Source organism: Poromitra crassiceps (genome assembly GCF_964638095.1).
Source record: "Poromitra crassiceps genome assembly, chromosome: 6".
Classification (NCBI taxonomy): Eukaryota; Metazoa; Chordata; class Actinopteri; order Beryciformes; family Melamphaidae; genus Poromitra; species Poromitra crassiceps.
The window spans coordinates 14,476,543-14,598,438 of NC_139627.1; the positions used below are offsets into that span (position 1 = coordinate 14,476,543).

At 43.2% G+C, this 121,896-nt stretch overlaps 6 protein-coding genes across 6 annotated transcripts in view; 4 read left to right on the forward strand and 2 right to left on the reverse strand.

The window, feature by feature from the left end:
• st8sia4 (ST8 alpha-N-acetyl-neuraminide alpha-2,8-sialyltransferase 4) overlaps positions 1 to 11,410 on the forward strand; it is a 24,180-nt gene extending 12,770 nt beyond the window's left edge. Inside the window, exons 3-5 of the mRNA XM_083638031.1 lie at positions 3,832 to 4,089; positions 6,587 to 6,880; positions 8,385 to 11,410. Of these exons, the coding sequence (XP_083494157.1) occupies positions 3,832 to 4,089; positions 6,587 to 6,880; positions 8,385 to 8,664 (832 nt within the window). The 3' untranslated portion in view covers positions 8,665 to 11,410. The remainder of the gene's footprint in view (positions 1 to 3,831; positions 4,090 to 6,586; positions 6,881 to 8,384) is intronic.
• A 6,543-nt stretch (positions 11,411 to 17,953) lies between these two features.
• On the forward strand, positions 17,954 to 24,908 carry LOC310777725 (progesterone receptor-like; the record flags this gene model as incomplete). Its single annotated transcript, XM_083638096.1, has 8 exons — positions 17,954 to 18,297; positions 18,681 to 18,790; positions 20,360 to 20,476; positions 21,144 to 21,449; positions 22,313 to 22,457; positions 22,630 to 22,760; positions 23,516 to 23,667; positions 24,012 to 24,908. The coding sequence occupies 8 exons, from the start codon at positions 17,954 to 17,956 to the stop codon at positions 24,165 to 24,167; spliced, it is 1,461 nt and encodes a 486-aa protein (XP_083494222.1). The 3' UTR covers positions 24,168 to 24,908.
• A 3,262-nt stretch (positions 24,909 to 28,170) lies between these two features.
• LOC310777726 (serpin A3-5-like) lies at positions 28,171 to 31,468 on the forward strand (the record flags this gene model as incomplete). Its single annotated transcript, XM_083638097.1, has 5 exons — positions 28,171 to 28,861; positions 28,958 to 29,028; positions 29,204 to 29,400; positions 29,632 to 29,776; positions 31,274 to 31,468. 5 exons carry the CDS (start codon positions 28,171 to 28,173, stop codon positions 31,466 to 31,468), a joined length of 1,299 nt encoding a protein of 432 aa, XP_083494223.1.
• Positions 31,469 to 38,294: 6,826 nt separating this feature from the next.
• On the reverse strand, positions 38,295 to 40,190 carry LOC310777727 (serpin A3-5-like; the record flags this gene model as incomplete). The annotated part of the gene is made up of 5 exons (XM_083638098.1): positions 38,295 to 38,489; positions 38,589 to 38,733; positions 38,961 to 39,157; positions 39,333 to 39,403; positions 39,500 to 40,190. 5 exons carry the CDS (start codon positions 40,188 to 40,190, stop codon positions 38,295 to 38,297), a joined length of 1,299 nt encoding a protein of 432 aa, XP_083494224.1.
• A 4,243-nt stretch (positions 40,191 to 44,433) lies between these two features.
• On the forward strand, positions 44,434 to 96,295 carry chd1 (chromodomain helicase DNA binding protein 1). The gene is made up of 36 exons (XM_083638637.1): positions 44,434 to 44,598; positions 46,226 to 46,349; positions 47,631 to 47,841; positions 48,268 to 48,375; positions 48,612 to 48,805; positions 51,910 to 52,181; positions 53,783 to 54,008; positions 56,074 to 56,174; positions 56,286 to 56,464; positions 63,679 to 63,803; positions 65,900 to 66,116; positions 67,326 to 67,415; positions 67,865 to 68,055; positions 72,159 to 72,347; positions 72,650 to 72,809; positions 73,016 to 73,168; positions 79,341 to 79,412; positions 79,516 to 79,665; positions 80,336 to 80,484; positions 81,098 to 81,194; positions 81,400 to 81,495; positions 82,248 to 82,424; positions 82,839 to 82,999; positions 83,102 to 83,143; positions 83,247 to 83,380; positions 83,629 to 83,767; positions 85,013 to 85,163; positions 86,534 to 86,656; positions 87,544 to 87,687; positions 88,095 to 88,349; positions 89,935 to 90,066; positions 90,980 to 91,158; positions 91,396 to 91,495; positions 91,591 to 91,642; positions 92,495 to 92,723; positions 94,196 to 96,295. Exons 2-36 carry the CDS (start codon positions 46,297 to 46,299, stop codon positions 94,479 to 94,481), a joined length of 5,337 nt encoding a protein of 1,778 aa, XP_083494763.1. The 5' UTR covers positions 44,434 to 44,598; positions 46,226 to 46,296; the 3' UTR covers positions 94,482 to 96,295.
• Positions 96,296 to 105,087: 8,792 nt separating this feature from the next.
• reep5 (receptor accessory protein 5) lies at positions 105,088 to 120,546 on the reverse strand. Its single transcript, XM_083639556.1, has 5 exons — positions 120,338 to 120,546; positions 120,086 to 120,179; positions 109,818 to 109,956; positions 108,362 to 108,530; positions 105,088 to 105,428 (listed from the first exon to the last, which is right to left on the reverse strand). The coding sequence occupies exons 1-5, from the start codon at positions 120,453 to 120,455 to the stop codon at positions 105,379 to 105,381; spliced, it is 570 nt and encodes a 189-aa protein (XP_083495682.1). The 5' UTR covers positions 120,456 to 120,546; the 3' UTR covers positions 105,088 to 105,378.
• Positions 120,547 to 121,896: the final 1,350 nt, after the last annotated feature.

A 121,896-nucleotide genomic window follows, 5' to 3' on the forward strand; every position in this document is an offset into this window, starting at 1 on the left:
CCTGCCGACACATTTTCATGGAGCATCCCCTTTTTTGAAGCCCTTCTCCTGCTGTGCTCCCGATTGGTCATTTCTCCCACTTGTCTCCCGATTCCATAGTGATACAAATCAAATGTCTCTGTAGCGGGCTTAGTTTTATAAGCCAGGGCCACATCTCTTAGGGCTGGGCAATATAATCGATACGGCAATATATCGCAATATTTTATTTCCCGATACTGTATCGATACTTGGACGCCAAGTATCGCGATATTACTTTTTTTTTTTTTTTTTTTTTTTTTTTGCAGGCCATGCCATGCCAGGCCTCTGCATCTGGTGATTCCCACCCCTAATCGATATTTCCCATATCGATGCGTTCAGTAACACTCAACACTTTTGACTAAATTTGTCCACTAACTTATCAGTATAAAGTGATGTACATATTATTACACTACCTGGGTGGTACACAGTGTGTTGTATCTTTAGCTCTATTATTTAATTTGGAGTAAATTCTGTAGAATATCGCAATATATCGCAATATGTATCGCATCGCAATATATCGTGATACAATCGTATCGTGACCCAAGTATCGTGATACGTATCGTATCGTGAGATCCTTGCCAATACCCAGCCCTAACGTCTCTGGTGCTAGCATATGAAACTAGAAGAGCGAAGGCAAACATCAGTACAAACCATGCCATGCTAGCTTGCTAGCAAGGTAGCTAAATAACGCTCCAAAGTTAGGCTACGTTTTGGCAAGGGGAAAAACTGGCATGGCCATTTTCAAAGGGGTCCCGGCCTTGACCTCACCTCAAACAAGATATCTGAATGAGAATAGTTCTATGAGTCTCCCCTTTAAAGACACTAAATGCATTTGAATATGAAAAATAGAAATGTTGGTATAATCAACTTTTATTACCAGTATATATTTCATTCTTTTCATCAACTTAGTAGCTATAATTGGGTAATTGGGGTTAGTTGCGTAACTAGGGCTGGGTATTGGCAAGGACGTCGCGTCACGATACGTGTCACAAATCACGATACATGGGTCACGATACGATTGTATTACGATACATTGCGATATGTTACAGCATATTGCGATATATTGCAATGTTCTACATACACTGACAATTTTAAAATAGAGCTGAAAATACAACTTGTTGTGTACTGCCCAGGTAGTGTAATAATATGTAGATCACATTATATTGATAATTCAGTGCACAAATTGAGTCAAAACTATTGAATTCAAATTGTCATTCAAATTTATCAGAACGGTATTTGCTGACCACACTGAAATAAGAAAATACAGTGCATATAAGTATTCTTATTGTGTCACATTGGATTCCAAGATAGGAACCCTCTGAAAACCATATTTTTTGCTGAGTAGGGCTCAAAAGTATTTTAATTGCCTTTCTGGTGTTTGTATGCTTTTTCCTGTTAAATCAACTGAAACACACAGCAGTTGGGCAGCAGTTGAGCAGCAGTTGAGCAGCAGTTGAGAAGTGTTCACACATTCAAGCTAGAGGCCTGCGTGGGCGGGACTGTTTTCTTAATCCCGCCCGCTCCCGCGGGATTTCTGAGCAGACACGTTCTGACCGGCTGCCCCCGCCCGTTATGTGCGGTGGTTCCCCTCGGTACTACGTTGAACTGGGCTCTCTCAAAAATCACATCCTGTCTTCCTGCGTAGTGCTGTTCAAACGCTGCTGCTTTAAGAGCTCATAGTTCTTCTTCTCTGCCTGAGTCATGGTTCAACTGCTCAAACATCCTCAGCTCCCATCCCATTGGATGACTTATGGACCTCACAGCAAGAAGGTCCCGGGTTCGAGCCCCGGTCTGCCCCAGGTCCTTTCTGTTTGCTTGTTCTCCTCTGCGTGCTCTGGTTTCCTCCCACCATCAAAGACATGTTCTGTATGTTAGGGTTAATACTCCTGTCAGTGAGGCACTGACAATTCTAACTAAAGTTCCAAGGGACAGCAGTTAATAATTTGCCATGTGGCTAACACTGGCGCATTTACAGTAATGTTCATTAATGTGCATTGTCCCTCAAATAAATAAATAAATAAATAAAAATAAGAAATGAGAGTGAGTTCACCTGATATTCCTCTTGTTTTTCATTGAGTCATGAAGCGATCTGAAATCGGTCAAATCTTCTTGTCCAGCGTGGCCGTTCTGCTGGGTTTGAAACAGTTGAATGTCTCTGGGTGTAACTGAACAGCCCTCTCGTCTCCAATGTTTATTCCCTTCGTTTCGTGCTCCTCAGTCAAAAGCAGAGGTGTAGTGCTATCTGGAGAAGTGGGGGAACACACCTATATGGGGAATACCCCGCCGCACGCACGCACGCGCGCGCGCGCACACACACACACACACACACACACACACACACACACACACACACACACACACAGACACACTTAGCTTAGCTTGCACACTGCAGAAGTAGCCCATGACATTTCCAGCTCTGAAACAAAAAAAGACGTAGTCCAGCCTCAGCAATGACCGAAGCGAGCAAATATTCACAGCAGAGCAGAGTCGGTTATGATCACAAACAGCTAAACAATCTCTCAACGAGTCTCAAGCATCACACGATTTGCACGATGCATAATTGATCATCATTTGGCACGGCGGCAGGCATTTTTAGTAAGTAACTTTTGCCATTTCGTGGCGAATTCTGGCGATGCAAATTGCAAACTTTTGATTCAACTACCGTAGAACTACCGTATTTCTCAGCTAAACGCCTGCACAGAGCACAGAGCCGCGGCGCTGGATTGCTCTATGTTATATAATATTGTAGTCTATATTATAACGTTACATATCAGCTGGAGGTGGTGAGATTATCATCCTTGCCAGTTATAAAACAGGAAGGCTTAGAAGAGAGACAAACACTGATTTACTTTAGAGACAACAAGTCACCTGGCCTCTCTGGTCTGGGTCGTTTTCCACAATTTATCCTGGGAATGGTGAAAAAGGTCTGCAGGACACCGGCATACAGTAGGCAGCGTATTAGCCCGTTCCAGCGAGATTTCAGCTCTATAATTCAAGCCTCTCTCTCTTTAATAGTTGTCTGTGAGCTTCTGTAAAGCTGCTAGTTCTCATTAGAAACATTCTCAGGGTTCAACAGTCTCTAATACAGGGGGCAACTGTTGTCAAAAAGAAGAAGGAATGGAAGTCCCCTTCTTCACCTTCTTTTCAATTCTGGTTGATGGACTTTCTCTTTCTGTCTCTCTCCATCATATGATTGTTCAATCATGTTGTCATTATTACTACTGTGATTGCTATTGTTGTGTCAGCTAGATTTAGCTAGACATAATCCTCTGTGAAGACATGCTTGTGAATTAGGGCTATACAAATAAACTTGACTTGACTTGACTTGCCTTGCCTTCTGTTGTGCGGATGGAGAGACTTTGGTTGGATGTGGACCAACTCACTTCGGAAGTTTTCGTCTGGCTGGGATCCGTTTCTGGCCTACGTGAGATACCGTGCATAATATCCTTAGCGCATAAACACCTTATGTGGCTAGTAGCACCACGTTGCAATATTGAATGTTGAATATATATGTAACCATTGTTTTTTTCTTTTCTTTTCTGTCCTGTTTGTGTATTGTAAAAACAAAGAGAAAAAGAGCGGGGAAGCATTATCAGTGTGTTAAACAGTAATTAACCTTGAAAGGTCCTTGATGTTTAAGGTGTTGGGGAACCCTGTGAGTCTTTTACACTTACAGGTATACAGTAGGTGCTCCTTGAATATGAGTGAACATTGCACAAATCAGCCACATTCTCTGCTGTTGTGTCCTCGCTGTGAACAGGAAGGAGGTCCTGCGCTTCACATTCTCTGCTGTTGTGTCCTCGCTGTGAACAGGAAGGAGGTCCTGCGCTTCCTGGACGCGGAGAGGGACATCTCGGTGCTGAAGAGCAGCTTCAGGCCCGGGGACACGGTGCACTATGTGCTGGACCGACGCCGCACCTTCAACGTGTCGCGCACGCTGCACAGCCTGCTGCCCGACACCTCGCCGCTCAAGAACCGCAGGTTCAAGACCTGCGCCGTGGTCGGCAACTCCGGCGTGCTGCTCAACAGCGGCTGCGGGAAGGAGATCGATAGCCACGATTTCGTCATACGGTAAGTAGGACACTTCACATCAAAGATGTGGCACATGGGAGGTTGGAGCTTATTTCCAACACTAGTCCCTAGTTGGGCTTTTAAATAGACTGCAACAGTCTAAAATCACATTTGACTAGGGGTGTCACGCTACACTCAGTTCACGATACGATACGATACACGATATTGGGTTCACGATAACAATACGATATTTTAACTATTTTTTTGCGATCAATTTGTAAGTTGAGGGGGAATCCTCCACGCTAATTTGAGTAATTTGACCATTTTCATCCTCGTGTCTGTAATGTCCCTCGTCTGTTCAAACAAAGCAATGAAAAGGAGAGCGAGCATGCAATCAGATGCAGATCAGTGCCACCATGTTCAGCTTCTTTTTCTCACGATATGAGATTTCATCTCAACGGTACATATTGTCACGTTTTCATATCGCGATATATTGTGGGACGATATATTGTGACATCCCTACATTTGACACAACACCACACAATGCAACATACAAGAGATTCAGAAGCAAACAATCCAACCAGATTGTTGATTACATCATGAGATATGACAATACTGTATAAAGAATGACAAGAACAGTGAGTACAAGCTTGATTAGATTTCAGCCCGTTCTTGAGTTTTGAGTTAAACATTTCAATATATTTAATTAGTTTCATTTCAGTTGGTTGTTTATTCCAGAGTTCTGATACCCTTTATAGAAAATGCTAATTGGGCAGAAACATTGGTACAATGTGGTTCCCTCAGTTACACTTCTGCTTTGCTCCAGTGTCCTCTTGTCTACTATCTACTAGTGATGCGCGGGTCAGGCCGCACCAACCCAACCCGTCATCGGAGCCAGTCCGCCCCGCCCGCCCGATTAAAATATCTGAAAACCCAGAACCCAACCCAACCCAGCAGCCCGCAAACGGCCAATTTAATGTAATATGTCCCTGGACTCACGATGAGCGCAGCAGAGCACTCCGATGTGTCCAAACTCGTCTCTCACCTTCTCTCTCTCACAGACAGACACACACATGCGTGCCGGCCGGTGCGCGACTGGACAACAGTTTTACTGCTCTGGATGCGTTGCGTGGCTGCTTTCATGTCGTCGAGTTCTTTCTGCTTCGTCAGCTACAAACTCAGCTATTATCGATCTTTCCTGAATTAATCCAAGGTCAATGGAGGTAGCAGGTAAAGGAGGTAGGCTACAGAAACAGTTCTTATTCCTTCCAATTTCTTTAAATTACCTCATGCGCTCTCAATTGGTCACGTAGCCTACTCACGTTGCAGTAAAGTTGACAAATAGATCACAGTCGAGTCCACAACAGAAAATCTGCGGTATGGACACTTCAAATAATAATTACAGCGAATAATCCTTCCAAAATGTTTGTTCTGAGAGCACATAGGCTACCTCATGTGAAGTGTTTCTTTATTAGTGCAGCAGGTGCAGACGGCTTCAGACTCGCTGATTGTGTGTACGTGTGAGAGCGTTCACGTCTTAATAAAGGGTTACTCTGCATGTTTCACTGCTCTAACTCAATTTTATTATAATGTTGCTTTGTCACGTTCTGAGCCTGCCCCGCCCGCACCCGCCATATTTTCATAATTTGCCAACCCAGACCGCCTGCGGGGCGGGCCAGCCCGCGGGACCCGGGGGGTTCTGGGTGACCCGCACATCACTAGTATCTACTGAGGTTATCTGGAACTAACCTGGTTAAGCATTTATAAGCAAGTAACTGCCTTCTTTGATGGAAATCAAGCAGTGGTAAGTGTCAAAATTAAACAAATGTCAAACAGATGATAATTTACTTCATTTGTATAACTATAACTATACTAACTTACTATAGTATACTATACTATACTATACTATAATTGAAAGCGCTTTAATAGTAGGGGTGGGGGAAAAAATCGATACACCATAGTATCGCGATATTTTGCCTGACGATATTGTATCGATATTTGGACGCCAAGTATCGATATTAAAAAAAAATGCCCGAAGCGCCCGATGTTGCAGTCCGCGCCTGCAGTGGCGTATTGAGTCCAGAGAAGCTTAATAATGTAGCCTACGTGTGGGGCAAAAACAAAACAAAACAAAAAAACACTGCATGTTTTACTTCCGGTGAGGTCAAGGAAAAGGTAGGAAAAGGAGTTAGAGTCTAACTCCTTTTCGATATTTCGAAATATTGTCTAACTCTTAGACAATATATCGAAATATCGCAATATTCAATATATCGCAATATCGGCGATATCGCAATATTATCGTATCGTGACTCAAATATCGTTTTAGTATCGTGATCGAATAAAGGTAGTGAAGTTAAAAAGCACAATATTTCCCTCTGAAATATAGATAGTAGAAGTAGCATCAAATGGTAATACTCAAGTAAAGTACAAATACCTCAAAATTGTACAGTACAGTATTCAAGTAAACGTACTTCGTTACTTTCCACCTCTGCGGTGTGGTCGACTACTCTGATCTAAAGGATTGGTAAGAAATACTTGACTCTGTCTTGTTCACCAGCTGTAACCTGGCTCCCCTGGTGGAGTTTGCCAAGGACGTGGGTGTGAGGTCTAACTTCACCACCATGAACCCGTCGGTGATCCAGCGAGCGTACGGCGGCCTGAGGAACCAGACGGACACGGAGCGCCTGGTGCAGCGGCTGCGGCAGCTCAACGACAGCGTGCTGTGGATCCCCGCCTTCATGGTCAAAGGCGGAGAGAAGCACGTGGAGTGCGTCAACCAGCTGATCGTGAAGCGAAAGCTGCCCGTCCGGACGGCTTACCCTTCCCTGCGGCTCATCCATGCTGTGAGAGGGTGAGTTGTAGGGGCTGTTAATGTTGGCCAAACATGACGTTTGAATATTACTTCTAAAACAACACATGTAAAAAAAAAATAGATTGTGATTTAAATTGTACCTTTCACTTTGAATATACGGTATTCTGATATATCAGAATCAGCTTTATTGGCCAAGTATGTACATATGCAGGGAATTTGACTCTGGTTTGCGTTGCTCTCAAAGTACTCACATACAGTTGTACTTACATACAACTGCTATTTACTATACTACTATAAGTGTGTGGTAAAGTGTCTATTTTAAAGATGTACTGTATATATGAAAGAATGTACATGTATAGTGTATTGTATAAATAAGCCACACAGGATTGTAAACAAAGGCTTATACAGATATGTTTCCAGATATCAATTTTTGTGCATTATGTCCATAAAATGGCAACCCAATGCAACACGAGACATAACTTGTATAGACGGTTTTAACTTGACAACAAAAACACTCTAAATTGAACCCCAGCTCACTTCCTGTTGCAGTGTTTGCTATGGCCAGGGGGGGGGGGGAAGCAGAGCAGGACTGACAATTCCGTGAAAACCGTCTATAGATATATTTCTTTCAACATAAACATGTCTACATACCTACACATTACAAAACAGATCAAATGCCCTATAATGTGCACTTGGTGATTCTTTAATGTCACAATACAGTCGAGTGTAAAGGCTGATTCACACAGTACCGTGGACACAGCCTATTACTCTATTCATTTGTAAGGACTATAAACATATTAGCAATATATTTGGATGTCAGGGATAATATTAATTTGTACGGACTATATACACATGTCCAAAGTCCGGCCCCGGGGCCAATTGCGGCGCGCGGACTGATTTTAAGTGGCCCTCGTCTTGTCTCTCAAAATATACTTTTTGTGGCCCTCCACACAGTATTGGTTAATCAAGCAAGTTCAATTAGCATTTTTTCCCCTCATCTAACGATGACTGCACTATGATACAGTTTGTACAAGCACCAAGTAGGAACAGCACATGCAGAACTAATGTTTTCAGATGGTAAACAAAATCTTTAGAGTACATTTGTATGTGATTTTTTATTTTATTCATAACCCATATGATGTGAGAAGCACAACACACATTTTCACATTATCTAATCTGGCCCCCATTCAAAAATGTTTGGACACCCCTGGCATATACCATTACCATTAGATAAATTGGCAGTCCAATGGGCCATTGTCTAAAGGAGGTTTAGCTGCCTGGGAGTAACTAAACCAAACCTAAGTCTTTGGTGAAGCCTGACATCTAGTGGTGAAAAGTAGGGTACTGCACTGGCCTTCTGCTATTGGCTGGTCGTTGGTGTCACCTGCTGTACTCTGTAGAACTCAAGCTTTTTGACTGAATTAGAGGAGATTTTCAAAAAGGGGCTGTTTCACAAATTACGATAATTATTGTCCAAGATGTATATTTAAGAATGAGCAAGGCTTTGTAAATGATTTGTTCTCCATCTGTCCCCACCCCCTAGATACTGGCTGACAAATAAAATCAATATAAAAAGACCCAGCACTGGACTACTGATGTACACGCTGGCTACTCGTTTCTGCGATGAGATTCACCTATATGGATTTTGGCCATTTCCGAGGGACACAAGCGGAAATCTGGTCAAGTACCACTATTATGACGCGCTGAAGTATCGATACTTCTCCAACGCAGCGCCACACAGGATGCCACTTGAGTTCAAAACACTGAAGACGCTCCACAGCAAAGGCGCTCTGAAGCTGGTCACGTCCAAGTGCACACCTTAACGAGGTTACCTTAGCTTAACGAGGTTACCTTACCTTAACGAGGTTACCTTAACGAGGTCACCTTAACGTGAACTCTCCCCGGGCCACAAAGGAAGTCATGTGAGTTTGCGTCAAATGCAGAAGTTGCAACAAAAGTGTGCGTGCCTTTTTGGGAAATCAGCAGTTTTAAAGGGACAAAAGTAAGAATGTATCGGAATGTTAAGTGTGTCAGTATTTTCACTTGGCATTGAAAACTTGAAACTTGGAAACGAGCGACTTGAATGAGGTGATCCACCGTAAAGACAATGCAGCGGATGTAAAGTTACAATTAGTAATACACGTTTTTTGCTACTTGGAATTTGATGTACAATGAAATTGGATTACAACGACAAAATGTTTTGTTCTTCAAAATGTGATGATGACTCTAGGAATTAGAAGCTTCAGGGCAAGATTATTTTCATATCTGTTTAAATGTAGAGTGGAGAATGTACAATTTTACAGAATGTGTAATTGCCACCTAACTTTTTTTTTTTTTTTTTTACAACTGTATTGCTATCAATATGAATGTATAGTGACAAATCCCCATATACATCAGGTTGGCAATTAGGCCCCGCCCCCTTTTAAGGGGAAAACACAAGCATCTCCCCGTTGACCTCAATGTAAAATAGCACTACCCCAAAAAATTCTAGAAAAATAACAATCGTTTATTAATGACCCCAAAACAGCATGACATGACAATATATTACAACTCGTCTGGCCATAGAATGGGCAAGATACACCGGAAATATGACTTTGACCCATCTAAAATCATGTGACTCATGTCACATATTTACATTACAGCCCCGAGCCAAGTAGTCTACAACGACGCTGGGCCCCACTACAACAGCATTTCATGTCGGAAGACTAAATTAGCAACAGGCGGACACCGGAACTAGGTCAGAGACGGGTCATGAGTCACATGATTTTAGATAGGTCAAAGTCATATTTCCAGTGTATCTTGTGCAATGTGTGGTCGGCCATTCGGGTCATTAATAAACGAGATTGATTCTGTTATTTTTCTATTCAAAAAAATGTGTAGTGCTATTTTAAATTGAGGTCAACGGGGAGAGGCTTGTGTTTCCCCCCTAAAAGGGGGCGGGAACATGTGCCGCCAGCAGCCGCCTACAAAATACGTATTGCCGATCTGGTGTATATCATATGTAGCCTTTTGAAGCCTAAACAAATACAAAAAATAGGACATGATATGAAAATCCATATTACCTTGTGTTATTTATATTGTACAGACATATTTGTTCAGTGCAGTCCGGTCACAGACCGGTGACCACATCTTTGGAATGTTATATAGGTATATTTTTCATGTCAATTAGTCAAAATCATTGATAGTATACTGGAATGGTTATTGTATCATCTAACAACCCATATCTACTATATTAGTTGCATATGTCAAAAACCACTGATCTTTCATTTTTAGTGATACCTGCCAGTACATACAACCCCCCCCCCCCCCCCCCCCCCCCCGAGACACACACACAAACACACACACATTTCCTCATAACATATGATGTCATTCAAACAGTTAATGAATGTTTTAAAACAGAAGATGGCCTTGAAGAGCTGTCTATGCTGAAAATATAGTGTGATACCTATGGATTGAGATTAGTGCCAGCAGAGATCGTATTTTGAATTACCTATTGTCAATGCATTGACTCAAACATGTAATCTGTAAGGCACAATTTGAAATTGCTGGAGTGGCTTGACATTGAAAGTGTTTTGTTTTGGAATTGAAATACTGTAAATATTATTTCAAACGCAGGTTTCTCAATTTAGATTGAGCTCTCTGGGGACTTAGTTAAAGTAAATGAGATTGAGCGTCCTTGTCTTGATTCTGCACTTTCACTACCCACCTATTGGTAGGTAACTGATCAAAAATGTCTGCCAACAGACCAGAGACCACATCCGAGGGCTTATGACCGAACTTTGCCACAGTGGACAGTTTCAACATTTTGCAATTCAAATACAGTCCCTACCTGGTACAAACATGTTTCTGTAGCTCTGGCGCCACCTGGTGCTAGAACTGAACTCAACGAGCGAGGGAGGGAGCCACCAGCATTACTCTGCTCTGTTTCAGTGCTTTATCTTCTACTGCGACTTTTGAATGCCCATTTTGATACGAGATGCCTAATTGTTTACGGACACCTTGACATCTACAGGTCTCTTGTGAATTATGAACAGCTTTGACCATCTTCTCTGCTTCATCACCACATGGCTAAACAATGTATTGCGCAAAATTATTGGGGCTTTTTAGTAGGTGATTTTTACTTTTTATATCATTTAGGACTTAAAATGTGACAAATGTTTGTACAGTGCGATGAGCGAATGTGAATGGAGATGCAGGTAGGCTAGTCATTGCTGTGTGTTTCTTATTGATGGCTGCCTCTAGTATTTTAATGTATTCAGTCAAATCGGGTGACTGTGTGGCGAGATTTGTAAAGCCTTATTACGCCCAAGGTCACTACGTTGGTAGGCTTTGATCCTTTAGTACAACTTTATACCAAATTATTCTGCAATATTTGACTTCATCTTACTCTGTACTGCGTCTCATTTTTCTATGTTTGTGAGCAATTTTTTTTTTAGTAACGGCTCAAAGTAATAAAGATTGATTTACTAGGTTGCTTTAATGCCATTGTTTTTTTTTATTCTACAGTTAGTTATGAATTAATTAAATGCTTTATTACCACTTCTATGGCACTTGTGGTCCTCCATACTAAGCAGGGTTAATTGCACAATTTAGGTCGTCACCGAGTATTAACAGACATGTATTTATCTACTAAAAACAAACTATAGAAAACGAACCCATAGGCTGTTGTTTATTTATTTTTTTACTTTTTATTTATGCCTTTTCATATATATAGACAAAACACTCAGCAACATGTATAAACAAAAACAAAACAAAACAAAACAAAACAAAACAAAACAAAACAAAACAAAAACCAACAACAAGAATACAGAAACATCACCAACAGTGACAAAACAAAAACAAACAAAACAAAATATATAGATGAAACGCAACACCTTTCCATGTTTGATTGCTGATCAATTGTTGGAAACAACTTCATGTCTATCACAACCATTACTTCAGTAACTCACATTCCATCACAAAACATACAGGTCTTATTCCACCAACATACAAGTATTTCATTAAACCCTTGTCTTTATTCAGTCGTCATTTCTGACCTACCTGATGTCCATAATGACCATATATCACTAAAGTTGTCCATTTTAAATTGTATTTTAGCTGTAATCATTTCCATGATGGACACCTCATTCACCTTTTGTTTCCATTGTTTTATGTTCGGGGGTTGTGGCTGCAACCATAGGACAGTAATATTTTTCTTAGCTATCAAGAGCATGGTCCTCAATAAATACAATTTCTTTTTTTCCATTGGAGTTTCTGTTGGGATGCCTAGGATAAATAGTTTTGGATCAAGATTTAATTTTATATTCAAAATGCGTTCTATTTCCTTTTTCACATCCTCCCAGTACCCCTGCAGCTTAGGGCAAGCCCATAGTATATGTGAAAGGTCTCCCTGTTGGCCACAACCCCTCCAACATAATCCTGATGATTTTCCATATTTAGCCATTATGGCAGGAGTTCTGAAATACCTATTTTTGACCTTCCAGTCAAACTCCCTCCAGTTTGGACTGTTTGTTAGTTTATGACCAGACATACACGCTTCATCCCATTCAATTTCAGAGATTACACTATTCAATTCCAGTTCCCATCTTTTTTTGCTGTCCCAATCTTTCTCCCTTAAATCATGTTGCAATGCTTTGTAGAATTTTGAAATAATTCCTTTCTTAAGTTTTTCTTCCTCCCCTCTTATAATGAGTTGTTCTATGTTTGATGGATCCCTTAATATATTTTCCCATTCCTTGTTTTTCTGGAGATAATGTCTAACTTGTAGAAATTTATAATGATCTTGGGCAGGTAGATTAAATTCCTCACTAATTTGTTCAAATGATTTTAGTGTTTGCCCATCGAATAGTTGGCCAATATACACCAGTCCCCTATCCATCCATTTCTTAAAGCCTGTATACAAACTGGCTGGTTGAAAGTCTGGGTTTAATGCAATTTTAGTAGCTCTTGATATTGAGTTTGACAATCTTAACTTAGACCGTATTTTTGTCCATATTTTCAAAGTGTTCTCTACCCATTCATTTTTTATTCTTAGTTTTTTCCATTCTTTCTGGCTCATAAATGGTAGAGAGCCTAGTGGTACTGGAGAAGAGTTCTGTTCCATTTCCACCCAAATGGAGTCTTTATCTTCTGTAATCCATGACATTATTGTTTTAAGTTGTGCTGCCCAGTAGAAATGTAACATATTAGGTAAATTTAAACCTCCATCTCCTTTAGAACTTTGTAACCTTTTATAACTTATTCTTGCCTTTTTATTTTGCCAAACAAAATTTGAAATCATCTTGTCTAAGGTCTTAAAAACAAATTTTGTAATATTCATTGGAAGTGATTGAAATAAGAAAAGCAAGCGTGGCAGTACATTCATTCGCGTAATTTCCACTCTACCCATTAATGTCAGAGGCAGGAGCTCCCACTTTTTCAAGTCTCGTCTTATCTCTGAAATCAATTTGTCATAGTTGGCCTTAAATAAAAGGGATGTTGATGGTGTTAATATCACTCCTAAGTATCGGAAACCTTTCTTGGTCCATTGAAATTTAACTCTTTCCTCTAGTCCACTTGGCCTCTCTCCCGAAAGCATCATTGCAACAGATTTAGTTTCATTGATCAAAAAACCTGAAATTTTTCCATAATCATTTAAGTCCTTCAACAAAGCAGGTATAGAAGATGAAGGTTTGCTGATAAAGGCAAGTAAATCATCCGCAAATAGCGAGGTTTTGTGTTCTTTATGTCCATCATCAGTTATTCCACAAATTTCTGTATTTTGTCTTATAGTCTCTGCCAGCGGTTCAATACTCAGAGCGAACAGTAGAGGGCTAAGACAATCCCCCTGTCTCACCCCCCTTCTAATAGGGAAGAAATCCGAGCAACATCCATTCACTCTAATACGTGATTTTGGATCATTATAAATGATTTTTATCCAGTTGATAAAGGCAGAATTGAATCCAAAAACGTGTAGTGTTTCATATAAAAAACTCCATTTAACCCTATCAAATGCTTTTTGGGCATCAAGACTAAGTATTAGAGATGTTTGTTTATTATTTTGGGCTCTTGATATGATATTTATAGTTCTTCTTATATTATTTGCTCCCTGTCGAAATGGAACAAATCCTGTTTGGTCCGGATTAATTAATTTAGCTATTTTTTTCTGTATTCTTTGTGCCAAGATACTGGTTAATATTTTCAAATCATTGCATAACAAACTAACTGGTCTATATCCCTCACAATGTATAGGGTCTTTGCCCTCTTTGTGCAACACAGAAATAATAGCTTCAGACCATGTTCTTGGAGGGTCTCCTTTTGACAATGCATAATTAAAGACTTTCACTAGTATTGGTGTAATCTGTTCGGAGAAAAGTTTGTAGAATTCTCCTGGCATTCCATCTGTTCCTGGTGATTTATTATTTTTCAAGGAAGTTATAGTTTTCATAACTTCTTGGTGTGTTACAGGCTTTGTCATATCAAATGCCTCTTCCTCTGTCAGTGATGGTAAGTATATTTTTGAAAAGAAATCTTTATTTTCCTTTTCTATTAAGGTGGAGTCTGAATCTGCATATATGTCCTTAAAGTAAGCTCCAAAAGCTTCTGCTATATCTTTTGGTGATGTCAAAGATTCCTTAGATTGTGGATGGGTTATTTTTGCCACCAGTCTACTTGACTGGGTCTTTCTTAATTGAAAAGCCAATAAGCGACTAGCTCTGTTACCCATTTCATAAAACCTCTGTCTAGAGAAACGAATAGCACCTTCTGCCTTATATGTTAAGTGTTCATCTAGTCTCTGTCTAGTTTCTTTCAATTCCAAGAGTGTTTTATTTTTAGATGTCATTTTATGTTCTTTCTCCAAGTTGTTAATTCTCTCTTCAAGTTCCTTCTGTTTTTTTAACTGAATTTTCTTCATTCTCGATGATATTTCTATCATTTTCCCCCGGGTAACTGCTTTACAGCCTTCCCATAGAATTGAGGGTGTAACTTCATTGTTGTCATTTATCAGAAAATACTCTTCAATATTTTTTCTAAGTTCATTTACTATTCCTTTATCTGATAGAATCGAAGTATTCAGTCTCCAATATTTAAAGAATGTTTCACCTCCCATATCCATAGTAAGTACAACCGGAGCATGATCACTTATAGTTATGGATTCAATTCTGCAGTCCAGTACATTATGCATATGTTGCTTTGATACCAGGAAAAAATCAATTCTTGAATAACTATTATGTGGATTAGAGTAGAAAGTAAAATCTCTTTTTTGAGGATTTTTGTCTCTCCATGGGTCAATCAATCCCAATTCTTCAATCATATTACCAAGCATTCGATGTTTTTTAGATCTTGGGCCATGTTCTGAGGGCAACCTGTCCATTCGACCATTTTGGACAACATTAAAATCTCCTCCTATTAACGTCGTCCCTCTCCCCTTGCTAACTATTACATTTGCTATGGTTTTAAAAAACATAGCATCATCTTCATTCGGGGCATAGACATTTACAATTGTCATAACAGTATCTCCTATAGTACCCACTATCATAACATATCTTCCTTCTACATCTTTAGTGATACTCTCAAGAACAAATGGGACTGATTTGTGAATTAGTATAGTAACCCCCCTTTTCTTGCCATAACATGCATAGTATACTTGATTTACCCATTCCCTTTTTAACTTTTCATTCTCTTCCTCCGATAAATGAGTTTCCTGTATCAAAGCAATTGAGCATTTTAATTTCTTTAGTTGATTTAATATTTTCTTTCTTTTAATTGGATGGTTTAAACCATGCACATTGTAAGATCCAATTATCACCTTATTCATAATTTCTTCATATTTATTTTACCATGGAATATGTAGTTGATAAACCAACCATGAACAGACCAACTTAATCCATCTCCAATACTGCTGCGTTTCAAATAAACCAAAACTCCTTCCCAAAACTGCCTCCTCCCGGCTGAATATGAGCTTATATCCTTCATAGCTGAAACTCACAAGCTGCTTTATCAGCTCATACCAACCTAGGAATAAACAAATAGAAAGAAACAAAAAAACAACACCCCCCTTCCCTATATATGTGTGACCTCCAATTTTAACCCCCAAATTACCACTCCAAACGAACAAAGAAAAAAAAAAAAAAAAAAAAAGTGACAGAGAGATGTGGCGAGTTCTCTCTGGGTTAGCACTACGTGCATTTGCAACTCTCAAAGTTGCAGCTCTTTTGATAAGAGAAAATAAATGTATCTTTCCTCTCTCAATTGACCCCCCCCCCAACCCCCTTTTTGTAATTTAAATGAACGAATTTATATATATTTAAGCTAGCATATCTTCAGTCCCTCAGTGACACAATTTCCCCATACCATCTTTCCTGTGTGTAAGACAGGCTTAAATTTACAGTTATTCTCATAGGCTGTTGTTTAAATTATTTAATAAATTGCCGGTGACCCCGCTGGGCCATATCCATTCAGGCTCACATTTCTGGAACGGTGGGAAAAAAAATGTGTTTCTGCAGCCTATACCAATATTCCACTTACAAAGTTATGCTATCCTATCCTGACGAGACAGAATCAGGTAACGCTACGTTCACACAGGGCACCTACGCCTTGCCTTGCCTCAACCCACGCCTACGCCTACAGACCTTGAGCTGGGCGTGAACCTATCGCACGCTTTTGCAATCACGCTGCACGCCTATTCCAGGTTCACCTGAGCCGAGTCACAAGCGCCTCTCTCTCTCTCTCTCTCTCTCTCTCTCTCTCTCTCTCTCTCTCTCTCTCTCTCTCTCTCTCTCTCTCTCTCTCTCTCTCTCTCTCTCTCTCTCGAGGTTTTTTTTTGTCACGTGTGGTCCCGAATTATCATGGGTAGGTAAAATAAATCGGATATATTTAATGTGCTATTGATGCTGGATATGTATAACCAGGTCTCCTTCTTGGGTGACTGCATGGTTGAAGCATCATGGTTGAAGCATCATGCTGACTCACGTCTCGTATGAAATCAGTTTTGTGAAGATGGACCACTAACTAATGGCCACTGTTTTCATCATATGATCATTAGACTGACTAGACATTTAAAACAAGGAATTTACTCCATTCATTAGATCAGTGGTTCTCAACCTTTTTATAAGTACCACCTCAGAAATCACCACCATATTAGATGAATATAAATCAAAGTCCATATAAAATAGAGTTTGGAACAGAGTTACAGGGCCCCCTTGTGTCATATTTAAACATTGCAGTTTTAATTTGGCACTAAAAGCATGTTTGTTTTATAATATACAACAAACTTCTTTTTTCTGTTTCCATAGTTGAGGCAACAGGAAGATGAGAGTGTTGGACCATCGCCTTGTCACCAAGTAAACGTCCCACCCTGTAGTAGTTAGTTACACCCACACACAGTCTCATGTGACTGTGGGTCACATGAGAAACCCAGATTGTTGCCGGGGGCCAAAACGTCATGCCAAAAGCTCTAATTTTATAACTACATTAACTTATAGAAAACATGCTGTGCACTTATTCTATAGCATTTATTATATTGCAAATCACTCCAAACAGCAAATGTATGTCATCTCATTGATGTTTTTAGCCTCATATGGTGTGGTTTGTCTTAGACCTCCCCGGCCAGGCAGAACCATCATGAGGGCTGCATCTGGCCCCCGGGCCATATAATGCCCAGGTCTGGGCTACAGTCACCCTTGCGAATAAACTTCCTGCTGTTAGGGCCATGGACCCCCATTTGATGAGATTTTGTCACTCAGACCTAAACCTACGAATATTTGTATTGCTCGATATGATTAGGTAGGCTAAGTCCAGCCAATACCTCCCTTTAACTTGCATCAGCATTTCCCTGAACCCCAGTGTGGTAACAGACTTTCTAATTATTGTCTCAAGCCATCGAATGCACTGTCTGTTCTTCACACCCACAGAGCCAGACAGGATGAATTGAGTTTCGATATTCATCATCTTTAAGAGGAAGTTAGAGCCAATGTTTCACAATCTTGACTGTGTCACCCCAGCACCTGATGCTGATGTAGCTCTTACAGCAGGGGAGGAGGGTTTCGGAAAGGTCAGCGTCCAGGCATCACGGAGACTCGCGGGGCCCCACCCCCACGGAGCTTTGCTCGAGTATAAGAGCACGGTCCGGGCATGAGCAGTGAAGCGTGTAAGTTCATTAAAGATGAGAATGAGCCCTCTCTGATCATGGACACGCCGTGCCCGAGCTTCGACCTGCCAGCGCGCATGTCTGCTCTCGACGTGTGCTTTGGGGACGGAGAGACCACGGTCTTCACGCCGGCAGCAGCCGCTCCTCAAATTCCCCCCAACTTTCTCCTGGTGCAGCCGGAGCAGGGGACCGACTCCGGCGTCTCCACACACGCCTTACAGCGTTGGCTGATGGCATGCCCCTGGCCCACGCCACACAGCGCCTATGAGGGGATCCAAACGCCAGCAGCCTTGTCCCAGGGGAACACCTCTTACACTGCATTGCCCGGGTAATTACTCATCAATAATTGATTTATCATGAATTCATTCATTCACTCGGAATTATTATGTTAGGCATTAAGGATTCATTTCAAGAAATATTTGTGGCTAAAATAGAAACTAACAGTTAGGCTATGTCAGCTAGGCTATGTAAAATAGGCTATTTGATGCTCATCGCAGATATAACTTTATAATTACAACTACTGTAGCCCCCCCCCCCCCCCCCCCCCCACCACCTATTTCAAGATTATTCTTTTTTAAGACTCAGTAGTAGCCTAGATTAAATGACATGCTAAGATGCGAAGATGCTCTTTTTTTCTTTTTTACTCTTTTGCAATTCACAAGTTATGTTCATAATGTGATGTAGCCTACTTGTCTTTATTTGTACCTTCAGTATGCCACCTCAGAGACAGTGCATGATCTGCGGGGATGAGGCCTCTGGATGCAACTATGGTGTCTTGACCTGTGGGAGCTGTAAAGACTTTTTTAGAAGAGCAGTTGAAGGTGAGTAAATTAATTACTAGGCCTACATGATACTAACACAATATTTTCGCCCACTTATGGGGAAAAAAGCGAAAAAGAATGGAGAGTTATTGGGATGGGGGCATGGGGCAAAATATGCTTATAGCCTACCACAATGTCTGGCTGTGGAGAATTCTGTTTATTTCTGAGACAAATCTTTCAAGCAATGGCATTGTCTTGCAACATTCTAAACATGTAATAACAGGTAGTTACAAAGCACCAGTGTTGGGGTAACTCATTACAAAAGTAACATATTACATGTAATATAGGCTATTACTTTTAGCAGTATCTCAGTAATATAACTTATTACTTATAGGATTTCAGTAATATTAGTTACTTGAGTTACTTTGTCAAGTAACTCAAGTTACAAATTGATTTTTTTTTTTAATCAAAGCACATATTTAAAAAAGATACAATCATTTCCTAATCAAACTGTGTGTTTTTATGCAAATAACCACTATAGATGTCAATAACAAAGGAAAAGAATAACATTTACAATGTTGGATTGTTTACACTGACTTCAAGACGGTTGACATTATTTTTCGGGATGGTTCCAGGGCAGCGATGTCATTCTGCTACTGCTGTTGTTTTCGTGAAAGTAATGCAAAAGTAGTGTAATAAGTAACGAGTTACTCTACACAGACAATAATATTGTAAAGTAACTTATTACTTTCAAATGAAAGTAACTAGTAATATGTAGTATATTACATTTTGAAAGTAACTTGCCCAACACTGCAAAGCACAAATAACAATTTGGATGGAGAGCTTGTGAAATTGTAATCTCTCGAGACAGACTTTCGACTTGCATTGCGGGGGATAGTTTTTTTTTACCGTTGGGTTCCCAGATTGGTGAAATTGTGATGGCAAGCAGTCTCATTTGTGATTTCTACAGCAGAATAAAATGTAGCTACCTAAGTCATGTTCCTTGCCCAAGATATGTGTTGTCCAGTGGTGGAAGAAGTACTGAAAGTCTGTACTCAAGTAGAATTACTGTTACATTACTGAAATATTACTCAATACAAGTAAAAATGTAACTTGTGTTAAAAAAATACTTCAGTAAAAGTAAAAAAGTACTCTTCTAAAAAAACTACTTGCAGTATTAGTTACTTTTTTAACCATCAATCTTTAATAGCAGGACTCCACCGATTTTCAATGCTGATTTATTTTGCACATAATCTTACACATATCCGAAAAGTGTAAACAGTTTTGCAGACGTTCATTTAGTTTGACAGTTATTGAGAGTTGATTTGTGTAAAGCTGTGGACCAGTGATGTCATTCATGCACAAATGACATCACTGGTCCACACCGTAACTTATATTATTATAAGAGCCACTGTGTCTCACCACGGCCGTGTCACTCTGTCCTCACAGCCTTGCCTCTATCTAATATTCTCCCTCCAAGACTCTGCTTCACTCTGGAGTGGAGAATCCATGACCAATATTCCACACATCTCCTTTCTTTTCATGATGTAGCAAATACCTCTCTCCTCTCCATATTTGAAAACCAAAGCGTCACTAATGACCGTGTATTGTGTCTCTTTTGCTGAACAGGTCCCCATAGTTACCATTGTGCCGGACGAAATGACTGCATTGTGGATAAAATCCGGAGGAGAAATTGCCGCGCATGTCGCCTGCGAAAGTGCTATCAAGCAGGGATGATGCTTGGAGGTACCATTCAGCTGGATTTCTTGGTGTATGAGCTAATGTCCCGAGTCGACCTCACTTAAATGGAGGCAGAGATTAGATCAGTTATTGGCTAATACCAATGAGAATCATTATTAGCATTCATTGCTATGTGTATTCTATGTGACTTGGGAAACTCAAATACTGAGGCTATGTCAAGTGCTATAGGCACACAGTTCACTCTCCCTCATTCATGGGTGGAAAAATAACTTAAATCATTTGCTTAAGTAAAAGCAATACTATGGAAAAATACTTAATCAAAAGTAAAAGTTATTCATTCAAATGTTTACCTAAGTAAAAGTATACAAGTATTACCAGTAAAATGTAGCAAAAGTAAAAATGTCCCTTTCATTGTATTAAATTATTGATGCATTAAGAAGTAGGCTATTCCACTGTTGTGTTGTGTGGTTTAAACACTAACAATGGAACATATTTTATTAGCTTATTATATGTTTTGCATGTAAAACCTTATTCTGAAAGGTAATGAACTACAGCCATCAGTAAAGGTATGAAGTCTCACAAAATGGAAATACTCATGTAATGTGCCAGTACCTTAAAATTGTACTTAAGCATAGTATTTGGGTAAATGTACTTAGTTACTTTCCACCACTGCCCTCGTGAAATCTGACTAGACCTTGTATCCATGTCACAGGCAGGAAGCTGAAGCGCTTTGGGGCCTTGAAGGTCTTGGGTTTGGCCCCGTCCATGATGCTCCAATCCCACTTGTCCATGTCCGGCGACAGCCAAGCCTTGACCTCCATGTCTTGCACGCCTGGCATCCGTGAAGTCCAGCTCTCGCCACAGACCATCAGCATTCTGCAAAACATCGAACCGGAGGTGGTGTACTCCGGTTACGACAACTCCCAGCCCGACGTGCCCCATCTTCTGCTCAACAGCCTCAACAGGCTGTGCGAGAGGCAGCTGCTGTGGATGGTCAGGTGGTCCAAGTCTCTGCCAGGTAACAAACGGCCCTCTACGCGCACCTCAGGGTCACTGCAGCCTGTCACCATGGGCAACCTCGCTGAAGGTCTCAGCCCCAAACTCTGGCTGAGACACAAGGCAATGCGCTTTATAAAGGAATAAATATCGGATGTAGCAGACGTGGTCTAAAAGTGGGTTGATTCTTATAAAAAATATTGATTACAAAGAGATTTTCTAAAAACTATGGCACATAAACTCTAGCCACTAACTGGGAAACCAATGGGCCTGACCTAGATACAACAAGGGTGCAAGAAAGGAGCTGCTGTCCTTGAACCACGTAACTCCAATTTGGGTGATTTTCAGAAGGAAATTCTCTGACCTCTTGGTTTGATGAAACCAAATAAAAATCCACTATATAAAATCATACACACATTGCCATCAAGCTAAAAACAAGGCTGTTTTTCTTAATTCCTCAGAAGTTGAGACATTAGGGGCGTCTCTGTAGTGTAGAGGTAGAAGCACTCGCCTACCACCGCAAAGACCCGGGTTCAATTCCCGTCTTGGTCAGACATTCGTACAGACACAATTGGCCATGTCTGCGGGTGGGATATGACTTCTGGCCTCCAGTGCCTCCTCTGCTTGGTCGGGGGGGCACCTGCTCTGGGGGAGAATAGCATGATTTCCCCACGTGTCTTGCACATTCTATGGGAGGCCGAGTTGAAATATTTTGTCGTGTCTTTGGGTCATTTATAAACAAAATTAATTCTGTTATTTTTCTATAGATTTTTTTTTTTTACTGCTATTTTAGTCAGTGGCGAGTGGCGAGTGTTTTCCCCCTAAAAGGGGATCAAAATTAAATGTTGATCTTAAATTGAATTCGTTTTGTTTTTTGTTTGAAAGGATTTCGTGACCTGCACATCAACGATCAGATTGACCTCATCCAGTACTCCTGGATGAACCTGATGGTGTTCTCTCTTGGGTGGAGGACCTATCAGAACCTGACCAGTGAATGTTTATACTTTGCCCCTGATATGATCCTCAGCCAGTAAGTAACATCCAGCACACGGGGGATTTCAATTAGGCTTTAATTAACTGGTTAACATTTTACCATTTCAACATGACGCCATGATGCATTTATTCACCAAACAAAGTCTTTGCATGTGAAAGAGCCTTCTTTGTTTTGTTCATGAAGATAAACATTTGTGTTTTCCTGTCAGGGAGCAAATGAGGAGATCTCCGATTTACGACGTTTGCTTGGCGATGCAGTTCATCCCCCAGGAGTTCTCAAATCTTCAAGTTACCCGCGAGGAGTTCCTCTGCATGAAAGCCATAATATTACTCAACATGGGTAAGAAAAAGAAAGAAAAAAGAAAAAACTTCCTTTGTGATTCAGCACCAGACACCAGCTGACTTGAGTCACTCCATGTTCACTTCCCGGTTTGAAATATCATTTATAAATAGTTGCAAGCAGAGAAATGAAACTTTCATGGCAATTTACTGTAGCACAGCACAAAAAGGGTGTTGTGTTGTGTTGTGTTGTGTTGTGCAGGATGACTGCACCTTGACAGGATTTATGTTATCAAGTCAGTTTTACACTCTTACCCAACAAAACAAAAACAAAACATTTGGGGATAAGCTCGCCTGTTACTTTTAACAAAATAAAAGTAAAGTGGCTTATTCCATCTATAAAAATAATTATCAGACATCCTTGGCCACTGATAGCCTTTACTGAAACACAATCTACTTCTCTACATTTAACAAGTCCAAACCTTTAAGCCCACGGCACCACCCCCGTGTGGCCCCTTTTTCCTCACCCCCTCCCACCACCCATATCCCCCGAGCCAGTAATCCTACTCACCCCTCAAATCCCCACTCTCTACCACCTTCCTGTCCTTAGCTAACTATGGCCCTTTCCCCACTAAATTCACTGAACGTCCATGACTGATTGACTGAGTGAGTGATTGTCTTGACTTTGCCATGCCCTGACCCCGGCTGGCCCAGCGCCGTGGGATGAATATGATATGGGATATATGGGATGGCATGATATTTGGGAGAAATTAGTATTTTTACTCTCTTCTAACCAATTGTCCCATGTGCTGTCAGTGCCTCTGGAGGGGCTGAAGAGCCAGGCCGCATTTGAAGAGATGAGACAGAACTACATCCGGGAGCTGAACAAGGTCATGAAGGGTCAGTGCATGGTGGCCACTTCCCAGCGCTTCTACCACCTCACCAAACTGATGGACGCCATACACGAGGTACCGCCAGTTCCCTGGTGGGCAGAGTATCAAAACTGTGATTCATTTGTGTCTCAACATCACTGGTGGGCGGAAACACTTGTATCTCCAAAAAAGCATTTGTTCACAAAGAAGAAAAAACATCCACCTTTTAACATAATAATAGTAATAATAACATTAATAACCAGTAATATAACATATTTCGCTGGGCCAAAGCACCTGAAACGTTCACAGGTTATTTTTGGGTACCCACTAAAACCATTTTATGTGAAATTGAAAATGGACGAATTCGGAGATACAAGGTTTCCGCTCGACTGCGACATTATGCAAGAAAAAGAATGACATGGTTGTCTCTTTTCGGACAGATAGTGAAGAAGGTCAACCTGTCCTGCCTGAACACCTACATCCAGGCCGACGCCATGAAGGTGGAGTTCCCAGAGTTGATGTCAGAGATCATTGTCTCCCAGCTTCCCAATGTCCTGGCCGGCATGGTGAGGCTCCTCCTGTTCCACACCAAGTGATGGCGCTGACGCAAACTCCAAGCGTTACACCGTCTTGTGACTGGATGATTCAACCCACAGTTACCAGATTCTTCATACATTTCACCAATGTTTTCAGTTATCTATACTTTGCCAAATTGCCTCTAAATGCTCTTTAGCCTTTTCTCTCGACTGACACGAGACAGAAACATGTTCCTAGGACTTTAAAATGTGCACTTTTTAGCAGATTACTAATTTAGAGGGATCAATCATTAAAGCTCTTCTGTGTAAGGCAGATTCCCCATTCCATAGCTTAGTAGCTACAGCTTTTATTAGTTGTTGAGGACTGATCATGTGTTTGTATCGAACTGGCGATCGTTGATATTTTCATATAGCAAAGTAACTATCAGTTGAAGCATCTTGTTTATGTGGCTGAGCTCACCATTTGAGAAGTGTGCCCCCTGGGGGAAGCTGAGCTCATGGCTGTGTCCGGCCTCACAGGAGCACATCGCCTTGGCATCTCTGCAGAGACGACAAAAATGGGACAGATTTTAAAACATTTAGAAGGGACGAAAAAGAGATCAGTTAAGTCAGACTTTAAACAGCTGGAGATGGTGCGACGCTATACGGTACCTTCCAACTGGAGGAGGCTGAAGTGAAGAGGTGTTTTCAAAAAGCAGAGCTCTCTTAGTACAACTTTATACCAAATTATTCTGCAATATTTTACTTCATCTTACTCTGTACTGCCTCTCATTTCTATGTTTGTGTCAAAGTAATAAAGATTGGCCATTTGCTGTTTAAAGGCTGTTGTTTAAATTATTTAATAAATTGCCGGTGACCCCGCTGGGCCATATCCATTCAGGCTCACATTTCTGGAACGGTGGGAAAAAAAATGTGTTTCTGCAGCCTATACCAATATTCCACTTACAAAGTTATGCTATCCTAACCTGACGAGACAGAATCAGGTAACGCTACGTTCACACAGGGCACCTACGCCTTGCCTTGCCTCAACCCACGCCTACGCCTACAGACCTTGAGCTGGGCGTGAACCTATCACGCGCTTTTGCAATCACACTGCACGCCTATTCCAGGTTCACCTGAGCCGAGTCACAAGCACCTCTCCTCTCTCTCTCTCTCTCTCTCTCTCTCTCTCTCTCTCTCTCTCTCTCTCTCTCTCTCTCTCTTTTTTGTCACGTGTGGGTGTGGTCCAGAATTATCATGGGTAGGTAAAATAAATCGGATATATTTAATGTGCTATTGACCTCCCCCCATGCCTAAACCTAACCTCCTCCAGACCCTAACCCAAAACCTAACCTCTCCCAGCCCCCACGCCAAACCTAACCTCCCCCCAAGCCATGCCTAAACCTAACCTCCCCCAGACCCTAACCCAAAACCTAACCTCTCCCACCCCCACCCCTAAACCTAAGGTCGGCATTGCGGGTGGTCGGCATTGCGGGTGGTCGGCATAGCGGGTGGACCCCGTGTTTACCGACGGGGAGAAAGCCCCACGTGATAGCCACCCGTCAATCTCTCTCTCTCTCTCTCTCTCTGCTCAACACTCCATTTTATTTTGAAATTCAGTTGCGTTTGCCATTTCCCACGGATATTGTCGCTTTTTTCCTTCATGGCTTGACAGAAGAAGCCTGCCTTCACGCGCCTAGTCGGCTTGAAAATAGAACTCACGCCTAAACGATCAAATCGGCGCAGGTCAGGCAAGGCGTGGGTACGCGCAAGGTTCACGCTGAGGCGCCCTGTGTACACAGCCTCATTGAGTAAAAAGGACGCCTATTTAAAAGCGTGGGTAAAGAAAGGCAAGGCGTAGGCAAGGCTTGGGTGCTGTGTGTGAACGTAGCCTAAAACATGGCCAGTAGCCTAATGTTGAATTATAGTTTGTGTTTAAGTTTTAGTTGTTCCATGAATTCTAGCTATTCTAGTTTAATGAGTTATTTAAAGTAATTATTTGTATTTGTATTGCTAAATAAAGGTCAATAGGTGGTGAAGAAAATACAGTATGTGTGGTACAATCATCCCGCGACAAAATAACCTCATGACCGACCGCCCAGGGGTCCCGAGCCCCAGGTTGAGAGCCACTGCTCTAGAGGATCTATAAATGATAAGTGGGTCTTCAGCGCATGGTTGAAGCATCATGGTTGAAGCATCATTGTTGAAGCATCATGGTTGAAGCATCATTGTTGAAGCATCATGGTTGAAGCATCATGGTTGAAGCATCATGGTTGAAGCATCATGGTTGAAGCATCATTGGGTTGGGGATTTGGCTCCAATGGAAAAACAGTGGCCCTCCTTGTGTAGCAGTATAGCCTAATCCACACCTTTGTATATTGCATTGTTGTTTTTCGTATTATTTAGGAAAAAGTTAGCACCTGTTGTTCACTAAGCCAGAGGTTCTCCAATGTTTCTCAGCCAAGGACCCCTTACAAGATAGAAAATATACCGGGGACCCCCCTCATTCTGATTTGTGATTTTGGGCTAAGCTTAATTGTTTCCACGGTAACGTGCTTGACTTTTAAATTGATAGGTTTGTTAGATTAAAATGTAATCCATGAACCATTTTATATTTAAAGCATAAAATATTTTCATTGAACTATGAAGCTTTTGCACACACACACACACACACACACACACACACACACACACACACAAGTTTTTGTTTTTATTTTCCTGAAAACCTTTCACGGACCCCCTGGCAAAGTACCGCAGACCCCTGGGGGTCCCCGGACCACCATTCCAGAGCCACTGCACTAAGCTGCCCCTTAGCTCTCCCAGCCACAATCATCTACAGCCACTACTGATTGCAAATGGTGTTTTGAGGGCTTTTATTCTGTGCCTAATTCTACTACAGTATACATACAGCTCATTGTCTGTTTGTCATTTGATTGTACCCAACTGTTAATTTATTACAATCAACTGTCATCTTCCGACCAAGATGGCCGTGTGGTGACGTAACAGAATGAATACACAAATATTCAAACAACTCCAGCTGCCATACACACCTACGGACCGTCGTGTTCATTTGCACACATTCACACAGCCTATATATGTATTTGGGTTTAGTGGAATAATTATTTATTAATCCCACTTCATTCTTTTCTAAGGATGTGCCTGATCTGTCATCTTTCACACCCCGAGAGCAATAGGATGATTAGTTGAAGGACATAAAGCGTTTTTGAGATTTAGAATCAGTTTACTACCTGGATGTTGACACAACCTGAACACTTCTCAACAGTTGCATTTGAAATCATGGCCACATGCACCAGGTGATTTCACTGATTGGCATACCTTCAACCAGAGGGGGGAGTAATCAGTGAAATCACCTGTGTTGTGTTAAGTTGAACCACAGACAATGGGCTGAGAGCAAATGAATGAAGGCCAGAGCCAATAAGATGTCAAATAAGAATGTCAGCCTTTAGTTGTCCTAATCAGTCTTAAAAAGGATCTGCTTCAGCCTGTGGTTTGGTAGCGTTGGTTGAGGAGACATAAACTCCCGCTGGGTCAAAGTAAGGAATGTTATTAAGCTTGAGATGAGATGTGTTGGCAGTATTTATTTCAGCCTTGTCGCTAAAAGTCAGAGAGTATGTTTGACATCTTCTATTTGAAATGTTGAGGCTGAATTGGAAAATCATCACCATCAGTATTTATTCAAATTTGTTAACAGGAAAACTGAAATCTTAAGATTTGTCCCTCTAGGAGTTTCTTGCAATGAATGGGGTCATTTCAAATGCACATGATCTCAATTAGAGATTTACAACAAATTGATTACAGTACCATCTGAAAAGTGACTGCATGTGTGAAGGACGATGTTTGCTAATAGCAAAATGAGCAATGTTGAACTTTTGAACTTTTGTTTTAGTTCACCATGATGCATACAGCCTTGGGGATCTGCATCGTATCAGCGGTGGTCTGCTTGGGGAGAAGTTTTCCCAGTGGATATTATGCCCATGAAGATTATGCTCAGTCACCTTCACATCTCCATGGTCATTCTTACTGTATATTTGTCTCACCTTTTTACTGCTGCTATGATGTCCAAATGTCCCCTTGGGGATTAGTAACACTACCGACCTACTACTATCAGTATACTGAACCTACCTACTACCCCTACATTGAACCTACCTACTACCACCACCACCATACTAAACCTGACCATACTAAAACTACTAAACCTGACCCTACTAAAGCTACTAAACCTGACCCTACTAAACCTGACAACAGTGCCAGAAGCCTGTCACTGGTGACTTCAGCCAACACAGATTTTGCTTACCGTCTGTACAAGGAATTAGCAGCTCAGGCGGACTCACAGGGCAAGAACATCTTCTTCTCACCAATAAGTGTGACCACTGCCCTGGCTGCCTTGTCTGTGGGGGCCCGGGAGCAGACCCACCAACAGCTTTTTGATGGTCTGGGCTTCACCAGCTGTCTACTGAGGCAGACGGACGTAGATCAGGCCTTCCATTCGCTCCTCTCCATGACATCTCAAGACGTGAGTGCAGGAACTGCTGTGTTCCTGCACAACACCTTCAATCCACGGCCTGAGTTCGTGGAGGTCTTGAAGCAGTCCTACCTTGCAGATGGCTTCACTGTCGACTTCACCAACAGCACAGAGAGTGCTGCTATCATCAATGGGTACGTGGGGGAGAAGACCAGAGGGAAGATTGACAAGCTGGTCGAAAACCTGGATCCTAGCACAATCATGTATCTCGTCAGTTACATTTACTACAAAGGTAAGAGTTTGTATGAAGAAATGTGCTATCTATTATTTCCAGGTTCTTTAAATAAGATGCACTGAGAAATGTATCAACCATAATTTCTGTCAATAGGAAAGTGGGAGACTCCATTTGACCCCAAGAACACCAGGCAGGAGGACTTCCATGTTGATGAGCACAACAAGGTTCAAACTCACTGCCTCTTCAGAAATGCTGTTTCAATAGTTATGCTAGCAATCACTGCCCTACACCTCTAAGAGCACACACGTTTGACTTATGTGTGATTTCATTATGCGTCTTTGGTGCTGGTCCTCTTTTCCCTGGAAGATGCGTAATGCATGCTCAAATGTCATCTTCTAGGTTCCAGTCCAGATGATGTATCTGGAGGAGACCTTTAGTTTCTACTATGACCAGGAGATTTCCACATCAGTCCTTCAATTACCCTTCAGTAACAACAACTCCATGCTTCTGTTGTTGCCTGACACGGATTTGGCTGGGTTGGAGGTTGCCATCTCCCAGAGCCATGTCACCAAATGGCTTAAATCTATGAAGCCCAGGTTAGAAGAGCCTATGTCTACTCACACCTGAACATCAAGCTTTTGTGCTGGAGACGGTATCATCCTATCATCAATCTGATGTTCACTATGTTGTCAGTTCCTTAGGAACAATACTCATATATATATATATATATCATTATTAGATATAGATAAATCATTTTGAGGATTACTGCTCCTACAGCTGCAGTATAGAATCTGTCAATTGCTGTTTGCTTATTTCATTTCTTTTAGGCAAAACAAAGTATTTCTTCCCAAGTTCTCCATCAAGACCTCCTACTCCCTGAACGATGTGTTGAGTGAAATGGGAATGACGGACATGTTTGGTGCTGCAGCAGATCTCAGTGGTATTTCAGATGCGCCACTGGCCGTCTCAACGGTAAGCGTTAGGGCAGTGGTACGCAACCTTGCCCTATCAGGAGCCACATTGACAAAAACAAATATTTGCAAGAGTCACAATCCAAAAGAAGTCTCTTGCCTTTACTTTTTTTAAAGATTTTTATTGATTGATTTATTTTAAGTCCGACTTAAAGGAGCCACAACTACCCATAAAGGAGTCGCATGTGGCTCTAGAGCCTCGGGTTGAGTGTCACTGTTTAGGCATGGTTTGATTCTCTGATCTATATGTTAAGCCGCTTCGTTGTAGTCTAGGACTAACACTTAATTTACCACAATCAAAGACCGGATGAAATGTTAAACGTTTGCTTTATTGGTTTGGGCTGAGGGTTAGCATCGACGGCTGTGGCAAACGGAGAAGGCACTCCACACTTTTGCCTTCATGCAGTTCTGGCTTTTATTGACCCTTGAGTTGATCCACATGTTGGTTCACGGGCCCCTTGGCTCACGGCCAATTCTCCGCTCGGCCGACGCCACCCCTGGCCAGCTCGCGCCATTGTTGTGTCGGGCCAATGCCTCAACATGCAGAAGGACCCTCGACAAGATCCACAGACACACGAGCTACAAAACATCTACTGGGTTCAGTATCAAGTTAGTCCACAATGACAAACATTTCCTTATGTGCTCACATGGAGCTCCCAGCTCCCCTTATTCTCCTGTCATATAATCCTCCTCTCGTATAACAGAATCTTCCCCTCATAACCAGTGTTGGGCAAGTTACTTCCAAAATGTAATATACTACATATTACTAGTTACTTTCATTTGAAAGTAATAAGTTACTTTACAATATTACTTTCTGTGTAGAGTAACTGTTACTTATTACACTACTTTTGCATTACTTTGACCAAAACAACAGCAGCAGCAGAATGACATTGCCGCCCCGGAACCATCCCCAAAAATCATTTCAACCGCCTTGAAGTCAGTGTAAACAATCCAAAATTCTAAATGTTATGTTTTTCCTTTGTTATTGTCATCTATAGTGGTTATTTGCATAAAAACACAGTTTGATTAGGAAATAATTGTATCTTTTTTAAATATGTGATTTGATTTGATCACATGTAACTCAATTTGTAACTTGAGTTACTTGACAAAGTAACTGGTATAATATTACTGAAAGCCTATAAGTAATAAGTTATATTACTGAGTTACTGCTAAAGGTAATATATTACATGTAATATGTTACTTTTGTAATGAGTTACCCCCAACACTGCTCATAACACAAGGCTTGCACAATAGCCAATCAGCCCAAAACCTCGGACACGCGCAACTCCTTAGCCCATCACTCAAAATGGTGGCTATGATTGACAGTTAAACTAACAAATGACGGTGCCATAAGAGCTTCAGTGACATACGACGGCTCATAACTGACGTGACGATCTGATCATCGCAATAGAAAGAGCCAAAGGGTCAAATTCGTCTGAATAGCAATTGATGGTATGTTGGCACACGCATTGATCTGACTCTGCTCTCTGGCCTGCAGGTTGTGCACCAAGCCAGTTTGGATGTGGATGAGGCTGGTGCCACCGCTGCAGCTGCTACAGGGATTGGTCTCATTCGTCTGTCCGTCCGGGAAGTCCCCGTCTTGCGGTTCGACCGTCCATTTATGGTCCTTATCATCACGCGCTCCACAGAGAGCGTCCTCTTCATGGGCAAGATTGTCAACCCAAATATCTGAAGTGAACACCTTGTACTCGCTCAAAACTCCAAGCGGTCAATCGGATATTAAATCCTCACATAATTATTGCTGTTCTGTGGTTCTTTGAGTGCAAACTTTTGTCCAAGGTAACAAAGTAATGTTTTGAAGAAGGAAGATCCCGCACACTGCTCTTGCTCAGCATCACATCCCCCCCCCTTCATTTTCTCGCCAATAGTATTTTTATATATATTTTTTTGCTTCCTCGTGTGTGCAAGTAACCTATAGGAGACATCACTCTCATCACAGCGTTCAAATTTGGCATTGTGGCTAGACTTTGGGGACGGTTCTATTGAAGTGAATGGGGTGGGCATGGAAAGTCCCACTATAAACCATCATACAGTATCTTATGTTTCACCTTGGATTGCAAAATGCTAGATTGCAAAATTCAAATGCTGTGATGTATTTTCCTTAGGTTCCTTCCCTGTCGAACAAGGCTAATGCTGAAGTGTAACAATTCATGAATTTGCTACGCTTGTAACCCCGTCAACTTTGAGAACCACTCACCTAGTTTTTGAGTATTCATCTCACATTGCTTGAAAATTTTATTTACCTGTTGGAAAAACACATTTCCCGGGGGGGGGGGGATAAAACACCAACCCCCCCCGGAACTCTAAGCCCCTGATGTCCTCAGACCTGAGCAACACCCCTGATCATCACTAACATTTTCAGTCCCTCTGGACCTTCAAGTGTTTTACACCATTTTTGCCACAATGATCTTAAATGCTATAATAATGCTCCAGAGGTGTTGGAGAATCAGTCTGTAGTGGAAGTGTGTCTCAATAGTTGACAGTGACCTGGATAATTTATCACCTTAAAAATACAAAGACAAACAAGTGACACAATTGTGCCCATTTGACACATGTACAATGATATTTAAAGAAACTGCACAACTAATACTGTAAATGAAAACATCTGCCTTGTAGATTTCAATCATTCAAAGGTGTGCCAACAAACAAGGTCTAGAGTATTTAAACCCAAAACTCCTTAGAGCATGACATGCATGGAATGTCATCGCTCACTCCTTTGGGGGATAAAGTTTGCAAATTATAGAGTAAACTTTGGATCGAGTATTTATTTTGTATTGGAGTGTTTTTGTTGTAACAATTCATTTGACTTCTGCAAAGCCATTTGATAGGCTTCCTCCACACCATGATGGATAATGTAATGGAAAATTATCGATCAAGTGCTTATTGATTGATTGATTAGTAATTATGGCCCTTCTAAGATGTATTTTGTGAACTGTGTTCTTCAGTCATTGCAGGAGATTGCTGTACAGAATAGTTTCTGTGAGAACATATGTCTTGTTTTGGGAAGTGTCTATGGGAATAGAGGTTCCTGTGGGAACCTGTGTCTTGTTGTGACTATAGACTGGATTTGTTATGTATTCCAGTGAACATTAGATTAGCTACATGGATGAATGGAAAGAACTGCCCTCCACGGAGAGGGGCGGGCATCGATAGTTTCAGTATATGATGTGAAGTAAACAATAATGCGGGGCTCTTGCATTGTCAAATGTAGACAAGAGGAGACCTCCGTGCACGGAGAGATGATTGTGGAAATAAAGAAAACCTCCTATGAACATTTAAAACGGATATCTAATTATTGATGAATCGGCAGAGCATTGCAGTGGATGTTTTTCCTCCACAACTTGGGGGCTCGTCTACGGGATCTCACGACTGGGATGCGGACCTCTGGCATGTCGACTGGTGATAACCTCCTGTCAAAGTTGGACCTGAAAGCTCGCTTAATGCTAAGAGAGCAGGAGTCGACATGCGGAGGAATGTAGCCCAGCGCTGTGATCTGCGGAACCTGGTGAGGCAAATACACACTGAATGCAATGTTGATTGATCGGTTTTATGTCAAATTGAGTAGCTGTGAAATTTAGAATAATGTTATACAATTGGTTCTAAAAATAGACAATTGTAACTACTGTTAAAAGCTGCAGGTCTGGGGGATTGTCTAGTGGAGAACGGATGTAACTTCTGCCTGGGCAATTCTTTGCCTTTGAGGGGAGTGCGGGGTCCTGGGGATGCTCGCGTGAGATAATATTAGATAAAACTCACTATCGCCGTTATCGGATATACTCACTGCCGAGAGGGTGAGGCGTTGCGTTAGGAAAACGGATGTAACTTCTGCCTGGGAAATCTTTTGCCTTTGAGGGGAGTGCGATGTGTCCTGGGGATGCTCGCGTGAGATAATATTAGATAAAACTCACTATTGCCGTAGCTTAGAGCGCACGCGTAAGGGAGCTTACTAGAGCCGACTCATATTTGGGCAAGATTTAGAGAAGAAAAAATCGGCCTGTTTGTCGACGGGCAAACAGTAAAGACGCAGGTTGAAAGGTACACTTGGCGTCGACGTAAGTTGAAAGGTATACTTAGCGTCTAAAAACTGCAGTAAGTGGAAAAAAAACACATACCCGGACCTGAGTTTTGCGGAAGGAGGTATAAAGTATATGTAGTTATAATAAAAGGGATACAATTGCAAAGTCAAAGCATTGGGAAAATTCTTACCATTCATTTGCAAAAAGAGAAAAAAAGAAAAGTTGTTTTCAAAAGGTCTCTTTCCTTTGAACAAAAAAAAAGAAATAAAAAAAGGGGAGAGTGTGGGTGAAACTGAGCAGTGAGGCTCATTGAGGAAGAAAAAAAAATGAATGGGAAATGAATGGGAAATGACTGAGATATGAATGAGAAATTTCTGAATGAGAAAAATGAGAGGAAGAAAAATCACAAACTAAACTTTTTGTTTTGGGGCTAAACGTTCAAGCTAAACCTTTTGTTTTGGGGCTAAACGTTCAAGCTAAACCTTTTGTTTTGGGGCTAAATGTTCAAGTTAAACTTTTTTTGTGGGGCTAAACGTTCAAATTGAACTTTTTGTTTTGGGATCCAAGCGTTAAACAGGGGCTAAACGTTCAAATTGAACTTTTTATTTTGGGGCTTAAACGTTCATATGTGTGTAGATAAGCCGGCCGGCAGGGGACAAACGGGGTTGTTTATTTTGTAATGTGGATCCACAGTGTGTTTTTATTTTAACCCATACTTGCCTACAAAAGAGGGATTGGTTGTTATTTTGTTTTTATTGGTAATATCATAAGGTATTGGTTTTGATTTCGCACACACAAACAAAACCACAGCTGTTTAGAGAAAGCTCATGAGGAGCTATGGGTTTGTATTTGCAGAGGTCGAAATACACACCAGGAAAGCACATTTGTCTCAAGCAGACCTACACGCCACATTTAGAGGGAAATATAGACTGTATAAAAGTTATGGCCTAGGTGGTTTTGAAAAACCACAGAAAACAACAGCAACACATTTATTATGAAGGGGAAAAGAAAGTATGTCTGCCAGAAGCAATACATACATACCATACATACATACACTTTCAATTATCATGTGAGGAGTTTAATCTTTCGCTAGTGTCTCTTAATGTGTCTTAAAAAGGTCTCAACCTGGAAATTGACCCGTGCCTCACCACCATCATGTAGCAGACTGAGAGTCAGCGCCAGGCTCAACTACACTGAGGACCACCAGCAGTCCAGGCTCCAGCGGAGACGATCAACACTCCGGGCAGGCTTCAGCCAGGGAACCGGCAGCAGCATCCGTACCAGCAGCCACTACAGCCCTGAACACCGCAGCTAGCGGCCAGCAATGGGAGAGAGTAAAATCTCTCCCTCCCGTGTAAGTGTTTCACCACACCGGTGTAAACGGGCTACAGAAATGCAATATGAGTGGTTTGCTTGCTGTAAAAGAATATATGACTGCCGTGGAGTTTTCGATTCATAGGCTTGGCCCGGAGGTTGACGCCACCTGGACAGTAACAGCGGAGAGGACTCAACGAAGCGAATCAAGACGGAGCGGAGAGGGTGTGAGGCGCTGGTCAATCGCAGGCGAGAGACTGACACGGCCGGAGACGCAAGCCAGTTGAGGGTGGAGGAGTTCACAGCAGAACTTGCTCCAAAGACACCAATTATGAGCAGATAAGTAATGACACACTTGAACATTTGCATGTTACAGCTGTTTGACAAACCATTGTTTTAGTAAAGAATCACACACTGCATACATTATGTACATGCAATGCACACAGAGCAAAAGTACTTTTATGCATTAGTACAGTATTGTTTAATAGAAGTTATGTTTTTTTTAGGAAAAGTGAGTGTTTAGCTTGGAAAACCCTTATTGCCAAGCGAAAAGGTAAATGTTTGTGAACACACTGAGATTTCTCTCCCCCCCCGCTTCTCGGCCTGAAGCCTTGAAACGGTGCAAGATAACCACAGTGCATAGCGCACACACATTTCCCAAGAGGAGTGAGAGAGGCAGAGACAAGTTAAAGGGTGTCTCTCTCTAAAAAATAAGTACATAGAAAAACTGCTAAATTAATTGACACATGCGTTATATAACGCATCTGTCAAAGGGGGTAAGCAGCTTTTGTTTTTGTGTCTGTTTTTTGTTTTGTTTTTAAGTTTTTGTTGTTTGTTGTGTATGTGTTTGTGTGCCTGTGTGACTGAGACAATCAGATGGACAAGCAGACTGAGACAATCAGATTGGACAGTGGATTGGGACGATCTCCAATGCCAGATGCTGAGATCCAGCCTCCCACATCCTTCACCAGCGCAATTAGCTTAGTCTCTGCATACACACACACACATGCGAAAGTTTGAGGACAGACCGGATGAATGGCGAAGGACAGACAGCGTGGTGCACTCGGGCGAGTGCATCCTTCGTGACGGTTTCCCCCTGGCGAGTAAGATGCTGAGAGTCGTACTTGGTGTGGTTTGTGTAAAAAACTGTGATCATGTGTATTAAAAAGCGTTTTGGAACCACAGGAGACAGGGGGAGTGTGAACACAGTGTGAATGAGTGAAGCCTTGGAACGGTGAAAGGTGTGTGATCGTTGAAGGGAATGTTAATGTACACCAGTTAGACAGGAAATAATGGACTCCAGTGTGACTAGAGAGCGGAGATGAGGACAAAGACTTGAGACATGACTTGGACTTGTAAGATGACTTGTGAGCTGATAGGTTGCGGGTTTGTTTCCCGGCTTTTGAGCAGAGTACATGCCAAAGTCGACTTGGGATGTATGTCTGCCGGATGCTTGGAAGGGAACCCAAAACAAAGAGGTTAATCTGACTATGTGCTCTGTAGGTTGAGTAAATTGTGTATTGTAGTAGGGTTGGGGGTAATTAATCAAATTGTGTGTTAAATGAATATAAACATATTCTAAACTACCAAGTAGGGCTTAATTTGAATGTTTTTATATGAAATGTGAATAGCGGCTTGCTGATATGAGTGGATGGTGGAGGACGAAGTGGGAGGCGGGCCAAAACGATTTAGTGGAGGGGCCGCCTCTGACTTCGGCTACCAAAATCCAACACCAGTGAACAGAAGCCCAATTACCAGAAATGTGTAAACTGTGTTCTTAAGAGAAAAAAAAAAAAAAATATGCCAAAAAGTGTGGAACAATAAAAAAGGCCATTGACCTCTGACACACTTTGTTTATGCTATGAAATCCTGGGTAAATAATCATGCTTGATTTGATATTAGCATAACTAAGAGTTTGATTTGAGCAAATTATACATTGTAACATAAGTATGTATTAAGTATTAAGTAAGTAACCGAAATGAAGGACTTATTAATTGTGATTGTGAACACATAGGGAAATTTTAATCTATATAGATGTGTGAGATGATACATTTTTTTCTAATAAGTTAAGGATAATAGTTATGTTAGTTTTCTTTGACTGTGTTTGAACTTATAGTTTGTTGTCAATAATTTATTTTTAATATTGATAATAATGATTTATTCTTATCAAAAGTGTGGAATTGTAATGGAAAATTATCGATCAAGTGCTTATTGATTGATTGATTAGTAATTATGGCCCTTCTAAGATGTATTTTGTGAACTGTGTTCTTCAGTCATTGCAGGAGATTGCTGTACAGAATAGTTTCTGTGAGAACATATGTCTTGTTTTGGGAAGTGTCTATGAGAGGTTCCTGTGGGAACCTGTGTCTTGTGACTATAGACTGGATTTGTTATGTATTCCAGTGAACATTAGATTAGCTACATGGATGAATGGAAAGAACTGCCCTCCACGGAGAGGGGCGGGCATCGATAGTTTCAGTATATGATGTGAAGTAAACAATAATGCGGGGCTCTTGCATTGTCAAATGTAGACAAGAGGAGACCTCCGTGCACGGAGAGATGATTGTGGAAATAAAGAAAACCTCCTATGAACATTTAAAACGGATATCTAATTATTGATGAATCGGCAGAGCATTGCAGTGGATATTTTTCCTCCACAATAACCCAGTTCCAAAAATGTAGGTTTCATAAGTGATAAAATCCTATGACATTCATTTGAGTTTGAAGAACTGACTTCTTGGTAGACTTTGCTGTAGGGATGATTGCCATTTTGCAGTAAGATGTTTCCATCTCAAATCTGTTATGAGTTCTACCTGCAATAAGCATGACATGAGGTTGGAGAGGTCCCTCCCATATTTTATTTTTATTTAACCAGGTAAGTCATCAAGAACAAATTATTTACAATGGCGACCTGAAATTGCAAAATACAGCACAGAAAAATAAGCTGATGAGAGCCGATAGTGGTTTATGGACAACTCGTTAAACTATATTTGCCAAACGAGTACAGTTAATAGTATTTTATCCTTTTACTAATAACCTTGCTTCGTTACCTTTAGAAAAAAAAGTAGAATGTTTGTACTTAAAATATTAAGGGACCACAAAATAATTGTGTGAGCATTTATTATCTGATTGACGTCTTGAGTTTTGAGCGAGTACAAGGTGTTTTCTTCAGATATTTGGGTTGACAATCTTGCCCATGAAGAGGACGCTCTCTGTGGAGGGCTTGATGATGAGGACCATGAATGGACGGTCGAACCGCAAGACGGGGACTTCCCGGATGGCCAGTCCCACCAGACCAATCCCTGTAGCAGCTGCAGCGGTGGCTCCAGCCTCATCTACATCCAAACTGGCTTGGTGCACAACCTGCAGGACGCAGTCAGATCAAGGGTGGAAGGAAAGAAGGAAGGATGTGCGCGCTAACATTCATATGATATAATCTGACCATTAAGGCTCCATTCTTACCGTTGAGACGACCAGTTGCCCCTCTGAAATACCACTGAAATCTGCTAAATCACCAAACATGTCCGTCATTCCCATTCCACTCAACACGTCCTTCAGGGAGTAGGAGGTCTTGATGGAGAACTTGGGAAGAAATACTTTGTTTTGCCTAAAGACAGAGATATGCAAAGTGAAATTGACATTCTACACTGCAGTTGTAGGACCGGTAATCCTGGAAATTTCTTCAAAAGAAGAATGTCCCCAAAAAGTGTTTAATCTAACATCACAAGTATTGTTACTAAGCCACCGACCACATAGCTGTACATCAGATTGATGATACTGTCTCCAGCACAAAAGCTTGAGGTTCAGGTGTGAGTAGACATAGGCTCTTCTAACCTGGGCTTCATAGATTTAAGCCATTTGGTGACATGGCTCTGGGAGATGGCAACCTCCAACCCAGCCAAATCCGTGTCAGGCAACAACAGAAGCATGGAGTTGTTGTTACTTAAGGGTAGTTGAAGGACTGATGTGGAAATCTCCTGGTCATAGTAGAAACTAAAGGTCTCCTCCAGATACATCATCTGGACTGGAACCTAGAAGATGACATTTGAGCATGCATTACGCGTCTTCCAGGGAAAAGAGGACCAGCACCAAAGACGCATAATGAAATCACACATAAGTCAAACGTGTGTGCTCTTAGAGGTGTAGGGCAGTGATTGCTAGCATAACTATTGAAACAGCATTTCTGAATAGGCAGTGAGTTTGAACCTTGTTGTGCTCATCAACATGGAAGTCCTCCTGCCTGGTGTTCTTGGGGTCAAATGGAGTCTCCCACTTTCCTATTGACAGAAATGATGGTTGATACATTTCTCAGTGCATCTTATTTAAAGAACCTGGAAATAATAGATAGCACATTTCTTCATACAAACTCTTACCTTTGTAGTAAATGTAACTGACGAGATACATGATTGTGCTAGGATCCAGGTTTTCAACCAGCTTGTCAATCTTCCCTCTGGTCTTCTCCCCCACGTACCCATTAATGATAGCAGCACTCTCTGTGCTGTTGGTGAAGTCGACAGTGAAGCCATCTGCAAGGTAGGACTGCTTCAAGACCTCCACGAACTCAGGCCGTGGATTGAAGGTGTTGTGCAGGAACACAGCAGTTCCTGCACTCACGTCTTGAGATGTCATGGAGAGGAGCGAATGGAAGGCCTGATCTACGTCCGTCTGCCTCAGTAGACAGCTGGTGAAGCCCAGACCATCAAAAAGCTGTTGGTGGGTCTGCTCCCGGGCCCCCACAGACAAGGCAGCCAGGGCAGTGGTCACACTTATTGGTGAGAAGAAGATGTTCTTGCCCTGTGAGTCCGCCTGAGCTGCTAATTCCTTGTACAGACGGTAAGCAAAATCTGTGTTGGCTGAAGTCACCAGTGACAGGCTTCTGGCACTGTTGTCAGGTTTAGTAGGGTCAGGTTCAGTAGCTTTAGTAGGGTCAGGTTTAGTAGTTTTAGTATGGTCAGGTTTAGTATGGTGGTGGTGGTAGTAGGTAGGTTCAATGTAGGGGTAGTAGGTAGGTTCAGTATACTGATAGTAGTAGGTCGGTAGTGTTACTAATCCCCAAGGGGACATTTGGACATCATAGCAGCAGTAAAAAGGTGAGACAAATATACAGTAAGAATGACCATCGAGATGTGAAGGTGACTGAGCATAATCTTCATGGGCATAATATCCACTGGGAAAACTTCTCCCCAAGCAGACCACCGCTGATACGATGCAGATCCCCAAGGCTGTATGCATCATGGTGAACTAAAACAAAAGTTCAAAAGTTCAACATTGCTCATTTTGCTATTAGCAAACATCGTCCTTCACACATGCAGTCACTTTTCAGATGGTACTGTAATCAATTTGTTGTAAATCTCTAATTGAGATCATGTGTATTTGAAATGACCCCATTCATTGCAAGAAACTCCTAGAGCGACAAATCTTAAGATTTCTTTTTTCCTTTTAACAAATTTTAATAAATACTGATGGTGATCATTTTCCAATTCAGCCTCAAAACTTAGATCTCAAATTGAAGATGTCAAACATACTGTCTATGACTTTTAGCAACAAAGATGAAATAAATCCTGCCAAGACTTCTCATTATCTCAATCTTAATCAAATTCCTTACTTTGACCGGAGCTTATGTCTCCTCAACCAAACCACAGGCTGAAGAGGGAGCCTGATGAGGACAACTAAACTCTGACATTCTTGTTTGACATCTTATTGGCTCTGGCATTAATTAATTTGCTCTTAGCCCATTTGCTGTGACCCAACTTAACAGGACCCAGGTGATTTCACTGATTACTTCCCTCTCTGGTTGAAGGTATGCTAATCCGTGAAATCACCTGTTGCATGTAGCCATGATTTCAAAATGCAACTGCTGAAAAGTGTTCAGGTTGTGTCAACATCCAGGTAATAAACTCGTTCAAAAAATGCTTGATGTCCTTTCATTATAAAAGACAATGGCTTTTGCAATTTAGTTCAAGCACCATTTCCTTCAACCAATCATCCTATTGTTCTCTGTGAAAGATCAGGCACACCCTTAGAAAAGAATGAAGTGTGATTAATAGATCAATTCCACTGAACCCAAATAAATACACAGCCTGTGTGAATGTATTGTAACGAATTGGGTATTCGTCCAAGGAACTGGAGACTTGAAGTTGGTACAGGCTCTTTATTCTTGTCTTCACAATACACGCTCCTAGCAGCTAGCTTCGCTGCTAGCTCTAAACCACCCGGTCAGCTCGCCCACCCTGGCCTGACTGGCCTCCGCCCCGGCCGCTGGTCACATACATCCCCTTCCCCCTAGGAACACACCCACACACATCAGTTCCTAGCTGCGATCCAGACACTTAGGTTGCACATCACATACAGGTAATACCTGGATTACCCAAACACGTTACATACTCCTCACCCAACATTAGCTCGACGCCCACGTCGACACCCACAACCCACACATATCCCCCTGTACCAAAACACACCAACACAACATTTTTCCCATCACCACATCAAATTATAATTCCCCAACCACCAGTCTTTTCTTTTCAGCACCCCCGTCATAATGTCCAGTTTTTCATTAGGTACTCCGTAATGTCTAGTTTCCCATTAGGCACTCCATAATGTCTAGTTTTTCATTATTTCCTTCTTTTTCACACATTCAATTCAAACACAAGCCCCCCACATTTTCCTTAGCTTTTCTTTTAAACCCCATTTCCATCCCCCCTTTTCCCAGCTTCACCAATTCCCCTGAAGCACTCTTTTCGGTCCCCCCTTTTTGTTTGTTCCAGTAGCAAATGCACGAACGAGCACCGGATCGACATCCTCGTCCTCCGGTCTCCACTCGCGCCCGTCGACTCTCCAGCTGACCCTGGCGTCGTCCTCCCGGCCTCGCACTCGCTCGTTTTTCCGTCCCCCTCCTCCAGGGTTGAGGACAGCAGAGCGAACACCACCGGCGTCGATCTTCCCCTCGGCTCTCCGCAGTGCAACGTTAGGGGGTGTATAGCGGTTAGGCTGGGCCGGTTCCCCCGGCGGTAACCCCTCTCGCTCACTCGGAGACACGAGCGTCGCTCTCCCGACTGTAACAACGCTGCAGACGATGTCCCTCTCTTCCCTCTGGCTGTTCACGCTCTTCCCAGCCTGCGTCTCACCTCCGGCCTCCACACTCTCAGTGCAGTCCCTGGCCAAGTGCTCCGGTGACTGGCAAGTCCAGCAGAGTCTCACCTGTCTGCCGCCTGCACGTCTCTCTTCTCCCGCTGTCCCCCGATCTCCGACAGCCTTTGGACACTCTCTGGCTAGATGTCCAATCTCGCTACATGTCCAGCAGGCTCCCTGCTGTCCATGTCGTTGTCCCGCATACCCGGTCCGTCTCCCGGAACCGCATCGGCACCACCTCGCCACGTGGCCCGGCTCTCTGCAGGTCCAACACAGTCTCTTTCGTGGCTCTTCCGGCCGCTCTCCCCGCTGCATTACCTCCGCGCTCATCAAGTCCACCCGCTGCATGACTTCTCGCAGCGCCCGCATCACCTCCACCGCCCAGGCAGGAGTCTCTTGCACCAGCCGTCCGACCTCTCTCAACACACGGGCCTCCATGCCCGCCAGCATCGAGCTGATCCCCGCCGTCAGCTCTCCTTTCCTCCCGTTCACCGATGGCCATTCTCCGGAGATACTTGATTCTCCGCGCACCATCGCACGTGGTTGCAGCTAGCAGTTAGCAGTTAGCACCCCTGGTAGCTAACTTACTAGCGCTAGTTTCTAGAGCCAAAAAGCCGCACCACCCGTCTCTTTTGCCGTTCCTTCTCACCCTCTCCCCTCTCGGCCGAATCAGAGGCGTTACCGCTTTACTGTCTGGCACCAATGTAACGAATTGGGTATTCGTCCAAGGAACTGGAGACTTGAAGTTGGTACAGGCTCTTTATTCTTGTCTTCACAATACACGCTCCTAGCAGCTAGCTTCGCTGCTAGCTCTAAACCACCCGGTCAGCTCGCCCACCCTGGCCTGACTGGCCTCCGCCCCGGCCGCTGGTCACATACATCCCCTTCCCCCTAGGAACACACCCACACACATCAGTTCCTAGCTGCGATCCAGACACTTAGGTTGCACATCACATACAGGTAATACCTGGATTACCCAAACACGTTACAGTATGCAAATTAACATGACATTCCCACGTGATGTGTGTAATTGACAGGCGACTGAAGTAGGTGCTTACGATCAAAACACAGATCTGTGTGCATTGTATTCTCGCTTGCCAGACTACTGTATCTCCCTGCACCTGGAGAAAGTACATTTGCTAGTTTAAAAAAATCGATGTGTCATGTGTGTAAAAGTAAATAGCAGCTCATTTATTAAAATGTACTCAGAGTAAAAGTTACTTAGTTACTTTTTTTGCGGGGGGGGTTATGTTATCTCAAGGTTATTTTTTTCATTTTCTTGAAGTTCATCGTCAACTTCAACCAATTAATCCGATGAGGTTTGGGGGTTGCATTAGGTCTGCAGAAGTGTTTTCTAAACGCATCCGTCTCCATCTCCTCTGTGATTACGCACCAACATTCTCATTGTCTGACTGACCGTCTTTCACCTTCTGGTGCAGTGTTAAAAATGCCAAAGCATTCGGTACGGTTGATGCCGGTTTGATCTACACTCTTGTCATCCAGAGAGGTCTGACAATCACAGCGCTTCCCACACTCCCTCCGTTGCGAGGGGGCACTGCAACCAACCCGATAATCTGTACCACCATTGGGACTGGTTGGCACAAGTGCACATGACTTTGATCGCTATAATTTTAGAAAACAGTCGTGGACATCATTCTAGATTCTAGTCTATATCTATTTGTAGCTGAGATCTTAACCTTACAATTGCTAGTACTGGTTAGAATTTTAGAACATAAATTGTGCAAGAGAAATGTTGCAGAGAGCAAAAAGTGTGCCAACCAACCCGGGGCTCCCATAACATTACACCCTTCTTGCATGGTGTGGGGGTAAACTGTCGTTTTATTATTCAATGTCTTTGTTGAAATCCGTAGTAAGGAGTTGGTAGGGCAAATTAGCATTTATGAATATACTTGTCTAAAAATAAAATGTGATGTTCCATGGTGTTGTAGTGTAGAGAGCATCGTTGTGACGTCACTGCCCGGGGTTTCCTAGTGAAGTGAACCCGACTGACGGCGTCATGGCGGAGGCCGGTTGTCGGAGTAGCCGCTGTTGAAATGCCAGCATCGGGATTCAATCGGGACTGAACGACGAGCGCTAGACTTTGTTTACATCAGGGGAAACCAAAGGGGACCATACGTACACATTTTTTTTGTTTTGTTTGGGGGGAGCCACATCAAGAAACACTGCATCAATTCAAGCGAGCTGAAGCGTTCGGGGCTGCTCTCCCTGGCTGGGAGTTAGCTAGCTAGCTAGGTGGCTATCCCTAAGCTAGCTGCTAGCCAAAGAAAATAAAGGGGGGAAAAGGATCGCTGGATTCAGAGAGGCAGTTCATCTGAGTTCTAAGGTAACCTATAATAACATCACGTTAACGACTTATAATTATAGTATATATAACGTTACACCTTAATTACCTGCCCCCCTGGCTCAGAGAGCAACCAGGCTAACGTTACGTGTTGACACCGTCAAGCAGCCATGGAAAGTGAGCGGCGGATGAAAACAAGAAGGAAGAGTGCTAACGCTTAGCTAGTTTGCGTTTTCGGTGTAAAATAATGGAAATTAAACGAGTTGAGCGCATACATGCGGTGGCTAACTGTTTGTAAAGGTACTCCCACGAAGTATCGGTGACTATTTAAAGCTGAGTATTGATTGCAACCGTAAAGTGAGCAGTCCGATGGTTTAACGTTACTGTTCGAAATCACTTAAAGTTTGATCATTTGGTTAGCTGCCGTGCTAGCATGCTAGGTAGCCTCACGCTGCAAAGCTCTCCTCGCTCGACCTGCTCAGTTACGTCGGGCTAGCATCCCTGATGCCTGTCAACTCGTGTTTACTGTAACGTTTCTTAGCTCAGAAGGCTAATGTGCAAGTAAAAACACAACGGATAACGTCAGTCCATATATTTTCCCATTGTTTTTGGCTAGTGCCGTGGAATTACGCCAGCGGTGTATAGAACGTATTTTTTTAACAGTGTTAGGGTTTCTAGCTTGAACACAGGCTAGCAAACATTGCCCACAGCAAACCGCACGCCAAACTTTTCTCCATCAGCAGTAAAGTCAGCTAGCTTCTGCTACTACTAGTAACGTGAATGTGTTGCCCTCGTTTGTTGTCCATCTGGCCTGTGATTGAACTAGCGTTAAGGCTAACGACCGCGCTGCTTGTTTGCATATATTACAGCTACCCCGCCAATAGCCAGTAGCTTGCGTCGTTAGCTGGTGACACTAGCGAGCAAGCTATAGGACAAACATTACTAGCCACACTCGTAAATCTGGATGTCAACCTCAAGCGAATAGACCGTGGTTTGACATCAGACTGTCCATGTTGTCAGGGTTTTGAGGCCCGTGTTGGACAGGTGACTGTGGATGTGGTGATGTTAGTGTTGAGAGAGCGGCTGTGTGGAGCTTTGTTTGGAAGTGAAAACACGCTCTGTGCAGGCCGCAGCGGGCCTCTGTCTGCGCCCAGCCAGGGAATAAACAGTCACTACGCTGTACGCTACTTTAACAGTGCTAAATGTCCACAACAATAACGTGTTTAACATTTCCCGAGATAAAGTTAAAATATATCTAAGAACTGAAACATGTCCCCGAGCACAATTGATGTTTAAGGATTTACATTTTACACTATTGAATGGAATGTAACGTGACATTTTTATTGAGTGACGTTATTTGCAAAACAGTTTTAAAGCCAATTGTTCCGTTTTGATGAACATGCCACTCATACTTGGCCAGAGAAGAGTTTTACTGAACCTAAAATATAATTATCTTCCAGCAGGTGGCTTGCACTTCAACGGTGTGTTATTTTGCTCGTTTTAGTTGATTTTAGCAAGTTGGCCATTTCTTGCAACTCCACTGTTTATGGCCATATAGACAGGTGGGAAACCATAATTTAAGTGAAATTAAAACTTTGGTGCAAAAAACAGACTTATTATGTATTTATTGGATGCTATTTTCTCATGTAATGTGTATTCTCTTTTGCAGGTTAACTGTGTGTAGGATAAGACACGCAACAGATTATTTATTGTTGGGACGTATATATTTTGGATTTAAACATGGCTGGGCGCAGTGAAGACGAAAGTGTAAGCAACAGCAGTGGAGAATCAAGGTAATCAAACTTTATCTTGGGAAGTTTTTTTTATTTCAACTGTCAGCTCAAATGTAAGCTTGCGTGTGTTCAGTAGTTGACTATCTGAACTGTTGTATTTGTACTTGGATCACACACAACATGTAGTGAAGAACATTGAGATATTAGCCTACCTTTAAAGGGATAGTTTTGATTTTTTGATGTGTGGTTGTATGAGGTACATGCCATCGCCGACAGTCAGTGGACTACCGGTACATGCAGTAGAATGCAGCCAGCGCCATCCCAGTTTGGAGAAATGGAGACTGGCCGCGTCAAGCAAGTAGAGCTGTCTACTGAGTGTGAACAGGGTCACGAGCAAAAACGTAGGAAACAACAGAAACAAAACATAAAATGCTTCCATACTGCTCACCTGGCGTAATCCAAGTCTCCACAAGCCCTGCGATGCCAAGTTGACTTGAAAAGACGTAATTTACACCCTGTTTTTAGTTGAAATATAGCCATATGTACAGCCGGGCATGCTCGATTTCTTCCTCGAGCAACTGGCTACAGTGCAGATTTCAGCTAAAAACAGGGTGTAAATGATGCGTTTTCAAGTCAACTTGGCATCTCAGGGCTTGTAGAGACTTGGATTACGCCAGGTGACTGAGCAGTAGCTTTTTCTGTTTTCTGGTCGCATTCTACTGCATGTAGTACACTGACGGTAACTGTCGGGAAGTACCCAATACAACCCACATAAAAAAACAACTAACTATCCCTTTAATGGAATAAGGAAAAGTTTGTTCAACATTGCCACAGTCAGGTTATTGACACAATAGGATTCTTTACATTAGGCGATGGATGATTTACAAGCTGATACAACTGTTAATTTATCAAAAATATTTCTAGAGAATTGAGCCCAGAAGACATTGATTTACTAGTATTATTACTATGATCTGTGAAGCAACCTATGTTCATTCTCTGAATCTGAAAATCTGCTGATTCCATGAATACTGTGCAGACTAGGGCCCCTATCTCTTTTATGGACACCAGATACACGCCTACTTTGTATTGTTTTTAGGAACAAGGAAATACACTACCTCATCATTCTCACCTGTGCAGATCTTCCTCTAAGCCGACAAATCTTTCTCAGGACTTTGAAACCTCGTTGTGCCATCTGTCACATTCATACGACACAGTTTTATTATGGTCAACATTGAGAACCATTGAGAATCATGACTCTTCGACATAAACAGAAGCAGTTGCTGCCGTTGTTCAAGTGTCTGAATACATGTGCTTGTGTTGTGTGTGTTTCCATGTTCACAGTAACTCTGATGATGAGTCCGGTTCTGGATCGGGCTCTGCGTCTGGGACAGGCTCAGGCTCCAGTTCCAGCAGCAGCAGCAGCAGCAGCCAATCAGGGAGCAGCAACTCAGGAAGTGGCTCAGACTCGGGCAGCCAGTCAGATTCTGACTCGGAGAAATCCAAGGAGAAGATCATTGAACCACCAAATAAGTCCAAAATTGACGGAGCTGAGGTAGGGAAATGCGTTAACACCTGGTTTCTAAATGTGAGCGGTATCTGGATAAGTTATCTGGATGTTACCTGGATAAGGAAAAATGCATGTTAAAGCAAAGGTGTAAATGCATTATGATCAGGATGTGATCAGATCTGCCTGACCACATCTGGAGGCAGTCTGGCTCACATTGTGTGCAGATCTCTTTCACCCCATTTACACCTGGTTTTTAAATGCGACCTGTATCCAGATAGCTTATCTGGAATGGATACAGGTCGCATTTAAAAACCAGGTGTAAATGGAGCATTTGGAGATCGTTAAAGCGTCATTTTATCGGCCCTGTCAGATCGGCTTAAATGTTCGTTTCGAGCCGGTGCCGATATCGTGCCTCCCTAATGCAGCCGATATCTATTGATTTCTATTGATATCTATTTCTATTGATTGCAGTTCTGGAAGTCCAACCCGAGTATCTTAGCAGTGCAACGGTCAGCTATGCTCAGGAAGCAGCAACTCCAGCATCAGCGACAAAGCTCTTCAAATAGTGGATCTGACGAGGTTAGTAGCTCTTTGGTTGTTTAACGTTGATCCTCAATACATAAAAACCCAAAGGATGTCTGTAGCAGGTAGTTGAAATGCAATTGACATTTTTATTGATTGATTGATTGACTGACTGACTGATTGATTGATTTATGTTATTTGTCATCTGTAATGGGAGGTGCCCACCTGAGGGTCACACAATGCTTATTCATGAACATCCCAACACTGAACCTTGATGACAAATCTTTTTACAGGACTCATCAAGCAGCGATGATTCAGACTCCTCAAGTGGATCCAAGAGGAGAAGGAACTCCGGCTCGTCAGACTCTGGATCTGGGTCCGGGAGTGATTCTGGATCGGACTCATCAGCAGAGGACAACAACAGTGATGAGACCGCGTCCGATTATGAGCCCAGTCACAAAGTCAAAAGCAGAAAGCCTCCAACCAAGTAAGCCGATAGGTGGCCTTTTATAGCTGCTTAGCTGTGTATCACCTCAAGCCACCAACATTTCAGTATGGTCTCCAAAGACACTGGCTATGTTGACTTGCATGCCTGAGTCACCCAGCTTCTGTCCATACTCTTGTTAAAATCCTCAGGTTAATCTGTTGACATGAATCCTTGATATCCTGAAGTCTCCCTGTTGCTATGAATAAACCAGTTAGCATAATATTCCCCGGCCTGCTTTGATAGCACAGTAGTGGTATGGATTGCTTTACCGATAATCAGCCCACTTTGTATCACTAATCATCTGGGTAATATAAGCACATGGGTAGTGTTTACCTTCTCTCTCTGTTTTCCTCATGGAGCAAAATGCTCCTGCAGAAACCCCGCCCCCGCCAGCTGCAAGTCATTAAGGCTCGTTAAGGCTAGATTATTAATGACACAAAGTGGGTTGATTATCAGTAAAGCCATCCTTTAAGTATAGTGTGCCACTGATACCGCTTTCAGACAGACACGGTTCTGGTTCTGGCTCTGGCTCCGTTCTGGAGTCTCAGAACCTTGGTGCTTTCTGGCGAACCAGCCCGTGTTCACACCAGTTTAAGCGGAACCAAAGTGGGAGGACATTATTCGGTAGTCCTTCATTTTTTTTTTAAAGTTTATTAATTATTTGGTCTGGCGTTCGAGTGAACCCAGCCTTGGCCCTCTCTTCTGCAAGTTCGGCATACGACTTGCTCTTTCTTGTACTGCTTTCTAGCTTTTCTTGAGATTCGGTAGATGCCCAAATCTCCACTAAACATTTGGTTTCCTCAGGAGACCACTGCAAATTATTTTTCTCTGTGTTGTCACTGCCTTCTTCTCCTTCCTGCTCGTTTTCACAGCCTAGAATGAGACACGCCCACTGATGATGTCACGGTTCCCAAGGAAAACCAACTATTTTTTGGTTCCGCTGAGAACCAACTTTTCAGGTTCCGAACCAATTATTTTTTCGGTCTGAACGCGCCGGCCAGTTCAGATTAGGGTTCTGGAACCGGAACCGGCACGGAGCCCTGCCGGTGTGAAAGCCCTAACAGTGCCTGGTTGAAAGCTCACTGTTAATGCTTTCTGTGCACTTTTAGTAGTAGTTTGACACAAGCAGCAGTTAGCAGAAAGTCATGGTCAAATGTGTCATTTCAATTGATATTTAGATCAATGATTGGACATTCTCACAAAATTGCTCGTCGAATCAGCCCCTCCAAAAAAAAAAAGTATCGCCTGCTGCCACGTTTTTATTTTGTGAATAACAAAATGTGGCTGTATTGCTGAGCAAGTCTGAGTTTGCACAGATGGCAAAAACCAAAAGTGAAAGGAGTAAGATGTTGCCATGCCACAGTAACCTGTTTTAATATGGGATTTGGCCATGTATTTGAACCAGCTTGCTCATAAATATGAGGGTATGAGTTTACCTGGGTTATTTGTCTATGGTTGTGATGTTTACATGCATTTACCCAAAACCAGGTTACCGGAGTATTAGTAAGCAGGTTAAAGAACACAGTTAAAGGTACATTCAGCGATGTTTTTGTGTTAAAATAAGTGTTAAATGGCTCTGTATTCTGACAGCAATCACTGAAATAGAGTGTTTGGTCAGTGACTTGAAACCCCCAACCCCCCCGCTGTCCTCTATCTCTCTCCTGTAGTCCTGCATGCAGGGCGGAGGTATCTCCGCAACCGTAACTCATAAGCCCTTTTCCCACATGCGTACCGGAAAATTACCTGTAAGTCAATATCGGACATTTCCCTTCACACTTCGGCTCGCGCATGTGGGAATCTATCAGCGAATTTTCCTGTATGTTGGGGGGGCGGGGGGAGGGGGGAGCTTATTTGGGGGGTCGGCAAAACTCGAAATAAGTTCGCTTGTCAGTTGTTACACAATAAATCACACTCGTTTGACTTAAGAGCAGCGTCAAGCCGCCAGCGTAATCAACACAGCCGATTTCCCCCTCCCCTCTCTGCTCGAGAGCAGCAGCCACGGACAGACACAGCGAATGACACAGCAAATGCACAAGCGAAATGTGGAAGTAGTTTGCTTTGATGTGCGCGAATGATTAGTTGATGCACTTTGAAGAAGTTGGGATCCGTGTCTGAGAGAAATAGTTGCTGGTTCGATGTTTATCCGTTCACCTGCGTCGCGTTGAAGCACTTTTTACAGACTGGCTTTGTTTGATGTGTCCGGGGTTGCCTTCGGAAATCAGCAAGCTGACATACTGCTCTTATTAGGCTATCACAAGATCATTTCGCCAGTTTGCTTTAATGTGCGCGAATGATTAGATTATGCCCGCTGGAACATTAAGCAACGTGTGTAGGCTACTCCTCGCCCATGATTGAAGGACCGCTGTCGCGGAAAATGACTGGAACCGTTTCCACTTGCGTCTCCTTAAGAGCATACCGCTCTTCTGACTGGGTCGAAACTGGTGAAATGTCGGGGACGACGGGGTCGCGCTTATACCGGCACGGCGCCTTTCTCACATGCAGGCATTAGACCACGTACCGGTCATTTTGCGGTACAAAGCGCATGTGGGAAAAGGGCTATAGAGACTCAGAGATGGCGGCGTTGGATTCGGGGTGAAAAAATACATAGTCCTGTATAGGCATCGAGATCCGACCTTACCTTTCCCAGAAAATGTCCAACTTTTCTCTGATTGGATACAAATTGGCGCCGACCTCAAACTATCTAATCAGAGAGAAAAAACCAACTAAAGGACTTCATGTATTTTTTCACCCCGAATCCAACGCCGCCATCCGCGAGTCTCTACGACTTACGGTTGTGGAGATACGTCCGCCCTGCATGCAGGACTACAGGAGAAAGATGGAGGATAGCAGGGGGTTGGGGGTTTCAAGTCACTGCCCAAACAGTCTATTTCAGTGATTGCTGTCAGAATATAGAGCCATTTAACACTTATTTCAATACAAAAACATCGCTGAATGTACCTTTAATCCTGCATGGAAAGATAGGTGTTGATTCTTCAGATCAAATTCCCTTCCTAATAGTCAGTCACTTCAGCCATTGGGTGTTCATCATTTGTCCTGTTTTCTCGCACAGAGTGACCCCTCACCTCTTCTTATCGCCTGTTTAGGATGAACGCCCGAAACGGAAAGAAAAGTAGTGCCCAGAGAAAGAAGGCCCAGAAGGGATCGTCTTCTGACGACGAGGACGACTACAAGAAGGCTGCTTCGGCTGGGCCACGGCGGCAGGCCACCGTCAACGTCAGCTACAAGGAGGACGAGGAGCTGAAGACGGACTCGGACGACCTGGTGGAGGTGCTGGGCGAAGACGTTCCCCAGCCCGAGGAGGACGAGTTTGAAACCCTGGAGAGAGTGATGGAGAGCAGGATAGGAAGGAGAGGAGGTGAGGGACACGCTAACCGAGACCCATGTTGTCAGCCACTCAGTTTAAAGAGCATGGTGCAGGTTGGAGACCACATTGCATTAATATGTGGGAGGGGTATAGAGCAATGGGATTAACAATAATAATATTAATAATGATAATAATACAGTAATAATAAATCACACATATCTGCATCCAGGGTTCCCACGGTCATGAAATTCCTGGAAAAGTTATGGAATTTGAAAAACTGTTTTCCAGGCCTGGAAAAGGTTTGGATGTAACAGTGTGTTTTGGAATTTACATTGTTTTTGGCTATTGTTAAAAATATGTTCATAAAAATCCCAAAATACATCTAACAGGGGATTTCTGTCATTTGCAATTGCAACTAACACAGCACAGTTGAGAAGTGTCGACACATTCAAACCGCTCTCGTTTTAATAGTCTGTGAGCTGCTGCTAGTTTCTTATTATGAGAATTCTCAGTGTTGTAACAGTAATGAACCTCGATTCAAAACTGCCATGTTGGCTCCTTGCCTTTGGGTAATTGGGCCTTGAAAGTCCTTGAAAAGTCATTGAATTTGATGTTCAAGAGGGTGTGGGAACCCTGTCTGCATTTCATTATAGACTATTTGTATAGAGAGGCAAAGTGGAACGTCACTTCCCGCTTCAGCACTGTACCATCCGCCATTTATTTTCCCATAGACATTTCGTAAAATGCTTATAAAATAGTTGTACTTCGTCGAACCAAACGGTTCAGCTAACGCTATTTTAACGCGCATTTTTTTAAATGTTTTGGTCCCAGTGAAATGTTATGTGATCTCTCCTGTTTCTAAAATTATATCTGTACGGTTTGGTTTACAACCAGTAAAACTATTTTTATACGCATTTTACGAAATGTGTATGGGAAAATAAATGGCGGATGAAAATCTCTGGTACAGTGCTGAAGCAGGAAGTAGGCGGTCACTTTGCCTCTCTATTCATGTTGCCTCTGACACATTAGATACAAGAGTCATCAGCCTGCTGTAACAATGAAGAGTGGAATACATTGCACTATAGTTATCCATAAGGTCTGCTGTTGCAGATGCCCTTGTACCTTGCATCTCTACTGTCTATAGAGCCAGTAATTAAACCACCAGATCACATGATTAGTTAACGATTTGTTGTGATTTAGGTAATTAAATGGGTTCTGCTACTATCCGCCATATAAATGGAACAGATTGCGAAGCACTTGGAAATTTGCATTCCAAAGCCCCCCCAATGACTGTCTCTTATAGACCCTTTTCACTGTGGCCATTTTGTGTCGAAAAGGCAGGAGAAACACAGGTGGAAGCAAAACACTAATGAGGGTTTCCAACTTCCATGATTGGAAGCTGGAAACCCCCATTAGTGTTTTGCTTGCACCTGTGTTTACCCTGCCTTTTTGGCACAAAATGGCCCCCGTGAAAAGGGTCTATTGTGTATTTTCTTTGTCATTTACTTGGATGTTTTCTGAGATTGAAGTCCCAGATTACAGAGTACCTAAATTACATTTCAAGGATAATTCAACCTTTTATATCCTTTCTACATGAAAAATTAGGGAAGGGAAAAAAAAAGTGGCACAGTTTTGCAATATTTGTCTCACAGCAACGGGAGGCACCACCACAGTATATGCTGTAGAAGCAGACGGGGACCCAAACGGCAACTTCAACCCCAGCAAAGAGGCTGGTGACACCCAGTATCTGATCAAGTGGAAGAACTGGTCTCACATCCACAACACCTGGGAGACCGAGGACACCCTCAAACTCCAGAATGTCAAGGGGATGAAGAAACTGGATAACTTCAAGAAGAAGGAGCAAGAGAAAAAGAAATGGTGAGGCAGAAAAGACTTAGTAGCTCTCTTAACCTTCCTTTTATCCAGGGCTCGGCCGGCCACAGTGCTCCATGCCATTTCCCCACTAACGGCATGCTTCACAGTCACGGTGGGAGCTGTCCAGTACCACAGTGCTGATCACTGAGCAGTTCCACACGAGCAGCTGGGCGGCTCACAGTCTGGTTCAAGGGCACCTTGTCAGTAGTTGTAGGGGTCCCGTCGCTCATGGGAAACCTCAGTGGAAAAGTCATAGTTAGTCAAATCCTTGAAAGGTTTGGAAAGTCCTGGAATTTTGTTGTCTGTAACAGGGATCTGCGCGACTAGTCGGTTCAAAGTTTAAACTTCCGCTACCCTCGCTAGTCGGCACCAAAGTACTATCCGGTGAAACGAATATTTCAATTAATAATGTGCAATGCTGGTACTAACAGCCCCCCCTCCCCAATGTCCGGATGTAAACAAACCAGCATGTGTTAGCGGGAGTGGACTGTAGTTGATGAGCGGACAGAGATGCCATCTGGTAGAAGCAGAGCGGTTTGGCTGGATACAGTATTATACTGCATAGTACAGTATACAAGCTATGCTTCCACTCAACGTTGGAAGGGCTGCACAATTAGGGCCTGTGTCCACCTAGCGTCTTTTTCCGACGTTAAACGCTGGAAGTGCGCTGGGAAGCGCTGATCTCGGCGCACAATATAACAAGGAAGCAGTCTGAAAGTAACGTTAGTTCAGCTTGATAGCTGACAGCTAGCAAGCTAACAACACAGGTAGGCTACGCTATTAAAAGCAGTAAGCACAACACTCACCAGCAATATTAAGTGTCTAGCCAATCTGCTCCCACAATTGAGCCTTTCTGTCTCTGTTGCGATAGTTTCTCCATATGACTAGTTGCCAGAAAAGGAGCACCCGACACCAGCGTCTTTCTGAAAAGTTTAATTATTCTCAGCTGGGAGCCGGCGCACAAAAACGCCGGAGCGCTCTGAAAACAGACGCTGGGTGCAGCGCACTTTGTCTAGACGTCCGTGTGCGCTCGCATACGCTCTCCCCCCATTGGAAACAACTGAAAAAAGACGCTGGACCTGAGGAAAAGATGCTAGGTGGACACAGGCCCTTAATCGTATTTTCATCGTCATCGCAATATGAACATGCGCAATAAACGCATCGCAAAGACTGCCTGAAACGCAATGAATAACATAGTGGTTTTATTTACATGCGTCATGCGTTGCCACTCAGCATCTGATCATTTTGTCTTGTGTTGTAAATCCAGCGTACACCTTTCCCTTGCAACAGTGCGCTCCGCCCCTCTGCCAAAGCCCAAACACGCTGTGTGTAGTTTCAGCTAGAGTCAGTGTGTATTTCATTTCTTTATTCAGTGGGCATAGGCTATGTTTGGGGACTATGTTAGCATTATTAAAGCAGAAAGACATAGGAACTGTATAGCTAATATGCATACTTTAATATCTGTTTATTTATTGCAAAGTCGTATCGTCATCGCTATATTGAACAATGTTATCGCACATCGCAGATTTTTCTCATATCGTGCAGGCCTATATTAAGACTGAATAAACAGTGCCGGGGTCAGGTGTTATGTTTTGTACTGCGCTATGTTCATAATAAACTTGCATCGCCGAACCAATCCAGAGACTTTAGCGTGGCCCTTCCTGCAGAAAGCAGTGACACGCACAAGTTATGTGCTTATTAACGGATAAAACGGAATCAAATGATGGAATGTTGCTCGGCACATCCATTTTGACTGTTTAGAAAAGCTGTCTCTCTGTGTTTCACTACGGAGGATATGAGTCTCTCTGTGTTTCACTACGGAGGATATGAGTCTCTCTGTGTTTCACTACGGAGGATATGAGGGGGGAGAGCGTCATTTGCACTAACGTGACAGAGGGACGTAGGTTTGTTACCAGTCCTTCTCGCCACCGTTCAAACTGCTATTTTTGACCCAGGTTCCCAGACGATTGGTAGACGGAGATTTCCAATTGTCTAGGGAGCCGAGACTAGGTAGCTTTTGGAAAGGAATGTGTTTTCCTCGCTCACTATCATATTCTTCTCTCACCAGGTTGAAGGCAGCAACACCAGAGGATATAGAGTATTTCAACTGTCAAGAAGAGCTGATGGACGATCTACATTCTCAGTACCAACTTGTAGAGCGAATCATAGGTGCGTTTTCTCATGTGTGCCTGGTCATTTGTGTGTGTGTGTGTGTGCAGCAATTGACAGATTTTATGCTTTTGGGTTCATATAACTAAATTGGCAATCCCTTTTGAGCAGGGCATTCGAACCAGAAGTCGGCAGCCGGCTACCCAGATTACCTGTGCAAGTGGCAGGGCCTGCCGTACTCGGAGTGTAGCTGGGAGGACGGAGCCCTGATCGGCAGGAAGTTCCAGAAGTGCATAGATGACTACATGAGCAGAAACCAGTCAAAGACCATTCCCTTCAGAGAGTGCAAGGTAACCCTCTTCTAAGTGCTTCCCTTCAGAGAGTGCAAGGTAACTCTCTTCTCAGTGCTTGGCCTTTGTCCAAAGCACATGGGTCGGGTCTACTCTGTACTAGGGGTGTCAAAAATAATCGTATAATGGATGCATCGCGATGCGGACGTGTGAATCGAATAGGGATGTCAATTTTCGGTTAATTTCACTTTCGATTAACCGACGCTAATAATCGATTAACCTATCGGTTAATTCATAATTTTTTAATATACATTTTTTTTTTTTTTTTTTTGTCTATTTACTCAATGAGCTCATGCCCAAACAAGGCGTGTCTATTTAGATGCTGAAATGTTAATGCTTTTTGTGTTAGAATTTCTAACACAAAAAGCATTAACAAGCATTAACAAAAAGCATCAACATTTCAACACAAATTATTTTTGTGTTAGAATTTCTAACACAAAAAGCATTAACATTTCAGCATCTAAATAGACACGCCTTGTTTGGGCATGAGCTCAATGAGTAAATAGACAATTTTTTTTTTTTTTTTTTTTTTTTAATATTAACTGATAGACCGACAGCAATAACCGAACAACGACGTTAGCGACGGTTAATCGATTAACGGTTAACCGTTGACATCCCTAGAATCGAATCGTTGACGGATGAATCGTTTGTTTAAATTTCTGTTGACATTCAGATTTTAAAGCACTTTAAAGTAAATAAGGGACTTGATATTTATCTGACCGCTTGTATTAATTGATGAAAAACTAGCCATGTGCAGTAATAGTACAGAAAATTGAGGATTTGATAATTGGAGCTGCAATACTGTTGGAGCTGTATCGAGATGCATCGTGGAATCGAATTCAATCGAATCGTTGACAGATGAATGGTAATTGAATAGTGCGGCCAGTGAAGATTCACAGGCCTACTCAGTACAGGTTGTTTGCTAGTTTATTTGCTTTATTGATAGTTGTCAGGATCTAAAGAGAATTTCAACAGATATAACCGGAAGCATTCTAGAAGGGCACTCTTGAGCGTGCAGACCTCCGCCAAGGCCAACCGTTGATGCTATTATTGCTTGTTGGTGAGTCTGATCTGGATCTGTACGGGTTCTTTCTTACACCCTTTCACCAAGTTTGATGGAAGTCGGCCCAGTAGTTTTTCCTTAATCCTGCTGACAAAGCAGGCAAAAAGGAAAAAAAGACCAATCCAAGTAATCAATGAAAAGTAAAATGATCAAAAATAACAAAAACAACAGTGATTCATTCCCTCTGTTGGCGGGCGGTTGTGTTTTTGAGCTCGTTTGTCTGTCTGTCAGGAGGACATCTCAAAAGGTTCTCAACGAATTTGCAGGAAACATGGCAGAAAAGCAGGTCATGGGTCAACTTAGAAGTGATTAACTTTCCCCCCTGGCCAAAAGGGGGCGTGTCCAATCACAGAAGTCCACCTAACTTTGTAACAGATTCATGTTAACACACCACAAGACTTTGTAGACAGGCTGGTCAAGGGCCAAGGATGAACTGATTAAATGTCCCCGCCCACTGGCCAAAAGGAGGCATGACAATGGTCGTAGCTAGTAGAGAGGCAAAGTGAACGTCACTTCCTGCTTCAGAATTGTACCAGAGATTTTCTTCTGCAATTTTTATTTTCCCATAGACATTTCGTAAAATGCTTATCAAAATAGTTGTACTTTGCCAAACCAAACGGTTCAGCTATATTTAGAATCGGGAGAAACCATAGAAGATTTCTCTGGGGCCAAAACTTAAAAAAACATAATTGAAAAAATATTTTCTTTAAACCTTTTCTTTTTACGTTTTGGTCTGAGTGAAATGTTATGCAATCTCTCCTGTTTCTAAATATACACAGTTTAGCAGAACTGAAGCAGGAAGTGACGTTCACTTTGGCTCTCTATTACAAAAAGTCATCTTAATTTCCAAACGGATTCATGTAGCGCCACGCTGTGGGGGAGGTATGCACTTTACCGATTGCCCTCTAGTTGTAAAAGTTTTTGGGGTATACATCATCTGTATGCATTTAGAGAGTTTTGTGTTTGTGTTTTTCATGTACGCTAGGCCACTCATCATGCAGTGTAAGTGTGCGCGTTATCCTAACTATTCACACTATAGTATGTGTATCATTTAAAGTCGAGCTTAACCCAAAAATGACTTTTCTTTTCTTTTAGTTCAAATACCTGGGTATGCAGTGCACCTATTTAATAATGTATGCAAAAAAAATCACACATATCTAATTTCTTTAGTTTTTCACACTTTTTCACATCAAAAGTTCATTTTTCAAGATTTCATTGATAACAGTAATGTACAGTTTGCTGACGTCACCTAGTACTATAAAATTTCTACCCCATTTCAACCAATCATATCACGACATGCAGCTGCCAATCAAATCTTCATTTCAGGATAATTCTCTCTTCCAAATGAAGTAGAAAATGTCGCCTAGTGCCTGTCATCTGGCAGAATTCCTATCCCATAAACTAACTACTAACTTGGCCAATTGTATGAAACATGAACAAAAAACAAAAACTATCATCTCTAAGAATGCAAAGAAATGTAACTGGCTCGTTAAAACGCGCATTCCAGGAATATCGTATTTACAGAAATAGCGTAAATGGCGCACTCTTGAGAGCGTGGTTGTCAAGGGTCGCCCGTCGGAGATTCCAGGCGGGCGGGCAGCACACATGCATCGGATTGTCCGCTCGCTCCGCACGAAGCAGGTGGCTGCCTGGTACTCCGCGGATCCCACTCGCGTAGCACGACAACACGCTGAATCCCACTCGATTTGGGGGTGGAGCACGCCATGATTGACCAATGCCAAAGCCAGTCGACAGAATTGTCAAATCGAATCATCGACACGTATATGGTCCGCCTTTCAATTTGTTTTCAGTCTCCGACGCTCACGCTAGTGCATTCCATTCCGGTTCACCTCGACTTTAATCAAATCAAAACATTTGGAGAGGAGACATCTGATTGGAAGGAGGGTCACTGTGATGAGCTCACTTTCATGCGCATGTAGTGAGTAAAGCACAAACATGTGCTTAAAAAAACGTGTAATTTGAGGCCTAGCCTACACCTTCTTTGACGATGTGGCAGCAGGATTGTTTATGCATCCAGGTGTAATTAATTAATCAATGAAGTGGTCTCAGAAAATCATGGCCGACCCCTCCCACCCAGGTCATACACTCTTCGAGGCCTCTCCCCTTTTGCAGAAGACTTGAGGTCTGGCAGTACCAGAACCTCTCGTCACAGCGACAGTTTCTACCCAACTGCCATCCGCCTCTGCAAGAAGACCCGAGAGCCCCCACAAATGACTTTATCACTCCACCCCCCACCCATGCCCCCTGAGCACAGCTCAGCTTAGTAACGGGCCGGGCTCCCCCCTTTATACACTTGCTTCCTCTCCTACTATTGGTGTGAGCGCTGCGCTGCACTAAGTCAAAGTCCTCGTTTGTAATCTGATTACTTAATGTGGCTGTTAAAGTGAATCTTGAATTGGTGCTGCTCATAAAACAAAGAACCGCAGAACTTGGCCAAAGGTCGTCTTTCTTCCATCTTAATAAGCCTAGGTTTAGGCTTATTTTTTCACTTCCGATCCGATTCCTGAATTTGGATATGCCGATACCGATATTATGCCGATACCAATATTTTTCTTGAATATACATTATAGGCAAAGATTTGGCCAATTAAAGATTTTTTTTTAATATACCGTACCTTGCAAAAAGCAGACAAAATTAAGAAAATATACAAGGCAAAGAAGGATACTATTATACATGGGCAAATTACGGCCCGCGCTGGAATTGCAAAAACAAATAAAAAACAAACGGATTCCGATCCGATCCGTGAATTAGTGCCAATATCGGCACCCGATACCGATATTGGATCGGATCGGCCCCATCCCTACCTAGGTTTTAAGCACAAATGACAGTGATGTTTCAATTCTACATTAGCTATGTTCAATGAGAGATGGGATGATTTTGTCAGCTTTGTTTCTGAATAAAATGTTTTATGAATTGGTCTTCAAAGTATTTGCAGGTAGCATTTTAAAAAGTCCAAAATGTGGTTCTGAGACCTGGAGATTTCCTGCGTTTGGATCTTTGAAAGTAGGGTAATGGCATAGTAAATGATGTGTAATAATACACTCTCCACCATTTAGATGATTGGATCAGCCAGAAGGAGTTAGCATGGTTAATGGTGATTGGATAGAGATAACTTTGAATGAAACTAGAGAGAGATTTCCTGATTTGAAATGATGTAATACTTCACTAGTTTCATTCATTAAATCTCGTTAGTTCTGTAGAGCGGCCCACAGGAATGTTTTCATGTGGATCTAGCCTGGTGTGATCTAGTCTGTGTGTCTTCTATGCATTGAGGAGTAAACTCAAGTGTGGCGTTTGATTTAGAGGTAGAACAATTCATGGGACAGATTATTGGCATTTTGCAGCCATTTTGAGATATATCGGCATCGGCCGATAAAAATATATATATATATCTGCATGTCTGCTCTTAACTGGCACTGGCAAATACAAAGAGATGCTGCTACTGTGTGCGCATTACACTAAACACGTTATTATGATTCCTTCATTAAAGTACTTTTAAGTTTTTCATTCTCTCAGAAACAGAGATGCTATTATCTGCTGATAAATGTTAAAGGAACACTCCGCCCATTTTCAACCAGCTTTGTATCATTAGAACATCAGGAGTACCGTAAATTCCGGACTATAAGACGCACCGGTGTATAAGCCGCGGGACCAAAATTGACTATTTTTTTCTTCTATAAGCCGCACCGGTCTATAAGCCGCGGGTGTTTTGATGTTTAATTACCATATGAAAGGGTTCGTGCACAGAGAGGAATGTCGGGAAAGCGATGGCTGTTTGGGGAAGCTCCCATTTATTAACATTTCAACAAAACAAAACAAAAGTCAGGTCACTAATCCCCAGACAAAATCACACAACAATAGGCTATATGTGCAGCAAACCTGTAACCAGAGAAGTCAAGTCACTAATGCTCGTCTTCCTCTTCTTCCTGCGTACTGAAACCACCAAAGTCCTCATCTTCAGTGTCGGAAACGAACAGGTTCAGGGTGGCTTCGTCAACCACTCTCCTCTCTCCTTCATTGTCACTCAAAACCAACGAACTCCTCTTCATCTATAGCTGTGTTTCCATTACAGTTTTTCGCAAAAGAATTGCGATATTTCTACAACTTCGACAATGTACAATTGCGACTTGTAGGCGTTTCCATTGAAGTTGCGTTTGAGTGATTCCCCGTTGCAGCAGCTGCCACAGTGATTACGCACGGGGATCTGCCCCATATCCCGTCCCCTGCATGCTCAAATCCAACCAATGGTCAATGGAAATCCCAACATGAAGTTACAATGCATATAAACGAGCCTGATTATCAATTCAAAAGAAAATGAGTCGCAAAATGTTGCTGGCTGCGTGAATGCAGTCAGCGCGACAGGCAGAGGAAAAAAGGTAGCCTAATAGCCTACAACTGGTCCGATTTAGAGATGGAGGGGGGAAAAGGCTGATTTGGTTCTATAATTGCACCTGAAACGTGTGCAATGTATTAGCCTACTCACAGTCACTGTATTCACTTCAGACAGCACCACCGCACCAGTGTGTGCTTTTCATCCTCTCATCTCGCCGCTGTGCCAAATGCGCGCACACAGGCAGCCTGCTGTCACCATGGACCGATTTCTGCCATTAAACATTATCTAATTTGCCCGGCTACGCTTTTGCACAACACTCGTCTTTCTGCTAGGTAGCGTTGCTTCAAAGTTTTCCACTTGCTGCGGAGGTTTTGACACGGCTATCGAACCTTACTTACCAAACTTATTTTCCGCTCCTTTTCCAAGGGATAATATGGGTCACATGACGTGCAAATGCGAAAAATGTGTTTCCATTACACTTTTGCGATAAACTGCTATATCGACACGTCTGAAAAACCACCTCATGATCATCTACTGCTCGTTCTCATGCTGTCGAGAACGAGCAAAGCTTTTTTTTGGTGAAAGAATCCTCCAGGGCGCTTCTTGTTAACAGTCCGAGTGAGTGGCAGGTCGAACGTCAAAGGCACTTCATCCATATTTATGATCTGCTCCGGTTCGATGGAATATTCCTTGATCTTCCTTTGTGTGAATTCGCCGAAGTTTGTGATTTTCTCCTGGTAGTCGGGGGAGGGAGTTGATGGGCTTGTGGCCGTTTGCTTACCGTAATTACCATATGTAAGTGGTCACGCACAGAGGGGATTGTCGGGAAAGAGATGGCTGTTTGAGGAAGCTCCCATTTACCGTATTACCGTAACATTTCAACAAAACAACATAACACAACACCACCGTTGTTTATTTTTACAGTGCACACAGTGTCCGCGGTGTGGTGAAAAGAGGGCAAGAGAGGAAATTAAAACAGAAGTGGATTTATAGTTAGAAAGAGTGCTAAAAAAGAGAGATTTTTTTTTTTTTTTTTTTTTTTTTCTGAAAAAATCCATAGATAAGACGCACCGTTATATAAGCCGCAGGGGCCAAAAAACGGGAAAAAAGCCGCGGCTTATAGTCCGGAATTTACGGTATATCAGAAAACTGTAAACTGTTTTGAAGTCTGTCATTTAATTTGACAGTTATTGAGTGTTAAAGTGTGGACCAGTGACATCACTGGTCCACACTAACTCAAATTAATAACTCATTAACTCAAATCAACTCTCAAACTGTAAACTGTTTTGAAGTCTCATTTAATTTGACAGTTATTGAGTGTTAAAGTGTGGACCAGTGACATCACTGGTCCACACTTTAACACTCAATAACTGTCAAATTAAATGACAGACTTCAAAACAGTTTACAGTTTTCTGATATACTACTGATGTTCTAATGATACAAAGCTGGTTGAAAATGGGCAGAGTGTTCCTTTAAGTGCACTAAAACAATTCATTTTTCATGCAGTTTTTTTTATACAGTAGTCTAGTGAAAAAAATCAAATCTTTTGATTAGCTGTGGACATTTATTTAGCTGATAACATTTCTTTAAATAAGTGCACTGCACACAGATAATGCAGACAGTAACAGTGTTAAATAAATGTTCATTTAAGTTCCGCAATTTTGTGTCTCATTTGTTATTATTAAATTGAGGTATTTTACAAACGCAAAACGACAACATGCTATCGGCAAAACCTGCATCGGTCGACTCCTAGGTGTTTTGAAGGAGGACTTTCCTGACTGCTGTCTGTCCTCCTAGGTGCTGAAACAGAGACCGAGGTTCATGCCCATGAAGAAGCAGCCCACCTACATAGGAGGCGATGGACTGGAGCTCCGAGACTACCAGCTGGACAGTTTGAACTGGATGGCCCACTCCTGGTGCAAGTACGGCCCAATCACTCCTCAATGCCATTGACATACTACATACTACGTGTTGTCTTTTTCCTTCATGATGTATTAACATGGGACGCTCCCGGAGGTCGCTGATGCTGTAGCAGAGACCTTTAATATAGATGGAGACACTCCAACTTCCAGTCACTTCCTGTATCTGTGCCACGCCCCCTTAGGAGACGGTCAGCCAATAAAGTTTCATACCATTGACAGACAGCCAATCACAAGCCGACAACCACGGCCGTTTAATTGGCGGCGCCTGGAGTGGGGTGTCTCCTAATATTAAAGGTCTCTGACTGTAGTACCTTCCAGGTTTTCACATACTCCTTCCTAACAACTGCATATTTGCTGTGCCTTTTTACACGATTTTAGTACATTTCCACTGCACTGCTGCTCAGCTCTTGTGCTTACAGCTACTACTATAGCTACTACTACTTCTTCAAATACTTCTGTTTGTCTCTCTCACACTCACATATTTTCGTAAACTTTTCTTCTCACTATTCTTAGATTTCAATACATTTCTAACATTATTACTTCCTTCCTTTCATTTTTTCCAACTGAAAATACTCTCTACTCTTTATATTATGTCATTATAATCTTACCATGGCTGGGCCAGCAGCTAAATGCTAACTATGCTGAATGGGGATAACTGGGGCATTTATCCCACCCTGACCACGCCCCCAGCCAGCTACCCCAGCGTCGTATGACGAGACATCGACTCAACACGAGGGCTATTTGTTGAATGTTTCATGCTGTGTGCAAAGTAAATGGTAAAATGGTAAATGGCCTGCATTTATATAGCGCTTTTATCCAAAGCGCTTTACAATCAGTAGATAGTCTACATTCACCCATTCATACACCGATGGCGGCAGGCTGCCACGCAGGGTGCCTACACACCATCGGGAGCAAGGAGGGTTAAAGGCCGGGTTTTCCGTGGGGAATATGAATATATATTAAATCTCACGCCCCTAAGGTTTTAGAATCCGTTGAAATTTTTGAAATTGGTTGTTTACAGCCTGAGATATCACCAGAAATCCACTCTGTGTGTGTGGGGGGGGGGGGGGTGGTGGGGGGGGGGGGGTGCGGGGACTCGAAATACTACATTTCCCACAATGCACTGGGCTCGCGTGGCCTTCGTTTCCATGCCCACCCCTCAGGCGTTTGGCTGATATCAAACTCCAGTAGGTGGCGGTAATGCACATATATGTTTGCCAACCGCCATAAAACTCAAAGAAGAAGAAGACATGGAGAGAAGACATGGAGAGAAGAAGAAATAAATCGAAAATAAATCGAAAATCAATTGCCTCCAAATTGCACCAAATGTAAACGGTAGTATATATGTCGGGAGATGTCTTCATAAAAATTTTTTCATGCATTTTAAGGCATTTTCGTAGGAGTTACGCGCATCTGATGTTGTAACTATTTTCTGTAAAAATGTGTAAAAACGGGTACATTGCTCAGCGTTGATTTCGTTACTTCAACCCACCTACTACTAGATGTAAAATTTGACGAGCTTTCCAATGCCGCCAGTCCCGTGTCGATTAGTGCTTCCGTTCCCGAGATAATGGTCTCTTTGCAAGGAACTATGGGAAGCTAATATTAGCTACAGCCGGCTAGGCGGTTGACAAGATGGCTGCGTTTTTGTTTTGGTCAAGGCCTCTGAAGGGGCGTGGAGGACCTCTAGAGGCGGGACCATGGCCAACAACAGTTGTAGTTCATAGGTGCACGACTTCCGCAAGGCGGACTTAGGCCAGATGACGCGAAACGCGTCGGCTGGCCCAAAAAATATGTGAGAGATGCTTGATATCTCTGGCAGTGAATATCCAATTTCAAAAATTTCAACGGATTCGAAAACCTTAGGGGCGTGAGATTTAATATATATTCATATTCCCCACGGAAAACCCATCCTTTAAGTGTCTTGCCCAAGGACACAGCGACAGCAGCTGGGAGGGAGCGGGGATCGAACCGCCAACCCTTGCGTCATTGGCCGACCCGCTCTACCTCCTCAGGAGTCGGCTTTAGCTCAGGAGTGAATGTTGGCAGGCCTGAAATTCCTTCCCATCTATTTCCGCTCTTGCCCGCCACCCTAGAAGCAACAGCTGCATCCTTGCTGACGAGATGGGCTTGGGGAAGACCATCCAGACGATCTGCTTCCTGAACTACCTGTTTCACGACCACCAGCTGTACGGGCCCTTCTTGCTGGTGGTGCCTCTCTCCACGCTGACCTCCTGGCAGAGAGAGATCCTGCTCTGGGCCCCTCTGATGAACGTTGTGGTCTACCTGGGCGACATCAGCAGCAGGAACAGTGTATGTTTGGCACAGTAGGGAAGTAGCGTTGTTTTTAAAATGTTTATGGTCTAATCTAGGGATGCGCCGATGTGAAAACTTTGGCCGATACCGATAACCGATATTAACGTTGCTGGTATGGCCGATAACCGATATTTACCGATGATCTGTATAAAAACACATTTCTATGATAATCCGATTTTGTACATACTGAGAAACACATGTAAACACCGTGAATTTGAAAAAGTTATGCATTTCTTTATTTCCAAAACATTTGGAAAAGCCCATAAATCATAGATTTATCACAATGTTTCCTCTCAATGGGAACATTTTGGCGGATACCGATAACAACATCGGACCGATGACGATATGCAAAAAAATGACTAACATCTGCCGATACCGATATGATTGCCGATATATCGTGCATCCCTAGTCTAATACATCGCTGCCTAATTTGGGGCAACGTGACCCGCGCTCCATTTTGTTTTGGCCCGCCATGGATTTGACAATAAATAATAATAATCCACGGCAGACATTACTGTCTTTCAGAGGCTGTGGCTGCCTCATTTTTTAAGCTAGAGTGATGATCCTTATACCATATGCAACTAGACCAAAGGCATCCATTGGTGCCAACCATGTCGACCTACCTTGTAGAGAAGGGGGCCAGATAATGCTCCAAATTTAGGCTACATTTTGATCAGGGGAAAACTGGCATGGCCAATCCAAAGGGGTCCCCTGACCTCTCACCTCAACATATCTGAATGAGAATGGGTTTTATAGGTAAGGTTAGGTCAGTTGCATGCACTTTCTGTCCGAAATGTCTACATGTATTTATGCTCCCAAAAAGAAGCATCAACACTAAATCTAACTAATAAAATTGCTGTTAAACGGATGAAAGATTTTTTATTTTTTATTTTATTTTTTAGAAAATGTATTTTAAATTTAGAATGTAAATTAATACTTTTTAATTATGCTTTATGGTTGGCTGAAAGTGTGCCACAGGGAGTCGGACTGCAGAACCTTAATCAGGAGACTGAGTTTGATTCACGGCAGAGAAGCAGACAAAGCAAACCCTTCAATAGAATTTGATATGATTTCCTCCTCCCCTTGTGGTTTTTCTTGATTTATTTTTTCCAGTTAGTGAATCTGGAAGTAACACAGATTGCTATTTCTCAAATGACTGCCTTTGTATTTAAAGTGTCGGTTGTCTTTCCTCTCCCCTGTTTTTAGATCCGTACACACGAGTGGATGCACGTCCAGAACAAGAGACTTAAATTTAACATCCTACTCACCACATACGAAATCCTCCTCAAAGACAAGGTCAGCCGCTCCTCCCGTCACCACAAGTTGTTTGAAGTCTGCTGCTGTTGCTTTGCCTCTCCACTCAATCTGACATGGGCTACCGCAGGGATGACATCTTCTTGTAGGCCAACCCAGAAGTCCACGCGCTTTTCGGTTTCTTCGTCTCAAAGTCAATGGGATTTTTGTATGGGAATTTCGGTTAAATGCCTGAAATAAGGTCTGTGGTTAGCACAAGTTTATGAAACGGCGGCAAGATAAACTTCAGTTTCATCTACTTTTGTAATAACGACAGATCTTATTTCAGCCGTTTAACCAAAATCCCCATCCAAAAATCCCATTGAGTTTTTTTTTTTAGACGAGGGAACAAGGAAGTGCTGACATCCAGGTCTTCCGGACTCATTCCTGCGTTACTCCATAGGTGCATTAAAAAGCTGTGACGAATGGCTTATGGTTCTGTGTGTCTCCAGTCATTCCTGGGCAACGTTAACTGGGCTTTCATCGGCGTGGACGAGGCCCACCGGCTGAAGAACGACGACTCGCTGCTCTACAAGACCATGATGGACTTCAAGTCCAACCACAGGCTGCTCATCACAGGCACCCCGCTGCAGAACTCCCTCAAGGAGCTCTGGTCCCTGCTGCACTTCATCATGCCAGAGAAGTAGGCCACATCTCAGTGACGCTCGCGTGGTGTGAGAGGGACGGTGTCTGCTTGGCACACAGCCTCGAGATGTGTGTGTGTGTGTGTCGTGTGGTGTGGTGTGAGAGGGACTGTCTGCTTGGCACACAGCCTCGAGATGTGTGTGTGTGTGTCGTGTCGCGTGGTGTGAGAGGGACTGTCTGCTTGGCACACAGCCTCGAGATGTGTGTGTGTGTCATGTGGTGTGGTGTGAGAGGGACTGTCTGCTTGGCACACAGCCTCGAGATGTGTGTGTGTGTGTGTGTCGCGTGGTGTGAGAGGGACTGTCTGCTTGGCACACAGCCTCGAGATGTGTGTGTGTGTGTCGTGTCGCGTGGTGTGAGAGGGACTGTCTGCTTGGCACACAGCCTCGAGATGTGTGTGTGTGTGTGTCGTGTGGTGTGGTGTGAGAGGGACTGTCTGCTTGGCACACAGCCTCGAGATGTGTGTGTGTGTGTCGTGTCGCGTGGTGTGAGAGGGACTGTCTGCTTGGCACACAGCCTCGAGATGTGTGTGTGTGTCATGTGGTGTGGTGTGAGAGGGACTGTCTGCTTGGCACACAGCCTCGAGATGTGTGTGTGTGTGTGTGTCGCGTGGTGTGAGAGGGACTGTCTGCTTGGCACACAGCCTCGAGATGTGTGTGTGTGTGTCGTGTCGCGTGGTGTGAGAGGGACTGTCTGCTTGGCACACAGCCTCGAGATGTGTGTGTGTGTCATGTGGTGTGGTGTGAGAGGGACTGTCTGCTTGGCACACAGCCTCGAGATGTGTGTGTGTGTGTGTGTCGCGTGGTGTGAGAGGGACTGTCTGCTTGGCACACAGCCTCGAGATGTGTGTGTGTGTGTGTGTCGCGTGGTGTGAGAGGGACTGTCTGCTTGGCACACAGCCTCGAGATGTGTGTGTGTGTCGCGTGGTGTGAGAGGGACTGTCTGCTTGGCACACAGCCTCGAGATGTGTGTGTGTCGTGTCGCGTGGTGTGAGAGGGACTGTCTGCTTGGCACACAGCCTCGAGATGTGTGTGTGTGTGTCGCGTGGTGTGAGAGGGACTGTCTGCTTGGCACACAGCCTCGAGATGTGTGTGTGTGTGTGTCGTGTGGTGTGAGAGGGACTGTCTGCTTCTGTCTGCTTCTCAAAATTGGCATTGTCTCCACAAAGGAGGTGATGTTTTCGGTGCCGTTTGTCTGTTAGCAGGAGGATTACGGCAAAACTACTGGGCCGATTTTCATGAAACTTGGTGGAAGGGTGTAGCATGGGCCAAGGAAGAACCCATTACATTTTGGAGCGGATCTGATCCAGGTCGGCTCAATGGAGGGGGCGGGGCTAGGGAAAAGAGTCTGTTGCTAGGGATAGGAAGGTCGTAGAGAGTCTGGATTCGAGAGGTGGGTAGGGGGCATGGACAGGTGTATCGGGGGGGAGTGTATGTGGGAGGTGGGAGGGGGTGTGGTCAGGAAAGGGGTGGGGCTAGGGAAAAGCCCTACCAAACTTGTGCTCTTCTCCCTACTTATACTCCAACCACTTATAAAGCCTCAGCCAGGCGGTAATGCAACATAAAGGATGCCAACTGCCATAAACACCACAGAAGGATTTATTACATCACTGATGACATCACAATTGCTCGAGTGACATCACTGATGACATCACAATTGCTCAAGTGACATCACTGATGACATCACAATTGCTCGAGTGACATCACTGATGACATCACAATTGCTCGAGTGACATCACTGATGACATCACAATTGCTCAAGTGACATCACTGATGACATCACTGATACATGACAATCGTGACATCACAATCGTGGCACACACACCGCCCGCCCACTTATTGGACCATAACATCAGAACCATTGATGGCCACAACACATTCCATGTTATGGGCATTATAGCTGGAGTTACACCAGAGAGCCAAACCAGTACCTCTGATAGCTGTGACATAGCAGCAGTTGGACACATCAATATCCGAAATCAGAGACCCCCTGGCCTTTCATCCATGTCCTATAGGAGGATTGAGAATGCCACAGGTGTGTGATTCTCATGAACATGGTACAACTTATAGCAAAACTCAAAGATATCAAGTAGGATCTAATTTCACCATTCAAATTGAAATTATAATCCACTAGGCATCTTGCACCCTACGCGAGTTCGCCTGCCTTGCAGCTTGCTGAGCTAGCCCTGCAGCTCGCATAAGCAGCTGCTTCGCATTGGAGGCAATTTGATTTTGGCAAGGCACAGCGCAAGTTGTAGCTCAAACATGCAGACGAGTCGACAGGTAGGCTAAGTATTCTCCATATCCGAAGGTTATGGATAAGTTGCCATTTATCGTCTGTTACCAATGACAGTCTTTGTGTGTTACCATTCAAAGTAGGCTAGCTTAATAAGCACTTACTAGTTAGCTAATAGCTTACTAATAGGTATAGCTTAATAATAGCTAATTAAGATACTTTCTAAGGTACTATCTGTTGTTATTCATTTTCTTTGTGCAAATAAACAATAAACAAACATAAATAAACAATTGTAGCTGCTGCGCAGCAATGGGTCGTGGCCGGGCAAGTCTCAAGGCTTTGAGCTAGAGTCCCCAAGTCAAGGCTGAAGTCTTTTAGCTATACTCCAAGTCAAGTCTCACGTCTTTGGTCAGAAGTCCAAGTCAAGTCTCAAGTCTCTTATGGATGAGCGTTCTATCATCTGCTTCTGCTGCATGCCATCCAGTCTGCTTAGAACATTGCATAGCTAAAACTAAGGGATTCAAAGCAGGTTCAGGTTTCTTTGCAGCATGTAGCTTTTTCATCATCTGATTCCGTTTTTTGTTGCGAGGCATCTCACAACAATACAAGTAGGAATCAGTATATTCACAAACAAAAGTAGTAGTTACTTGCCTGTTGCCTCACTGTTGTAGAGTGGATGAGGTACTGGTGGAGTTGATGTTAGATGGAGAGGGAGGCTGAGCAATTAATAGCCACCTGCTGAGTTTGTATCTCTTCGGTCCTACGCTGCAGGTCTGTGAGGTCACACAACTGATGTACCAGCAGGAGCTGCTTTTTTGTCTTATGGACAGACTGGATGCTTGCTGGTGGTGTTTAATGGGACTGGATGCTTGCGTGTAAAAAGACACACTGCTTCCACTTATATAGGGTGAGCCAGGAAGGATTTATGACATCACTGATGACATCACAATTGCTCGAGTGACATCACTGATGGCATCACAATTGCTCGAGATGATGTCATCAGTGGGACAAACAGACAAACAAACAGAGCCCTAGCTCCCTTAGATAGATAGATGTGCTCATTTTTGATGTATTTCCAGACACTTTTAGAGACACTGTGAGGGAATAAATTCATTACTGTAACACATTTTTAATTGGAAATATGAAACAACAAACTTTTTTTTTTCAATGGCAAGCACTTCAATATGCTCAAGGGTAATGGGTATCACCAAAAATGTGTATGATTAACAAATACGAAGTTGTAGCTAACATTGTGAGAAATGACATGTTGTATTACGACTACATACTTACATGAGAAAATAAAAATCTGTTCTACTTAGAGACTCAACAACCATTTCTGTGGATTCCTTGCCCCCAAAAATGTGGAAATAGACACCACATTTGTAATTCTAGGTCTAGTTGGAGGAGTCAAGATATGGCCAACATTTTAATAATGCCAGCCATTTTGAAAAAATGTAATTTTAACATATTTCCACTAATGGGATTTTCTGGGATTTTTAATATAGTGTTTCAGGCATCAATATAAACATAAAAATGTGAAAATAAATTCTGTCACAATTGGTTTAAGGTCAAACCTTATTTTCCCTAGACTAGTTGTAGTCCTATGCAGTTGTAGTCCTAGGCCTGGAGAGTGTTCAGTAATAGTGGCACACTAAAGCCCATGGCACACCACTCAAACATTAGTTGTTGGATCATGTTTGAGCCATGGGCTCAACAGACCGATAAGGATTGAACATGTCCATGACCAAACATCTCCAAACCAGGACAGACAGCCATGGCACACCAAACATACGTCTGTGTTGGTTGTGGAATGTTTGCTTGGCGTGCCCACGGGCTTAAAAGGTCTTCTCTGTCACCTGTTTGCAGGTTTCACTCGTGGGAGCTGTTTGAGGAGGACCACGCTAAAGGCAGGGACTCGGGCTACACCAGTCTGCACAAGGAGCTGGAGCCGTTCCTCCTGCGCCGAGTCAAGAAGGACGTGGAGAAATCTCTCCCTGCCAAAGTGGAGCAGATCCTCCGAGTGGAGATGAGCGCGATCCAGAAACAGTACTACAAGTAGGAGCAGGACAATCCCTTTCATTCACACTAAGAATAATTAGCCATTTCTACTACCAGCCAGGAAGCCAAACATTTGATCTGATACAATCTGCCCCCGTCGACCACACGATTGATAAATATATGAACCAGACGACAGAGTATGTCTACTTTGTCATTCGGGAAAAATTGAGAATGAGATTCATTTTATGTTAATTGTCCGGAAAATGTTGATCAAAGAAATGTGTTATGCCGAACACATTTATTTTTCACATCACAAGCTACATACTTCTTCTTCCTAACAATCGTGTGTGTGTGAACAGATGGATCCTGACGAGGAACTACAAGGCTCTGAGTAAAGGCAAGGGCAGCACCTCTGGCTTCCTGAACATCATGATGGAGCTGAAGAAGTGCTGTAACCACTGCTACCTGATCAAGCCGCCGGACGACAACGACTTCTACAGCAGAGCCGAAGCCCTACAGGTCGGCCTCTGCTTTCCATCTAGATGCAGATACAAACAATCTCAATCGGACAAAATGCGAATACAATCGTTTTTTGCTATGCTATTACCCTGATAGCAATTTTTTGGACATCATTTTCAGGACTTCAATGCTGACTCACGTCTCGTGTGAAATCAGTTTTGTGAAGATGGACCACTAACTAATGGCCACTGTTTTCCTGCCCACAGCACTTGATCCGCAGCAGTGGAAAGCTGGTTCTGTTGGACAAGCTCCTGGTGCGTCTGAAGGAGCGTGGCCACCGAGTCCTCATCTTCTCCCAGATGGTCCGGATGCTGGACATCCTGGCTGACTACCTGAGGAACAGACAGTTCCTCTTTCAGGTATACACACTGTTATCAGACTGACTACCTGAGGAACAGACAGTTCCTCTTCCAGGTATATAAACACTGTTATCAGACTGACTACCTGAGGAACAGACCGTTCCTCTTCCAGGTATATAAACACTGTTATCAGACTGACTACCTGAGGAACAGACAGTTCCTCTTCCAGGTATATAAACACTGTTATCAGACTGACTACCTGAGGAACAGACCGTTCCTCTTTCAGGTATATAAACACTGTTATCAGACTGACTACCTGAGGAACAGACCGTTCCTCTTTCAGGTATATAAACACTGTTAACAGACTGACTACCTGAGAAACAGACAGTTCCTCTTCCAGGTATATAAACACTGTTATCAGACTGACTACCTGAGGAACAGACAGTTCCTCTTCCAGGTATATAAACACTGTTATCAGACTGACTACCTGAGGAACAGACAGTTCCTCTTCCAGGTATATAAACACTGTTATCAGACTGACTACCTGAGGAACAGACAGTTCCTCTTTCAGGTATATAAACACTGTTATCAGACTGACTACCTGAGGAACAGACAGTTCCTCTTTCAGGTATAGCCACGGGGCGGCTGTAGCTCAGGAGGTAGAGCGGGTTGTCCACTAATCGCTTTGGATCAAAGAGGTCGGTGGTTCGATTCCCGCCTCCTCCAGTCTGCATGTCGAAGTGTCCTTGGACAAGATACTGAACCCCAAATTGCTCCCGATGCTGTGTAGGCACCCTGCGTGGCAGCCTGCCGCCATCGGTGTATGAATGGGTGAATGTAGACTACCTACTGATTGTAAAGCGCTTTGGATAAAAGCGCTATATAAATCCAGGCCATTTACCATTTATATAAACACTGTTATCATATGATCATTAGACTGACTACCTGAGGAACAGACAGTTCCTTTTCCAGGTATATAAACACTGTTATCAGACTGACTACCTGAGGAACAGACAGTTCCTCTTCCAGGTATATACACACTGTTAACAGACTGACTACCTGAGGAACAGACCGTTCCTCTTCCAGGTATATAAACACTGTTATCAGACTGACTACCTGAGGAACAGACAGTTCCTCTTCCAGGTATACACACACTGTTATCAGACTGACTACCTGAGGAACAGACCGTTCCTCTTCCAGGTATATAAACACTGTTATCAGACTGACTACCTGAGGAACAGACAGTTCCTCTTCCAGGTATATACACACTGTTAACAGACTGACTACCTGAGGAACAGACAGTTCCTCTTCCAGGTATATACACACTGTTAACAGACTGACTACCTGAGGAACAGACAGTTCCTCTTCCAGGTATATAAACACTGTTATCAGACTGACTACCTGAGGAACAGACAGTTCCTCTTCCAGGTATATAAACACTGTTATCATACTGACTACCTGAGGAACAGACAGTTCCTCTTCCAGGTATATAAACACTGTTATCAGACTGACTACCTGAGGAACAGACAGTTCCTCTTCCAGGTATATACACACTGTTAACAGACTGACTACCTGAGGAACAGACAGTTCCTCTTCCAGGTATATACTAGGGCTGGGACGGATCACGGATAATCCGTGACCCGTACGGATCAGCCCCCACGGTTCGGCACACGGTTCGGAACGTCGTGGTCCGCGGACCCCCCCCCCCTTTCGTTTCATTTAACGTTTAACGTTAGTGTATGAGAACGGCTGCAGCGCAGCCAGACACAGACAGGCATCATCATGGCAAGCACAAGTGAGCTTCCTCATCCCTTCGCTGTAAAGTCTCTCTGAAGGCTGTGGCTAGTGGCTACTAAACACAGCAAACTTATTTCAACACCTCTGAAAAAGCATAGGAATGCGAGCAGCATGTTGCGCGCTGCACAAGATAGGAGAGCCACAACACGCACACACACACACGCGCACACGTTTCACGAACACATTATCACCGACGGTGAAATGTTGCCATGGACACATAACAACAAAACAACACGTGGGGCCACCGAGTAGCATAACGTAGCATCAACGTTATGTTTCCAGACTCACCCGGTCTGGTCTGTACCCGTGTCAAGTGACTACGTTAGCAAGCAACAGGCAGGAAGTTAGGCGCAGTGCCACCTAAAACAAGTTGGAAGGAAGTTGGGTTGGTTTGCCTTCAGAGTAAAAGCATAAATTGTGTCATGAGAAAAAAATATTTTTTGAGCTGTGCAGGGCAACAAATGGTTAGAGAAGTATAATAGTATTAAAAATTCAAATCGAAAATCTAATTTTGAGAGAAAAAATCTGATATAGCCTATATATATATTTTTTTTGCTGATCCGAAAAATCCGTGATCCGTGGCTCAAAATCCGTCACGCGATCCGATCCGTGGGTTTTCTGATCCGTCCCAGCCCTAGTATATACACACTGTTAACAGACTGACTACCTGAGGAACAGACAGTTCCTCTTCCAGGTATATAAACACTGTTATCATACTGACTACCTGAGGAACAGACAGTTCCTCTTCCAGGTATATAAACACTGTTATCAGACTGACTACCTGAGGAACAGACAGTTCCTCTTCCAGGTATATACACACTGTTAACAGACTGACTACCTGAGGAACAGACAGTTCCTCTTCCAGGTATATAAACACTGTTATCAGACTGACTACCTGAGGAACAGACAGTTCCTCTTTCAGGTATAGCCACGGGGCGGCTGTAGCTCAGGAGGTAGAGCGGGTTGTCCACTAATCGCTTTGGATCAAAGAGGTCGGTGGTTCGATTCCCGCCTCCTCCAGTCTGCATGTCGAAGTGTCCTTGGGCAAGATACTGAACCCCAAATTGCTCCCGATGGTGTGTAGGCACCCTGCGTGGCAGCCTGCCGCCATCGGTGTATGAATGGGTGAATGTAGACTACCTACTGATTGTAAAGCGCTTTGGATAAAAGCGCTATATAAATCCAGGCCATTTACCATTTATATAAACACTGTTATCATATGATCATTAGACTGACTACCTGAGGAACAGACAGTTCCTTTTCCAGGTATATAAACACTGTTATCAGACTGACTACCTGAGGAACAGACCGTTCCTCTTTCAGGTATATACACACTGTTAACAGACTGACTACCTGAGGAACAGACAGTTCCTCTTCCAGGTATAAACACTGTTATCAGACTGACTACCTGAGGAACAGACAGTTCCTCTTCCAGGTATAAACACTGTTATCAGACTGACTACCTGAGGAACAGACAGTTCCTCTTCCAGGTATAAACACTGTTATCAGACTGACTACCTGAGGAACAGACAGTTCCTCTTCCAGGTATAAACACTGTTATCAGACTGACTACCTGAGGAACAGACAGTTCCTCTTCCAGGTATAAACACTGTTATCAGACTGACTACCTGAGGAACAGACAGTTCCTCTTCCAGGTATATAAACACTGTTATCATACTGACTACCTGAGGAACAGACAGTTCCTCTTCCAGGTATATAAACACTGTTATCAGACTGACTACCTGAGGAACAGACAGTTCCTCTTTCAGGTATATAAACACTGTTATCAGACTGACTACCTGAGGAACAGACAGTTCCTCTTCCAGGTATAAACACTGTTATCAGACTGACTACCTGAGGAACAGACAGTTCCTCTTCCAGGTATATAAACACTGTTATCATACTGACTACCTGAGGAACAGACAGTTCCTCTTCCAGGTATATAAACACTGTTATCAGACTGACTACCTGAGGAACAGACAGTTCCTCTTCCAGGTATATAAACACTGTTATCATACTGACTACCTGAGGAACAGACAGTTCCTCTTCCAGGTATATAAACACTGTTATCAGACTGACTACCTGAGGAACAGACAGTTCCTCTTTCAGGTATATAAACACTGTTATCAGACTGACTACCTGAGGAACAGACAGTTCCTCTTCCAGGTATAAACACTGTTATCATACTGACTACCTGAGGAACAGACAGTTCCTCTTCCAGGTATATAAACACTGTTATCAGACTGACTACCTGAGGAACAGACAGTTCCTCTTCCAGGTATATAAACACTGTTATCAGACTGACTACCTGAGGAACAGACAGTTCCTCTTCCAGGTATAAACACTGTTATCAGACTGACTACCTGAGGAACAGACCGTTCCTCTTTCAGGTATATAAACACTGTTATCAGACTGACTACCTGAGGAACAGACAGTTCCTCTTCCAGGTATATAAACACTGTTATCAGACTGACTACCTGAGGAACAGACAGTTCCTCTTTCAGGTATAGCCACGGGGCGGCTGTAGCTCAGGAGGTAGAGCGGGTTGTCCACTAATCGCTTTGGATCAGAGGTTGGTGGTTCGATTCCCGCCTCCTCCAGTCTGCATGTCGAAGTGTCCTTGGGCAAGATACTGAACCCCAAATTGCTCCCGATGGTGTGTAGGCACCCGCCGTGGCAGCCTGCCGCCATCGGTGTATGAATGGGTGAATGTAGACTACCTACTGATTGTAAAGCGCTTTGGATAAAAGCGCTATATAAATCCAGGCCATTTACCATTTATATAAACACTGTTATCATATGATCATTAGACTGACTACCTGAGGAACAGACAGTTCCTCTTCCAGGTATATAAACACTGTTATCAGACTGACTACCTGAGGAACAGACAGTTCCTCTTCCAGGTATATAAACACTGTTATCAGACTGACTACCTGAGGAACAGACAGTTCCTCTTCCAGGTATATAAACACTGTTATCATACTGACTACCTGAGGAACAGACAGTTCCTCTTCCAGGTATATAAACACTGTTATCAGACTGACTACCTGAGGAACAGACAGTTCCTCTTTCAGGTATATAAACACTGTTATCAGACTGACTACCTGAGGAACAGACAGTTCCTCTTCCAGGTATAAACACTGTTATCAGACTGACTACCTGAGGAACAGACAGTTCCTCTTCCAGGTATATAAACACTGTTATCATACTGACTACCTGAGGAACAGACAGTTCCTCTTCCAGGTATATAAACACTGTTATCAGACTGACTACCTGAGGAACAGACAGTTCCTCTTCCAGGTATATAAACACTGTTATCATACTGACTACCTGAGGAACAGACAGTTCCTCTTCCAGGTATATAAACACTGTTATCAGACTGACTACCTGAGGAACAGACAGTTCCTCTTTCAGGTATATAAACACTGTTATCAGACTGACTACCTGAGGAACAGACAGTTCCTCTTCCAGGTATAAACACTGTTATCATACTGACTACCTGAGGAACAGACAGTTCCTCTTCCAGGTATATAAACACTGTTATCAGACTGACTACCTGAGGAACAGACAGTTCCTCTTCCAGGTATATAAACACTGTTATCAGACTGACTACCTGAGGAACAGACAGTTCCTCTTCCAGGTATAAACACTGTTATCAGACTGACTACCTGAGGAACAGACCGTTCCTCTTTCAGGTATAGCCACGGGGCGGCTGTAGCTCAGGAGGTAGAGCGGGTTGTCCACTAATCGCTTTGGATCAGAGGTTGGTGGTTCGATTCCCGCCTCCTCCAGTCTGCATGTCGAAGTGTCCTTGGGCAAGATACTGAACCCCAAATTGCTCCCGATGGTGTGTAGGCACCCGCCGTGGCAGCCTGCCGCCATCGGTGTATGAATGGGTGAATGTAGACTACCTACTGATTGTAAAGCGCTTTGGATAAAAGCGCTATATAAATCCAGGCCATTTACCATTTATATAAACACTGTTATCATATGATCATTAGACTGACTACCTGAGGAACAGACAGTTCCTCTTCCAGGTATATAAACACTGTTATCAGACTGACTACCTGAGGAACAGACAGTTCCTCTTCCAGGTATATAAACACTGTTATCAGACTGACTACCTGAGGAACAGACAGTTCCTCTTCCAGGTATATGCACAGATTGCACACTGTTATCATATGATCATTGGTCATATGAACACCATCTTTTTTTGCTGATTGCAGTCAACAAGGCCAATATCGTCCGATACAGATATACGGCCGATATATTGGTGCATCCCTAGTTCCAGGCTTAAAACTCTTTTAGATACGTTTTTTCCGGAAAGTGATGGAGAAAACCGGACGGTGAAATTCTCTTCCCGGAAGCCAAGGTGACTGTTGAGCTCTCCAGCCTGCGATTGACAGATGTATCTATGTGATTTGACTCTGTTCAGAGGTTAGATGGCTCCATCAAGGGGGAGATGAGGAAACAGGCGCTGGACCACTTTAATGCTGAGGGCTCAGAGGTAAGTGCTATGCACCTGATACACCACATGTGATGTGTGCTGCTTCTCTTGGATAACGGCATTCTGCCAGACGTGTTGTAAATACCTCCACTTCTGTGCTCAGGATTTCTGCTTCCTGTTATCCACGCGCGCGGGTGGTCTGGGCATCAACCTGGCGTCCGCTGACACAGTAGTCATTTTCGACTCCGACTGGAACCCCCAGAATGACCTGCAGGCCCAGGCCAGAGCCCATAGGATTGGACAGAAGAGACAGGTACACGACACGTTAGGGCTAGGCGATATGACCAAAATCTCATATCCCGATATAGGTCATTTCATATCCCGATAACTATATACACCACGATATAGCATATTCATATATAATTCCATCCACTTATCCATGATCAGTTTTAACTGTTGTTGTTGTGCTGAAGGTCACCACCCCTATTCAACTGCTCCACAAACATACCTTCTACTTTCAGCAAGCGATCATATTATGGCTCTATATATATATATATATATATATATATATATAATATATATATATAATGTGTTAGCTGGGTTGGAAAAAATCCCGGTACTGCAGACAGCGATCAGTCAGCATGGGTCATAAATTATTGGAATCCGACCAAGTTTTACAAATACTCAATAAATCAGTCGAGGAAAGGTATGCTGTTTTAGAATGGAACATGTATAAACCCTGTACAGATACTGGTAAATCTCTAGTATTGATAATTGTGTCTGTAATTAGACACAAATTATTCAACTTTACTTTGAAGTAGTGTTGTGGTAAAAAGAAAAAATTACCTCAGTCATATGGTTATACCACCGTTCACCTCTAGAGGGTGGTCAAAGTACTATCAAATGCCACTGGGAACACCAGCCACTGTAACAAAACCAACTTGGTAACAAATGTCTTATTATTTGTGCTCGTGGTGTCTCAGGTGAACATCTACCGCCTGGTAACAAAGAGCTCAGTGGAGGAGGACATCATTGAGCGGGCCAAGAAGAAGATGGTGCTGGACCACCTGGTCATTCAGAGGATGGACACCACAGGAAAGACTGTGCTCCACACCGGTGCTGCTCCGTCAAGGCGAGCAGCAAATTAAAACAAAATCCCCTCGTTTGACTAAAAACACAGAGCATTTTCCTCCGAATTCAATGCCCCCGTTCCATTTGTATTGGGAAGTAGGAATCTGTTGGTTCAAAGGTCAGACTCCTTACCCCGACCTCGGGGGAGCCTCACCAGCCCTGCCAACCAACTCTGCCCTTCAACAGTAGGGAAAGAAGTAGTAAATACTGTTTATTAGCACTTCTGTCTTACTTGTATGTCTTTAAACCAGTCATACACACAGTACTGTCCGTGTTGGACATGTTGCTGCAGTGTTTGTATGCGCATAATACTGCGAAAAGTGCTGTTAACTGTAATTGCTAACAATGGCTACCCTGGCTAGAGCTAACCCCTGGCTATGGAACGCGGTCAACTCGGGTGTGACGTCACTCAACTGGGATATTCGTAGTTCCCAATACAAAAGGAATGTGCCACAAGTCACGCAACAAATCACCAAATGTTTTAGGGTACATGGCCTTCATCCACTGACCAACAGTTTGTCACCCACAGATATCAAACCAAGAGATTTCAGCTGTAGAGTGTTAACTGTAAACCCTTCCATATGCTTACTTTGCGCTTGTTTTGTTACATGCAGTTCAGCTCCATTCAACAAGGAGGAATTGTCTGCTATCCTGAAGTTTGGTGCTGAGGAGCTTTTCAAAGAGCAGGAGGGCGAGGAGCAAGAACCTCAGGTATGCAGTGTCAATTATATGCCAGCGCTTTTCAAAGTGTGAGCGAACCAACTTCAGAGAGAAGAAACAGTGTTTCCCCTAGGATGGATGTTGCAAAAGTCAATGAGTAATCACGTTAAATAATCATGCTCTCAATATCAGTCAAAATAATTGTGGTCATGATTTTTGCCATAATCGAGCAGCCCTAACCTATGGTACTCTGTAGGAAATGGACATCGATGAGATCCTCAAAAGAGCTGAGACCAGGGACAATGACCCTGGACCTTCCACGGTGGGAGAAGAGCTGCTATCTCAGTTCAAGGTAAATACGGTCATGTCCCACACTGAATTATAACTCAACCACTAACGCAGCTATGTTTGAGTGATATCCATACAGGAAATCAATGCTCTATTCTTAATTTGCTTGGTATTTATAAGTTTGATTTTTTTTTTTTTTATAGTTTCTTTTTATTATTATTGTTATCATTATCTTTTTTTTTTTCTAATCCCCCCCCCCCCCCCCATATTTTCTCCCAAATTGTACTTGGCCAATTCTCCCCCCTGCTGCCCCGGTCACTCCTCCACCCTCTGCCGATCTGAGGAGAGACGAGCACCATGCTTCCTCCGACACATGTGCAGTTGCCAGCTGCTTCTTTTCACCTCACAGGGGGAGCTTCACCGGCAAGGACGTAGCACGTGGGAGGATCACGCTATTCCCACCCTAAATTGAAGTCGTTTTGATATCATGTTATACTTGATGTGTAACACAGCACAGTTGAGATGTGTTACACACGGTCAAGCCTCTCTCTTCTTGAATTGTCGTCTGTGAGCTTCTGTAAAGCCTGCTAGTTCTCATAAACATTCTGTGTTGTAACAGTAATTAACCTTGATCCATGTCTCAAGCTATGCCATGTCAGGTCCTTGAATTTGAGGGCATTGGGCCTGGAACGCCCTTGAAAAGTCCTTGGATGTTGGAATTGGATGTTTAAGGTGTGCCACACCATGGACCTTTCCTCCTACCACCACTGTGTTTGGCTTTGCCACTCAACCCATTTGCCTCTCCGGCCCGTCCAGGTGGCCAACTTCACCATGATGGAAGAGGAGGAGATGGACATCGACTCTGAGCGCAGCCATCGGAGTTGGGACGACATCATACCCGAGATGCAGCGGAGGAGGATGGAGGAGGAGGAGAGGCAAAAGGAGCTGGAGGAGATCTACCTGCTGCCTCGCATGAGGAACTGTGCCAAACAGGTATTACAGAAGCTGTCCTACTGGACTCATGTTTATACCTCCAAACACCTCGGGTCCACCTTCAGCTTGCCTTTGGCCTGCTGTCTTACTGCATCCTCAACTCTGTGAAATGGGATGTTGGGCCTTTCTTAGAAATCTGCCCATAAGCGTTCAGCGGCGTTTCTATCTGCTGACGGGGGAGACTATGGAAGGAGTTTGACTTCATCCAGTCTTTCATTTAAACCACTCTGGAATTTGTTTAGCATTGTGTTGAAAGATAAAGTCTGGTTTGGGTCAGAGAACCAAAGATTATCGTTTTACCCAAGATTGAATGTTTTCTGGGCCACACTCCCGTCAATTATTAATGAGGGGCTGTTGAGGTGTGTTGTCCTGCTGATTGGTCTCCATGTCATTCTGCTGGCTTTTTGTTAACAGATCAGCTTTAACGGTAACGACAGCCGGCGGAGCAGGAACAGGCGGTACTCCGGCTCCGACAGCGACTCCACCTCGGACCGCAAGAGGCCGAAGAAACGAGGACGGCCTCGCACTATTCCACGGGAAAACATCAAGGGCTTCAGCGACGCGGAAATCCGGAGGTAGGCATTTGACTAACAGGATATTTCTCTATTCTCTGTGATAACGGAATCACATCTTGACTCGACCTCACGTTTTCTAATTAACATTTTGAACACTCGCAGGTTTGTCAAGAGTTACAAAAAGTTCGGAGGACCACTTGAAAGGTCAGTCATAAGTAACACACCTTTCTCTTAATCGGAATTGTCAGCAACATGCCATGCAGTCTGATTACCTGCTTGCTAAAAACCACTTTTCTTCTCTCCTCAGATTGGACGCTATCGCTCGTGATGCTGAGCTGGTGGATAAGTCCGAAAATGACCTAAAACGTTTGGCAGAGACCGTTCACAACGGCTGTGTGAGAACTCTCCGGGAAAACCCCTGTGGACCGGAGAAGACCTCGGGTAATAACACCTCTCTCTTGCATCCACCCATTTCGAACCTTGCATCTTTTTCATCGCCCATGTATCAATCGATTGATTCAGGGATAATCCCTTGAAGAGTCCAAAAGGAGATGATGGTGATTGTGGTTTCCAATTGCCCCGTTCTTTTTTTATGTTTTATGTTATTCTTGGCAGCATTGTAGTCTGAAATGTGGCCTCCTGAAACTTACAGATCCTCTGTCTGTCTTACATGTGTGTTTGATCATCAGGAGGCAGGAGAGGGAAGGTGAAAGGCCCCACGTTCAGGATCTCTGGGGTCCAGGTGAACGCTAAGCTGGTCATCTCCCATGAGGAAGAGCTTGCTCCACTCCACAAGGCCATCCCTGCTGACCCCGAGGAGAGGAAGAGGTCAGACCACACCACATGGCTTTCAGGCATCACGACTGATTTCACACGATGGGAGCTAGTTGGCGCTAGACTAGTTTGTGGTGGTTGTAATCTTGTAATATGTAAAGTGGTTTAATCTCTGTGTCTTTCAATCCGGTTGGGACACCACCATTATTTCTAACACGTTTGGTTTTTATGACTGGCATTTAGGCAAGTCTTGACATAACCCCTATTATGTGAGTTTTTTAGCCACTCATCTGACTAGACCGAAAACCGAAATGAGAGTTAAGCACCAGGGAAGGAAAATATTCAGGAAGTGTGGAAAGAAAAATGCTCCACTTCGATGTGGATTTTGGTTGTATAGGGATGCTAATTTTTTTTTTTTTTTTTTTTTTCTGACCCTCGTTGGTTAACCGATCATTAACCCTTAACCTCACTAATGGACGATCCCCGCCTGGTGAAGTTGGACTAGTTGCGACAGTATTTGTGCCTCCTGATCCGGGCAGAGCGTGTGTTTGACTGTCACCAGGCTGTGCGCTGGACTCATTCCTGACCACGTAGATAGAATTGTATACACTCTTATTCTGAAATAAACCAGTAGATTGCCATGCCATTGTTTCCAATACATAAACGGGGGCAGCGCCACAATACCGGTCCGGCACAAAATACAAAGTTAATCAATATATAGATATGAATCTAAATTGCTCTGTAATAAATCTTCATTTGGTGATCCAGTAGCTTTGTACTCAACCGAACAGTCCGTCTCCCATTCTGAAAACGTTATATAAAATTCCACGATTTCTCCAAACTTGTGTTCAAACAGTAAAGAGTAACTTGATACTTTTCAATAGGACAAGTGGAATGCAGCTCAACAGTTAGAAAGTCAACATGAGTCAGTGCAGTGCAGGCTTCATTTAATAGGATGACACACAGCACAGCATCAGTTGTTTTTAAGAAATAGATTGTATAGCCTATTTTGTTTTACCAGGCAACAAACTTTTTGAATTCCTCTCTTTTTCTCCTCTTCTTTTTTACCGTTTAACAGACTGATGTATTAATCGGTTAAAATTAGAATTGTCGGTTAACGGTTAAACGGTTAATTATTAACATCCCTAGTGCTGCAGTAGCACAGGCTTGTGATGCAAGCTGAAGGAAAGAAAAATTAAGATAGCGTGTGATGACAACCGCAGTCCTTTGACTTGACAGTATTGTAAGGAGTAAATATATTTCTATTGATTGAAAAATAATTGACTATATTTTTGACAGGTATATGATTCCATGCCACTCGAAGGCAGCGCACTTTGACATCGACTGGGGAAAGGAGGACGACTCCAGTCTCCTCATAGGGATCTATGAGTATGGCTATGGCAGCTGGGAGATGATCAAGATGGACCCGGACCTCAATCTCACACACAAGGTAAAGTCAGAGATTCAGCCATCACGCACTTTAAATCTAGCCTGGTAAACCAGCCCGTCACGTGAACTCACATTTCATTTGGTTCTCCGTGACGGTCTGGCCCCGATGCCAGTGGGGGGGTTTAGCAGAAGCGGAAGAGCCAATCAGCGACTCCGCTGTGATTGACAGCGCAAGTTGGCCAATCAGGAACGCCACTAGCACTGCACTAACAAAACGGTAATGGCCGCCTCCTTGCCTGATCGTCTCGAGGAGTCATGTCAGCGTTTGTCTAGTTTAAACGGCCATAAAGTGCAGTTATTGCAGAAATAGACTCGATAACAACAATTAAACAAGTACAGGAGTATCGGCGCAACCGCAGAGTTTCTCGGCGGAAAATATGTTTTTGCCATTCTCCCGAGTGGATTTGGGTTTGACTGGATCCGACGCTGATTGGCTGAAGGCAACTACGCCCGCCCATGCTCCCGCCCCTGCTAAAATCCCCCCATGGCGTCGGGGCCAGACCGTCACGGAGAACCAAATGAAATGTGAGTTCACGTGACGGGCTGGTTTACCAGGCTACTTTAAATCTGTTTTCTAAAGCATTTGGTGTAACTGAAATTCAAAGAATGTTTGATGTGATTTTTAGTCGATTACATATAAGGGTGCTAATGTTTTTGAATACTATACTGTACATGCATATTCACTGTAGTAATTAAAACAACTTAAAAAAACAAAGCATGTTTTCCGAGCAGTGTCCGTCTGTGATGCTTTAGGCCTTGCATTGTTTTTCTATTGTCATAATTTTATTGAGCTATATTCAGCTCCACATGGATGGAATTCATGGCTGACATTACTCCAAGTACTCGATTAATTTAAATTCATTTAACTCTCAAAACCCAATTAATCCAAGACTACTTACGGAGTTGTGATATGTAGATGTGTATAATTAATAGGGATGCACCGATCCACATTTTTTCACTTCCGATCCGATTCCGATACCTGAATTTGGATATCTGCCGATACCGATATGCCGATACCGATATTTTTCTTGAATATACAGTATAGGCAAAGATTTGGCCAATTAAAGATTTTTTTTTTTAAATATACCTTGCAAAAAGCAGACAAAATTAAGAAAATATACAAGGCAAAGAAGGATACTATTATACATGGGCAAATTATGGCCAGCGACCCCTGTGCGGCCCACGCTGGAATTGCAAAAAAATAAAATCCGATTCGGATCCGATCCGTGAATTAGTGCCAAATTCGGCACCGGATACCGATACTGGATCGGATCGGCCCAATCACTAATAATTAATACATGAGATTAGCAGGGGGGAAATAATTAGTTATTGCCCTAATGTTTTGTTGTTGTTGTGTTCTTTGTGGATCAGCTCCTACCAGATGACCCTGACAAGAAGCCACAGGCCAAACAGCTGCAAACAAGAGCAGACTACCTCATCAAGCTACTAAGCAAGGATCTGGCCAAGAAAGAAGCCCAGAGGCAAACGGGGACAGTAAGTCTAAATACGCCTTTGTTTTATAACCTGTTTGTCCCACTCATCAAGTTAGTTCAGCTCTGCACCGCTGTCAGACATTACTCATCAAGTTAGTTCAGCTCTGCACCGCTGTCAGTCATTACTCATCAAGTTACCGTAAATTCCGGACTATAAGCCGCACCTTTTTTCCCGTTTTTTGGCCTTTTTTGGCCCCTGCGGCTTATATAACGGTGCGGCTTATCTATGGATTTTTTCAAAAAAAAAAAAAATCTCTCTTTTTTAGCACTCTTTCTAACTATAAATCCACTTCTGTTTTAATTTCCTCTCTTGCCCTCTTTTCACCACACTGTATGACACTGTATGACACTGTGTGCACTGTAAAAAACAACACAGGTGGTGTTGTGTTATGTTGTTTTGTTGAAATGTTAATAAATGGGAGCTTCCTCAAACAGCCATCTCTTTCCCGACAATCCCCTCTGTGCATGAACCCTTACATATGGTAATTAAACATTAAAACACAAAAAAAAAAAAAATACCATTAAAACACCCGCGGCTTATAGTCCGGTGCGGCTTATATATGTAAAAAATAGTCAACTTTGCAGGTGCGGCTTATACACCGGTGCGGCTTATAGTCCGGAATTTACGGTAGTTCAGCTCTGCACCGCTGTCAGACATTACAGTCTGATGTGCACATCACATCACGTGTGTCATACACAGATCTGTAGACCAGTAGCGTTATACTCAACCCCTTGTGAAAGTGTTGTTTTTTTTCCTCATCGGACCGATACGATATGATTGCCAAATCCCATAGATATCATCCGTCCCTGCTAACAAGTACAATAGCAACATTTGATTTGGACAATAGGCTGATTTTGCGAGAGTCCAATATCTTGTGATGTGTGCAGGCCAATTCACGGAAGAGGAAACCGAGGAGTAAGAAGAACAAAACTGTGAAGCCGACCAAGATGGAGGAGGTGATAAAGAGTCCGTCCTCCGATGCCCCGTCAGAGAAGAGGTCAGAGGACGAAGACGAGGTTGAGGAGGAGAAGGTAAATCAAATGACCCTATAGATGAATAATTATATGTGAATAATAATTACAATATTAATAATAAAGGATTGGCTGAAAACACCCATGTGCATTTGTTTATGTAGGTAGAGATGTGAAACATGGGGGAAGTGAAAGTAAAACGAGTGCACCTCTTGATTTCGAAGGAAAGCCAGCAAATCAAAGCGAGGCCAACTTTATTTACTGTATATAGCACATAATATACACAAGGCAATGTGCATATTTAGATATATATCTATAGATATGTGTGTGTGTGTATATATATATATATATATATATATATATATATAGTGGCAGTACTAAACACTGCCTTAGCTGACCTAGCGAAGCGTTGCAGATCCAGCTGTAGAAAGCGTTGAGTGGGTTCTAACGTGCCTTCACCCGCTCAGGAGGTGGCGCCGGTGAAGCCGCCACCCAGAAGAGCCCGGCCAGAGCGGGTGGTGGTGAAGCAGGAGGAGGAGGAGGAGGAGGAGCCTGAGCAGGAGGAGGTGCCTTCACCAGAGGAGAGGGAGGTCAAAGACCGGGACGTCAAGAAGGAGAAGAAAGAGGAGAATCGGGACACAAAGGAGAAAAAGGAGCCAAAAGAGAAGAAAGACGCCAAGCCTCTTGAGCCCATTCATAAACAAGAAGAGATCGTGGAAAAGGTAAAATGATGGTGCTGAAGGATTTCACTGCAGAAAGTCCATCGAGCTGGAACAATTCTTATAGTCAGGGTCCCCACAATGAAAGTTGAATTATGTATTTTGTGCAACAATAGAAGTCAAATTAGTTTTGATATGTTTTATTTGAACACGACTACCGTAAATTCCGGACTATAAGCCTCACCGGTGTATAAGCCGCACCTGCAAAGTTGACTATTTTTTTCTTATATAAGCCGCACCGGACTATAAGCCGCGGGTGTTTTAATGGTATTTTTTTTTTTTTTTTTGTGTTTTAATGTTTAATTACCATATGTAAGGGTTCATGCACAGAGGGGATTGTCGGGAAAGAGATGGCTGTTTGAGGAAGCTCCCATTTATTAACATTTCAACAAAATAACACAACACCACCTGTGTTGTTTTTTACAGTGCACACAGTGTCATACAGTGTCATACAGTGTGGTGAAAAGAGGGCAAGAGAGGAAATTAAAACTTATTATAGTTATATAGGATTTATAGTTAGAAAGAGTGCTAAAAAAGAGAGATTTTTGTTTTTTTTTGTTGAAAAAAATCCATAGATAAGCCGCACCGTTATATAAGCCGCAGGGGCCAAAAAAGCCCAAAAAACGGGAAAAAAGGTGCGGCTTATAGTCCGGAATTTACGGTAAATAGGTTTACCACAGCACAGTTGAGAAGTGTTGACACTTTCAAGCTCTCTGTGTTGTAGCAGTAAGTAGGGCTGGGCAATATAATCGATACGGCAATATATCAAGATATTTTATTTCCCGATACTTGGATGCCAAGTATCGATATAAAAAAAAAAATCTTTATTTTTTTTGCAGGCCATGCCATGCCACGCCTCTGCATCTGGTGATTCCCACCCCTAATCGATACTGTATCAATATTTCCCATATCGATGCGTTCAGTAACACTCAGTACTCAGTAGTTTTGACTAAATTTGTCCACTAACTTATCAGTATAAAGTGATGTACATATTATTACACTACCTGGGTGGGTGGTACACAGTGTGTTGTATCTTTAGCTCTATTATTTAATTTTGAGTAAATTGTCTAGAGTTGTCTAGAGTATTCGATTCCCGCCTCCTCCAGTCTGCATGTCGAAGTGTCCTTGGGCAAGATACTGAACCCCAAATTGCTCCCGATGGTGTGGTAGCCTGCCGCCATTGGTGTGTGAATGGGTGAATGTACCTACTGATTGTAAAACGCTTTGGATAAAAGCGCTATATAACTTATCAGTATAAAGTGATGTACATATTATTACACTACCTGGGTGGGTGGTACACAGTGTGTTGTATCTTTAGCTCTATTATTTAATTTTGAGTAAATTGTCTAGAGTATTGCAATATATCGCAATATGTATTGTATCGCAATGTATCGTGATACGTATCGTATCGTGAGGTCCTTGCCAATACCCAGCCCTAGCAGTAAGTCACCTCGATCGGTGTATCAAACTATCACTACGCCGTGTCGGGTCCTTGAATTTGCACGACTTGGGCCTTGAGAAGTCCTTGAGTTTGATGGTGGTGGTGTGGGACCGCTGTATAATGACTCGCGCTCGCCCTCTTCAACAGAGCGATGTGAAGGCTGAGACGCGAGAGAAGACGAAGAAAGCCTCCGATACGCCGGTCCATATCACAGCAAGTGGAGACAATGTGCCAATCTCTGAGGAGTCTGAGGAACTGGACCAGAAGACCTTTAGTGTGGTAGGTTTTACCCAGTAACATCACACTGTACTTTATTACTATTACATGCAGCATTTTCGTAGTACAACCATGGCCAAAAGTAGCCCTGGTCATTGCTGTTATCACAGTATTATTATTATTTTTTTTATTTTTTATTAATTGCTTAGTGCAGAAACTTTGTCAAAATCACTTTACCACATAATCAAGTCAAATTTGTATTTGTATATCACATTTCATACTAAAAGCAAAACAATGTGCTTCACAGGCCCAAGAGCAATACACGAATAAGATAAAATACGAACATACATGCGGACACCTGCATGACAAAGACAATTTAAATTACGTATAAATTCAACAAGCAACTCCTAGATATGCAGTCTGTTAGATGTAGTCGCGTAATATATATAGAAAATTGATCTTGTATATACATAAAATGCAAAAATGACTTGTTCTCGAAGCTCAATAGAACATGCCGTACAGCCCCCTGGTTTTTTGTTGGAATATTTTTTTCCATACACACTATATCAGTCAGAGTGGCAGGAAAAATAGGCGTATTCAGTTTTCGGTATTAATTTACTTATTACTATAGTCGAACAAACCCAAATTTGAATTTTGAAATTTGCAAGCCCAACTTAGCAGCAGAGTTGAATCATAATGCAATTGTCTCTATTTTTGTAGCCAAGTCAGGTGGGCAGCAAGACCACATGTTGAGTGTAATGGTTGTCCAAGAGAGACTTTAGAGTTATGACTCCGTGGAAACGTTAATCTTCCAATGAAAGTATTATACACTTGATCCGTGTGCTACAGTGCCATACTTGAGACAAGATATCTGAAGAGTCTCTTGAAAGATTGCCCCCTCTCTGCTGGGCTGCTTGGGTAGAAGCGTGCCTCACCTCATCCTGCGTGTCGTGCTTTTCCTTTGTGACCGTTGCAGTGCAAAGAGAGGATGCGACCAGTGAAGGCGGCTCTGAAGCAGTTGGACAGACCGGAGAAAGGGCTGTCGGAGCGCGAGCAGCTGGAGCACACGAGACAATGCCTCATCAAGATCGGAGATCACATCACAGAGTGTCTCAAGGAGTATTCGAACCCCGACCAGATCAAACAGTGGAGAAAGTTAGTATATCTGCTACTCATGACTCCCGATAATGAGGTTTGCCACGACCTACGGAGAAGAAACACTGGAATACTTCAGCTTTAAGTCTAGAATACAGGCAGTTGGGCCAGCTTTATACATCTCAAAGTAATGTATGTAAAGTAAAGATAGGCGCTACTATTACTTCTGTGTCCAGTTTACTGACATTGGCTTACGTTACTTGTTCATACATTAACTCAACTGTTTTGCTTTTACAGAAATCTGTGGATATTCGTTTCCAAATTCACTGAATTTGATGCAAGAAAATTGCACAAGTTGTATAAGCACGCAATTAAGAAAAGGCAAGAGAATGCACAGGTATGTAAGACTGTTCACAGTCGCATCATGTTATGAAATCCCGTAACGATGACATTATTGGACGGTTCAATGATGATTCCATTCCATTCCTACAGGCAGTGGACCAGAACACAAGCAGTGTAAATACCCATGGCTTTAAACATGCAGGTACAATCATCTCCCCTCCCTTGTACATAGAACATAATACGGTAATTGTATCGGTGTCCAAGTTGTCATTGTGTACTTCTAGCCGGAGTTATTATAGTTTTGTATTTTTCATTAGTGTTTTTTGTTTTACATTTTTGTTTTCGGTGTAGTGTGTTTCACTTTAGTTTTAGTTTTTTTTTTATTAGTTTGAGTATTCGTTTTGTTTATTTATTTTATTATTTATTATTTGATTAATTATTTATGTATTTATTGTAATACGAGGGGGGGTATTTGTCAGGAACAAGAAGTTCAGAATAGTTAATTACAATAGGAACAGCACTTTGTAAAGGCAATGCGCTCACAGTCATGTACAGTACAGGGCGGCTGTAGCTCAGGAGGTAGAGCGGGTGGTCCACTAATCGCTTTGGATAAAAGAGGTCGGTGGTTCGATTCCCGCCTCCTCCAGTCTGCATGTCGAAGTGTCCTTGGGCAAGATACTGAACCCCAAATTGCTCCCGATGGTGTGGTAGCCTGCCGCCATTGGTGTGTGAATGGGTGAATGTACCTACTGATTGTAAAACGCTTTGGATAAAAGCGCTATATAAATGCAGGCCATTTACCATTTACAGTAGACACCCCAGTCTCAATAAGCATATGACCCAATGCATCCCCATGCTTGTTGTTGACAAACTTGACCAACTTTAAAAAGACTAAAACTAAAGACATTTTCTGTTTTTATTTTGATTATCTAAAATGTACCCCCTCCCCCCCAAAAAACACCTAGTTTTAATTTGCAGTTGAGTTTTAGTGAGCTATATAATAACCTTGCTGCTAGCTGAGTAGTAACGCTTCATCTCCCCGCTGGGCCCTCAGACGTGGAGAAGGTGAAGGACAGCTGTCAGCAGGACGACAGCAGCAGGGACAGCTACAGTTCAGAGAGGCACCAGCCCCAGAGCCGCTACCACGAACGCAGCAGCAGCAAGGACCGCCACAGCTCCGAGCCGCACCGCAAGAGACCCTACTCCGCCTTCAGCAACGGCAAAGACCACCGAGAGCGAGACCACTACAGGCCCGACAGCAGGGACAGAGACCGACAGGACAGGTGAGAGACCGCTACAGGCCCGACAGCAGGTACAGAGACCGACAGGACAGGTGAGAGACCGCTACAGGCCCGACAGCAGGGACAGAGACCGACAGGACAGGTGAGAGACCGCTACAGGCCCGACAGCAGGGACAGAGACCGACGGTACAGGTGAGGCTGGGGCGGACCGGCTCCGTGCACCGCCTCCCAGCAACACGCTCGCCAAGCCTCAGTGAGGTCCGTCGGGTCGAGCGGTGCTCGAGATGCATGGAAGCCAGCGTTCCGATTGGTCGGAAGTACTTGCTTGGATTTATAAAGAGGTCGTTAAAGGTGCTTGAATTTAGCCTACTGGAATCAGTTTGAGCCTCGGGCGCGCCATCTCAAAATTGCTGGGCCAAGCTTGATACACTTTCTTCCTATCTACAGTACAGTATCACTCTCTGCGCTGCCATGTGTCATTGCTGGTCAAGTCCGCTTTGAGTTTATTTTAAGTGTTACTGCTTCCTTCTGATGTGTAAGTAATCATGACTGGAAACACATTTGCATTCAGAGGACTTGCGAGACTGCTATGTGAACATCTCGTTACAACATTATTGACACGTCATTTTGAAATAATCGTTTCCTTGAAAATAGCTTGAACTCTCTCGTTACAAAAGTGTGGTGTGGTGACCCTGTTGTCAATATGTCCTCTCCCATGTCAGTGGGCACTCCTTTTATGTTTGTACTGCTACCAAACACATGGCGAGTTTCGCTACTGCCTCATCGCTCTCTCACAGACTGTTGAATTGAAATGGGTCTGGTTGTTTCCACATCAAATTAGCAGCAAGGGTCGATTGGCCAAGAGTCATACTATGTATCCGTAACGCTGAGTCATACTATGTATCCGTAACGCTGATGAAGGATACGTTAGAGTCATACTATGTATCCGTAACGCTGATGAATAATACGTTAGTCATACTATGTATCCGTAACGCTGATGAAGGATACGTTAGTCATACTATGTATCCGTAACGCTGATGAAGGATACGTTAGAGTCATACTATGTATCCGTAACGCTGATGAATAATACGTTAGTCATACTATGTATCCGTAACACTGAGTCATACTATGTATCCGTAACGCTGAGTCATACTATGTATCCGTAACGCTGATGAAGGATACGTTGAAATACGTCCAGTGATCTGTGACCCAGTGGTGTTAAAACAAAAAAGGACATTTTGAGGCTGGCTTTTTGCTTAACTTACACACAACCGCCCGGAGCCCCACCAAAGTAGATTTGAAGGCCGCGCAGCAGACTGACAATCTAGTGAAGCAAAAGTGCCCCCATTTTTTATGTTTTATTTTTTTATATACAAATCAAAGATCACAAATGACTGTTGGACCCAGGATATTGGTAATAACTTGATAGTGTTGTAATGGTTTGTTTGGCGTGTGAAAAGATAGCAGATTTGATTGCCCAGTCCAGTCACGCTGATGTCGTCTGTCTCCCCCAGATACTACAGTGACAGTAAGCACAGGAAACTGGAGGAGTTTCGCCCCAGAGAGCGAGACCATCGGCCGGACATGAAGGACCATTCCCACTCAGACCAGCGCTCTTCGTACCGCTACCACTCGGACTGGCAGGCGGAGCAGCGGGCCTCGGCCAGCGGACCCCGCTCGCCCCGCGACCAGCGCTCGCCCTACGACTCGCGCTCGCCCATGGGACACCGTTCGCCTTTCGAGTATTCTTCCGACCACAAGAGCACGCCCGAGCAGATCTGGAGCAGCCGCAAGACATAGCAGGAGCTGCCTGGCCGGCGGGCAGCCATAGACTTCACAAACACAGGAAATGCCTTATATGGGAGGAACTGTGGACAAAAAGCCTAAAGTTGTATTAAGCACTGTGTGTCAGTGGGCTCAGTGTGGCTGCGGTGTCCACGCTTCAAAAGCAACGCATCTCGGGAACCTGGGGGACGCAAGGCCAGGGAGGCGGGGTCAAGCAAGGCAGCAATTAAAAATGCATATTTTTGTATTTAAAAGAGTTTAAAGCTGCATTGTGCTGTACGCAGAACAGCATGCAGTATAGTTTCTTTTATTATTTTTATAAAGTTGAACTTTTTTTTTTTTTTAACTCTGAAAATGGACACAATTTACCTTGAGTGCTGACCCTGTCACGACCCATGACACTGGATCCTGTATTTGACTGTTTCTCTGTTTCTCTGTCTCTGTCATGCTTAATGAGGTTCTCCATTTTATTTAATTATGTGTTAAATCAATAAGAGAAGTTAATAATTATGTGTTTGTCACATTGATTATGTTAAGAGTGTCTAGTCAAAAAGTAGTCCAGGCGTTTTACGACAAAATTTGGGACAACCTCTCACTAATTGCAACAAAACTAAACAAAATGGATTTTGTATCCTCAATATTGTTCTAAATGGGAGAAAAATGTCTTAACGAATCCTATGAGGGGAAGTTTGGAAAATTACCTCAACTAGAAACGTTGCACACTTGGTGCGCTTCTTTCTAGCGTCTCGCTGCCTCGAACCCAACAAAACAAAATAAGAATTTTGAACCTGGCTTTATCCAATGTTCAGATTTCTGTTCTGGAAATGTATACAAATGAGTGCATATGTATGCCTCATTTGCACAATTAAACAAACAATTTCAGAAAAATTGTAATACAAAAAATGATTGTCTTAATGCAAGTAATCAACTGGGGAAGCTTCATGGTGATATCCCTTCATGGTAGGATCCCTTAAGACTTTTTTTCTCTCTCATTTAGAGCATATTGAGGACACAAAATCCATTGAGTTTGGCTTTATTAGTGAGAGGTTGACCCAAATTTAGTGGTAAAATACCTGGACTAAGGCAGCCTGGGCTCACCATCTAAAGTACCTCATTTACAGCGTTCCTCAGCAGTTTCTTTCTTTTTTCTTTCTTTTTCTTCATCATGCGTGAATTATTTAATTACTTGTCTTAGCTGTAAAAAAAAATAACCTGGATTTTTTTTCTCTTTTTTTTTTAGCGACATATCACTTTTCTCATGAATAATACAATTGTAAATTTTTGTAACATAGTAAATCAGTGGTCTTTTCCTCTCAGGCTTTTTGGATTTGTTATTATGACTACCTTTCCCCATCAACTCAGGCTTTTTTGTCAGTTATATCAATGAGGTTCCGTACGATAGTTCTTAATGATAATGCTACCCAGAATGTCACTTTTTGGTAATGGGAAATAACTCTTTAAGCTGTACTCCTTGGTTTTCTTTGCTAGTGGTCAGTTCTTGTGTCTAAAAATCAATTAATTGAGAAGAACTGAATTTTTCTAAGTCATGGTCTAACAAAACCAAGTGTCTTTCAAATAGAAGCACCCGTTAGATCTTGAATAAAATTAAGACTTTTTACATAACTCATTTTTCTTTACCTTTCATTTTGTTTTCTATGTAGGCAATAATGTCAATGTTCTATGCAGCCAAGTATATTTCTGGTCAACAGCCCAATTGAGTGAAGCCCCTGTTACAGTTCACACTGTTGTACATAATTTCCTCTATATTTCAAAATGAATTTACACTGAAAATGCATGAATTTTTAAGAATTGTTTTATATAGTTGTTTATGAAGCCATTAAACTCAATCACTGTACTCACTTGTAAGAGCTCTCCTGAAGAATGTGTTACGTTTTTGACCATTACTTCAATATGATCCTACAGGCAAACCACCAGGCAATATCAGCAGCGCCGTGTACTGCAGTCACAGTCCTCTAGATATAAGACTAGACCCTTGAAAGATGGAACTTCCTTTCATCATAAAATCACATTTCAGTCCAACCTCTAAAGAAGCTGTTGGTGCAAGTAAACACATGAATGTAGGGGCCACCGGGGTACGGTGGGGCAGTCGCCTCACAGCTAGAAGGTCCTGAGTTTCATTCTCGCCTGGGACGCTGTGGGCGCTGGGGTTGTGTTCCCCCCCCCCATATCTTCAGTGCCTACTGCCCAGGTGGGTTATCTCGTCGAAAGGGCCTTTCTGTGTGGAGTTTGCATGTTCTCCCCATGCTCCCCAGGGGGTTCCTCCGTACATAACCCCCCCACTAAAAACATGCAGAAGATCGTCATCGTCATCCGACCAGTGACGACAACATCCCAAGTTGGTCCCCGGGCGCTGGAAAGAAAAGTGACCACTGCTCCTGGCCTGCCCCTCGGAGGAAAGGACAAGCCTGGATGGGTTAAATGCAGAGGACAAATTTCACCGGCCACCGTCAGCATGAGTGTGTGTGGCCGCATGCATGTGTTGGGTGTGTTTGTGTGACAATAAAAGACGGGCTTGTCCGTCTACTAACTGTAACTGATAATCTAGTTTGCTGGGCCTCCGGCCCGGGTACAGCACAGACAGGCCCGGTTGTGTGTGGCGCTTTTTCTTACAGTCTGTGTGTTTTGTGCTATTGAAGATTTATGGCCTTTTATTTTCAAGGTGTGTGTGTGTGTGTTTTGGTCCTTTTTTTCAAAGGCCTGTGTGTGTTGTGTGTTGTCATTCGGCGCGATGTCGCTTCGTGACGCAAATCGTGACTGACAGACACCGCCTGCCCGCCGAGGCAATTTTATTATAGGATGGCCAAATAATACAGGTAGAAAAGAGAAATGACCATACCTTAATATTTCCCCTTAATTTTTTTTTCTCCAGCTAATTGAAATAAGCAAAACGTTTTCTTCTGTACAGGCCTGTAGTCTTTTTTTCTACTTCCTGGTTGAATGTTGTCTGAAATGACAATGGGACTGCAGATTGTGGGTTCTTTGCTATACATTTACATGATAGACCTTCCTTAATAAAAGTTTGGGGTGCGTGATGTGGCCACCCTTCTGGAAAGGAGGTCAAGGTTAACTTATTTGTACCTGTTGGTAGATTTGGTTGCAGGGAGAGTCACATATTTTAAAAGGCATAGACAGTAGATAGACAATAGACGGGCATAAAAAGTGCCAAGTGCTCACAGTTCCAATCATCACCACATGATGGCGTGTTGATGGAGTTGTCCCGAGTTCAGCTGCAGTGTTGGGCAAGTTGGACTAAATGGACTGCATTTATATAGCGCTTTTAAATCCAAAGCACTTTACAATGTGCCTACATTCATCCATTCACACACCGAAGGCGGCAAGCTGCCACGCAGGGTGCTGGCACGGGCCATCGGGAGCAATTTGGGGTTCAGTGTCTTGCCCAAGGACACTTCAACATGCGGACTGGATGAGCCGGGGATTGAACCACCGACCTTCTGATTAGTGGACGACCTGCTCTACCTCCTGAGCCACAGCCGCCCCTCAGGAAATGTAATTAGTTACCGATTGCTCATTAAAAAGTAAGTTACTTTACTCATTACTTGGTCTGAAAAGTAATTAGTTACATTACTAGTTACCCCCCCCCCCCCCCCCCCCCCCAAAAAAAAGTGATGTACAACCTGTTTAGTTCTGCTTTTAGAACTGAATCCACTTTATTGGAACAATAGTTAACCTTACAGGAGGAGTCAACAATCAGCCAAACTGCAGACTTTACTTATTTGCCTATAGGACAAAAAACTAAACGTGTCCTGTAACACGGTGGGGGAGGGCACGGTGGCGCAGTCGGTAGCGCTGTCGCCTCACAGCTAGAAGGTCCTGAGTTCGATTCTCGCCTGGGACGCTGTGGGCGCTGGAGTTGTGTCCCCCCCATATCTTCAGTGCCTACTGCCCAGGTGGGTTATCTCATCGAAAGGGCCTTTCTGTGTGGAGTTTGCATGTTCTCCCCGTGCTCCCCAGGGGGTTCCTCCGTACATAACCCCCCACTAAAAACATGCAGAAGATAGTCATCCGACCAGTGACGACAACATCCGAAGTTGGTCCCCGGGCGCTGGAAAGAAAAAGCGACCACTGCTCCTGGCCTGCCCCCCGGAGGAAAGGACAAGCCAGGATGGGTCAAATGCAGAGGACATATTTCACCGGCCACCGTCAGCATGAGTGTGTTTGTGGCCGCATGCATGTGTTGGTGTGTGACTGTGTGACAATAAAAGACGGGCTTGTCTGTCACGAACTGTGTTTTAACTGTGTTTTTTAACACAGTAGTCTGGCATGGCCAGACCTATCTCCACATTTCATTTTAGCGCTGTGTGCCAGCACTGGACAAAGTAATACAGTAACTTGAAGTTACTTACATTAGTAACTGTAATATAATTACTGTTTTGGAAAATGTAATCCCTTACATTACTAGTTACTGGGAAAGTAATAAAATTACAGGAATGCTTTACTGCCCAACACTGTTCCACTGTAATAGGTTGTGGATGTTAGGGCTGGTGTAGAGAGGAAAGGGGAACAACAGGTGGGGGAGTTGAGGACGGAATAGAGCGCGACACACCTAGATGAGAGTTAGCTTTGTTTGTTTTGGCAATCTCCCAACCCACCACTCCCAACCCCTAACAGGGTCATAAACACCTGGGGCCATATTCCTAAAGATTCTTAGTGCAAAGAGTTGCTCCTAGTGGCCAAATTCTAAGAAAATTCTTAGAATCATGATGTTTTCTTAGAATTTCCCCTAAAAGTGAAGAGTAGATCCTAGTAAAGATAAAAGGTATTCCTAAAGAATACTAGCTCTTAAGAGAGCTCCTAAGGTGAGATCTGTTAAGAGCAGGGAAGAGGACTTTTAAGAGGCTTAGGAGTTCCCTAAGCAGAGGAGAAAATGGCGGAAAGAAGAGGCAGGAGAGATATTCTCCAAACACTGGATGACAGTGAATTAATTAAACGCTACAGATTGGATCGTGCAGGAATCATGTTCGTGGTTGATCTCATTAGAGATGCGCTTACTTCTCCAACCCAACGCCACAATGCAATATCACCGGAAATGAAAGTCATCACAACACTGAGGTATTTAGCAACAGGTAAAATGCAACAATGCAGCAGTGATGACTTGGGTCTGTCACAACCCTCCATCAGCAGGGTCATCAAGCAAACACTGACAGCGCTGTGACAGCCTCATATTGTGACACAATTTGTTTCATTTCCGCTGGATGTCCACACTTTACAGGCTCACAAAAGGGCATTCATGGACGCAAATAAATATAACTATCAGCATGTGAATACTGTGCAAGTGGGCCTGAGTTTTCACACATTTTTAAAGATAATTTAGAAGTATAGCTTACTATTCATTTAACAGAGATTTTCTTTTTATGTAAAATATTATTTATAATTACACAGTCTTCATAGAGATTAGATTCTATGATTAAGTTTATTGATTTGGCGGTCCATTCTATGCCCATTATCACCAAAAGTGTATTTTTATCTAGCTTTTAGGATCAACCAATCACAGCTTTTGAAATGATGACTCATACCTGGCAACGGGGTCAACCACACCTCCTCACTAAGATAGGAGTTTCTGTCCATTCCTTGCTCAGAGTTCTCTGAGAATGTTCTGGAATCACTCCTAAGCTAAGACTCCTTGCTAGGAATTTTTAGGCTAAGTTAGGAGCTCTCTGAGAGGATTCTCAGAATCTTTAGGCATACGGCCCCAGGCTACCAGCTCAAGTTCTGTAGGCCTAGATATACTCCTGTGTGGAGGCGGACACCACAGACTCAGTAGAATTTCTGCATTCTGTTTATACCATATTAGACTGTAAAAAAAATTATAGTATTTATTTTTATATTCCTTTATTTATACTTGTTCCTGGAGTCTGTCTGCTTGGAGGATGCGTTCCACACGTGCAGTAGACGGGCATCTGATGTATTCCGCGGCGTCTGGCATGCAGGAGGGAGGACGGTCTACACTGTGCAGGCTGGACCAGCATCTTCTCCTGTCTCCACAATCCAACCTAACAGACTGTCAATCTGATTTATGTGAGAATGACTAATGACATGGTTATACAATGATGAATCTCTCTTTAATATTTACAACACTTTAATTTTAGAGGATGACCTATGAATGCATGGTCAGAGTTTAGGCTGGTTAAAAAAAGAACAAAAGATGCATATACAACTGATGTCATTGAAGAAATTAGAGATTCAACATTTTGTGCCTTGTGCTTGTATTGATAGGATTGTTACATCACCACACGGCCATCTTGGTAGGAAAATAGCAGGTGATTGTAATCAATTAACAGGTGATTACAATCAAGTGACACAACCAGCCAATGAGCTGTGTATTGTAGCGCCCTATTGGTAGGAGAATGCTTGTGACGTCATGGGAATACTATGAATACACATACTACATGATATATATTATGCTATCAATGTACATGATACATACTTCATAAACACAACCCTAATACATACTTTACTACAGCTAGGGCTGGGAATCGGTACTCAATACCTTGAAGGCAGCGGTTCTCAAAGTGCGGTCTGAGGGACGCTCTGGGGGTCCCCAGCAAAAAGAATAATCACATACAGTATAATCCCATCCATAACTAACACAATGAGCAATGACAGAATGTATGACTGTTTTGGTCATGGGGTTCATACACTTTCTGTAATAACATCTAAAAGCAAAGCATCGTTCTCAGATGGGGGACCAGCTGGGACAAAATCCTATCAGATAGGGGTCCGTGGTCTAATTTGTGTCAGTTTAGGTGTCCTTCAGATGAATAAGTTTGAGAACCACTGCTTTAAAACCCTTGTACAGTGTTGGTACATTTTGGGCTAGTGCAGTGTAATTTTCTGTGTTCGCATTGTTATAAATGTGATATAAATGGTCAAATGGCGATGAATTTTGAAATTGGGTGGGGGATTGGGGCATATATCAAGGATTTTCACACTTCAGTGCCTCAGCTCATTTTTGGCCCCGGGAATCAAAAATGTTTACTGCATTGTTGTTATATCCAGAAATGAATAGATAATTTCCCCATTGAAAACCACTATAAAGTGCAAAAAAGTGCTATTTTTGAGCTCCAAGACACTTTTTACAAAAAAGCATTTTTTTTATGACTTCCTCCAGATATTTTGGACATAAGGCTTCAAAATTATGGTTTTTAATATTTTTCAGCAGATTGCAACATTTTCTCATGTATGGCATGCATCTATTGCAATCAATTTAGCTGGTTTCTGTTTGTGCTGCATTATGGACCACTACAGCCCAATGGAATAAATAATTTCAGCTAAAATGGTGTTCATATGGATGTGTGTGTGTGTGTGTGTGTGTGTGTGTGTGTGTGTGTGTACACACACACACACACATCCATATGAACACCATTTTAGGGATGGGGTTTTGGGGGGAGGGAGGGACAAAAAAAACATGCCTATATTGAAGTCAGCTCAAGTTGTGTGTGTGTGTGTGTGTGTGTGTGTGTGCGCGCGCACACACACACACACACACACAAGCAACTTGAGCTGTCCCCCCACCCCCCCACCAAAGCCCCATCCCGATGTGTCCTGATCATCCACATACTAGGCTAGACAGAGTCTGTTTATGACCTGCATCAGAATGACAGAATGCACCCTTGGCCGGTCAAGGAAATGGTCAATTACTAAAAACTGGCATTGAAAGGGTTGAAATTCTGAAAAGTAATGAACATTGAGACATGAGATTGAGCAAACATGAGATTGAGCAAAAAAGGAAAAAAAGATTCTCCCTCTATTTATGTTGTTGGCCAAAAATGGTTAGTACTTGCCCAGAAGGACTCACTCTAATTGCCCAAAAATGGTCAATTAGATGGTCTAAAAAAGTATACAGTGCATTTGTTTTTTAAATTGTCACTGAATAAAAAGTAAGAATGGAACAAAATAAATATTGGTAATAATCTTTTACATAGACCCCACTGTGATAATCCCACCCAAAAACATTCCCTTTGGATTACGGTATATTTTGTGCAGAGATTGTGGAAATCTGAAAAAGCAGCAAGTGAAACTGTTTATAGTCAAGACAAACTGGCTTATAGAGGGTTACATTTCTGAAAATGAATAAATATTTTTGGTATGTATAGCTTCATCTGAAGGTAAAATGTTTGGGGGGAAAAAAGAAAAGAAAAAAAAGATTTTTTTTTACCTTTCTTATCATTAGAAAAATAATTGACCAAAACTGGACAATGGGAGGGGCATAACATTTAGGGGTAAGTATTAGTTAACAGTGTACAAGGGTTAAGCTATTGATCGAAATAACCCAGTACCAGTGTTGGGCAAGTTACTTTCAAAATGTAATATACGACATAGTTACTTTTATTTGTTCCTTTGTTATTGTCATCTATAGTGGTTATTTGCATGAAAAAACACAATTTGATTAAGACATTATTGTATCTGTATATAAATACCGGTATGTGCTTTGATTAAAAAAAAAAAAGTTAGGGTATTACTGAAATTGTATTGGTAACAACTTATATTACTGCTAAAAGTAATATATTACATGCAGAGATGGGCAGTATTTTAAATACATGTATTTAAAATACGTACAGTATTTCAAATACATTTGTGTATTTTTGTCATTTGTATTTGGCTGGACTGAGAAAAATAAGATGTAGGCTAATTTGTATCAAGTCTCTGACCTTGTATTGTGTATTTTAAATATATAAAATAAATGTTTTGTATGTCATTTTATTCTCAAATTGACACATTTTAAACATTGACACAGGTTTAAACTGTGGAATAAAAAAAGAAAAACCAATGTGAGATGTCACTTCTACTCTGCCTCTAGGGTGGGTCTTCAGTCTGACTCAAACTAGTACTGAAGCCTCGTGTTGGTGGAAATTCCCCCAGAGATAAAAGTACTAAATGTGATGATTAGATATTGCATGCTAAGGCAAACACTGCCCTATCTGCAAATGAAACCGTTTACTGCATGCAAACCAGTTTATCGTATTAGTGAGACACAACTAATATAAAAAACACCTGTGGCCAGCTCAGCTCTACAAAATGGATAAATAAATATACTGCTACAAAGCTGACAACCTCCCTGTTTCCATACATTAGCCACAGGATTAGCAAGTTCCGCTTACCATGAATGCCATACCGTGGCATCTTGAAGTACCATGGTTACATGTTCCTGAAAAGTACCTTTTGTGGTGGAATAAATAATATTGCTGTATTTCTATGCACACGGCATGTTAAATAAAGACTTATGTGACAATTTACTGACATGGTGGGGATGTGAAGTTGTTGGGACCTCCGACCTAGCCTGGGTAAACCCAGCCTCCACGTGACCTGCTCTCAGACCTGCTCTCAGTCACTAGCGTAGTGACTGAGAGCAGGTCTGAGAGCAGGTCACGTGGAGGCTGGGTTTACCCAGGCTACCTCCGACCTACTATCATAACTTTCATAACAGATATCATATCTATGGCTAAACATGGTCAAAGTTCCAAAACGTGAGGTTTAATTTTGTTGAAGCTCGGCTCCCACCTCCTTGGCCGAGCCTCGCTTCACTCATAAAACCTGGGTTGTAGGACAACCCCTTAGTTACTGTAACATGTAGAAATGCTGCCTGTAAGTCAAAAGCCCTCACAGAAGATGATTATTAACAGCTGAAGTGAGGGAGAAATAATTTGTGCTGAAAAACTAAAACTGAAATTGAAGAACTGTAGTGTGTTAGAGGGTACACAAAGGAGAATACTGTCACAGAGGACTAAAGACACGATTTACCATCTAAAGAAACCAGAACATTTCACATTTGAGAAGCTGGAATCAGAGAATTAAGACTTAAAGAAATGGCTCAGAATGATTAATAGATCATCAAAATAGGCAATTGATGTAATATTAGGCAATGAACGATGAATTGACTAATCGTTGCAGCTCTTTATCAGTTAAAAAAAGTTTTATGCATTTTCAAAATATACAAAATCCGTATTTATATTTCAAATAAATTTTTCAGACCAGTATTTTGTATTTGTATTGTGATACTTTTTTGAGCAAGTATTTGTAATTTGTATCAAAATAATTTTTGATACACTACTTATATTTACTTTTACCGGTATATACTTTTTTCACCCATCTCTGATTACATGTAATATGTTACTTTTGTAATGAGTTACCCCCAACACTGCCCAGTACCAAGCACTATCAAAACTTCTGCCGTCAAACAACGCCTGCATTCCATCCTTACACAGATCTAAATAAAATAATATATATTTCTATGGTTTTGATCGCAGCCAATCCCCGCAAGCGTTTAATGTGACATGTGATTGACCCACTACCACAACAACTACAATCCAGACAGTATGTGGTGTTGAGCGCGGTGTATGTGACGGAGGTGGCAGTTCAGTGTGCCCAGATGCCACCAAAACATTCAAAAGTAAAAAATAAAAAAATAAGACAAATTATATTGAACTAAGTACTCTACTGGTGTCGTCATCACTTTAAGGGTACTGGTAATTTTTCAAATTAAACGACACCCAGCCCTAACTACCACAATACCATTTGTCTCTACCTACCTTTTAATACACAATGGAGTTCAGGAAACTAGGTGAAATCAGAAAACAGCAAGTCAGCAAGTAACTCTTTTTATTCGGTTTGTAAAACATATCGGGGGGCAACACAGTTATTTCATAGACTTAAGAGAGGCCAAGTTAAATATGTAAATCGTCTTGGGGAAATTGCTTGCTTTATAGGTATAGAGCATTACCATCTACTACAGCTTTTATGGATGACGACAATAGTTACTAACTTCAGGATAATTTATAAAATAAAAAGCATTTTTTTTTTTCAAGGCAACATTTTCTTCCACTGTAACACAGTCAGCTCCAGCGATCATACCGTCAGAAAGGCAACGTCTTCCTTAGGAGCTCTTCTTCTCATCGAACATGAGGTTTGCTGTGGCCTTCTTGGCTGTGGACAGATTCAACGATGGGAGAAATCTGTTATCGAACCGGAGATGGTCACTCACACAGATGCTGAGTGGATGGCTGTGTTTGCTATCTATTCCAAACTTTTCAGAGGCAATGTCCTGAATCTCAATCCATACTTTGGTGTATTGTCTATTCCTGTTGTAATCATAGGCATTATCCAATTTAATGGGTTTCCACTTGAAGCCAACGAAGACTATTCTTTACAAGGCTATACAAATAGCACACAAAAATACTTTTTTCAAAAAGTTTAAAGGGAAACAAATTTAAAAAGCATTTGAAGCTGTGGCAGTAAAAAGAAAATGTAAAAAAAAATGCAGTGATGGAACAATTGTAATCAGATTTTATCAACAAAGGAGCCCCTTGTGAAGAGCCATACATTCACTAAAATATCAGTCAAAAACCATTCAGTGGGGAGAAAATGGTTATGGTTATGTACATTAACAACTTTATTTTGAATTCATACGTAAGGGAGAATGTTATGTTACAGCTTGGTCGTTGCATTTTGCATCGGGGGTCCTGATCACCCTGTTGGGGTTGAGTTCACGATCCTGACCGGCTGGCTGTACATTATCCTACTTATTAGACACCTACTTACTAAAGAAAGATATGGAATTCTTTTCCGCCACCAGGTGTCGCGACCTGCTGATTGATATGACTGGACGTGGTCCTCCAGTCTCTCAAAATGGCATGCATAGCAACGTGACTGACCAATCAGAATCAAGTATTCAACAAAGCTGTGTAATAAAACATGAATAAATGGCATCTCCCTGATTGACAAACTACTCACTCAACTTGTGCTTGTGTAAACTATGCAGCAACCTGAAAAATAACTATTTTCTCAAGGCTAGCTGACGAGGCCCAAATAACAAGGAAATATGAATAATCAATTTTTATTATAATCTTTAGTGGCAAGGCCAGGGTGTGTGCCAACACCCTTGACGTTTTCCGAGTGCATGTCTGTCACTGTCACAGACCTTGCAGCTTTTCTGTAAAGATAACAGTGTTTTCGGCCTCGTCGAGTCAACATTTCAACTGCCTCATACTTGGGCTACTTTTCATTCCAGAGGGCTAATCCCTCCACCCTGCACCAGAGATGCTCACAAGTCCCCACCTCCACCCTGCACCCTGTGAAGTCACTTCCCTTCCTAGTGACAAGAGGGCCGCAGCGAGCAGGGTTTCCAAGTCAAGGTCGTTTGGATGCCCTAGGCTTTAACATCACTTTTCGGGGGTACGGTGGTGCAGTGGTAAGCGCCGTCGCCTCACAGCTCGAAGGTCCTGGGTTCGATTCCCACCCGGGACGCTGTGAACGCTGAAGGAATGCGTGCCCGTCCGCATGTCCTCGAGTGCCCGCCGCCCGGGTGGGGTCGTCAAAAGGGCCTTTCTGTGTGGAGTTTGCATGTTCTCCCCGTGCCTCCCGGGGGTTTCCTTCATATAGGAACCCCCTTCACCAAAACATGCAATATCCTGGTTGCTAATGTGGTTCCTCCTCTGGTCGTTAAGGGCGCCTGTTCGGAGGGAGGGGAACTGGTTGGAATAGCGTGAACCTCCCACGTGCTATGTCCTACCGGTGAAGCTTCCTCTGTCAGGTGAAAAGAAGCGGCTGGCTAACTGCCCATGTTTCGGAGGAAGCATGGAGCCAGTTTCGGCTCTCCCCAGATCGGCAGAGGGTGGAGTAGCAACCAGGATAAATAAATTGAATATTAGCACTAATGGGGGGTAAAAATGGGATAAAAAAAAATCGGGAAAAAAATATTATAACATCACTTTTCGGGGCAAGGCAAGTTGGTGCGCTGGCACGAGGTCCGGGAACACGGAGGTCGAAGAGGAGAGCGAGGCGGCCGGAGGGAGGAGCATTGAGGAGGGGGCGGACCCCCGAGTCTGTAATTTGTGTAATATTCTGTGAGGCAGCAATGTGCCGCAAGGCATCCAGTCTGCCGGAAAGCCATTAGAAGAAGAAGAAGAACACAGCTCAGCCGATACAGCCTGAACCTGCGGCAACAACATGGAGCATCGACCAAGCTAATGACTCACTGAGCTAATGCAGGGCTTAAAATTTGGCGCGGGATTGCGGGAATCCCGCACATTTTCCCGAATTCCCGCATATTTTCAATTTATAAAAGGGGGAGTGATCCCGCAATGGTTTGCGAAGACCGATCTATGTTTGTGCGGAACGGTGCTTAGCAAGCGAAACGGTTGTCTGTCTGACCCACTGAGTCTGAGCACAGACTGTAGGAAGAGATGGAGGATAGCCAAGTGAATGTGATTGGATCAACGTTTGACACTAATCAAACGCCAATCAGAGGCAGAGAGGGGCGGGTCATGCCTTCGCCTAGCCTTCGCCATCATGGGGAAAAAAATATCGCGTCCCTCAGTCCTCTCTGGACATCAACGCTCCTCTGCTGACAGTGATTTCTCGGTGGATACAGACAGCTGCTTGCAAACATGATAGATCGCTGGCTAAAAAGGAAAACTAGTCCTCGGAAGGGGAGCCGCTCAGAAAAAACAAACAGGACAAGTCGAACAACAAGGCACTTCTAGCTGAAATGTCAACACCGAGTAACGTCAGTGATGTTTAGCGTTACGTTATTGACGATTAAGAATCTGATATCGATAATTAACGTTAATAATAGCGTTATTAATCCTCCTTATGCCGAGTGCCAGTGATGTCAACGATGTTGTCGCCACTCAAATGGCGTTTCTCATAAAGCAGCCGTGAAAATCTGGTGGAAGCATTTTCAATAAAAAGTGAAACGACACACAGAGACGGTTTGTAGTCACTTCAATAGAACTCTCCCCCAATGCAAAATTCGAACAGGTTTAGTTGCCAGTAATGACAGTAAGAAAGGCAGATGTAATGAGCAAAGACGGATGATTTAAAAAACATGAAACTCATTTGTTTGTTGGTGTGCTCACCCTCATCTTTGATCTTGTCGGCAGCTTCTGACGCCTTGTCCGTGAGGTTCTTCACCACGTCGTCGATCTTGGCTTCGTTCTTGAGGAAAAAGGGCCGAATGATCCGGGTGTAGATCAACACCGAGCCGTTAGAGGGCGTGGGAGCCATGCACCACACCAAGAAACCACACTAGAGAGACACAAACGACAACAAACAGCGGTTTCTCATCTCACCACACCACTTCCAGGAAGCTCGTCAGGCAGAAAGGCACACAGAGGGATCTGCTCATCAGTGCTGATGAAGCTACTTTCAAAGTCTAGTCTTACCAGCTAGCCGTTACTTCAACTACAGCCAAGCTACAAGAGAAATAGCTTTTAGTGACAGTGTGTTAGAAAATATAGTTCAAATTGCTTTGTAGAACCGATCATATTTGTAGTATCATACAATACAAAAGCACATGACTGCACAAAATACCTCTGATAAGGATGTTAAGAAAAAACGCATTTGAAATAAAGTGAAGGAATTGGGGGGGGGGAAAGGTCATTCCCTTCTGCCAATTGTACTTGGCTGGTTTTGAGGTGATATTGCAGGAAGTAAAGCAGCTGTAATCAATACCGTTAATGATGGTTCCATCCATTCCATTTAGGTGATCCAGTCCCAGGGCCTTTGTTAATATTATTGATTACACCTGCTTTACTTCCTGGTTTACCACCTCAAAACGGTTGCTGTGAAATGGGCCTATAGACCCTTTTCACGGGGGCCATTTTGTGTCGAAAAGGCAGGGTAAACACAGGTGCAAGCAAAACACTAATGAGGGTTTCCAACTTACACTCATGGAAGTTGGAAACCCTCATTAGTGTTTTGCTTGCACCTGTGTTTACCCTGCCATTTCGACACAAAATGGCCCCCGTGAAAACGGTCTATTCCCCCTGCTGTCCTGGTCGTTGCTCCACCCCCTCTGCCAATCTGGCGAGAGTTGTAGACTAGGACATGTTTCCTCCGATACATGTGCAGTCTTCATTTCACCTGACAGTGAGGGGGTTTCACCGGCAGGACGTAGCGCGTGCGGAGGAACATGTTCTTCCTCCCAGTTGCCCCTCAGTGCTGAACAGTGCACCATTAGACCAGTCTAAATGGAATGCACCATTAGACCAGTCTAAATGGAATGCACCATTAGACCAGTCTAAATGGAATGCACCATTAAACCCAGACGCCCCCTTCCAAATTAACTGTTAGCATAGAACCAAAGGAACTGTGAGTCATCTTTGAGGAGATGTTGACCAAGGACAAACACACAAACACAATAAATCCTGACAGAAGTCAGCTGCGTTACTGATAGAGAATGGAATTCCTTAACCATTCTACATCCGCTAAATGTATATATAACAGCTGATAGCCTAAATTCCATTCTCTATCAGTTACCTTGCCTATATATTAGAACCTTGCCTATATAATAGAAGAAGTCATCTGCGTTACCTTGCCTATATAGTAGAAGGGGAACCAGGAGAGGAAGATGTCAGCAAAGAACTCGGCCACACTGAAGACGCCGTACACCACCCAGTAGATCAGCCATTTTGTGTCATCGTCTTTGGTTGAACTTTCAATGGCCTTGATCCTGGAGGAAGAGGAACCATAAAGAGGAAGAAATTGACGGTTTTAACTCGACAACATGAACATTCTAAATTGCCCCCCAGCTTACTTCCTGTCAGTGTTTGCTAGCTAGTACAATAACTGACAGGACATAAGCTAGGCTCCAAACTGTTGCCTAGCAACACAATTCTGTGAAAAGCATCCAATGTATGTGGCAGGATTCAGCTGATGTATCAGTGGGAGAAATTAGGTTAATATTGTCCTTAAACATCATGTGCGTGTCGGCCACCTGTGATCTGATGTCTGTCTGGGAGGATGGTAGCTTGAACCGATTCTAAGAAGACATTTTCATCAGCTCCCACTAGGGATGCACCATATTGGACAATTTCTAGTTTAAGTAAAAACTCATGTAATTGTAATGTCATATTTTCCCTGAGCCCCTGCCGAAACTGTTTGGAGGCCCCCTGGGAAGGCCCGCCTCCCACATTGAAAACCTCTGATGTAGAGAATTCAGTCTGATTAACAAATGCTTTCATTTTGGAATTGGACTTTGTAAATGGCACTTTGGTGCTTAGATCTTATGGAGAAGATGTCATGGAGAACATGGCACTTTGGTGGTTAGATCTTATGGAGAAGATGTCGTGGAGAACATGGCACTTTGGTGGTTAGATCTTATGGAGAAGATGTCATGGAGAACATGGCACTTTGGTGGTTAGATCTTATGGAGAAGATGTCGTGGAGAACATGGCACTTTGGTGGTTAGATCTTATGGAGCAGATGTCATGGAGAACACAAGAAAGAATATTGAGAAAGAGGTATATAGAAGATAAGGATGTAGATGGCATAGATATAGCAGACTGGCTGTCTGCCTGACCGATGTGAATTTGCCTCGTGCTGCTCTTGGCTGTGTTTTGGTAAACACATTTCTATTGCTCTTTGTTCATTTTGCACCTGACTCCTGTTCACAAACTTATGTAACTGCTGAATGGCCTGACTGTCTGCAGAGAGCTGCTGTGAGACAGACAGAAGCTGCACAGACTGTAACATGGTGACATGCTGACTGTCTGCAGAGAGCTGCTGTGAGAGAGACAGAAGCTGCACAGACTAACATGGTGACATGCTGACTGTCTGCAGAGAGCTGCTGTGAGACAGACAGAAGCTGCACAGACTTTAACATGGTGACATGCTGACTGTCTGCAGAGAGCTGCTGTGAGACAGACAGAAGCTGCACAGACTTTAACATGGTGACATGCTGACTGTCTGCAGAGAGCTGCTGTGAGACAGAAGCTGCACAGACTGTAACATGGTGACATGCTGACTGTCTACAGACAGAGAGCTGCTGTGAGACAGAAGCTGTAACATGCACATGGTGACATCACAATAACCACAGTAATCTTCTTTGCTACACGTGTCCTCACATGCACCAAACAGAATCAGAACCAGAATCAGCTTTATTGGCCAAGTATGTACACATACAAGGAATATGACTCCGCAGGTACATTCAAACATGTACAGTATTTTTGCATTAACTACTATAAACAATAAGTGTGGTGTAAAGTGTCATAAACAAGCTGTTATACAGATATATTTCCAGATATTACACCGTTCAATGCAAACGAGGCTTTGGGACAGATATTACAGTTATTTCACAGTCAACACATCAAATGTGTGTGTGTGTGTAGTTATTTCACAAGCAAGCATATTTCCAAATCGTGCGTGCGTGTGTGTGTGTGTGTGTGTGTGTGTGTGTGCGTGCGTACGTACGTACGTGGTGGTGGGGGGGGGGGGGGGGTGTATACATGGGGGTAGGTGGTGCTACAGGTTGCTGTGCAGGGATATTACTGTTCCTGGTTTTGAGTGTTTAAACTGGTAAAGTGTTGAAAAGTCAACTGGTTCCAGTGTTTCCGCTAAGTGTTGAAGTTGCTGGTTTAAGTGTTAATCAGAGTGATGGCCTGTGTTTTGTGTGGCAGTGCCTGCGAGAGGAGAGGAGTTCAAACAGATCAAACCTCTTCAGTGCTGCACTGAGGCGTGTCAGCACAGATCAAACCTCTTCAGTGCTGCACTGAGGCGTGTCAGCACAGATCAAACCTCTTCAGTGCTGCACTGAGACATGTCAGCACAGATCAAACCTCTTCAGTGCTGCACTGAGACATGTCAGCACAGATCAAACCTCTTCAGTGCTGCACTGAGACATGTCAGCACAGATCAAACCTCTTCAGTGCTGCACTGAGGCATGTCAGCACAGATCAAACCTCTTCAGTGCTGCACTGAGGTGTGTCAGCACAGATCAAACCTCTTCAGTGCTGCACTGAGGTGTGTCAGCACAGATCAAACCTCTTCAGTGCTGCACTGAGACATGTCAGCACAGATCAAACCTCTTCAGTGCTGCACTGAGACATGTCAGCACAGATCAAACCTCTTCAGTGCTGCACTGAGGCGTGTCAGCAGAGATCAAACCTCTTCAGTGCTGCACTGAGGCATGTCAGCACAGATCAAACCTCTTCAGTGCTGCACTGAGGCGTGTCAGCACAGATCAAACCTCTTCAGTGCTGCACTGAGGCATGTCAGCACAGATCAAACCTCTTCAGTGCTGCACTGAGGCATGTCAGCACAGATCAAACCTCTTCAGTGCTGCACTGAGGTGTGTCAGCACAGATCAAACCTCTTCAGTGCTGCACTGAGGCATGTCAGCACAGATCAAACCTCTTCAGTGCTGCACTGAGGCATGTCAGCACAGATCAAACCTCTTCAGTGCTGCACTGAGGCGTGTCAGCACAGATCAAACCTCTTCAGTGCTGCACTGAGACATGTCAGCACAGATCAAACCTCTTCAGTGCTGCACTGAGACATGTCAGCACAGATCAAACCTCTTCAGTGCTGCACTGAGGCATGTCAGCACAGATCAAACCTCTTCAGTGCTGCACTGAGGCGTGTCAGCACAGATCAAACCTCTTCAGTGCTGCACTGAGGCATGTCAGCACAGATCAAACCTCTTCAGTGCTGCACTGAGGCATGTCAGCACAGATCAAACCTCTTCAGTGCTGCACTGAGGCATGTCAGCACAGATCAAACCTCTTCAGTGCTGCACTGAGGCGTGTCAGCACAGATCAAACCTCTTCAGTGCTGCACTGAGACATGTCAGCACAGATCAAACCTCTTCAGTGCTGCACCGAGGCGTGTCAGCACAGATCAAACCTCTTCAGTGCTGCACCGAGGCGTGTCAGCACAGATCAAACCTCTTCAGTGCTGCACTGAGACATGTCAGCACAGATCAAACCTCTTCAGTGCTGCACTGAGGCATGTCAGCACAGATCAAACCTCTTCAGTGCTGCACTGAGGCGTGTCAGCACAGATCAAACCTCTTCAGTGCTGCACTGAGACATGTCAGCACAGGTGCAGGTGATTGTTTTCTCTCTAATTCATTGTGACATCAGAGAGAAAGCCACAAACCATCATAGGCTAATGGCTAAACTTACATAACCTGTGTTTCCTATCGGCTGCATTTCCTTCTTAAAGCCTAATGTACCAGCTTCGGGGAGGGGGGGGGTCATAGCCAGTATATTTGTGTTATCCTCTCTACACTGTCATCCCCCTGTTATCCTCTCTACACTGTTATCCCCCTGTTATCCTCTCTACACTGTCATCCCCCTGTTATCCTCTCTACACTGTCATCCCCCTGTTATCCTCTCTACACTGTCATCCCCCTGTTATCCTCTCTACACTGTCATCCTCCTGTTATCCTCTCTACACTGTCATCCCCCTGTTATCCTCTCTACACTGTCATCCCCCTGTTATCCTCTCTACACTGTCATCCCCCTGTTATCCTCTCTACACTGTCATCCTCCTGTTATCCTCTCTACACTGTCATCCCCCTGTTATCCTCTCTACACTGTCATCCCCCTGTCATCCTCTCTACACTGTCATCCCCCTGTTATCCTCTCTACACTGTCATCCCCCTGTTATCCTCTCTACACTGTCATCCCCCTGTTATCCTCTCTACACTGTCATCCTCCTGTTATCCTCTCTACACTGTCATCCCCCTGTTATCCTCTCTACACTGTCATCCTCCTGTTATCCTCTCTACACTGTCATCCCCCTGTTATCCTCTCTACACTGTTATCCTCTCTACACTGTCATCCTCCTGTTATCCTCTCTACACTGTCATCCCCCTGTTATCCTCTCTACACTGTCATCCCCCTGTTATCCTCTCTACACTGTCATCCCCGTTATCCTCTCTACACTGTCATCCTCCTGTTATCCTCTCTACACTGTCATCCTCCTGTTATCCTCTCTACACTGTCATCCCCCTGTTATCCTCTCTACACTGTCATCCCCCTGTTATCCTCTCTACACTGTCATCCCCCTGTTATCCTCTCTACACTGTCATCCCCCTGTTATCCTCTCTACACTGTCATCCTCCTGTTATCCTCTCTACACTGTCATCCTCCTGTTATCCTCTCTACACTGTCATCCCCCTGTTATCCTCTCTACACTGTCATCCCCCTGTTATCCTCTCTACACTGTCATCCTCCTGTTATCCTCTCTACACTGTCATCCCCCTGTTATCCTCTCTACACTGTCATCCCCCTGTTATCCTCTCTACACTGTCATCCCCGTTATCCTCTCTACACTGTCATCCTCCTGTTATCCTCTCTACACTGTCATCCTCCTGTTATCCTCTCTACACTGTCATCCCCCTGTTATCCTCTCTACACTGTCATCCTCCTGTTATCCTCTCTACACTGTCATCCCCCTGTTATCCTCTCTACACTGTCATCCCCCTGTTATCCTCTCTACACTGTCATCCTCCTGTTATCCTCTCTACACTGTCATCCTCCTGTTATCCTCTCTACACTGTCATCCCCCTGTTATCCTCTCTACACTGTCATCCCCCTGTTATCCTCTCTACACTGTCATCCCCCTGTTATCCTCTCTACACTGTCATCCCCCTGTTATCCTCTCTACACTGTCATCCTCCTGTTATCCTCTCTACACTGTCATCCTCTATGGCACAAAGGTATAATTTCATCAAGCACTCACTGTGTGAGCCACTTATATTGCATGTTTCTGTTTACAGTCAAACCTGTTAAGACGGCTCTGACAGCTTGAGATTATTTTGGCTGTTATAAACTGGCTGGTAGATCTGCAGGTCCTCTTCAAAAAGAAGAAAACTACAGTTGTGAGGAACGTCAGGAGTCATACTGATCATAATATCTTCTACATATTATATACATATCTTCTATAATTTAGCATATATATATACATGACCGGTGTCTCTGACCGGTGCTGGTCGCCCACGCTGTCTTCCCCACTATCAAACGGTTTGTCTCCCTCCCCTCTGAAAAGTGTACAAATCACTTCCTGGGCGTAGCTTCCATAGAAAACCACAGGTCTGAAATGGTGGATTACACCACAGCCATATACAGGAACTCAAACCTTCACTGTTCCAACGTTATTTATTGCACAGCAAATACTGAAAATCACTATCAGAAATCGTTTCAGAATTTTCTTCTTTAATTTAATCTCATTTGACTTTTTGGGGTGGAAATTGTCTAGCTGCTTAGTATATCCTAACATAAATGTCAACCATTTAGTAAAATGTGTTCAATGCACTTACAACAAATGCCATTTAAACCACAATTGACCAAAGGTCTTTTCATTGAAGGTAATTCTACCCTGAAAATAAACATCTCCCCATGCTGTGTGAGGGTAAATGGGAAAGCGGAGTATTTCCATGTGTCTCGTGTGTTTTGAATGAAGCCTTCCACTTTGATCTGACAACAGCCTCTCGACACTCACAAGATGGCGTCTAAACTAATAAAACCGCATTCAGCCAAAGATACTCAACACACCAAGACCACTCATTCCACGCTGCGCCAGTGGTATGAAATGGTTAGTCTGTCAGATAAAGCTATCTCAAAGCCCTAACTGTACATTATGCCCCCTGGCTGGCAACCCCTGCTACCTTCATACACAGGGTCTGGGAATGCTCGGATGTTTCTTTATTTTGGAGAGAAGTTGCCAGGAAGATGTCCGTCGTGCTGGAGTCACTGTTCCTTGTTGTCCTGTTGTTTTGTTGTTGAATGATTTCACTGGGTTGAATTGATCCTTGAGGCAGAGAGGCGTGGCTGTTGTTGGGCCTTACTGCCGCAAAAAAAAAGGTAGCTCACAGATGGAAGGCTCCTCCCACTCTGCCTGTTGAACAATGGGCTTCTTCAGCTGTGGACCTGGCTGTCATGACAGTGCAGGAAATTTAAAAAATATTTGGGGGCAAATTTTGCCCCCAAAATATGGGGGCATTTACAACATTTGGGGCTCACTTAAAAAAAGTAATTACTGCATAAAGTTGCTAAAGCGTATTGGGGACAACAGCACACCGTTTGTGTGTGTTTTCTTCGTCTTCTTCTGGCAACCAGCTTGCAGGTGTTGAGTGTGTGCTAGAGACGGAAATCAAATGAATCGAATGAAGATAGAATTATAGAAATGGTTTGGATCATGGTTTTTAGGGGCATTCTGAGATTTCTTGGGTGCATTTGTGCCCTTGCCCCTGGCTAAATTCCTACACTGCATGGAGATGTCAGTGGCCCGTCGTATGCATGGCGCTGAAGTAGAAAATATTACGGCGTGGATTGGAATGCATTTGTTGAAGCCGTGCGCGGCGGCCATGGATGTCGCCATGATAGCTAGGTTGCGTTTCGTATTTTTTTTTTAATGTTTTGCTGAAGGGCAGCTAATATCTTTGTGGGTTTGTGGGTGGGGCCTGCGGGGAGGGGGGTTATTTTCTGAGTGAATCTGCTTGTGTATGTATATGTATAGATTTTCTTTTTTTGTACATGTATGTGGTTTTTTGTGTTTTTCTTTATTTGTTATGTTAAAAACTTTAAATCAATAAAAGAAATGTTCAAACACTTCCTGTCTGCTAAGTGGGCGTGGTCGCCTCTTGTCCCCTCCGGCCCCCCACCTAATTTGGAATTGTTGTAGTCAAGTCACTACATCTCGAGTCACCAATGTTCGAGTCAGAGGCCATGTTCACACTACAGGCCAATCTGATTTGCTGCTGAAGTCATTAATCATCATTATCTTGATTGCTTTCCCAAATCTGATTTGGGAGCGTGTCCGCACTGTCACAAATCTGATTTGGGCAAGTGTTCAAGTCGGATCTGTGTCTGGTGTGTCCAGATACAATGAGCCAATGAGCCAACATACAGTGTTTGCATGTCTGCTCTCTGCTCTTCAAGTCCCCACCCCCCTGCAAAAGACACTCTCGAATCTGATTTGGGTGATCAGCGCGCCCACACTGAAGTCACATCAGTCGAAAGCAGATTGGAAACTACCTCCATATGTGGTTTGGGACAAGTGACACAAATCAGACTTGGAGCGTCCAGACTCATAAAAGAAATCTGGATAGAATCATTAATAGGTCATTAAAGTTCACAAATCAGATTTGGCCTCCTAGTCTGAACATGGCCCGAGTCACCAAGGAAGAGTCTGAGTCGAGTCAGAGTCGGGTCCCCATTACCTGAGTCAGGTACTGAATTAAATAGGAGCATGAATCCACATGTAGGTGGAACTCATGTGCCTGCCCTCGCATGGAATGTAATACTATCACAGTGTTAATATACAAGCTATCAATATCTTATGCCAAATTATTAGGGCCTATTATGAAAAAACTAGCAAAAACATAAACAGTCTTTATTAATTAACAACTCCGAGTCTGAGTCTCCAACTTCCGAGTTCGAATGTATGAATGCTCAAGTCCAAGTCATCAGTGCTCAAGTCGAGTCAAAAGTCGACTTGAGCAACACAACGCGAGTAACACAACACTGGTGTTATTATTAATAATAATTATTATTATTATTAATTATTATAATTGATTGGTTATTTTTAACATTAACACTAGGGGTGGGGGAAAAAATCGATACACCATAGTATCGCGATATTTTCCCTGACAATATTGTATCGATATTTGGACGCCAAGCATCGATATAAAAAAATAAAAAAAAATAAAAAAAATTGCAGGCCACGCCATGCCAGGCCACCGGGCATCTGCCCGGAGCGCCCGATGTTGCAGTCCGCGCCTGCAGTGGCGTTTTGAGTCCAGAGAAGCTTAATAATGTAGCCTACATTTTGGGCAAAAACAAAACAAAACAAAAAAACACTGCATGTTTTACTTCCGGTGAGGTCAAGGAAAAGGTAGGAAAAGGAGTTAGACAATATATCGCAATATCGCAATATTCAATATGCGTGTGCTTTATTTTGAGGCTCGTTTTGACCTGATATCAACCCAGTAGACTACAAGATCTCACGGGAGATATGTTGCCAGATCTGGCGAGAGTGCGTTGCTGAGACAAAGGCAGGTCTCGAACAAACTTAATTTTCTCCTGATTTGTCTGAAAAAATGCCATTTTAGTGTCACAATGTTCAGAAGACATGTGGCTCGTGAAAAATGGGTCCAATATTTACTTTGGCAACTATGGGGCAAAAACACCAGCCATAATCTGTGCTCACGTTGACTTCTTCCATTGGAGTGAATAGAGAGGCAAAGTGAACGTCACTTCCTGCTTCAGCACTGTACCAGAGATTTTCTTCCGTCATTTATTTTCCCATAGACAAAGTAAAATGCTTATAAAAATAGTTTTACTTGGTCAAACCAAACGGTTCAGCTATATTTAGAATCGGGAGAGACCATAGAACATTTCACTGGGACCAAAACTAAAAAAAAAAACATTGAAAAAATATTTTCTTTAACCCGCATTTTTTTTAAACGTTTTGGTCCGAGTTAAATGTTATGTGGTCTCTCCTGTTTCTAAATATATCAAGAACCGTTTGGTTTGAACCAGTAAAACTATTTTTATAAGCATTTTACAAAATGTCTATGGGAAAATAAATGGCGGATGAAAATCTCTGGTACAGTGCTGAAGCAGGAAGCGATGTTCCCCTTTAACTCTCTATAGACTCAGGACCTGCTGCTAGTCTCCTAAAGGGGCGTGCGTGGCAGAGGCGAAGCCCACTTGACACAGATACAGGAAGTGACTCACAGCTGGGCCGTCTGGCTCTGATAAACCCTCTCTGATTCAGCTGTTCCTTTCAGTTAACCCAGAAGCAGGGTGCTCGCTGCAGCGGGGACGGAAGCCTCGCTCAAACAGGTCTCCTGTAGTGAGACGTGGAGGTTTTGCCACTAGTGTGCCTCTAGTCCAACTCCTACTCCCTCCCTTTAGACAAACAAGTCATTTGATAGCATCATCAAGTAGGCCTACTGTGACATCATCGAACCTGTGTGTGTTCGGGTCGCAAAGGGAACAAACAAAAGGTACCACAGAATAAAACATTTTCTCCTTCCCCCCCATTTGAACCATTTAGGAATAACAGAAGAAGTGAAAGCCAGAGACTGTTAGGCAACTGTATCAAAAACAAACATTGTCTTCCTCTTAATATCATTATGGAGATAGTGTCATTTCACTTGGCTACTGTATGTCCACATCATGACTGCAGCCTACACACGCTAGCCCACATACATATATTATACATACAACATATCATAAGTGACACATGTGCTTCACTGAGAATATGATCTACAGGGGCAGTGGGTGATTTGAGCCTGTGGGGAAGGTGAGCCACCCTCTGTTTCTAGGCAACCACAGACAAAACTGGTTATGTGACCACACATTTTACTCACAGGCTACTCACACTGCAATGGAGAGAGGCCCATGGAATAAGTGGTAGCACATTTCAGTTCAAAAAAACAATTTTTGCCATTCAAAGTGATTTTCTTTGGCCAGCGCTTCAGCGCGGGCCCTATATCTGGCTTTGTCCGGTCCGATCTGCGTGCCGATTTGGTCACCAACTTAGGTTCTTGGTGACATCACTGATGATGTCACAATTCCTATGACATCATCAGTGCCTATGACATCATCTCTGCCCTATTGGCATGCACAGTGCACAATTGCCCAACTTTGCATCACTGATGACATCACAATTATGTCACAATGTCTATGTCATCATCAGTGATGTCACAATGGCCCGAGTAACCAAAAACCACAATTGCTCGAGTGATGTCACGTGTATGTGTGTGTGTGTGTGTGTGTGTGTGTGTGTGTGTGTGTGTGTGTGTGTGTGTGTGTGTGTGTGTGTGCATGCGTGTGTGTGTAACTTACGATATGTAGGCTGGATAGGCAAATCCAATGAGGTTGCAGAGCAGGGAGGCTCCATACCCGAACACCAAGTAAACTGCGATAATAGCAGTGACAGCTGCAACAAAGAGACACGATGATGGTTAGCCTAAACGTTGTGTAGACTCCACACTATAACGGACTATCAATGCGGCCCGTAGCTTCTAGCTAGAGGTAAACGGGCCCATCGTTTCCTTTTACAAATCCAGCCTTTCCTCTTTCTACATAAAGACTCACCGAAAGCGATCAGGGTCCTGTTCACTCCAGTTTTGGCCTCGATCTTGGCCAAGGCGTCTGTCATGAGGTTCTTTTCATGTAGGAACTTGTCAAATCTTTCTTTGATGCCCTGCGCCATGGCTACGCGTCCCTCTTCAACAATGGAGTGCTGTGTGTGGTGGCGTGTATGATGAAGTTGCTGTCTATAAAACTGCGACACCCCTGCAGAGCAACCCACACAGCTGTTCACACTAAAGGTCAAGCTAGCCACCATACACGATACGCGGCTTCCGGTCGGCGCTTTCAAAACAAATTGCCTCTTTAGGTGACAAACGTTTCAGGGTAACTTTCATGTTATTTATGTTGTTATCATTCCTCATATTCAGTATCCTCTTGGAATCATTTTATTTAGCTGCTTTATGCTTTCTTAAACTGGTTTATGTTGGAATTATTTCACCATTTTAACCTTGTCCTCAGCACAGAGTTTTGATGTTTGGTTTTGTAATAGTAGCCTATGTAGCCTAATGCATTATAAAATAATGCCATGTACAAATACAGTTAAATGATTTCCTAAGTAGCCTATAATTTATTTTGTGGAGTAAACAATGACTGGAAATAAAGAATGCATTTAAAGGTTCGTGAAGATTATCCTGCTGAACCCAAATCTGCGCTCCCATACACTTTTGTTAACCACAGACCTGCCAAACCAACATGGCAGCGATTTCTGGTTAAGCCTACAAAAATACTAGCCTGAGTAAACCCAGCCTCCAGGTGACCTCTATGTGCTATCAGTCACGAAACTTGCGCTACAGGCATAGCCTGTGCATAGCCTGTGTGACGTCACGTTGAAGGCTGGGCCTGGGTTTTTACCAAGGCTACAAAAATTCGTCATCCCTGCGGCACTCTATTCGTGAACTAGGCCTTTAAAAAGAAACTTGACTTATTTTGAAGGCACGTTGCTGTCTACGTCCGGTCTGCTTCTATGTAACTGTGTAGCTAGCTTGACGCAGCTGGTGGTAGTGGCTACTGTGGGCAGCAGCGTCGAGTCTCCTGCTGAACGTCACTTCATATCCCCGCAGCCGCGCCCTTCCTTGCTTTGCTTTGATGACATTGCAAAATGTATTGATTTAGCAAATCTTGTAAACATCTTAGAGTTCTGTTTCTCTGTTGGACATGATGCGCCTTGTCAAACCGTGAAACAAAGATGGAAGCTTAGGAGGAGGATAGCACTTATCATTATCAAGTTCATTATGGGCGCACAACGGCCATGTGACATTTAATTATAGGATATCTTTGCTTCCTTACTGAGACAACAGCAAGTCTTCTCACTGAGACATTTGAGGTTGATTGGCTCTATAATACACATCTAGGCCTAGGCTCATTTTAATTGGGGTTGAATTGAAAGTGAAATCTTAGGCCAGTTTTAGCCTGCTATAGGCTATTAGGGTGGCCTGGTAAATAACCTAATAGGTGGACAACTTGGGCAGTAGGTAGCCCAGATGTTTAGAAGCAGACGAGTAGTCCAAACGTAGCCAGTTCGAATCCCTGGCCAGATGGCACAATGACACAGATCTAGCAAA

Coding starts and splice junctions, on each gene's coding strand:
- reep5 (XM_083639556.1), bottom strand. CDS start 120,455: ATGGCGCAGGGCATCAAAGAAAGATTTGACAAGTTCCTACATGAAAAG. Junction 120,180..120,337: donor CAGGACCCTGATCGCTTTCG/GTGAGTCTTTAT, acceptor TCTTTGTTGCAG/CTGTCACTGCTATTATCGCA. Junction 105,429..108,361: donor CGACAAGATCAAAGATGAGG/GTGAGCACACCA, acceptor ATCTGTCCACAG/CCAAGAAGGCCACAGCAAAC.
- chd1 (XM_083638637.1), top strand. CDS start 46,297: ATGGCTGGGCGCAGTGAAGACGAAAGTGTAAGCAACAGCAGTGGAGAA. Junction 66,117..67,325: donor ACATCAGCAGCAGGAACAGT/GTATGTTTGGCA, acceptor CCCTGTTTTTAG/ATCCGTACACACGAGTGGAT. Junction 91,496..91,590: donor AAAGGCAAGAGAATGCACAG/GTATGTAAGACT, acceptor CCATTCCTACAG/GCAGTGGACCAGAACACAAG.